This window comes from Equus asinus, chromosome 29 (genome assembly GCF_041296235.1).
Source record: "Equus asinus isolate D_3611 breed Donkey chromosome 29, EquAss-T2T_v2, whole genome shotgun sequence".
NCBI lineage: Eukaryota > Metazoa > Chordata > Mammalia > Perissodactyla > Equidae > Equus > Equus asinus.
Genome location: NC_091818.1, coordinates 9,202,271 through 9,346,449, shown reverse-complemented (window position 1 = coordinate 9,346,449; position 144,179 = coordinate 9,202,271).

Here is a 144,179-nt window from a genome sequence, read left to right as displayed (position 1 = left end):
AGCTGGGATCAGCACACTGACTTTTCATTGTAATAAAGTGATAGTTACTTTGTATGGCATACACTGAAATGTCAGAAAAGACTTATATGAGTGTATTTCTAAAGAGATACAAGCAAGCTGGTTTCACAATAGTGATCTTTCATTGAATTAATGTAATAGATATTCTGTCGCACATGTTGTGAAATTTTCAATAAATCTTACATGAAAATGTTACTATAAGTCTACCTGAAAGCTGAGTTAGGTACAATGTTTGTTCATTTTAAGAAAGTATAGCTGTTCTCTATGGCTCATACTGAAATGCTAGAAAAGACTTACATGAAGATGTTCCTTAAAAGCTACAAGGAAGTTGGTTTCACCACAGCATTCTTTCAATGAGTGAATGTTATAGATATTCCATCATGCCCGTAGTGAAATGTTTGATAGGACTTATTTGAAGATTCCCCTAAACAGCTGCAAGCAAGGTGTTTTCACCACAGTGTTCATTCAGAAAATGAATGTTATACGTATTCTGTCATGCCTCAAGAGAACTATTTGATGTCTTAGGTGAGAGTGTTCCTGAACAGCTACAAGCAAGCTTTTTCAACATAGTGTGGTTTCCTTGAATGAATGTTATGGATATCATGTTGCGGCTGTAGAGAAACGTTTGATAAGACATAAATGAAATGCTCATAAAGAGCCACTGGTTTCATCAGAACGTTCTTTCTGGATATGGAAGTGATAGCCATTCTGTAGGCATAATGAAGTGTTTGAAGAGCCTTATACGAAGACATTCCCAAGGCGCCAGAAGTAATCTGGCTTCACCACAGTGTTCTTTCAGTGAACGAGTGTTATAGCTAGTCTGTCATGCCTGTAGTGAAATGTTTAATAAGTCTTATATGAAGAGGTTTCAAACAGCCGCCAGCAAGCCGGGTTTAGCACAGTGTCCTTTAACTGTAAGTAAGTGAGAGCCCTTCTGTATGGCATATGCTTAAATGTTAGAGAGGTCTTATATGAAGATGTTCCTAAATAGAATCCAACAAGACGTGTTCAGGACAGAATAATTTCATCATAAGATAGTGACAGCCGTTTAGTATGGCATATACAGAAATGCTGAAAAGGACTTAAATGAAGATCTTCCTTAACAGTCAAACCAAGCCACTTTCACCATAGTGTTCTTTCATTGAATGGATGTAATAGATATTCTGTCATGCCTGTAGTTAAAAGTTCAATAGGTCTTACATAAAAATGCTCCTAATAATCTACCTGAAAGCTATTAAACACAACCTTCTTTCCTTGTAAGAAGGGTATGGCCATGCTGTATGCCATATACTGAAATGCTTGAAAAGCTTTATATGAAGATGTTCCTCAACAGTTACAAGAAAACTGCTTTCATCCCTGTGTTCATTCAATGAGTGAATGTTTAGAGATTCTGTCATTCCTGCAAAGGAATGTTTAATAAGTCTTACATGAAGATGTTTCTAAACAGCTACAAGGAAATTCTTTTAAATATAGTGTTATTACATTGAATAGACATTAAAGATATCCTGTCATGACTGTAGGCAAATGTCTGATAAGACTTGAGCAAAATATTAATAAACAATTACTTGCAAGCTGGGTTCATCACAGTATTCTTTTCTGGCTATGGAGATGATAGCCATTCTGTATGGCATAAAGTGATATGTTTGAAGAGCCTTTTATTTATATTCTTAAACAGCTAACAAGCAAGATGGTTTCTTCACAGTGTTCTTTCAGTGAATGAATGTTCTAGATATTGTCACATCTGTGGTGAAATATTTGATATATGATGTTCCTAAACAGCTACCCATAAACTGGATTCAGCATGTGTTCTTTCATTTTGTGAAAATGATAGTCGCTCTGTGTGGAATATACTTAAGTATTTGAAGTGTACTATGTGCAGATGTTCCTAAACAGTGAAAAGAAGATGGTTTTTGCATAATTTTCTTTCAGATAACAAATGTTATAGACATTGTCACATCTGTAGTCAAATGTTTGATATGATTTATGTGAAAATATCCCTAAACAGCTACCTGTTGGCTTGATTAAGCACAATGCTCTTTCATTGTAAGAAAGTGATAGCCGTTCCTTGTGGCATATACTGAAATGTTTGAAATGGCATATGTGAAGATGTTCCTTAAGAGCTACTTGCTAGGTGTTTTCCAGACAATGTTCTTTCAGTGAATGGATGTTATAGATAGTCTATCACACCCGTAGTGAAATGCTGGATAAGTTTTATGAAGATGTCCCTAAGTAGCTACAAGCAAAATGGTTTCACAGCAGTCTTCTTACAGACATTGAATGTTACAGATATTCTGTCATGCCTGTAGTGAAATGTTTGATAAGGCTTGCATGAACACTTACATGAAGATGTTTCTAAACAGCCACAAGCAGGCTTTTTCAACACAGTATTTCATTGAATGAATGTAATAATTATCACATTGTGGCTGCAGAGAAACGGTTGATAAGACACACACAAAATGTTCATAAATAGCATGTGCCAGCTGGTTGCATCGCAATGTTGTTTAATTTAATGGAAGTGATCATCATTCTGTATAGCATATGATGTGTTTGAATAGCCTTATATAAAGATATTCCTAAAAACTTATGAGCAATCTGGTTTCACCAGAGTGTGTTCCTCAGTGAAGGAATCTTACAGAGATTCTGTCAGAGCAGTAGTGACATGTTTGGTGTTTTGTATGAAGAAACCCTAAATGGCTTCCTGCAAGATGAGTTCAACACAGTGTTATTTCATTTTAAGAAAATGATAGTCATTCTGTTTGGCATAAACTGAAATATTAGAAAAGCCTTATATCAAGATGTTCCTAATTAGCTACCAGCAATCTGGCTTCACAATAGTGTTCTTTCACTGAATGGATGTAACAGATACTTTGTAGTGAAATGTATGATAAGTCTCTTATGAAAAGGTTCCTAAACAGCTGCCTGCAATCTGGCTTCAGCACGTTATGTCATTGTCTCAAAGTGATATTCATTCAGTATGTCTTATATGGAAATGCTTGAAATGGTGAACATGAAGAAGTTTCTAAATATATACAAGCAAGATTGTTTCTCCACAGTTTTCTTTCAGTGACTGAATGTTATGTATAGTCTGTCACGACTATTGTAAAATGTTTGATAAGTCTTATGTAAAAACGTTCCTAGATAGCTATCTGTGAGCTCTATTTAGCACAGTGTTCTTTCATTGTAGGAAAATGATACCCATTCATTATGGCATATACTGAAATGTGAGAAATGTCTCAAATACAAATGTTCCTAATAATAGCTTCAAGATGCTTTCACCACAGAGGTCTTTCAGTGAAACAATATTGCAGATATTCCGTGACACTTGTAGTGAAGTGTTAGTTAAAACTTACTTGCAAGCTGGATTCAGCACAGTGTTTCTTTCATTGTTGGAAACTCATATTGAATCAGAACAGCAAATATTGAAATGGTTATAATGACTAATACGAAGATGATCCTTAATGGCTGCAAGTAAGATGGTTTCACCACAGTTTTCTCTCAGTGAACAAATGCTATATATATTCTGTCCCACATGCAATGAAATGTTTGTTAAGTCTTATATGAACATGTTCCTAAACAGCTACCCGCAAACTGGGCTTAGAACAGCGTTCTCACATTGTTAGTAATTGATAGGTCATCTGTAGGGCATATGCTGAAATGTTTGAACTGTCTTATGTGAATATGCCCCTAAACAGCTGTAAGCACATTTGTTTCACCAGAGTTCCTTTAGTGTCTGAATCTTATGGATATTTTTCAAGTCTGTAGTGTAATTTTTTAAGTATTTTATGAAGTTCTTCCTAAACAGATACTAGGAAACAAGGGTTCAGCTCATCCTTCTTTCCTTGAGTGAATATTAAAATCATTCTGTCATGACCATAGCGCAATATTTGTTAAGACTTATAAAAAGATATTTCTAAAAGACAACTTTCCAGCTGGGTTCTTAACATCGTTCTTTCATTTTATGGAAGTGATAACCATTCTGGATGGAATACACTGAAATGTTTGAAAAGACTTGTATGAAGATACTCCTAAATAGCTACAAGCAATCTGGTTACACCACAGTGTTCTTTCATTTAATAAACTTTATATATATAGTCTCCTATAGCTGTAGTGAAATGTTTTATATCATATATGAAAATGTTCCTACAGCTACCTGCAAGCTGGGATCAGCACACTGACTTTTCATTGTAATAAAGTGATAGTTACTTTGTATGGCATACACTGAAATGTCAGAAAAGACTTATATGAGTGTATTTCTAAAGAGATACAAGCAAGCTGGTTTCACAATAGTGATCTTTCATTGAATTAATGTAATAGATATTCTGTCGCACATGTTGTGAAATTTTCAATAAATCTTACATGAAAATGTTACTATAAGTCTACCTGAAAGCTGAGTTAGGTACAATGTTTGTTCATTTTAAGAAAGTATAGCTGTTCTCTATGGCTCATACTGAAATGCTAGAAAAGACTTACATGAAGATGTTCCTTAAAAGCTACAAGGAAGTTGGTTTCACCACAGCATTCTTTCAATGAGTGAATGTTATAGATATTCCATCATGCCCGTAGTGAAATGTTTGATAGGACTTATTTGAAGATTCCCCTAAACAGCTGCAAGCAAGGTGTTTTCACCACAGTGTTCATTCAGAAAATGAATGTTATACGTATTCTGTCATGCCTCAAGAGAACTATTTGATGTCTTAGGTGAGAGTGTTCCTGAACAGCTACAAGCAAGCTTTTTCAACATAGTGTGGTTTCCTTGAATGAATGTTATGGATATCATGTTGCGGCTGTAGAGAAACGTTTGATAAGACATAAATGAAATGCTCATAAAGAGCCACTGGTTTCATCAGAACGTTCTTTCTGGATATGGAAGTGATAGCCATTCTGTAGGCATAATGAAGTGTTTGAAGAGCCTTATACGAAGACATTCCCAAGGCGCCAGAAGTAATCTGGCTTCACCACAGTGTTCTTTCAGTGAACGAGTGTTATAGCTAGTCTGTCATGCCTGTAGTGAAATGTTTAATAAGTCTTATATGAAGAGGTTTCAAACAGCCGCCAGCAAGCCGGGTTTAGCACAGTGTCCTTTAACTGTAAGTAAGTGAGAGCCCTTCTGTATGGCATATGCTTAAATGTTAGAGAGGTCTTATATGAAGATGTTCCTAAATAGAATCCAACAAGACGTGTTCAGGACAGAATAATTTCATCATAAGATAGTGACAGCCGTTTAGTATGGCATATACAGAAATGCTGAAAAGGACTTAAATGAAGATCTTCCTTAACAGTCAAACCAAGCCACTTTCACCATAGTGTTCTTTCATTGAATGGATGTAATAGATATTCTGTCATGCCTGTAGTTAAAAGTTCAATAGGTCTTACATAAAAATGCTCCTAATAATCTACCTGAAAGCTATTAAACACAACCTTCTTTCCTTGTAAGAAGGGTATGGCCATGCTGTATGCCATATACTGAAATGCTTGAAAAGCTTTATATGAAGATGTTCCTCAACAGTTACAAGAAAACTGCTTTCATCCCTGTGTTCATTCAATGAGTGAATGTTTAGAGATTCTGTCATTCCTGCAAAGGAATGTTTAATAAGTCTTACATGAAGATGTTTCTAAACAGCTACAAGGAAATTCTTTTAAATATAGTGTTATTACATTGAGTAGACATTAAAGATATCCTGTCATGACTGTAGGCAAATGTCTGATAAGACTTGAGCAAAATATTAATAAACAATTACTTGCAAGCTGGGTTCATCACAGTATTCTTTTCTGGCTATGGAGATGATAGCCATTCTGTATGGCATAAAGTGATATGTTTGAAGAGCCTTTTATTTATATTCTTAAACAGCTAACAAGCAAGATGGTTTCTTCACAGTGTTCTTTCAGTGAATGAATGTTCTAGATATTGTCACATCTGTGGTGAAATATTTGATATATGATGTTCCTAAACAGCTACCCATAAACTGGATTCAGCATGTGTTCTTTCATTTTGTGAAAATGATAGTCGCTCTGTGTGGAATATACTTAAGTATTTGAAGTGTACTATGTGCAGATGTTCCTAAACAGTGAAAAGAAGATGGTTTTTGCATAATTTTCTTTCAGATAACAAATGTTATAGACATTGTCACATCTGTAGTCAAATGTTTGATATGATTTATGTGAAAATATCCCTAAACAGCTACCTGTTGGCTTGATTAAGCACAATGCTCTTTCATTGTAAGAAAGTGATAGCCGTTCCTTGTGGCATATACTGAAATGTTTGAAATGGCATATGTGAAGATGTTCCTTAAGAGCTACTTGCTAGGTGTTTTCCAGACAATGTTCTTTCAGTGAATGGATGTTATAGATAGTCTATCACACCCGTAGTGAAATGCTGGATAAGTTTTATGAAGATGTCCCTAAGTAGCTACAAGCAAAATGGTTTCACAGCAGTCTTCTTACAGACATTGAATGTTACAGATATTCTGTCATGCCTGTAGTGAAATGTTTGATAAGGCTTGCATGAACACTTACATGAAGATGTTTCTAAACAGCCACAAGCAGGCTTTTTCAACACAGTATTTCATTGAATGAATGTAATAATTATCACATTGTGGCTGCAGAGAAACGGTTGATAAGACACACACAAAATGTTCATAAATAGCATGTGCCAGCTGGTTGCATCGCAATGTTGTTTAATTTAATGGAAGTGATCATCATTCTGTATAGCATATGATGTGTTTGAATAGCCTTATATAAAGATATTCCTAAAAACTTATGAGCAATCTGGTTTCACCAGAGTGTGTTCCTCAGTGAAGGAATCTTACAGAGATTCTGTCAGAGCAGTAGTGACATGTTTGGTGTTTTGTATGAAGAAACCCTAAATGGCTTCCTGCAAGATGAGTTCAACACAGTGTTATTTCATTTTAAGAAAATGATAGTCATTCTGTTTGGCATAAACTGAAATATTAGAAAAGCCTTATATCAAGATGTTCCTAATTAGCTACCAGCAATCTGGCTTCACAATAGTGTTCTTTCACTGAATGGATGTAACAGATACTTTGTAGTGAAATGTATGATAAGTCTCTTATGAAAAGGTTCCTAAACAGCTGCCTGCAATCTGGCTTCAGCACGTTATGTCATTGTCTCAAAGTGATATTCATTCAGTATGTCTTATATGGAAATGCTTGAAATGGTGAACATGAAGAAGTTTCTAAATATATACAAGCAAGATTGTTTCTCCACAGTTTTCTTTCAGTGACTGAATGTTATGTATAGTCTGTCACGACTATTGTAAAATGTTTGATAAGTCTTATGTAAAAACGTTCCTAGATAGCTATCTGTGAGCTCTATTTAGCACAGTGTTCTTTCATTGTAGGAAAATGATACCCATTCATTATGGCATATACTGAAATGTGAGAAATGTCTCAAATACAAATGTTCCTAATAATAGCTTCAAGATGCTTTCACCACAGAGGTCTTTCAGTGAAACAATATTGCAGATATTCCGTGACACTTGTAGTGAAGTGTTAGTTAAAACTTACTTGCAAGCTGGATTCAGCACAGTGTTTCTTTCATTGTTGGAAACTCATATTGAATCAGAACAGCAAATATTGAAATGGTTATAATGACTAATACGAAGATGATCCTTAATGGCTGCAAGTAAGATGGTTTCACCACAGTTTTCTCTCAGTGAACAAATGCTATATATATTCTGTCCCACATGCAATGAAATGTTTGTTAAGTCTTATATGAACATGTTCCTAAACAGCTACCCGCAAACTGGGCTTAGAACAGCGTTCTCACATTGTTAGTAATTGATAGGTCATCTGTAGGGCATATGCTGAAATGTTTGAACTGTCTTATGTGAATATGCCCCTAAACAGCTGTAAGCACATTTGTTTCACCAGAGTTCCTTTAGTGTCTGAATCTTATGGATATTTTTCAAGTCTGTAGTGTAATTTTTTAAGTATTTTATGAAGTTCTTCCTAAACAGATACTAGGAAACAAGGGTTCAGCTCATCCTTCTTTCCTTGAGTGAATATTAAAATCATTCTGTCATGACCATAGCGCAATATTTGTTAAGACTTATAAAAAGATATTTCTAAAAGACAACTTTCCAGCTGGGTTCTTAACATCGTTCTTTCATTTTATGGAAGTGATAACCATTCTGGATGGAATACACTGAAATGTTTGAAAAGACTTGTATGAAGATACTCCTAAATAGCTACAAGCAATCTGGTTACACCACAGTGTTCTTTCATTTAATAAACTTTATATATATAGTCTCCTATAGCTGTAGTGAAATGTTTTATATCATATATGAAAATGTTCCTACAGCTACCTGCAAGCTGGGATCAGCACACTGACTTTTCATTGTAATAAAGTGATAGTTACTTTGTATGGCATACACTGAAATGTCAGAAAAGACTTATATGAGTGTATTTCTAAAGAGATACAAGCAAGCTGGTTTCACAATAGTGATCTTTCATTGAATTAATGTAATAGATATTCTGTCGCACATGTTGTGAAATTTTCAATAAATCTTACATGAAAATGTTACTATAAGTCTACCTGAAAGCTGAGTTAGGTACAATGTTTGTTCATTTTAAGAAAGTATAGCTGTTCTCTATGGCTCATACTGAAATGCTAGAAAAGACTTACATGAAGATGTTCCTTAAAAGCTACAAGGAAGTTGGTTTCACCACAGCATTCTTTCAATGAGTGAATGTTATAGATATTCCATCATGCCCGTAGTGAAATGTTTGATAGGACTTATTTGAAGATTCCCCTAAACAGCTGCAAGCAAGGTGTTTTCACCACAGTGTTCATTCAGAAAATGAATGTTATACGTATTCTGTCATGCCTCAAGAGAACTATTTGATGTCTTAGGTGAGAGTGTTCCTGAACAGCTACAAGCAAGCTTTTTCAACATAGTGTGGTTTCCTTGAATGAATGTTATGGATATCATGTTGCGGCTGTAGAGAAACGTTTGATAAGACATAAATGAAATGCTCATAAAGAGCCACTGGTTTCATCAGAACGTTCTTTCTGGATATGGAAGTGATAGCCATTCTGTAGGCATAATGAAGTGTTTGAAGAGCCTTATACGAAGACATTCCCAAGGCGCCAGAAGTAATCTGGCTTCACCACAGTGTTCTTTCAGTGAACGAGTGTTATAGCTAGTCTGTCATGCCTGTAGTGAAATGTTTAATAAGTCTTATATGAAGAGGTTTCAAACAGCCGCCAGCAAGCCGGGTTTAGCACAGTGTCCTTTAACTGTAAGTAAGTGAGAGCCCTTCTGTATGGCATATGCTTAAATGTTAGAGAGGTCTTATATGAAGATGTTCCTAAATAGAATCCAACAAGACGTGTTCAGGACAGAATAATTTCATCATAAGATAGTGACAGCCGTTTAGTATGGCATATACAGAAATGCTGAAAAGGACTTAAATGAAGATCTTCCTTAACAGTCAAACCAAGCCACTTTCACCATAGTGTTCTTTCATTGAATGGATGTAATAGATATTCTGTCATGCCTGTAGTTAAATGTTCAATAGGTCTTACATAAAAATGCTCCTAATAATCTACCTGAAAGCTATTAAACACAACCTTCTTTCCTTGTAAGAAGGGTATGGCCATGCTGTATGCCATATACTGAAATGCTTGAAAAGCTTTATATGAAGATGTTCCTCAACAGTTACAAGAAAACTGCTTTCATCCCTGTGTTCATTCAATGAGTGAATGTTTAGAGATTCTGTCATTCCTGCAAAGGAATGTTTAATAAGTCTTACATGAAGATGTTTCTAAACAGCTACAAGGAAATTCTTTTAAATATAGTGTTATTACATTGAATAGACATTAAAGATATCCTGTCATGACTGTAGGCAAATGTCTGATAAGACTTGAGCAAAATATTAATAAACAATTACTTGCAAGCTGGGTTCATCACAGTATTCTTTTCTGGCTATGGAGATGATAGCCATTCTGTATGGCATAAAGTGATATGTTTGAAGAGCCTTTTATTTATATTCTTAAACAGCTAACAAGCAAGATGGTTTCTTCACAGTGTTCTTTCAGTGAATGAATGTTCTAGATATTGTCACATCTGTGGTGAAATATTTGATATATGATGTTCCTAAACAGCTACCCATAAACTGGATTCAGCATGTGTTCTTTCATTTTGTGAAAATGATAGTCGCTCTGTGTGGAATATACTTAAGTATTTGAAGTGTACTATGTGCAGATGTTCCTAAACAGTGAAAAGAAGATGGTTTTTGCATAATTTTCTTTCAGATAACAAATGTTATAGACATTGTCACATCTGTAGTCAAATGTTTGATATGATTTATGTGAAAATATCCCTAAACAGCTACCTGTTGGCTTGATTAAGCACAATGCGCTTTCATTGTAAGAAAGTGATAGCCGTTCCTTGTGGCATATACTGAAATGTTTGAAATGGCATATGTGAAGATGTTCCTTAAGAGCTACTTGCTAGGTGTTTTCCAGACAATGTTCTTTCAGTGAATGGATGTTATAGATAGTCTATCACACCCGTAGTGAAATGCTGGATAAGTTTTATGAAGATGTCCCTAAGTAGCTACAAGCAAAATGGTTTCACAGCAGTCTTCTTACAGACATTGAATGTTATAGATATTCTGTCATGCCTGTAGTGAAATGTTTGATAAGGCTTGCATGAACACTTACATGAAGATGTTTCTAAACAGCCACAAGCAGGCTTTTTCAACACAGTATTTCATTGAATGAATGTAATAATTATCACATTGTGGCTGCAGAGAAACGTTTGATAAGACACACACAAAATGTTCATAAATAGCATGTGCCAGCTGGTTGCATCGCAATGTTGTTTAATTTAATGGAAGTGATCATCATTCTGTATAGCATATGATGTGTTTGAATAGCCTTATATAAAGATATTCCTAAAAACTTATGAGCAATCTGGTTTCACCAGAGTGTGTTCCTCAGTGAAGGAATCTTACAGAGATTCTGTCAGAGCAGTAGTGACATGTTTGGTGTTTTGTATGAAGAAACCCTAAATGGCTTCCTGCAAGAACAGTTCACACAGTGTTATTTCATTTTAAGAAAATGATAGTCATTCTGTTTGGCATAAACTGAAATATTAGAAAAGCCTTATATCAAGATGTTCCTAATTAGCTACCAGCAATCTGGCTTCACAATAGTGTTCTTTCACTGAATGGATGTAATAGATACTTTGTAGTGAAATGTATGATAAGTCTCTTATGAAAAGGTTCCTAAACAGCTGCCTGCAATCTGGCTTCAGCACGTTATATCATTGTCTCAAAGTGATATTCATTCAGTATGTCTTATATGGAAATGCTTGAAATGGTGAACATGAAGAAGTTTCTAAATATATACAAGCAAGATTGTTTCTCCACAGTTTTCTTTCAGTGACTGAATGTTATGTATAGTCTGTCACGACTATTGTAAAATGTTTGATAAGTCTTATGTAAAAACGTTCCTAGATAGCTATCTGTGAGCTCTATTTAGCACAGTGTTCTTTCATTGTAGGAAAATGATACCCATTCATTATGGCATATACTGAAATGTGAGAAATGTCTCAAATACAAATGTTGCTAATAATAGCTTCAAGATGCTTTCACCACAGAGGTCTTTCAGTGAAACAATATTGCAGATATTCTGTGACACTTGTAGTGAAGTGTTAGTTAAAACTTACTTGCAAGCTGGATTCAGCACAGTGTTTCTTTCATTGTTGGAAACTCATATTCAATCAGAACAGCAAATATTGAAATGGTTATAATGACTAATACGAAGATGATCCTTAATGGCTGCAAGTAAGATGGTTTCACCACAGTTTTCTCTCAGTGAACAAATGCTATATATATTCTGTCCCACATGCAATGAAATGTTTGTTAAGTCTTATATGAACATGTTCCTAAACAGCTACCCGCAAACTGGGCTTAGAACAGTGTTCTCACATTGTTAGTAATTGATAGGTCATCTGTAGGGCATATGCTGAAATGTTTGAACTGTCTTATGTGAATATGCCCCTAAACAGCTGTAAGCACATTTGTTTCACCAGAGTTCCTTTAGTGTCTGAATCTTATGGATATTTTTCAAGTCTGTAGTGTAATTTTTTAAGTATTTTATGAAGTTCTTCCTAAACAGATACTAGGAAACAAGGGTTCAGCTCATCCTTCTTTCCTTGAGTGAATATTAAAATCATTCTGTCATGACCATAGCGCAATATTTGTTAAGACTTATAAAAAGATATTTCTAAAAGACAACTTTCCAGCTGGGTTCTTAACATCGTTCTTTCATTTTATGGAAGTGATAACCATTCTGGATGGAATACACTGAAATGTTTGAAAAGACTTGTATGAAGATACTCCTAAATAGCTACAAGCAATCTGGTTACACCACAGTGTTCTTTCATTTAATAAACTTTATATATATAGTCTCCTATAGCTGTAGTGAAATGTTTTATATCATATATGAAAATGTTCCTACAGCTACCTGCAAGCTGGGATCAGCACACTGACTTTTCATTGTAATAAAGTGATAGTTACTTTGTATGGCATACACTGAAATGTCAGAAAAGACTTATATGAGTGTATTTCTAAAGAGATACAAGCAAGCTGGTTTCACAATAGTGATCTTTCATTGAATTAATGTAATAGATATTCTGTCGCACATGTTGTGAAATTTTCAATAAATCTTACATGAAAATGTTACTATAAGTCTACCTGAAAGCTGAGTTAGGTACAATGTTTTTTCATTTTAAGAAAGTATAGCTGTTCTCTATGGCTCATACTGAAATGCTAGAAAAGACTTACATGAAGATGTTCCTTAAAAGCTACAAGGAAGTTGGTTTCACCACAGCATTCTTTCAATGAGTGAATGTTATAGATATTCCATCATGCCCGTAGTGAAATGTTTGATAGGACTTATTTGAAGATTCCCCTAAACAGCTGCAAGCAAGGTGTTTTCACCACAGTGTTCATTCAGAAAATGAATGTTATACGTATTCTGTCATGCCTCAAGAGAACTATTTGATGTCTTAGGTGAGAGTGTTCCTGAACAGCTACAAGCAAGCTTTTTCAACATAGTGTGGTTTCCTTGAATGAATGTTATGGATATCATGTTGCGGCTGTAGAGAAACGTTTGATAAGACATAAATGAAATGCTCATAAAGAGCCACTGGTTTCATCAGAACGTTCTTTCTGGATATGGAAGTGATAGCCATTCTGTAGGCATAATGAAGTGTTTGAAGAGCCTTATACGAAGACATTCCCAAGGCGCCAGAAGTAATCTGGCTTCACCACAGTGTTCTTTCAGTGAACGAGTGTTATAGCTAGTCTGTCATGCCTGTAGTGAAATGTTTAATAAGTCTTATATGAAGAGGTTTCAAACAGCCACCAGCAAGCCGGGTTTAGCACAGTGTCCTTTAACTGTAAGTAAGTGAGAGCCCTTCTGTATGGCATATGCTTAAATGTTAGAGAGGTCTTATATGAAGATGTTCCTAAATAGAATCCAACAAGACGTGTTCAGGACAGAATAATTTCATCATAAGATAGTGACAGCCGTTTAGTATGGCATATACAGAAATGCTGAAAAGGACTTAAATGAAGATCTTCCTTAACAGTCAAACCAAGCCACTTTCACCATAGTGTTCTTTCATTGAATGGATGTAATAGATATTCTGTCATGCCTGTAGTTAAAAGTTCAATAGGTCTTACATAAAAATGCTCCTAATAATCTACCTGAAAGCTATTAAACACAACCTTCTTTCCTTGTAAGAAGGGTATGGCCATGCTGTATGCCATATACTGAAATGCTTGAAAAGCTTTATATGAAGATGTTCCTCAACAGTTACAAGAAAACTGCTTTCATCCCTGTGTTCATTCAATGAGTGAATGTTTAGAGATTCTGTCATTCCTGCAAAGGAATGTTTAATAAGTCTTACATGAAGATGTTTCTAAACAGCTACAAGGAAATTCTTTTAAATATAGTGTTATTACATTGAATAGACATTAAAGATATCCTGTCATGACTGTAGGCAAATGTCTGATAAGACTTGAGCAAAATATTAATAAACAATTACTTGCAAGCTGGGTTCATCACAGTATTCTTTTCTGGCTATGGAGATGATAGCCATTCTGTATGGCATAAAGTGATATGTTTGAAGAGCCTTTTATTTATATTCTTAAACAGCTAACAAGCAAGATGGTTTCTTCACAGTGTTCTTTCAGTGAATGAATGTTCTAGATATTGTCACATCTGTGGTGAAATATTTGATATATGATGTTCCTAAACAGCTACCCATAAACTGGATTCAGCATGTGTTCTTTCATTTTGTGAAAATGATAGTCGCTCTGTGTGGAATATACTTAAGTATTTGAAGTGTACTATGTGCAGATGTTCCTAAACAGTGAAAAGAAGATGGTTTTTGCATAATTTTCTTTCAGATAACAAATGTTATAGACATTGTCACATCTGTAGTCAAATGTTTGATATGATTTATGTGAAAATATCCCTAAACAGCTACCTGTTGGCTTGATTAAGCACAATGCTCTTTCATTGTAAGAAAGTGATAGCCGTTCCTTGTGGCATATACTGAAATGTTTGAAATGGCATATGTGAAGATGTTCCTTAAGAGCTACTTGCTAGGTGTTTTCCAGACAATGTTCTTTCAGTGAATGGATGTTATAGATAGTCTATCACACCCGTAGTGAAATGCTGGATAAGTTTTATGAAGATGTCCCTAAGTAGCTACAAGCAAAATGGTTTCACAGCAGTCTTCTTACAGACATTGAATGTTACAGATATTCTGTCATGCCTGTAGTGAAATGTTTGATAAGGCTTGCATGAACACTTACATGAAGATGTTTCTAAACAGCCACAAGCAGGCTTTTTCAACACAGTATTTCATTGAATGAATGCAATAATTATCACATTGTGGCTGCAGAGAAACGGTTGATAAGACACACACAAAATGTTCATAAATAGCATGTGCCAGCTGGTTGCATCGCAATGTTGTTTAATTTAATGGAAGTGATCATCATTCTGTATAGCATATGATGTGTTTGAATAGCCTTATATAAAGATATTCCTAAAAACTTATGAGCAATCTGGTTTCACCAGAGTGTGTTCCTCAGTGAAGGAATCTTACAGAGATTCTGTCAGAGCAGTAGTGACATGTTTGGTGTTTTGTATGAAGAAACCCTAAATGGCTTCCTGCAAGATGAGTTCAACACAGTGTTATTTCATTTTAAGAAAATGATAGTCATTCTGTTTGGCATAAACTGAAATATTAGAAAAGCCTTATATCAAGATGTTCCTAATTAGCTACCAGCAATCTGGCTTCACAATAGTGTTCTTTCACTGAATGGATGTAATAGATACTTTGTAGTGAAATGTATGATAAGTCTCTTATGAAAAGGTTCCTAAACAGCTGCCTGCAATCTGGCTTCAGCACGTTATATCATTGTCTCAAAGTGATATTCATTCAGTATGTCTTATATGGAAATGCTTGAAATGGTGAACATGAAGAAGTTTCTAAATATATACAAGCAAGATTGTTTCTCCACAGTTTTCTTTCAGTGACTGAATGTTATGTATAGTCTGTCACGACTATTGTAAAATGTTTGATAAGTCTTATGTAAAAACGTTCCTAGATAGCTATCTGTGAGCTCTATTTAGCACAGTGTTCTTTCATTGTAGGAAAATGATACCCATTCATTATGGCATATACTGAAATGTGAGAAATGTCTCAAATACAAATGTTCCTAATAATAGCTTCAAGATGCTTTCACCACAGAGGTCTTTCAGTGAAACAATATTGCAGATATTCTGTGACACTTGTAGTGAAGTGTTAGTTAAAACTTACTTGCAAGCTGGATTCAGCACAGTGTTTCTTTCATTGTTGGAAACTCATATTCAATCAGAACAGCAAATATTGAAATGGTTATAATGACTAATACGAAGATGATCCTTAATGGCTGCAAGTAAGATGGTTTCACCACAGTTTTCTCTCAGTGAACAAATGCTATATATATTCTGTCCCACATGCAATGAAATGTTTGTTAAGTCTTATATGAACATGTTCCTAAACAGCTACCCGCAAACTGGGCTTAGAACAGTGTTCTCACATTGTTAGTAATTGATAGGTCATCTGTAGGGCATATGCTGAAATGTTTGAACTGTCTTATGTGAATATGCCCCTAAACAGCTGTAAGCACATTTGTTTCACCAGAGTTCCTTTAGTGTCTGAATCTTATGGATATTTTTCAAGTCTGTAGTGTAATTTTTTAAGTATTTTATGAAGTTCTTCCTAAACAGATACTAGGAAACAAGGGTTCAGCTCATCCTTCTTTCCTTGAGTGAATATTAAAATCATTCTGTCATGACCATAGCGCAATATTTGTTAAGACTTATAAAAAGATATTTCTAAAAGACAACTTTCCAGCTGGGTTCTTAACATCGTTCTTTCATTTTATGGAAGTGATAACCATTCTGGATGGAATACACTGAAATGTTTGAAAAGACTTGTATGAAGATACTCCTAAATAGCTACAAGCAATCTGGTTACACCACAGTGTTCTTTCATTTAATAAACTTTATATATAGTCTCCTATAGCTGTAGTGAAATGTTTTATATCATATATGAAAATGTTCCTACAGCTACCTGCAAGCTGGGATCAGCACACTGACTTTTCATTGTAATAAAGTGATAGTTACTTTGTATGGCATACACTGAAATGTCAGAAAAGACTTATATGAGTGTATTTCTAAAGAGATACAAGCAAGCTGGTTTCACAATAGTGATCTTTCATTGAATTAATGTAATAGATATTCTGTCGCACATGTTGTGAAATTTTCAATAAATCTTACATGAAAATGTTACTATAAGTCTACCTGAAAGCTGAGTTAGGTACAATGTTTTTTCATTTTAAGAAAGTATAGCTGTTCTCTATGGCTCATACTGAAATGCTAGAAAAGACTTACATGAAGATGTTCCTTAAAAGCTACAAGGAAGTTGGTTTCACCACAGCATTCTTTCAATGAGTGAATGTTATAGATATTCCATCATGCCCGTAGTGAAATGTTTGATAGGACTTATTTGAAGATTCCCCTAAACAGCTGCAAGCAAGGTGTTTTCACCACAGTGTTCATTCAGAAAATGAATGTTATACGTATTCTGTCATGCCTCAAGAGAACTATTTGATGTCTTAGGTGAGAGTGTTCCTGAACAGCTACAAGCAAGCTTTTTCAACATAGTGTGGTTTCCTTGAATGAATGTTATGGATATCATGTTGCGGCTGTAGAGAAACGTTTGATAAGACATAAATGAAATGCTCATAAAGAGCCACTGGTTTCATCAGAACGTTCTTTCTGGATATGGAAGTGATAGCCATTCTGTAGGCATAATGAAGTGTTTGAAGAGCCTTATACGAAGACATTCCCAAGGCGCCAGAAGTAATCTGGCTTCACCACAGTGTTCTTTCAGTGAACGAGTGTTATAGCTAGTCTGTCATGCCTGTAGTGAAATGTTTAATAAGTCTTATATGAAGAGGTTTCAAACAGCCGCCAGCAAGCCGGGTTTAGCACAGTGTCCTTTAACTGTAAGTAAGTGAGAGCCCTTCTGTATGGCATATGCTTAAATGTTAGAGAGGTCTTATATGAAGATGTTCCTAAATAGAATCCAACAAGACGTGTTCAGGACAGAATAATTTCATCATAAGATAGTGACAGCCGTTTAGTATGGCATATACAGAAATGCTGAAAAGGACTTAAATGAAGATCTTCCTTAACAGTCAAACCAAGCCACTTTCACCATAGTGTTCTTTCATTGAATGGATGTAATAGATATTCTGTCATGCCTGTAGTTAAAAGTTCAATAGGTCTTACATAAAAATGCTCCTAATAATCTACCTGAAAGCTATTAAACACAACCTTCTTTCCTTGTAAGAAGGGTATGGCCATGCTGTATGCCATATACTGAAATGCTTGAAAAGCTTTATATGAAGATGTTCCTCAACAGTTACAAGAAAACTGCTTTCATCCCTGTGTTCATTCAATGAGTGAATGTTTAGAGATTCTGTCATTCCTGCAAAGGAATGTTTAATAAGTCTTACATGAAGATGTTTCTAAACAGCTACAAGGAAATTCTTTTAAATATAGTGTTATTACATTGAATAGACATTAAAGATATCCTGTCATGACTGTAGGCAAATGTCTGATAAGACTTGAGCAAAATATTAATAAACAATTACTTGCAAGCTGGGTTCATCACAGTATTCTTTTCTGGCTATGGAGATGATAGCCATTCTGTATGGCATAAAGTGATATGTTTGAAGAGCCTTTTATTTATATTCTTAAACAGCTAACAAGCAAGATGGTTTCTTCACAGTGTTCTTTCAGTGAATGAATGTTCTAGATATTGTCACATCTGTGGTGAAATATTTGATATATGATGTTCCTAAACAGCTACCCATAAACTGGATTCAGCATGTGTTCTTTCATTTTGTGAAAATGATAGTCGCTCTGTGTGGAATATACTTAAGTATTTGAAGTGTACTATGTGCAGATGTTCCTAAACAGTGAAAAGAAGATGGTTTTTGCATAATTTTCTTTCAGATAACAAATGTTATAGACATTGTCACATCTGTAGTCAAATGTTTGATATGATTTATGTGAAAATATCCCTAAACAGCTACCTGTTGGCTTGATTAAGCACAATGCTCTTTCATTGTAAGAAAGTGATAGCCGTTCCTTGTGGCATATACTGAAATGTTTGAAATGGCATATGTGAAGATGTTCCTTAAGAGCTACTTGCTAGGTGTTTTCCAGACAATGTTCTTTCAGTGAATGGATGTTATAGATAGTCTATCACACCCGTAGTGAAATGCTGGATAAGTTTTATGAAGATGTCCCTAAGTAGCTACAAGCAAAATGGTTTCACAGCAGTCTTCTTACAGACATTGAATGTTACAGATATTCTGTCATGCCTGTAGTGAAATGTTTGATAAGGCTTGCATGAACACTTACATGAAGATGTTTCTAAACAGCCACAAGCAGGCTTTTTCAACACAGTATTTCATTGAATGAATGCAATAATTATCACATTGTGGCTGCAGAGAAACGGTTGATAAGACACACACAAAATGTTCATAAATAGCATGTGCCAGCTGGTTGCATCGCAATGTTGTTTAATTTAATGGAAGTGATCATCATTCTGTATAGCATATGATGTGTTTGAATAGCCTTATATAAAGATATTCCTAAAAACTTATGAGCAATCTGGTTTCACCAGAGTGTGTTCCTCAGTGAAGGAATCTTACAGAGATTCTGTCAGAGCAGTAGTGACATGTTTGGTGTTTTGTATGAAGAAACCCTAAATGGCTTCCTGCAAGATGAGTTCAACACAGTGTTATTTCATTTTAAGAAAATGATAGTCATTCTGTTTGGCATAAACTGAAATATTAGAAAAGCCTTATATCAAGATGTTCCTAATTAGCTACCAGCAATCTGGCTTCACAATAGTGTTCTTTCACTGAATGGATGTAATAGATACTTTGTAGTGAAATGTATGATAAGTCTCTTATGAAAAGGTTCCTAAACAGCTGCCTGCAATCTGGCTTCAGCACGTTATATCATTGTCTCAAAGTGATATTCATTCAGTATGTCTTATATGGAAATGCTTGAAATGGTGAACATGAAGAAGTTTCTAAATATATACAAGCAAGATTGTTTCTCCACAGTTTTCTTTCAGTGACTGAATGTTATGTATAGTCTGTCACGACTATTGTAAAATGTTTGATAAGTCTTATGTAAAAACGTTCCTAGATAGCTATCTGTGAGCTCTATTTAGCACAGTGTTCTTTCATTGTAGGAAAATGATACCCATTCATTATGGCATATACTGAAATGTGAGAAATGTCTCAAATACAAATGTTCCTAATAATAGCTTCAAGATGCTTTCACCACAGAGGTCTTTCAGTGAAACAATATTGCAGATATTCTGTGACACTTGTAGTGAAGTGTTAGTTAAAACTTACTTGCAAGCTGGATTCAGCACAGTGTTTCTTTCATTGTTGGAAACTCATATTCAATCAGAACAGCAAATATTGAAATGGTTATAATGACTAATACGAAGATGATCCTTAATGGCTGCAAGTAAGATGGTTTCACCACAGTTTTCTCTCAGTGAACAAATGCTATATATATTCTGTCCCACATGCAATGAAATGTTTGTTAAGTCTTATATGAACATGTTCCTAAACAGCTACCCGCAAACTGGGCTTAGAACAGTGTTCTCACATTGTTAGTAATTGATAGGTCATCTGTAGGGCATATGCTGAAATGTTTGAACTGTCTTATGTGAATATGCCCCTAAACAGCTGTAAGCACATTTGTTTCACCAGAGTTCCTTTAGTGTCTGAATCTTATGGATATTTTTCAAGTCTGTAGTGTAATTTTTTAAGTATTTTATGAAGTTCTTCCTAAACAGATACTAGGAAACAAGGGTTCAGCTCATCCTTCTTTCCTTGAGTGAATATTAAAATCATTCTGTCATGACCATAGCGCAATATTTGTTAAGACTTATAAAAAGATATTTCTAAAAGACAACTTTCCAGCTGGGTTCTTAACATCGTTCTTTCATTTTATGGAAGTGATAACCATTCTGGATGGAATACACTGAAATGTTTGAAAAGACTTGTATGAAGATACTCCTAAATAGCTACAAGCAATCTGGTTACACCACAGTGTTCTTTCATTTAATAAACTTTATATATAGTCTCCTATAGCTGTAGTGAAATGTTTTATATCATATATGAAAATGTTCCTACAGCTACCTGCAAGCTGGGATCAGCACACTGACTTTTCATTGTAATAAAGTGATAGTTACTTTGTATGGCATACACTGAAATGTCAGAAAAGACTTATATGAGTGTATTTCTAAAGAGATACAAGCAAGCTGGTTTCACAATAGTGATCTTTCATTGAATTAATGTAATAGATATTCTGTCGCACATGTTGTGAAATTTTCAATAAATCTTACATGAAAATGTTACTATAAGTCTACCTGAAAGCTGAGTTAGGTACAATGTTTTTTCATTTTAAGAAAGTATAGCTGTTCTCTATGGCTCATACTGAAATGCTAGAAAAGACTTACATGAAGATGTTCCTTAAAAGCTACAAGGAAGTTGGTTTCACCACAGCATTCTTTCAATGAGTGAATGTTATAGATATTCCATCATGCCCGTAGTGAAATGTTTGATAGGACTTATTTGAAGATTCCCCTAAACAGCTGCAAGCAAGGTGTTTTCACCACAGTGTTCATTCAGAAAATGAATGTTATACGTATTCTGTCATGCCTCAAGAGAACTATTTGATGTCTTAGGTGAGAGTGTTCCTGAACAGCTACAAGCAAGCTTTTTCAACATAGTGTGGTTTCCTTGAATGAATGTTATGGATATCATGTTGCGGCTGTAGAGAAACGTTTGATAAGACATAAATGAAATGCTCATAAAGAGCCACTGGTTTCATCAGAACGTTCTTTCTGGATATGGAAGTGATAGCCATTCTGTAGGCATAATGAAGTGTTTGAAGAGCCTTATACGAAGACATTCCCAAGGCGCCAGAAGTAATCTGGCTTCACCACAGTGTTCTTTCAGTGAACGAGTGTTATAGCTAGTCTGTCATGCCTGTAGTGAAATGTTTAATAAGTCTTATATGAAGAGGTTTCAAACAGCCGCCAGCAAGCCGGGTTTAGCACAGTGTCCTTTAACTGTAAGTAAGTGAGAGCCCTTCTGTATGGCATATGCTTAAATGTTAGAGAGGTCTTATATGAAGATGTTCCTAAATAGAATCCAACAAGACGTGTTCAGGACAGAATAATTTCATCATAAGATAGTGACAGCCGTTTAGTATGGCATATACAGAAATGCTGAAAAGGACTTAAATGAAGATCTTCCTTAACAGTCAAACCAAGCCACTTTCACCATAGTGTTCTTTCATTGAATGGATGTAATAGATATTCTGTCATGCCTGTAGTTAAAAGTTCAATAGGTCTTACATAAAAATGCTCCTAATAATCTACCTGAAAGCTATTAAACACAACCTTCTTTCCTTGTAAGAAGGGTATGGCCATGCTGTATGCCATATACTGAAATGCTTGAAAAGCTTTATATGAAGATGTTCCTCAACAGTTACAAGAAAACTGCTTTCATCCCTGTGTTCATTCAATGAGTGAATGTTTAGAGATTCTGTCATTCCTGCAAAGGAATGTTTAATAAGTCTTACATGAAGATGTTTCTAAACAGCTACAAGGAAATTCTTTTAAATATAGTGTTATTACATTGAATAGACATTAAAGATATCCTGTCATGACTGTAGGCAAATGTCTGATAAGACTTGAGCAAAATATTAATAAACAATTACTTGCAAGCTGGGTTCATCACAGTATTCTTTTCTGGCTATGGAGATGATAGCCATTCTGTATGGCATAAAGTGATATGTTTGAAGAGCCTTTTATTTATATTCTTAAACAGCTAACAAGCAAGATGGTTTCTTCACAGTGTTCTTTCAGTGAATGAATGTTCTAGATATTGTCACATCTGTGGTGAAATATTTGATATATGATGTTCCTAAACAGCTACCCATAAACTGGATTCAGCATGTGTTCTTTCATTTTGTGAAAATGATAGTCGCTCTGTGTGGAATATACTTAAGTATTTGAAGTGTACTATGTGCAGATGTTCCTAAACAGTGAAAAGAAGATGGTTTTTGCATAATTTTCTTTCAGATAACAAATGTTATAGACATTGTCACATCTGTAGTCAAATGTTTGATATGATTTATGTGAAAATATCCCTAAACAGCTACCTGTTGGCTTGATTAAGCACAATGCTCTTTCATTGTAAGAAAGTGATAGCCGTTCCTTGTGGCATATACTGAAATGTTTGAAATGGCATATGTGAAGATGTTCCTTAAGAGCTACTTGCTAGGTGTTTTCCAGACAATGTTCTTTCAGTGAATGGATGTTATAGATAGTCTATCACACCCGTAGTGAAATGCTGGATAAGTTTTATGAAGATGTCCCTAAGTAGCTACAAGCAAAATGGTTTCACAGCAGTCTTCTTACAGACATTGAATGTTACAGATATTCTGTCATGCCTGTAGTGAAATGTTTGATAAGGCTTGCATGAACACTTACATGAAGATGTTTCTAAACAGCCACAAGCAGGCTTTTTCAACACAGTATTTCATTGAATGAATGCAATAATTATCACATTGTGGCTGCAGAGAAACGGTTGATAAGACACACACAAAATGTTCATAAATAGCATGTGCCAGCTGGTTGCATCGCAATGTTGTTTAATTTAATGGAAGTGATCATCATTCTGTATAGCATATGATGTGTTTGAATAGCCTTATATAAAGATATTCCTAAAAACTTATGAGCAATCTGGTTTCACCAGAGTGTGTTCCTCAGTGAAGGAATCTTACAGAGATTCTGTCAGAGCAGTAGTGACATGTTTGGTGTTTTGTATGAAGAAACCCTAAATGGCTTCCTGCAAGATGAGTTCAACACAGTGTTATTTCATTTTAAGAAAATGATAGTCATTCTGTTTGGCATAAACTGAAATATTAGAAAAGCCTTATATCAAGATGTTCCTAATTAGCTACCAGCAATCTGGCTTCACAATAGTGTTCTTTCACTGAATGGATGTAATAGATACTTTGTAGTGAAATGTATGATAAGTCTCTTATGAAAAGGTTCCTAAACAGCTGCCTGCAATCTGGCTTCAGCACGTTATATCATTGTCTCAAAGTGATATTCATTCAGTATGTCTTATATGGAAATGCTTGAAATGGTGAACATGAAGAAGTTTCTAAATATATACAAGCAAGATTGTTTCTCCACAGTTTTCTTTCAGTGACTGAATGTTATGTATAGTCTGTCACGACTATTGTAAAATGTTTGATAAGTCTTATGTAAAAACGTTCCTAGATAGCTATCTGTGAGCTCTATTTAGCACAGTGTTCTTTCATTGTAGGAAAATGATACCCATTCATTATGGCATATACTGAAATGTGAGAAATGTCTCAAATACAAATGTTCCTAATAATAGCTTCAAGATGCTTTCACCACAGAGGTCTTTCAGTGAAACAATATTGCAGATATTCTGTGACACTTGTAGTGAAGTGTTAGTTAAAACTTACTTGCAAGCTGGATTCAGCACAGTGTTTCTTTCATTGTTGGAAACTCATATTCAATCAGAACAGCAAATATTGAAATGGTTATAATGACTAATACGAAGATGATCCTTAATGGCTGCAAGTAAGATGGTTTCACCACAGTTTTCTCTCAGTGAACAAATGCTATATATATTCTGTCCCACATGCAATGAAATGTTTGTTAAGTCTTATATGAACATGTTCCTAAACAGCTACCCGCAAACTGGGCTTAGAACAGTGTTCTCACATTGTTAGTAATTGATAGGTCATCTGTAGGGCATATGCTGAAATGTTTGAACTGTCTTATGTGAATATGCCCCTAAACAGCTGTAAGCACATTTGTTTCACCAGAGTTCCTTTAGTGTCTGAATCTTATGGATATTTTTCAAGTCTGTAGTGTAATTTTTTAAGTATTTTATGAAGTTCTTCCTAAACAGATACTAGGAAACAAGGGTTCAGCTCATCCTTCTTTCCTTGAGTGAATATTAAAATCATTCTGTCATGACCATAGCGCAATATTTGTTAAGACTTATAAAAAGATATTTCTAAAAGACAACTTTCCAGCTGGGTTCTTAACATCGTTCTTTCATTTTATGGAAGTGATAACCATTCTGGATGGAATACACTGAAATGTTTGAAAAGACTTGTATGAAGATACTCCTAAATAGCTACAAGCAATCTGGTTACACCACAGTGTTCTTTCATTTAATAAACTTTATATATATAGTCTCCTATAGCTGTAGTGAAATGTTTTATATCATATATGAAAATGTTCCTACAGCTACCTGCAAGCTGGGATCAGCACACTGACTTTTCATTGTAATAAAGTGATAGTTACTTTGTATGGCATACACTGAAATGTCAGAAAAGACTTATATGAGTGTATTTCTAAAGAGATACAAGCAAGCTGGTTTCACAATAGTGATCTTTCATTGAATTAATGTAATAGATATTCTGTCGCACATGTTGTGAAATTTTCAATAAATCTTACATGAAAATGTTACTATAAGTCTACCTGAAAGCTGAGTTAGGTACAATGTTTGTTCATTTTAAGAAAGTATAGCTGTTCTCTATGGCTCATACTGAAATGCTAGAAAAGACTTACATGAAGATGTTCCTTAAAAGCTACAAGGAAGTTGGTTTCACCACAGCATTCTTTCAATGAGTGAATGTTATAGATATTCCATCATGCCCGTAGTGAAATGTTTGATAGGACTTATTTGAAGATTCCCCTAAACAGCTGCAAGCAAGGTGTTTTCACCACAGTGTTCATTCAGAAAATGAATGTTATACGTATTCTGTCATGCCTCAAGAGAACTATTTGATGTCTTAGGTGAGAGTGTTCCTGAACAGCTACAAGCAAGCTTTTTCAACATAGTGTGGTTTCCTTGAATGAATGTTATGGATATCATGTTGCGGCTGTAGAGAAACGTTTGATAAGACATAAATGAAATGCTCATAAAGAGCCACTGGTTTCATCAGAACGTTCTTTCTGGATATGGAAGTGATAGCCATTCTGTAGGCATAATGAAGTGTTTGAAGAGCCTTATACGAAGACATTCCCAAGGCGCCAGAAGTAATCTGGCTTCACCACAGTGTTCTTTCAGTGAACGAGTGTTATAGCTAGTCTGTCATGCCTGTAGTGAAATGTTTAATAAGTCTTATATGAAGAGGTTTCAAACAGCCGCCAGCAAGCCGGGTTTAGCACAGTGTCCTTTAACTGTAAGTAAGTGAGAGCCCTTCTGTATGGCATATGCTTAAATGTTAGAGAGGTCTTATATGAAGATGTTCCTAAATAGAATCCAACAAGACGTGTTCAGGACAGAATAATTTCATCATAAGATAGTGACAGCCGTTTAGTATGGCATATACAGAAATGCTGAAAAGGACTTAAATGAAGATCTTCCTTAACAGTCAAACCAAGCCACTTTCACCATAGTGTTCTTTCATTGAATGGATGTAATAGATATTCTGTCATGCCTGTAGTTAAAAGTTCAATAGGTCTTACATAAAAATGCTCCTAATAATCTACCTGAAAGCTATTAAACACAACCTTCTTTCCTTGTAAGAAGGGTATGGCCATGCTGTATGCCATATACTGAAATGCTTGAAAAGCTTTATATGAAGATGTTCCTCAACAGTTACAAGAAAACTGCTTTCATCCCTGTGTTCATTCAATGAGTGAATGTTTAGAGATTCTGTCATTCCTGCAAAGGAATGTTTAATAAGTCTTACATGAAGATGTTTCTAAACAGCTACAAGGAAATTCTTTTAAATATAGTGTTATTACATTGAATAGACATTAAAGATATCCTGTCATGACTGTAGGCAAATGTCTGATAAGACTTGAGCAAAATATTAATAAACAATTACTTGCAAGCTGGGTTCATCACAGTATTCTTTTCTGGCTATGGAGATGATAGCCATTCTGTATGGCATAAAGTGATATGTTTGAAGAGCCTTTTATTTATATTCTTAAACAGCTAACAAGCAAGATGGTTTCTTCACAGTGTTCTTTCAGTGAATGAATGTTCTAGATATTGTCACATCTGTGGTGAAATATTTGATATATGATGTTCCTAAACAGCTACCCATAAACTGGATTCAGCATGTGTTCTTTCATTTTGTGAAAATGATAGTCGCTCTGTGTGGAATATACTTAAGTATTTGAAGTGTACTATGTGCAGATGTTCCTAAACAGTGAAAAGAAGATGGTTTTTGCATAATTTTCTTTCAGATAACAAATGTTATAGACATTGTCACATCTGTAGTCAAATGTTTGATATGATTTATGTGAAAATATCCCTAAACAGCTACCTGTTGGCTTGATTAAGCACAATGCTCTTTCATTGTAAGAAAGTGATAGCCGTTCCTTGTGGCATATACTGAAATGTTTGAAATGGCATATGTGAAGATGTTCCTTAAGAGCTACTTGCTAGGTGTTTTCCAGACAATGTTCTTTCAGTGAATGGATGTTATAGATAGTCTATCACACCCGTAGTGAAATGCTGGATAAGTTTTATGAAGATGTCCCTAAGTAGCTACAAGCAAAATGGTTTCACAGCAGTCTTCTTACAGACATTGAATGTTACAGATATTCTGTCATGCCTGTAGTGAAATGTTTGATAAGGCTTGCATGAACACTTACATGAAGATGTTTCTAAACAGCCACAAGCAGGCTTTTTCAACACAGTATTTCATTGAATGAATGCAATAATTATCACATTGTGGCTGCAGAGAAACGTTTGATAAGACACACACAAAATGTTCATAAATAGCATGTGCCAGCTGGTTGCATCGCAATGTTGTTTAATTTAATGGAAGTGATCATCATTCTGTATAGCATATGATGTGTTTGAATAGCCTTATATAAAGATATTCCTAAAAACTTATGAGCAATCTGGTTTCACCAGAGTGTGTTCCTCAGTGAAGGAATCTTACAGAGATTCTGTCAGAGCAGTAGTGACATGTTTGGTGTTTTGTATGAAGAAACCCTAAATGGCTTCCTGCAAGATGAGTTCAACACAGTGTTATTTCATTTTAAGAAAATGATAGTCATTCTGTTTGGCATAAACTGAAATATTAGAAAAGCCTTATATCAAGATGTTCCTAATTAGCTACCAGCAATCTGGCTTCACAATAGTGTTCTTTCACTGAATGGATGTAATAGATACTTTGTAGTGAAATGTATGATAAGTCTCTTATGAAAAGGTTCCTAAACAGCTGCCTGCAATCTGGCTTCAGCACGTTATATCATTGTCTCAAAGTGATATTCATTCAGTATGTCTTATATGGAAATGCTTGAAATGGTGAACATGAAGAAGTTTCTAAATATATACAAGCAAGATTGTTTCTCCACAGTTTTCTTTCAGTGACTGAATGTTATGTATAGTCTGTCACGACTATTGTAAAATGTTTGATAAGTCTTATGTAAAAACGTTCCTAGATAGCTATCTGTGAGCTCTATTTAGCACAGTGTTCTTTCATTGTAGGAAAATGATACCCATTCATTATGGCATATACTGAAATGTGAGAAATGTCTCAAATACAAATGTTCCTAATAATAGCTTCAAGATGCTTTCACCACAGAGGTCTTTCAGTGAAACAATATTGCAGATATTCTGTGACACTTGTAGTGAAGTGTTAGTTAAAACTTACTTGCAAGCTGGATTCAGCACAGTGTTTCTTTCATTGTTGGAAACTCATATTCAATCAGAACAGCAAATATTGAAATGGTTATAATGACTAATACGAAGATGATCCTTAATGGCTGCAAGTAAGATGGTTTCACCACAGTTTTCTCTCAGTGAACAAATGCTATATATATTCTGTCCCACATGCAATGAAATGTTTGTTAAGTCTTATATGAACATGTTCCTAAACAGCTACCCGCAAACTGGGCTTAGAACAGTGTTCTCACATTGTTAGTAATTGATAGGTCATCTGTAGGGCATATGCTGAAATGTTTGAACTGTCTTATGTGAATATGCCCCTAAACAGCTGTAAGCACATTTGTTTCACCAGAGTTCCTTTAGTGTCTGAATCTTATGGATATTTTTCAAGTCTGTAGTGTAATTTTTTAAGTATTTTATGAAGTTCTTCCTAAACAGATACTAGGAAACAAGGGTTCAGCTCATCCTTCTTTCCTTGAGTGAATATTAAAATCATTCTGTCATGACCATAGCGCAATATTTGTTAAGACTTATAAAAAGATATTTCTAAAAGACAACTTTCCAGCTGGGTTCTTAACATCGTTCTTTCATTTTATGGAAGTGATAACCATTCTGGATGGAATACACTGAAATGTTTGAAAAGACTTGTATGAAGATACTCCTAAATAGCTACAAGCAATCTGGTTACACCACAGTGTTCTTTCATTTAATAAACTTTATATATATAGTCTCCTATAGCTGTAGTGAAATGTTTTATATCATATATGAAAATGTTCCTACAGCTACCTGCAAGCTGGGATCAGCACACTGACTTTTCATTGTAATAAAGTGATAGTTACTTTGTATGGCATACACTGAAATGTCAGAAAAGACTTATATGAGTGTATTTCTAAAGAGATACAAGCAAGCTGGTTTCACAATAGTGATCTTTCATTGAATTAATGTAATAGATATTCTGTCGCACATGTTGTGAAATTTTCAATAAATCTTACATGAAAATGTTACTATAAGTCTACCTGAAAGCTGAGTTAGGTACAATGTTTGTTCATTTTAAGAAAGTATAGCTGTTCTCTATGGCTCATACTGAAATGCTAGAAAAGACTTACATGAAGATGTTCCTTAAAAGCTACAAGGAAGTTGGTTTCACCACAGCATTCTTTCAATGAGTGAATGTTATAGATATTCCATCATGCCCGTAGTGAAATGTTTGATAGGACTTATTTGAAGATTCCCATAAACAGCTGCAAGCAAGGTGTTTTCACCACAGTGTTCATTCAGAAAATGAATGTTATACGTATTCTGTCATGCCTCAAGAGAACTATTTGATGTCTTAGGTGAGAGTGTTCCTGAACAGCTACAAGCAAGCTTTTTCAACATAGTGTGGTTTCCTTGAATGAATGTTATGGATATCATGTTGCGGCTGTAGAGAAACGTTTGATAAGACATAAATGAAATGCTCATAAAGAGCCACTGGTTTCATCAGAACGTTCTTTCTGGATATGGAAGTGATAGCCATTCTGTAGGCATAATGAAGTGTTTGAAGAGCCTTATACGAAGACATTCCCAAGGCGCCAGAAGTAATCTGGCTTCACCACAGTGTTCTTTCAGTGAACGAGTGTTATAGCTAGTCTGTCATGCCTGTAGTGAAATGTTTAATAAGTCTTATATGAAGAGGTTTCAAACAGCCGCCAGCAAGCCGGGTTTAGCACAGTGTCCTTTAACTGTAAGTAAGTGAGAGCCATTCTGTATGGCATATGCTTAAATGTTAGAGAGGTCTTATATGAAGATGTTCCTAAATAGAATCCAACAAGACGTGTTCAGGACAGAATAATTTCATCATAAGATAGTGACAGCCGTTTAGTATGGCATATACAGAAATGCTGAAAAGGACTTAAATGAAGATCTTCCTTAACAGTCAAACCAAGCCACTTTCACCATAGTGTTCTTTCATTGAATGGATGTAATAGATATTCTGTCATGCCTGTAGTTAAATGTTCAATAGGTCTTACATAAAAATGCTCCTAATAATCTACCTGAAAGCTATTAAACACAACCTTCTTTCCTTGTAAGAAGGGTATGGCCATGCTGTATGCCATATACTGAAATGCTTGAAAAGCTTTATATGAAGATGTTCCTCAACAGTTACAAGAAAACTGCTTTCATCCCTGTGTTCATTCAATGAGTGAATGTTTAGAGATTCTGTCATTCCTGCAAAGGAATGTTTAATAAGTCTTACATGAAGATGTTTCTAAACAGCTACAAGGAAATTCTTTTAAATATAGTGTTATTACATTGAATAGACATTAAAGATATCCTGTCATGACTGTAGGCAAATGTCTGATAAGACTTGAGCAAAATATTAATAAACAATTACTTGCAAGCTGGGTTCATCACAGTATTCTTTTCTGGCTATGGAGATGATAGCCATTCTGTATGGCATAAAGTGATATGTTTGAAGAGCCTTTTATTTATATTCTTAAACAGCTAACAAGCAAGATGGTTTCTTCACAGTGTTCTTTCAGTGAATGAATGTTCTAGATATTGTCACATCTGTGGTGAAATATTTGATATATGATGTTCCTAAACAGCTACCCATAAACTGGATTCAGCATGTGTTCTTTCATTTTGTGAAAATGATAGTCGCTCTGTGTGGAATATACTTAAGTATTTGAAGTGTACTATGTGCAGATGTTCCTAAACAGTGAAAAGAAGATGGTTTTTGCATAATTTTCTTTCAGATAACAAATGTTATAGACATTGTCACATCTGTAGTCAAATGTTTGATATGATTTATGTGAAAATATCCCTAAACAGCTACCTGTTGGCTTGATTAAGCACAATGCGCTTTCATTGTAAGAAAGTGATAGCCGTTCCTTGTGGCATATACTGAAATGTTTGAAATGGCATATGTGAAGATGTTCCTTAAGAGCTACTTGCTAGGTGTTTTCCAGACAATGTTCTTTCAGTGAATGGATGTTATAGATAGTCTATCACACCCGTAGTGAAATGCTGGATAAGTTTTATGAAGATGTCCCTAAGTAGCTACAAGCAAAATGGTTTCACAGCAGTCTTCTTACAGACATTGAATGTTATAGATATTCTGTCATGCCTGTAGTGAAATGTTTGATAAGGCTTGCATGAACACTTACATGAAGATGTTTCTAAACAGCCACAAGCAAGCTTTTTCAACACAGTATTTCATTGAATGAATGCAATAATTATCACATTGTGGCTGCAGAGAAACGTTTGATAAGACACACACAAAATGTTCATAAATAGCATGTGCCAGCTGGTTGCATCACAATGTTGTTTAATTTAATGGAAGTGATAATCATTCTGTATAGCATATGATGTGTTTGAATAGCCTTATATAAAGATATTCCTAAAAACTTATGAGCAATCTGGTTTCACCAGAGTGTGTTCCTCAGTGAAGGAATCTTACAGAGATTCTGTCAGAGCAGTAGTGACATGTTTGGTGTTTTGTATGAAGAAACCCTAAATGGCTTCCTGCAAGATGAGTTCAACACAGTGTTATTTCATTTTAAGAAAATGATAGTCATTCTGTTTGGCATAAACTGAAATATTAGAAAAGCCTTATATCAAGATGTTCCTAATTAGCTACCAGCAATCTGGCTTCACAATAGTGTTCTTTCACTGAATGGATGTAACAGATACTTTGTAGTGAAATGTATGATAAGTCTCTTATGAAAAGGTTCCTAAACAGCTGCCTGCAATCTGGCTTCAGCACATTATGTCATTGTCTCAAAGTGATATTCATTCAGTATGTCTTATATGGAAATGCTTGAAATGGTGAACATGAAGAAGTTTCTAAATATATACAAGCAAGATTGTTTCTCCACAGTTTTCTTTCAGTGACTGAATGTTATGTATAGTCTGTCACGACTATTGTAAAATGTTTGATAAGTCTTATGTAAAAACGTTCCTAGATAGCTATCTGTGAGCTCTATTTAGCACAGTGTTCTTTCATTGTAGGAAAATGATACCCATTCATTATGGCATATACTGAAATGTGAGAAATGTCTCAAATACAAATGTTCCTAATAATAGCTTCAAGATGCTTTCACCACAGAGGTCTTTCAGTGAAACAATATTGCAGATATTCTGTGACACTTGTAGTGAAGTGTTAGTTAAAACTTACTTGCAAGCTGGATTCAGCACAGTGTTTCTTTCATTGTTGGAAACTCATATTGAATCAGAACAGCAAATATTGAAATGGTTATAATGACTAATACGAAGATGATCCTTAATGGCTGCAAGTAAGATGGTTTCACCACAGTTTTCTCTCAGTGAACAAATGCTATATATATTCTGTCCCACATGCAATGAAATGTTTGTTAAGTCTTATATGAACATGTTCCTAAACAGCTACCCGCAAACTGGGCTTAGAACAGTGTTCTCACATTGTTAGTAATTGATAGGTCATCTGTAGGGCATATGCTGAAATGTTTGAACTGTCTTATGTGAATATGCCCCTAAACAGCTGTAAGCACATTTGTTTCACCAGAGTTCCTTTAGTGTCTGAATCTTATGGATATTTTTCAAGTCTGTAGTGTAATTTTTTAAGTATTTTATGAAGTTCTTCCTAAACAGATACTAGGAAACAAGGGTTCAGCTCATCCTTCTTTCCTTGAGTGAATATTAAAATCATTCTGTCATGACCATAGCGCAATATTTGTTAAGACTTATAAAAAGATATTTCTAAAAGACAACTTTCCAGCTGGGTTCTTAACATCGTTCTTTCATTTTATGGAAGTGATAACCATTCTGGATGGAATACACTGAAATGTTTGAAAAGACTTGTATGAAGATACTCCTAAATAGCTACAAGCAATCTGGTTACACCACAGTGTTCTTTCATTTAATAAACTTTATATATAGTCTCCTATAGCTGTAGTGAAATGTTTTATATCATATATGAAAATGTTCCTACAGCTACCTGCAAGCTGGGATCAGCACACTGACTTTTCATTGTAATAAAGTGATAGTTACTTTGTATGGCATACACTGAAATGTCAGAAAAGACTTATATGAGTGTATTTCTAAAGAGATACAAGCAAGCTGGTTTCACAATAGTGATCTTTCATTGAATTAATGTAATAGATATTCTGTCGCACATGTTGTGAAATTTTCAATAAATCTTACATGAAAATGTTACTATAAGTCTACCTGAAAGCTGAGTTAAGTACAATGTTTTTTCATTTTAAGAAAGTATAGCTGTTCTCTATGGCTCATACTGAAATGCTAGAAAAGACTTACATGAAGATGTTCCTTAAAAGCTACAAGGAAGTTGGTTTCACCACAGCATTCTTTCAATGAGTGAATGTTATAGATATTCCATCATGCCCGTAGTGAAATGTTTGATAGGACTTATTTGAAGATTCCCCTAAACAGCTGCAAGCAAGGTGTTTTCACCACAGTGTTCATTCAGAAAATGAATGTTATACGTATTCTGTCATGCCTCAAGAGAACTATTTGATGTCTTAGGTGAGAGTGTTCCTGAACAGCTACAAGCAAGCTTTTTCAACATAGTGTGGTTTCCTTGAATGAATGTTATGGATATCATGTTGCGGCTGTAGAGAAACGTTTGATAAGACATAAATGAAATGCTCATAAAGAGCCACTGGTTTCATCAGAACGTTCTTTCTGGATATGGAAGTGATAGCCATTCTGTAGGCATAATGAAGTGTTTGAAGAGCCTTATACGAAGACATTCCCAAGGCGCCAGAAGTAATCTGGCTTCACCACAGTGTTCTTTCAGTGAACGAGTGTTATAGCTAGTCTGTCATGCCTGTAGTGAAATGTTTAATAAGTCTTATATGAAGAGGTTTCAAACAGCCGCCAGCAAGCCGGGTTTAGCACAGTGTCCTTTAACTGTAAGTAAGTGAGAGCCCTTCTGTATGGCATATGCTTAAATGTTAGAGAGGTCTTATATGAAGATGTTCCTAAATAGAATCCAACAAGACGTGTTCAGGACAGAATAATTTCATCATAAGATAGTGACAGCCGTTTAGTATGGCATATACAGAAATGCTGAAAAGGACTTAAATGAAGATCTTCCTTAACAGTCAAACCAAGCCACTTTCACCATAGTGTTCTTTCATTGAATGGATGTAATAGATATTCTGTCATGCCTGTAGTTAAAAGTTCAATAGGTCTTACATAAAAATGCTCCTAATAATCTACCTGAAAGCTATTAAACACAACCCTCTTTCCTTGTAAGAAGGGTATGGCCATGCTGTATGCCATATACTGAAATGCTTGAAAAGCTTTATATGAAGATGTTCCTCAACAGTTACAAGAAAACTGCTTTCATCCCTGTGTTCATTCAATGAGTGAATGTTTAGAGATTCTGTCATTCCTGCAAAGGAATGTTTAATAAGTCTTACATGAAGATGTTTCTAAACAGCTACAAGGAAATTCTTTTAAATATAGTGTTATTACATTGAATAGACATTAAAGATATCCTGTCATGACTGTAGGCAAATGTCTGATAAGACTTGAGCAAAATATTAATAAACAATTACTTGCAAGCTGGGTTCATCACAGTATTCTTTTCTGGCTATGGAGATGATAGCCATTCTGTATGGCATAAAGTGATATGTTTGAAGAGCCTTTTATTTATATTCTTAAACAGCTAACAAGCAAGATGGTTTCTTCACAGTGTTCTTTCAGTGAATGAATGTTCTAGATATTGTCACATCTGTGGTGAAATATTTGATATATGATGTTCCTAAACAGCTACCCATAAACTGGATTCAGCATGTGTTCTTTCATTTTGTGAAAATGATAGTCGCTCTGTGTGGAATATACTTAAGTATTTGAAGTGTACTATGTGCAGATGTTCCTAAACAGTGAAAAGAAGATGGTTTTTGCATAATTTTCTTTCAGATAACAAATGTTATAGACATTGTCACATCTGTAGTCAAATGTTTGATATGATTTATGTGAAAATATCCCTAAACAGCTACCTGTTGGCTTGATTAAGCACAATGCTCTTTCATTGTAAGAAAGTGATAGCCGTTCCTTGTGGCATATACTGAAATGTTTGAAATGGCATATGTGAAGATGTTCCTTAAGAGCTACTTGCTAGGTGTTTTCCAGACAATGTTCTTTCAGTGAATGGATGTTATAGATAGTCTATCACACCCGTAGTGAAATGCTGGATAAGTTTTATGAAGATGTCCCTAAGTAGCTACAAGCAAAATGGTTTCACAGCAGTCTTCTTACAGACATTGAATGTTACAGATATTCTGTCATGCCTGTAGTGAAATGTTTGATAAGGCTTGCATGAACACTTACATGAAGATGTTTCTAAACAGCCACAAGCAGGCTTTTTCAACACAGTATTTCATTGAATGATGCAATAATTATCACATTGTGGCTGCAGAGAAACGGTTGATAAGACACACACAAAATGTTCATAAATAGCATGTGCCAGCTGGTTGCATCGCAATGTTGTTTAATTTAATGGAAGTGATCATCATTCTGTATAGCATATGATGTGTTTGAATAGCCTTATATAAAGATATTCCTAAAAACTTATGAGCAATCTGGTTTCACCAGAGTGTGTTCCTCAGTGAAGGAATCTTACAGAGATTCTGTCAGAGCAGTAGTGACATGTTTGGTGTTTTGTATGAAGAAACCCTAAATGGCTTCCTGCAAGATGAGTTCAACACAGTGTTATTTCATTTTAAGAAAATGATAGTCATTCTGTTTGGCATAAACTGAAATATTAGAAAAGCCTTATATCAAGATGTTCCTAATTAGCTACCAGCAATCTGGCTTCACAATAGTGTTCTTTCACTGAATGGATGTAATAGATACTTTGTAGTGAAATGTATGATAAGTCTCTTATGAAAAGGTTCCTAAACAGCTGCCTGCAATCTGGCTTCAGCACGTTATATCATTGTCTCAAAGTGATATTCATTCAGTATGTCTTATATGGAAATGCTTGAAATGGTGAACATGAAGAAGTTTCTAAATATATACAAGCAAGATTGTTTCTCCACAGTTTTCTTTCAGTGACTGAATGTTATGTATAGTCTGTCACGACTATTGTAAAATGTTTGATAAGTCTTATGTAAAAACGTTCCTAGATAGCTATCTGTGAGCTCTATTTAGCACAGTGTTCTTTCATTGTAGGAAAATGATACCCATTCATTATGGCATATACTGAAATGTGAGAAATGTCTCAAATACAAATGTTCCTAATAATAGCTTCAAGATGCTTTCACCACAGAGGTCTTTCAGTGAAACAATATTGCAGATATTCTGTGACACTTGTAGTGAAGTGTTAGTTAAAACTTACTTGCAAGCTGGATTCAGCACAGTGTTTCTTTCATTGTTGGAAACTCATATTCAATCAGAACAGCAAATATTGAAATGGTTATAATGACTAATACGAAGATGATCCTTAATGGCTGCAAGTAAGATGGTTTCACCACAGTTTTCTCTCAGTGAACAAATGCTATATATATTCTGTCCCACATGCAATGAAATGTTTGTTAAGTCTTATATGAACATGTTCCTAAACAGCTACCCGCAAACTGGGCTTAGAACAGTGTTCTCACATTGTTAGTAATTGATAGGTCATCTGTAGGGCATATGCTGAAATGTTTGAACTGTCTTATGTGAATATGCCCCTAAACAGCTGTAAGCACATTTGTTTCACCAGAGTTCCTTTAGTGTCTGAATCTTATGGATATTTTTCAAGTCTGTAGTGTAATTTTTTAAGTATTTTATGAAGTTCTTCCTAAACAGATACTAGGAAACAAGGGTTCAGCTCATCCTTCTTTCCTTGAGTGAATATTAAAATCATTCTGTCATGACCATAGCGCAATATTTGTTAAGACTTATAAAAAGATATTTCTAAAAGACAACTTTCCAGCTGGGTTCTTAACATCGTTCTTTCATTTTATGGAAGTGATAACCATTCTGGATGGAATACACTGAAATGTTTGAAAAGACTTGTATGAAGATACTCCTAAATAGCTACAAGCAATCTGGTTACACCACAGTGTTCTTTCATTTAATAAACTTTATATATAGTCTCCTATAGCTGTAGTGAAATGTTTTATATCATATATGAAAAGGTTCCTACAGCTACCTGCAAGCTGGGATCAGCACACTGACTTTTCATTGTAATAAAGTGATAGTTACTTTGTATGGCATACACTGAAATGTCAGAAAAGACTTATATGAGTGTATTTCTAAAGAGATACAAGCAAGCTGGTTTCACAATAGTGATCTTTCATTGAATTAATGTAATAGATATTCTGTCGCACATGTTGTGAAATTTTCAATAAATCTTACATGAAAATGTTACTATAAGTCTACCTGAAAGCTGAGTTAGGTACAATGTTTTTTCATTTTAAGAAAGTATAGCTGTTCTCTATGGCTCATACTGAAATGCTAGAAAAGACTTACATGAAGATGTTCCTTAAAAGCTACAAGGAAGTTGGTTTCACCACAGCATTCTTTCAATGAGTGAATGTTATAGATATTCCATCATGCCCGTAGTGAAATGTTTGATAGGACTTATTTGAAGATTCCCCTAAACAGCTGCAAGCAAGGTGTTTTCACCACAGTGTTCATTCAGAAAATGAATGTTATACGTATTCTGTCATGCCTCAAGAGAACTATTTGATGTCTTAGGTGAGAGTGTTCCTGAACAGCTACAAGCAAGCTTTTTCAACATAGTGTGGTTTCCTTGAATGAATGTTATGGATATCATGTTGCGGCTGTAGAGAAACGTTTGATAAGACATAAATGAAATGCTCATAAAGAGCCACTGGTTTCATCAGAACGTTCTTTCTGGATATGGAAGTGATAGCCATTCTGTAGGCATAATGAAGTGTTTGAAGAGCCTTATACGAAGACATTCCCAAGGCGCCAGAAGTAATCTGGCTTCACCACAGTGTTCTTTCAGTGAACGAGTGTTATAGCTAGTCTGTCATGCCTGTAGTGAAATGTTTAATAAGTCTTATATGAAGAGGTTTCAAACAGCCGCCAGCAAGCCGGGTTTAGCACAGTGTCCTTTAACTGTAAGTAAGTGAGAGCCCTTCTGTATGGCATATGCTTAAATGTTAGAGAGGTCTTATATGAAGATGTTCCTAAATAGAATCCAACAAGACGTGTTCAGGACAGAATAATTTCATCATAAGATAGTGACAGCCGTTTAGTATGGCATATACAGAAATGCTGAAAAGGACTTAAATGAAGATCTTCCTTAACAGTCAAACCAAGCCACTTTCACCATAGTGTTCTTTCATTGAATGGATGTAATAGATATTCTGTCATGCCTGTAGTTAAAAGTTCAATAGGTCTTACATAAAAATGCTCCTAATAATCTACCTGAAAGCTATTAAACACAACCTTCTTTCCTTGTAAGAAGGGTATGGCCATGCTGTATGCCATATACTGAAATGCTTGAAAAGCTTTATATGAAGATGTTCCTCAACAGTTACAAGAAAACTGCTTTCATCCCTGTGTTCATTCAATGAGTGAATGTTTAGAGATTCTGTCATTCCTGCAAAGGAATGTTTAATAAGTCTTACATGAAGATGTTTCTAAACAGCTACAAGGAAATTCTTTTAAATATAGTGTTATTACATTGAATAGACATTAAAGATATCCTGTCATGACTGTAGGCAAATGTCTGATAAGACTTGAGCAAAATATTAATAAACAATTACTTGCAAGCTGGGTTCATCACAGTATTCTTTTCTGGCTATGGAGATGATAGCCATTCTGTATGGCATAAAGTGATATGTTTGAAGAGCCTTTTATTTATATTCTTAAACAGCTAACAAGCAAGATGGTTTCTTCACAGTGTTCTTTCAGTGAATGAATGTTCTAGATATTGTCACATCTGTGGTGAAATATTTGATATATGATGTTCCTAAACAGCTACCCATAAACTGGATTCAGCATGTGTTCTTTCATTTTGTGAAAATGATAGTCGCTCTGTGTGGAATATACTTAAGTATTTGAAGTGTACTATGTGCAGATGTTCCTAAACAGTGAAAAGAAGATGGTTTTTGCATAATTTTCTTTCAGATAACAAATGTTATAGACATTGTCACATCTGTAGTCAAATGTTTGATATGATTTATGTGAAAATATCCCTAAACAGCTACCTGTTGGCTTGATTAAGCACAATGCTCTTTCATTGTAAGAAAGTGATAGCCGTTCCTTGTGGCATATACTGAAATGTTTGAAATGGCATATGTGAAGATGTTCCTTAAGAGCTACTTGCTAGGTGTTTTCCAGACAATGTTCTTTCAGTGAATGGATGTTATAGATAGTCTATCACACCCGTAGTGAAATGCTGGATAAGTTTTATGAAGATGTCCCTAAGTAGCTACAAGCAAAATGGTTTCACAACAGTGTTCTTACAGACATTGAATGTTACAGATATTCTGTCATGCCTGTAGGGAAATGTTTGATAAGGCTTGCATGAACACTTACATGAAGATGTTTCTAAACAGCCACAAGCAGGCTTTTTCAACACAGTATTTCATTGAATGAATGCAATAATTATCACATTGTGGCTGCAGAGAAACGTTTGATAAGACACACACAAAATGTTCATAAATAGCATGTGCCAGCTGGTTGCATCGCAATGTTGTTTAATTTAATGGAAGTGATCATCATTCTGTATAGCATATGATGTGTTTGAATAGCCTTATATAAAGATATTCCTAAAAACTTATGAGCAATCTGGTTTCACCAGAGTGTGTTCCTCAGTGAAGGAATCTTACAGAGATTCTGTCAGAGCAGTAGTGACATGTTTGGTGTTTTGTATGAAGAAACCCTAAATGGCTTCCTGCAAGATGAGTTCAACACAGTGTTATTTCATTTTAAGAAAATGATAGTCATTCTGTTTGGCATAAACTGAAATATTAGAAAAGCCTTATATCAAGATGTTCCTAATTAGCTACCAGCAATCTGGCTTCACAATAGTGTTCTTTCACTGAATGGATGTAACAGATACTTTGTAGTGAAATGTATGATAAGTCTCTTATGAAAAGGTTCCTAAACAGCTGCCTGCAATCTGGCTTCAGCACGTTATATCATTGTCTCAAAGTGATATTCATTCAGTATGTCTTATATGGAAATGCTTGAAATGGTGAACATGAAGAAGTTTCTAAATATATACAAGCAAGATTGTTTCTCCACAGTTTTCTTTCAGTGACTGAATGTTATGTATAGTCTGTCACGACTATTGTAAAATGTTTGATAAGTCTTATGTAAAAACGTTCCTAGATAGCTATCTGTGAGCTCTATTTAGCACAGTGTTCTTTCATTGTAGGAAAATGATACCCATTCATTATGGCATATACTGAAATGTGAGAAATGTCTTAAATACAAATGTTCCTAATAATAGCTTCAAGATGCTTTCACCACAGAGGTCTTTCAGTGAAACAATATTGCAGATATTCTGTGACACTTGTAGTGAAGTGTTAGTTAAAACTTACTTGCAAGCTGGATTCAGCACAGTGTTTCTTTCATTGTTGGAAACTCATATTGAATCAGAACAGCAAATATTGAAATGGTTATAATGACTAATACGAAGATGATCCTTAATGGCTGCAAGTAAGATGGTTTCACCACAGTTTTCTCTCAGTGAACAAATGCTATATATATTCTGTCCCACATGCAATGAAATGTTTGTTAAGTCTTATATGAACATGTTCCTAAACAGCTACCCGCAAACTGGGCTTAGAACAGTGTTCTCACATTGTTAGTAATTGATAGGTCATCTGTAGGGCATATGCTGAAATGTTTGAACTGTCTTATGTGAATATGCCCCTAAACAGCTGTAAGCACATTTGTTTCACCAGAGTTCCTTTAGTGTCTGAATCTTATGGATATTTTTCAAGTCTGTAGTGTAATTTTTTAAGTATTTTATGAAGTTCTTCCTAAACAGATACTAGGAAACAAGGGTTCAGCTCATCCTTCTTTCCTTGAGTGAATATTAAAATCATTCTGTCATGACCATAGCGCAATATTTGTTAAGACTTATAAAAAGATATTTCTAAAAGACAACTTTCCAGCTGGGTTCTTAACATCGTTCTTTCATTTTATGGAAGTGATAACCATTCTGGATGGAATACACTGAAATGTTTGAAAAGACTTGTATGAAGATACTCCTAAATAGCTACAAGCAATCTGGTTACACCACAGTGTTCTTTCATTTAATAAACTTTATATATATAGTCTCCTATAGCTGTAGTGAAATGTTTTATATCATATATGAAAAGGTTCCTACAGCTACCTGCAAGCTGGGATCAGCACACTGACTTTTCATTGTAATAAAGTGATAGTTACTTTGTATGGCATACACTGAAATGTCAGAAAAGACTTATATGAGTGTATTTCTAAAGAGATACAAGCAAGCTGGTTTCACAATAGTGATCTTTCATTGAATTAATGTAATAGATATTCTGTCGCACATGTTGTGAAATTTTCAATAAATCTTACATGAAAATGTTACTATAAGTCTACCTGAAAGCTGAGTTAGGTACAATGTTTGTTCATTTTAAGAAAGTATAGCTGTTCTCTATGGCTCATACTGAAATGCTAGAAAAGACTTACATGAAGATGTTCCTTAAAAGCTACAAGGAAGTTGGTTTCACCACAGCATTCTTTCAATGAGTGAATGTTATAGATATTCCATCATGCCCGTAGTGAAATGTTTGATAGGACTTATTTGAAGATTCCCCTAAACAGCTGCAAGCAAGGTGTTTTCACCACAGTGTTCATTCAGAAAATGAATGTTATACGTATTCTGTCATGCCTCAAGAGAACTATTTGATGTCTTAGGTGAGAGTGTTCCTGAACAGCTACAAGCAAGCTTTTTCAACATAGTGTGGTTTCCTTGAATGAATGTTATGGATATCATGTTGCGGCTGTAGAGAAACGTTTGATAAGACATAAATGAAATGCTCATAAAGAGCCACTGGTTTCATCAGAACGTTCTTTCTGGATATGGAAGTGATAGCCATTCTGTAGGCATAATGAAGTGTTTGAAGAGCCTTATACGAAGACATTCCCAAGGCGCCAGAAGTAATCTGGCTTCACCACAGTGTTCTTTCAGTGAACGAGTGTTATAGCTAGTCTGTCATGCCTGTAGTGAAATGTTTAATAAGTCTTATATGAAGAGGTTTCAAACAGCCGCCAGCAAGCCGGGTTTAGCACAGTGTCCTTTAACTGTAAGTAAGTGAGAGCCCTTCTGTATGGCATATGCTTAAATGTTAGAGAGGTCTTATATGAAGATGTTCCTAAATAGAATCCAACAAGACGTGTTCAGGACAGAATAATTTCATCATAAGATAGTGACAGCCGTTTAGTATGGCATATACAGAAATGCTGAAAAGGACTTAAATGAAGATCTTCCTTAACAGTCAAACCAAGCCACTTTCACCATAGTGTTCTTTCATTGAATGGATGTAATAGATATTCTGTCATGCCTGTAGTTAAATGTTCAATAGGTCTTACATAAAAATGCTCCTAATAATCTACCTGAAAGCTATTAAACACAACCTTCTTTCCTTGTAAGAAGGGTATGGCCATGCTGTATGCCATATACTGAAATGCTTGAAAAGCTTTATATGAAGATGTTCCTCAACAGTTACAAGAAAACTGCTTTCATCCCTGTGTTCATTCAATGAGTGAATGTTTAGAGATTCTGTCATTCCTGCAAAGGAATGTTTAATAAGTCTTACATGAAGATGTTTCTAAACAGCTACAAGGAAATTCTTTTAAATACAGTGTTATTACATTGAATAGACATTAAAGATATCCTGTCATGACTGTAGGCAAATGTCTGATAAGACTTGAGCAAAATATTAATAAACAATTACTTGCAAGCTGGGTTCATCACAGTATTCTTTTCTGGCTATGGAGATGATAGCCATTCTGTATGGCATAAAGTGATATGTTTGAAGAGCCTTTTATTTATATTCTTAAACAGCTAACAAGCAAGATGGTTTCTTCACAGTGTTCTTTCAGTGAATGAATGTTCTAGATATTGTCACATCTGTGGTGAAATATTTGATATATGATGTTCCTAAACAGCTACCCATAAACTGGATTCAGCATGTGTTCTTTCATTTTGTGAAAATGATAGTCGCTCTGTGTGGAATATACTTAAGTATTTGAAGTGTACTATGTGCAGATGTTCCTAAACAGTGAAAAGAAGATGGTTTTTGCATAATTTTCTTTCAGATAACAAATGTTATAGACATTGTCACATCTGTAGTCAAATGTTTGATATGATTTATGTGAAAATATCCCTAAACAGCTACCTGTTGGCTTGATTAAGCACAATGCTCTTTCATTGTAAGAAAGTGATAGCCGTTCCTTGTGGCATATACTGAAATGTTTGAAATGGCATATGTGAAGATGTTCCTTAAGAGCTACTTGCTAGGTGTTTTCCAGACAATGTTCTTTCAGTGAATGGATGTTATAGATAGTCTATCACACCCGTAGTGAAATGCTGGATAAGTTTTATGAAGATGTCCCTAAGTAGCTACAAGCAAAATGGTTTCACAACAGTGTTCTTACAGACATTGAATGTTATAGATATTCTGTCATGCCTGTAGTGAAATGTTTGATAAGGCTTGCATGAACACTTACATGAAGATGTTTCTAAACAGCCACAAGCAGGCTTTTTCAACACAGTATTTCATTGAATGAATGCAATAATTATCACATTGTGGCTGCAGAGAAACGTTTGATAAGACACACACAAAATGTTCATAAATAGCATGTGCCAGCTGGTTGCATCGCAATGTTGTTTAATTTAATGGAAGTGATCATCATTCTGTATAGCATATGATGTGTTTGAATAGCCTTATATAAAGATATTCCTAAAAACTTATGAGCAATCTGGTTTCACCAGAGTGTGTTCCTCAGTGAAGGAATCTTACAGAGATTCTGTCAGAGCAGTAGTGACATGTTTGGTGTTTTGTATGAAGAAACCCTAAATGGCTTCCTGCAAGATGAGTTCAACACAGTGTTATTTCATTTTAAGAAAATGATAGTCATTCTGTTTGGCATAAACTGAAATATTAGAAAAGCCTTATATCAAGATGTTCCTAATTAGCTACCAGCAATCTGGCTTCACAATAGTGTTCTTTCACTGAATGGATGTAATAGATACTTTGTAGTGAAATGTATGATAAGTCTCTTATGAAAAGGTTCCTAAACAGCTGCCTGCAATCTGGCTTCAGCACGTTATATCATTGTCTCAAAGTGATATTCATTCAGTATGTCTTATATGGAAATGCTTGAAATGGTGAACATGAAGAAGTTTCTAAATATATACAAGCAAGATTGTTTCTCCACAGTTTTCTTTCAGTGACTGAATGTTATGTATATTCTGTCACGACTATTGTAAAATGTTTGATAAGTCTTATGTAAAAACGTTCCTAGATAGCTATCTGTGAGCTCTATTTAGCACAGTGTTCTTTCATTGTAGGAAAATGATACCCATTCATTATGGCATATACTGAAATGTGAGAAATGTCTTAAATACAAATGTTCCTAATAATAGCTTCAAGATGCTTTCACCACAGAGGTCTTTCAGTGAAACAATATTGCAGATATTCTGTGACACTTGTAGTGAAGTGTTAGTTAAAACTTACTTGCAAGCTGGATTCAGCACAGTGTTTCTTTCATTGTTGGAAACTCATATTCAATCAGAACAGCAAATATTGAAATGGTTATAATGACTAATACGAAGATGATCCTTAATGGCTGCAAGTAAGATGGTTTCACCACAGTTTTCTCTCAGTGAACAAATGCTATATATATTCTGTCCCACATGCAATGAAATGTTTGTTAAGTCTTATATGAACATGTTCCTAAACAGCTACCCGCAAACTGGGCTTAGAACAGTGTTCTCACATTGTTAGTAATTGATAGGTCATCTGTAGGGCATATGCTGAAATGTTTGAACTGTCTTATGTGAATATGCCCCTAAACAGCTGTAAGCACATTTGTTTCACCAGAGTTCCTTTAGTGTCTGAATCTTATGGATATTTTTCAAGTCTGTAGTGTAATTTTTTAAGTATTTTATGAAGTTCTTCCTAAACAGATACTAGGAAACAAGGGTTCAGCTCATCCTTCTTTCCTTGAGTGAATATTAAAATCATTCTGTCATGACCATAGCGCAATATTTGTTAAGACTTATAAAAAGATATTTCTAAAAGACAACTTTCCAGCTGGGTTCTTAACATCGTTCTTTCATTTTATGGAAGTGATAACCATTCTGGATGGAATACACTGAAATGTTTGAAAAGACTTGTATGAAGATACTCCTAAATAGCTACAAGCAATCTGGTTACACCACAGTGTTCTTTCATTTAATAAACTTTATATATAGTCTCCTATAGCTGTAGTGAAATGTTTTATATCATATATGAAAAGGTTCCTACAGCTACCTGCAAGCTGGGATCAGCACACTGACTTTTCATTGTAATAAAGTGATAGTTACTTTGTATGGCATACACTGAAATGTCAGAAAAGACTTATATGAGTGTATTTCTAAAGAGATACAAGCAAGCTGGTTTCACAATAGTGATCTTTCATTGAATTAATGTAATAGATATTCTGTCGCACATGTTGTGAAATTTTCAATAAATCTTACATGAAAATGTTACTATAAGTCTACCTGAAAGCTGAGTTAGGTACAATGTTTGTTCATTTTAAGAAAGTATAGCTGTTCTCTATGGCTCATACTGAAATGCTAGAAAAGACTTACATGAAGATGTTCCTTAAAAGCTACAAGGAAGTTGGTTTCACCACAGCATTCTTTCAATGAGTGAATGTTATAGATATTCCATCATGCCCGTAGTGAAATGTTTGATAGGACTTATTTGAAGATTCCCCTAAACAGCTGCAAGCAAGGTGTTTTCACCACAGTGTTCATTCAGAAAATGAATGTTATACGTATTCTGTCATGCCTCAAGAGAACTATTTGATGTCTTAGGTGAGAGTGTTCCTGAACAGCTACAAGCAAGCTTTTTCAACATAGTGTGGTTTCCTTGAATGAATGTTATGGATATCATGTTGCGGCTGTAGAGAAACGTTTGATAAGACATAAATGAAATGCTCATAAAGAGCCACTGGTTTCATCAGAACGTTCTTTCTGGATATGGAAGTGATAGCCATTCTGTAGGCATAATGAAGTGTTTGAAGAGCCTTATACGAAGACATTCCCAAGGCGCCAGAAGTAATCTGGCTTCACCACAGTGTTCTTTCAGTGAACGAGTGTTATAGCTAGTCTGTCATGCCTGTAGTGAAATGTTTAATAAGTCTTATATGAAGAGGTTTCAAACAGCCGCCAGCAAGCCGGGTTTAGCACAGTGTCCTTTAACTGTAAGTAAGTGAGAGCCCTTCTGTATGGCATATGCTTAAATGTTAGAGAGGTCTTATATGAAGATGTTCCTAAATAGAATCCAACAAGACGTGTTCAGGACAGAATAATTTCATCATAAGATAGTGACAGCCGTTTAGTATGGCATATACAGAAATGCTGAAAAGGACTTAAATGAAGATCTTCCTTAACAGTCAAACCAAGCCACTTTCACCATAGTGTTCTTTCATTGAATGGATGTAATAGATATTCTGTCATGCCTGTAGTTAAATGTTCAATAGGTCTTACATAAAAATGCTCCTAATAATCTACCTGAAAGCTATTAAACACAACCTTCTTTCCTTGTAAGAAGGGTATGGCCATGCTGTATGCCATATACTGAAATGCTTGAAAAGCTTTATATGAAGATGTTCCTCAACAGTTACAAGAAAACTGCTTTCATCCCTGTGTTCATTCAATGAGTGAATGTTTAGAGATTCTGTCATTCCTGCAAAGGAATGTTTAATAAGTCTTACATGAAGATGTTTCTAAACAGCTACAAGGAAATTCTTTTAAATACAGTGTTATTACATTGAATAGACATTAAAGATATCCTGTCATGACTGTAGGCAAATGTCTGATAAGACTTGAGCAAAATATTAATAAACAATTACTTGCAAGCTGGGTTCATCACAGTATTCTTTTCTGGCTATGGAGATGATAGCCATTCTGTATGGCATAAAGTGATATGTTTGAAGAGCCTTTTATTTATATTCTTAAACAGCTAACAAGCAAGATGGTTTCTTCACAGTGTTCTTTCAGTGAATGAATGTTCTAGATATTGTCACATCTGTGGTGAAATATTTGATATATGATGTTCCTAAACAGCTACCCATAAACTGGATTCAGCATGTGTTCTTTCATTTTGTGAAAATGATAGTCGCTCTGTGTGGAATATACTTAAGTATTTGAAGTGTACTATGTGCAGATGTTCCTAAACAGTGAAAAGAAGATGGTTTTTGCATAATTTTCTTTCAGATAACAAATGTTATAGACATTGTCACATCTGTAGTCAAATGTTTGATATGATTTATGTGAAAATATCCCTAAACAGCTACCTGTTGGCTTGATTAAGCACAATGCTCTTTCATTGTAAGAAAGTGATAGCCGTTCCTTGTGGCATATACTGAAATGTTTGAAATGGCATATGTGAAGATGTTCCTTAAGAGCTACTTGCTAGGTGTTTTCCAGACAATGTTCTTTCAGTGAATGGATGTTATAGATAGTCTATCACACCCGTAGTGAAATGCTGGATAAGTTTTATGAAGATGTCCCTAAGTAGCTACAAGCAAAATGGTTTCACAACAGTGTTCTTACAGACATTGAATGTTATAGATATTCTGTCATGCCTGTAGTGAAATGTTTGATAAGGCTTGCATGAACACTTACATGAAGATGTTTCTAAACAGCCACAAGCAGGCTTTTTCAACACAGTATTTCATTGAATGAATGCAATAATTATCACATTGTGGCTGCAGAGAAACGTTTGATAAGACACACACAAAATGTTCATAAATAGCATGTGCCAGCTGGTTGCATCGCAATGTTGTTTAATTTAATGGAAGTGATCATCATTCTGTATAGCATATGATGTGTTTGAATAGCCTTATATAAAGATATTCCTAAAAACTTATGAGCAATCTGGTTTCACCAGAGTGTGTTCCTCAGTGAAGGAATCTTACAGAGATTCTGTCAGAGCAGTAGTGACATGTTTGGTGTTTTGTATGAAGAAACCCTAAATGGCTTCCTGCAAGATGAGTTCAACACAGTGTTATTTCATTTTAAGAAAATGATAGTCATTCTGTTTGGCATAAACTGAAATATTAGAAAAGCCTTATATCAAGATGTTCCTAATTAGCTACCAGCAATCTGGCTTCACAATAGTGTTCTTTCACTGAATGGATGTAATAGATACTTTGTAGTGAAATGTATGATAAGTCTCTTATGAAAAGGTTCCTAAACAGCTGCCTGCAATCTGGCTTCAGCACGTTATATCATTGTCTCAAAGTGATATTCATTCAGTATGTCTTATATGGAAATGCTTGAAATGGTGAACATGAAGAAGTTTCTAAATATATACAAGCAAGATTGTTTCTCCACAGTTTTCTTTCAGTGACTGAATGTTATGTATATTCTGTCACGACTATTGTAAAATGTTTGATAAGTCTTATGTAAAAACGTTCCCAGATAGCTATCTGTGAGCTCTATTTAGCACAGTGTTCTTTCATTGTAGGAAAATGATACCCATTCATTATGGCATATACTGAAATGTGAGAAATGTCTTAAATACAAATGTTCCTAATAATAGCTTCAAGATGCTTTCACCACAGAGGTCTTTCAGTGAAACAATATTGCAGATATTCTGTGACACTTGTAGTGAAGTGTTAGTTAAAACTTACTTGCAAGCTGGATTCAGCACAGTGTTTCTTTCATTGTTGGAAACTCATATTCAATCAGAACAGCAAATATTGAAATGGTTATAATGACTAATACGAAGATGATCCTTAATGGCTGCAAGTAAGATGGTTTCACCACAGTTTTCTCTCAGTGAACAAATGCTATATATATTCTGTCCCACATGCAATGAAATGTTTGTTAAGTCTTATATGAACATGTTCCTAAACAGCTACCCGCAAACTGGGCTTAGAACAGTGTTCTCACATTGTTAGTAATTGATAGGTCATCTGTAGGGCATATGCTGAAATGTTTGAACTGTCTTATGTGAATATGCCCCTAAACAGCTGTAAGCACATTTGTTTCACCAGAGTTCCTTTAGTGTCTGAATCTTATGGATATTTTTCAAGTCTGTAGTGTAATTTTTTAAGTATTTTATGAAGTTCTTCCTAAACAGATACTAGGAAACAAGGGTTCAGCTCATCCTTCTTTCCTTGAGTGAATATTAAAATCATTCTGTCATGACCATAGCGCAATATTTGTTAAGACTTATAAAAAGATATTTCTAAAAGACAACTTTCCAGCTGGGTTCTTAACATCGTTCTTTCATTTTATGGAAGTGATAACCATTCTGGATGGAATACACTGAAATGTTTGAAAAGACTTGTATGAAGATACTCCTAAATAGCTACAAGCAATCTGGTTACACCACAGTGTTCTTTCATTTAATAAACTTTATATATATAGTCTCCTATAGCTGTAGTGAAATGTTTTATATCATATATGAAAAGGTTCCTACAGCTACCTGCAAGCTGGGATCAGCACACTGACTTTTCATTGTAATAAAGTGATAGTTACTTTGTATGGCATACACTGAAATGTCAGAAAAGACTTATATGAGTGTATTTCTAAAGAGATACAAGCAAGCTGGTTTCACAATAGTGATCTTTCATTGAATTAATGTAATAGATATTCTGTCGCACATGTTGTGAAATTTTCAATAAATCTTACATGAAAATGTTACTATAAGTCTACCTGAAAGCTGAGTTAGGTACAATGTTTGTTCATTTTAAGAAAGTATAGCTGTTCTCTATGGCTCATACTGAAATGCTAGAAAAGACTTACATGAAGATGTTCCTTAAAAGCTACAAGGAAGTTGGTTTCACCACAGCATTCTTTCAATGAGTGAATGTTATAGATATTCCATCATGCCCGTAGTGAAATGTTTGATAGGACTTATTTGAAGATTCCCCTAAACAGCTGCAAGCAAGGTGTTTTCACCACAGTGTTCATTCAGAAAATGAATGTTATACGTATTCTGTCATGCCTCAAGAGAACTATTTGATGTCTTAGGTGAGAGTGTTCCTGAGCAGCTACAAGCAAGCTTTTTCAACATAGTGTGGTTTCCTTGAATGAATGTTATGGATATCATGTTGCGGCTGTAGAGAAACGTTTGATAAGACATAAATGAAATGCTCATAAAGAGCCACTGGTTTCATCAGAACGTTCTTTCTGGATATGGAAGTGATAGCCATTCTGTAGGCATAATGAAGTGTTTGAAGAGCCTTATACGAAGACATTCCCAAGGCGCCAGAAGTAATCTGGCTTCACCACAGTGTTCTTTCAGTGAACGAGTGTTATAGCTAGTCTGTCATGCCTGTAGTGAAATGTTTAATAAGTCTTATATGAAGAGGTTTCAAACAGCCGCCAGCAAGCCGGGTTTAGCACAGTGTCCTTTAACTGTAAGTAAGTGAGAGCCCTTCTGTATGGCATATGCTTAAATGTTAGAGAGGTCTTATATGAAGATGTTCCTAAATAGAATCCAACAAGACGTGTTCAGGACAGAATAATTTCATCATAAGATAGTGACAGCCGTTTAGTATGGCATATACAGAAATGCTGAAAAGGACTTAAATGAAGATCTTCCTTAACAGTCAAACCAAGCCACTTTCACCATAGTGTTCTTTCATTGAATGGATGTAATAGATATTCTGTCATGCCTGTAGTTAAATGTTCAATAGGTCTTACATAAAAATGCTCCTAATAATCTACCTGAAAGCTATTAAACACAACCTTCTTTCCTTGTAAGAAGGGTATGGCCATGCTGTATGCCATATACTGAAATGCTTGAAAAGCTTTATATGAAGATGTTCCTCAACAGTTACAAGAAAACTGCTTTCATCCCTGTGTTCATTCAATGAGTGAATGTTTAGAGATTCTGTCATTCCTGCAAAGGAATGTTTAATAAGTCTTACATGAAGATGTTTCTAAACAGCTACAAGGAAATTCTTTTAAATACAGTGTTATTACATTGAATAGACATTAAAGATATCCTGTCATGACTGTAGGCAAATGTCTGATAAGACTTGAGCAAAATATTAATAAACAATTACTTGCAAGCTGGGTTCATCACAGTATTCTTTTCTGGCTATGGAGATGATAGCCATTCTGTATGGCATAAAGTGATATGTTTGAAGAGCCTTTTATTTATATTCTTAAACAGCTAACAAGCAAGATGGTTTCTTCACAGTGTTCTTTCAGTGAATGAATGTTCTAGATATTGTCACATCTGTGGTGAAATATTTGATATATGATGTTCCTAAACAGCTACCCATAAACTGGATTCAGCATGTGTTCTTTCATTTTGTGAAAATGATAGTCGCTCTGTGTGGAATATACTTAAGTATTTGAAGTGTACTATGTGCAGATGTTCCTAAACAGTGAAAAGAAGATGGTTTTTGCATAATTTTCTTTCAGATAACAAATGTTATAGACATTGTCACATCTGTAGTCAAATGTTTGATATGATTTATGTGAAAATATCCCTAAACAGCTACCTGTTGGCTTGATTAAGCACAATGCTCTTTCATTGTAAGAAAGTGATAGCCGTTCCTTGTGGCATATACTGAAATGTTTGAAATGGCATATGTGAAGATGTTCCTTAAGAGCTACTTGCTAGGTGTTTTCCAGACAATGTTCTTTCAGTGAATGGATGTTATAGATAGTCTATCACACCCGTAGTGAAATGCTGGATAAGTTTTATGAAGATGTCCCTAAGTAGCTACAAGCAAAATGGTTTCACAACAGTGTTCTTACAGACATTGAATGTTATAGATATTCTGTCATGCCTGTAGTGAAATGTTTGATAAGGCTTGCATGAACACTTACATGAAGATGTTTCTAAACAGCCACAAGCAGGCTTTTTCAACACAGTATTTCATTGAATGAATGCAATAATTATCACATTGTGGCTGCAGAGAAACGTTTGATAAGACACACACAAAATGTTCATAAATAGCATGTGCCAGCTGGTTGCATCGCAATGTTGTTTAATTTAATGGAAGTGATCATCATTCTGTATAGCATATGATGTGTTTGAATAGCCTTATATAAAGATATTCCTAAAAACTTATGAGCAATCTGGTTTCACCAGAGTGTGTTCCTCAGTGAAGGAATCTTACAGAGATTCTGTCAGAGCAGTAGTGACATGTTTGGTGTTTTGTATGAAGAAACCCTAAATGGCTTCCTGCAAGATGAGTTCAACACAGTGTTATTTCATTTTAAGAAAATGATAGTCATTCTGTTTGGCATAAACTGAAATATTAGAAAAGCCTTATATCAAGATGTTCCTAATTAGCTACCAGCAATCTGGCTTCACAATAGTGTTCTTTCACTGAATGGATGTAATAGATACTTTGTAGTGAAATGTATGATAAGTCTCTTATGAAAAGGTTCCTAAACAGCTGCCTGCAATCTGGCTTCAGCACGTTATATCATTGTCTCAAAGTGATATTCATTCAGTATGTCTTATATGGAAATGCTTGAAATGGTGAACATGAAGAAGTTTCTAAATATATACAAGCAAGATTGTTTCTCCACAGTTTTCTTTCAGTGACTGAATGTTATGTATATTCTGTCACGACTATTGTAAAATGTTTGATAAGTCTTATGTAAAAACGTTCCCAGATAGCTATCTGTGAGCTCTATTTAGCACAGTGTTCTTTCATTGTAGGAAAATGATACCCATTCATTATGGCATATACTGAAATGTGAGAAATGTCTTAAATACAAATGTTCCTAATAATAGCTTCAAGATGCTTTCACCACAGAGGTCTTTCAGTGAAACAATATTGCAGATATTCTGTGACACTTGTAGTGAAGTGTTAGTTAAAACTTACTTGCAAGCTGGATTCAGCACAGTGTTTCTTTCATTGTTGGAAACTCATATTCAATCAGAACAGCAAATATTGAAATGGTTATAATGACTAATACGAAGATGATCCTTAATGGCTGCAAGTAAGATGGTTTCACCACAGTTTTCTCTCAGTGAACAAATGCTATATATATTCTGTCCCACATGCAATGAAATGTTTGTTAAGTCTTATATGAACATGTTCCTAAACAGCTACCCGCAAACTGGGCTTAGAACAGTGTTCTCACATTGTTAGTAATTGATAGGTCATCTGTAGGGCATATGCTGAAATGTTTGAACTGTCTTATGTGAATATGCCCCTAAACAGCTGTAAGCACATTTGTTTCACCAGAGTTCCTTTAGTGTCTGAATCTTATGGATATTTTTCAAGTCTGTAGTGTAATTTTTTAAGTATTTTATGAAGTTCTTCCTAAACAGATACTAGGAAACAAGGGTTCAGCTCATCCTTCTTTCCTTGAGTGAATATTAAAATCATTCTGTCATGACCATAGCGCAATATTTGTTAAGACTTATAAAAAGATATTTCTAAAAGACAACTTTCCAGCTGGGTTCTTAACATCGTTCTTTCATTTTATGGAAGTGATAACCATTCTGGATGGAATACACTGAAATGTTTGAAAAGACTTGTATGAAGATACTCCTAAATAGCTACAAGCAATCTGGTTACACCACAGTGTTCTTTCATTTAATAAACTTTATATATATAGTCTCCTATAGCTGTAGTGAAATGTTTTATATCATATATGAAAATGTTCCTACAGCTACCTGCAAGCTGGGATCAGCACACTGACTTTTCATTGTAATAAAGTGATAGTTACTTTGTATGGCATACACTGAAATTTCAGAAAAGACTTATATGAGTGTATTTCTAAAGAGATACAAGCAAGCTGGTTTCACAATAGTGATCTTTCATTGAATTAATGTAATAGATATTCTGTCGCACATGTTGTGAAATTTTCAATAAATCTTACATGAAAATGTTACTATAAGTCTACCTGAAAGCTGAGTTAGGTACAATGTTTGTTCATTTTAAGAAAGTATAGCTGTTCTCTATGGCTCATACTGAAATGCTAGAAAAGACTTACATGAAGATGTTCCTTAAAAGCTACAAGGAAGTTGGTTTCACCACAGCATTCTTTCAATGAGTGAATGTTATAGATATTCCATCATGCCCGTAGTGAAATGTTTGATAGGACTTATTTGAAGATTCCCCTAAACAGCTGCAAGCAAGGTGTTTTCACCACAGTGTTCATTCAGAAAATGAATGTTATACGTATTCTGTCATGCCTCAAGAGAACTATTTGATGTCTTAGGTGAGAGTGTTCCTGAGCAGCTACAAGCAAGCTTTTTCAACATAGTGTGGTTTCCTTGAATGAATGTTATGGATATCATGTTGCGGCTGTAGAGAAACGTTTGATAAGACATAAATGAAATGCTCATAAAGAGCCACTGGTTTCATCAGAACGTTCTTTCTGGATATGGAAGTGATAGCCATTCTGTAGGCATAATGAAGTGTTTGAAGAGCCTTATACGAAGACATTCCCAAGGCGCCAGAAGTAATCTGGCTTCACCACAGTGTTCTTTCAGTGAACGAGTGTTATAGCTAGTCTGTCATGCCTGTAGTGAAATGTTTAATAAGTCTTATATGAAGAGGTTTCAAACAGCCGCCAGCAAGCCGGGTTTAGCACAGTGTCCTTTAACTGTAAGTAAGTGAGAGCCCTTCTGTATGGCATATGCTTAAATGTTAGAGAGGTCTTATATGAAGATGTTCCTAAATAGAATCCAACAAGACGTGTTCAGGACAGAATAATTTCATCATAAGATAGTGACAGCCGTTTAGTATGGCATATACAGAAATGCTGAAAAGGACTTAAATGAAGATCTTCCTTAACAGTCAAACCAAGCCACTTTCACCATAGTGTTCTTTCATTGAATGGATGTAATAGATATTCTGTCATGCCTGTAGTTAAATGTTCAATAGGTCTTACATAAAAATGCTCCTAATAATCTACCTGAAAGCTATTAAACACAACCTTCTTTCCTTGTAAGAAGGGTATGGCCATGCTGTATGCCATATACTGAAATGCTTGAAAAGCTTTATATGAAGATGTTCCTCAACAGTTACAAGAAAACTGCTTTCATCCCTGTGTTCATTCAATGAGTGAATGTTTAGAGATTCTGTCATTCCTGCAAAGGAATGTTTAATAAGTCTTACATGAAGATGTTTCTAAACAGCTACAAGGAAATTCTTTTAAATACAGTGTTATTACATTGAATAGACATTAAAGATATCCTGTCATGACTGTAGGCAAATGTCTGATAAGACTTGAGCAAAATATTAATAAACAATTACTTGCAAGCTGGGTTCATCACAGTATTCTTTTCTGGCTATGGAGATGATAGCCATTCTGTATGGCATAAAGTGATATGTTTGAAGAGCCTTTTATTTATATTCTTAAACAGCTAACAAGCAAGATGGTTTCTTCACAGTGTTCTTTCAGTGAATGAATGTTCTAGATATTGTCACATCTGTGGTGAAATATTTGATATATGATGTTCCTAAACAGCTACCCATAAACTGGATTCAGCATGTGTTCTTTCATTTTGTGAAAATGATAGTCGCTCTGTGTGGAATATACTTAAGTATTTGAAGTGTACTATGTGCAGATGTTCCTAAACAGTGAAAAGAAGATGGTTTTTGCATAATTTTCTTTCAGATAACAAATGTTATAGACATTGTCACATCTGTAGTCAAATGTTTGATATGATTTATGTGAAAATATCCCTAAACAGCTACCTGTTGGCTTGATTAAGCACGATGCTCTTTCATTGTAAGAAAGTGATAGCCGTTCCTTGTGGCATATACTGAAATGTTTGAAATGGCATATGTGAAGATGTTCCTTAAGAGCTACTTGCTAGGTGTTTTCCAGACAATGTTCTTTCAGTGAATGGATGTTATAGATAGTCTATCACACCCGTAGTGAAATGCTGGATAAGTTTTATGAAGATGTCCCTAAGTAGCTACAAGCAAAATGGTTTCACAACAGTGTTCTTACAGACATTGAATGTTATAGATATTCTGTCATGCCTGTAGTGAAATGTTTGATAAGGCTTGCATGAACACTTACATGAAGATGTTTCTAAACAGCCACAAGCAGGCTTTTTCAACACAGTATTTCATTGAATGAATGCAATAATTATCACATTGTGGCTGCAGAGAAACGTTTGATAAGACACACACAAAATGTTCATAAATAGCATGTGCCAGCTGGTTGCATCGCAATGTTGTTTAATTTAATGGAAGTGATCATCATTCTGTATAGCATATGATGTGTTTGAATAGCCTTATATAAAGATATTCCTAAAAACTTATGAGCAATCTGGTTTCACCAGAGTGTGTTCCTCAGTGAAGGAATCTTACAGAGATTCTGTCAGAGCAGTAGTGACATGTTTGGTGTTTTGTATGAAGAAACCCTAAATGGCTTCCTGCAAGATGAGTTCAACACAGTGTTATTTCATTTTAAGAAAATGATAGTCATTCTGTTTGGCATAAACTGAAATATTAGAAAAGCCTTATATCAAGATGTTCCTAATTAGCTACCAGCAATCTGGCTTCACAATAGTGTTCTTTCACTGAATGGATGTAATAGATACTTTGTAGTGAAATGTATGATAAGTCTCTTATGAAAAGGTTCCTAAACAGCTGCCTGCAATCTGGCTTCAGCACGTTATATCATTGTCTCAAAGTGATATTCATTCAGTATGTCTTATATGGAAATGCTTGAAATGGTGAACATGAAGAAGTTTCTAAATATATACAAGCAAGATTGTTTCTCCACAGTTTTCTTTCAGTGACTGAATGTTATGTATATTCTGTCACGACTATTGTAAAATGTTTGATAAGTCTTATGTAAAAACGTTCCTAGATAGCTATCTGTGAGCTCTATTTAGCACAGTGTTCTTTCATTGTAGGAAAATGATACCCATTCATTATGGCATATACTGAAATGTGAGAAATGTCTTAAATACAAATGTTCCTAATAATAGCTTCAAGATGCTTTCACCACAGAGGTCTTTCAGTGAAACAATATTGCAGATATTCTGTGACACTTGTAGTGAAGTGTTAGTTAAAACTTACTTGCAAGCTGGATTCAGCACAGTGTTTCTTTCATTGTTGGAAACTCATATTCAATCAGAACAGCAAATATTGAAATGGTTATAATGACTAATACGAAGATGATCCTTAATGGCTGCAAGTAAGATGGTTTCACCACAGTTTTCTCTCAGTGAACAAATGCTATATATATTCTGTCCCACATGCAATGAAATGTTTGTTAAGTCTTATATGAACATGTTCCTAAACAGCTACCCGCAAACTGGGCTTAGAACAGTGTTCTCACATTGTTAGTAATTGATAGGTCATCTGTAGGGCATATGCTGAAATGTTTGAACTGTCTTATGTGAATATGCCCCTAAACAGCTGTAAGCACATTTGTTTCACCAGAGTTCCTTTAGTGTCTGAATCTTATGGATATTTTTCAAGTCTGTAGTGTAATTTTTTAAGTATTTTATGAAGTTCTTCCTAAACAGATACTAGGAAACAAGGGTTCAGCTCATCCTTCTTTCCTTGAGTGAATATTAAAATCATTCTGTCATGACCATAGCGCAATATTTGTTAAGACTTATAAAAAGATATTTCTAAAAGACAACTTTCCAGCTGGGTTCTTAACATCGTTCTTTCATTTTATGGAAGTGATAACCATTCTGGATGGAATACACTGAAATGTTTGAAAAGACTTGTATGAAGATACTCCTAAATAGCTACAAGCAATCTGGTTACACCACAGTGTTCTTTCATTTAATAAACTTTATATATATAGTCTCCTATAGCTGTAGTGAAATGTTTTATATCATATATGAAAATGTTCCTACAGCTACCTGCAAGCTGGGATCAGCACACTGACTTTTCATTGTAATAAAGTGATAGTTACTTTGTATGGCATACACTGAAATGTCAGAAAAGACTTATATGAGTGTATTTCTAAAGAGATACAAGCAAGCTGGTTTCACAATAGTGATCTTTCATTGAATTAATGTAATAGATATTCTGTCGCACATGTTGTGAAATTTTCAATAAATCTTACATGAAAATGTTACTATAAGTCTACCTGAAAGCTGAGTTAGGTACAATGTTTGTTCATTTTAAGAAAGTATAGCTGTTCTCTATGGCTCATACTGAAATGCTAGAAAAGACTTACATGAAGATGTTCCTTAAAAGCTACAAGGAAGTTGGTTTCACCACAGCATTCTTTCAATGAGTGAATGTTATAGATATTCCATCATGCCCGTAGTGAAATGTTTGATAGGACTTATTTGAAGATTCCCCTAAACAGCTGCAAGCAAGGTGTTTTCACCACAGTGTTCATTCAGAAAATGAATGTTATACGTATTCTGTCATGCCTCAAGAGAACTATTTGATGTCTTAGGTGAGAGTGTTCCTGAACAGCTACAAGCAAGCTTTTTCAACATAGTGTGGTTTCCTTGAATGAATGTTATGGATATCATGTTGCGGCTGTAGAGAAACGTTTGATAAGACATAAATGAAATGCTCATAAAGAGCCACTGGTTTCATCAGAACGTTCTTTCTGGATATGGAAGTGATAGCCATTCTGTAGGCATAATGAAGTGTTTGAAGAGCCTTATACGAAGACATTCCCAAGGCGCCAGAAGTAATCTGGCTTCACCACAGTGTTCTTTCAGTGAACGAGTGTTATAGCTAGTCTGTCATGCCTGTAGTGAAATGTTTAATAAGTCTTATATGAAGAGGTTTCAAACAGCCGCCAGCAAGCCGGGTTTAGCACAGTGTCCTTTAACTGTAAGTAAGTGAGAGCCCTTCTGTATGGCATATGCTTAAATGTTAGAGAGGTCTTATATGAAGATGTTCCTAAATAGAATCCAACAAGACGTGTTCAGGACAGAATAATTTCATCATAAGATAGTGACAGCCGTTTAGTATGGCATATACAGAAATGCTGAAAAGGACTTAAATGAAGATCTTCCTTAACAGTCAAACCAAGCCACTTTCACCATAGTGTTCTTTCATTGAATGGATGTAATAGATATTCTGTCATGCCTGTAGTTAAATGTTCAATAGGTCTTACATAAAAATGCTCCTAATAATCTACCTGAAAGCTATTAAACACAACCTTCTTTCCTTGTAAGAAGGGTATGGCCATGCTGTATGCCATATACTGAAATGCTTGAAAAGCTTTATATGAAGATGTTCCTCAACAGTTACAAGAAAACTGCTTTCATCCCTGTGTTCATTCAATGAGTGAATGTTTAGAGATTCTGTCATTCCTGCAAAGGAATGTTTAATAAGTCTTACATGAAGATGTTTCTAAACAGCTACAAGGAAATTCTTTTAAATACAGTGTTATTACATTGAATAGACATTAAAGATATCCTGTCATGACTGTAGGCAAATGTCTGATAAGACTTGAGCAAAATATTAATAAACAATTACTTGCAAGCTGGGTTCATCACAGTATTCTTTTCTGGCTATGGAGATGATAGCCATTCTGTATGGCATAAAGTGATATGTTTGAAGAGCCTTTTATTTATATTCTTAAACAGCTAACAAGCAAGATGGTTTCTTCACAGTGTTCTTTCAGTGAATGAATGTTCTAGATATTGTCACATCTGTGGTGAAATATTTGATATATGATGTTCCTAAACAGCTACCCATAAACTGGATTCAGCATGTGTTCTTTCATTTTGTGAAAATGATAGTCGCTCTGTGTGGAATATACTTAAGTATTTGAAGTGTACTATGTGCAGATGTTCCTAAACAGTGAAAAGAAGATGGTTTTTGCATAATTTTCTTTCAGATAACAAATGTTATAGACATTGTCACATCTGTAGTCAAATGTTTGATATGATTTATGTGAAAATATCCCTAAACAGCTACCTGTTGGCTTGATTAAGCACAATGCTCTTTCATTGTAAGAAAGTGATAGCCGTTCCTTGTGGCATATACTGAAATGTTTGAAATGGCATATGTGAAGATGTTCCTTAAGAGCTACTTGCTAGGTGTTTTCCAGACAATGTTCTTTCAGTGAATGGATGTTATAGATAGTCTATCACACCCGTAGTGAAATGCTGGATAAGTTTTATGAAGATGTCCCTAAGTAGCTACAAGCAAAATGGTTTCACAACAGTGTTCTTACAGACATTGAATGTTATAGATATTCTGTCATGCCTGTAGTGAAATGTTTGATAAGGCTTGCATGAACACTTACATGAAGATGTTTCTAAACAGCCACAAGCAGGCTTTTTCAACACAGTATTTCATTGAATGAATGCAATAATTATCACATTGTGGCTGCAGAGAAACGTTTGATAAGACACACACAAAATGTTCATAAATAGCATGTGCCAGCTGGTTGCATCGCAATGTTGTTTAATTTAATGGAAGTGATCATCATTCTGTATAGCATATGATGTGTTTGAATAGCCTTATATAAAGATATTCCTAAAAACTTATGAGCAATCTGGTTTCACCAGAGTGTGTTCCTCAGTGAAGGAATCTTACAGAGATTCTGTCAGAGCAGTAGTGACATGTTTGGTGTTTTGTATGAAGAAACCCTAAATGGCTTCCTGCAAGATGAGTTCAACACAGTGTTATTTCATTTTAAGAAAATGATAGTCATTCTGTTTGGCATAAACTGAAATATTAGAAAAGCCTTATATCAAGATGTTCCTAATTAGCTACCAGCAATCTGGCTTCACAATAGTGTTCTTTCACTGAATGGATGTAATAGATACTTTGTAGTGAAATGTATGATAAGTCTCTTATGAAAAGGTTCCTAAACAGCTGCCTGCAATCTGGCTTCAGCACGTTATATCATTGTCTCAAAGTGATATTCATTCAGTATGTCTTATATGGAAATGCTTGAAATGGTGAACATGAAGAAGTTTCTAAATATATACAAGCAAGATTGTTTCTCCACAGTTTTCTTTCAGTGACTGAATGTTATGTATATTCTGTCACGACTATTGTAAAATGTTTGATAAGTCTTATGTAAAAACGTTCCTAGATAGCTATCTGTGAGCTCTATTTAGCACAGTGTTCTTTCATTGTAGGAAAATGATACCCATTCATTATGGCATATACTGAAATGTGAGAAATGTCTTAAATACAAATGTTCCTAATAATAGCTTCAAGATGCTTTCACCACAGAGGTCTTTCAGTGAAACAATATTGCAGATATTCTGTGACACTTGTAGTGAAGTGTTAGTTAAAACTTACTTGCAAGCTGGATTCAGCACAGTGTTTCTTTCATTGTTGGAAACTCATATTCAATCAGAACAGCAAATATTGAAATGGTTATAATGACTAATACGAAGATGATCCTTAATGGCTGCAAGTAAGATGGTTTCACCACAGTTTTCTCTCAGTGAACAAATGCTATATATATTCTGTCCCACATGCAATGAAATGTTTGTTAAGTCTTATATGAACATGTTCCTAAACAGCTACCCGCAAACTGGGCTTAGAACAGTGTTCTCACATTGTTAGTAATTGATAGGTCATCTGTAGGGCATATGCTGAAATGTTTGAACTGTCTTATGTGAATATGCCCCTAAACAGCTGTAAGCACATTTGTTTCACCAGAGTTCCTTTAGTGTCTGAATCTTATGGATATTTTTCAAGTCTGTAGTGTAATTTTTTAAGTATTTTATGAAGTTCTTCCTAAACAGATACTAGGAAACAAGGGTTCAGCTCATCCTTCTTTCCTTGAGTGAATATTAAAATCATTCTGTCATGACCATAGCGCAATATTTGTTAAGACTTATAAAAAGATATTTCTAAAAGACAACTTTCCAGCTGGGTTCTTAACATCGTTCTTTCATTTTATGGAAGTGATAACCATTCTGGATGGAATACACTGAAATGTTTGAAAAGACTTGTATGAAGATACTCCTAAATAGCTACAAGCAATCTGGTTACACCACAGTGTTCTTTCATTTAATAAACTTTATATATATAGTCTCCTATAGCTGTAGTGAAATGTTTTATATCATATATGAAAAGGTTCCTACAGCTACCTGCAAGCTGGGATCAGCACACTGACTTTTCATTGTAATAAAGTGATAGTTACTTTGTATGGCATACACTGAAATGTCAGAAAAGACTTATATGAGTGTATTTCTAAAGAGATACAAGCAAGCTGGTTTCACAATAGTGATCTTTCATTGAATTAATGTAATAGATATTCTGTCGCACATGTTGTGAAATTTTCAATAAATCTTACATGAAAATGTTACTATAAGTCTACCTGAAAGCTGAGTTAGGTACAATGTTTGTTCATTTTAAGAAAGTATAGCTGTTCTCTATGGCTCATACTGAAATGCTAGAAAAGACTTACATGAAGATGTTCCTTAAAAGCTACAAGGAAGTTGGTTTCACCACAGCATTCTTTCAATGAGTGAATGTTATAGATATTCCATCATGCCCGTAGTGAAATGTTTGATAGGACTTATTTGAAGATTCCCCTAAACAGCTGCAAGCAAGGTGTTTTCACCACAGTGTTCATTCAGAAAATGAATGTTATACGTATTCTGTCATGCCTCAAGAGAACTATTTGATGTCTTAGGTGAGAGTGTTCCTGAACAGCTACAAGCAAGCTTTTTCAACATAGTGTGGTTTCCTTGAATGAATGTTATGGATATCATGTTGCGGCTGTAGAGAAACGTTTGATAAGACATAAATGAAATGCTCATAAAGAGCCACTGGTTTCATCAGAACGTTCTTTCTGGATATGGAAGTGATAGCCATTCTGTAGGCATAATGAAGTGTTTGAAGAGCCTTATACGAAGACATTCCCAAGGCGCCAGAAGTAATCTGGCTTCACCACAGTGTTCTTTCAGTGAACGAGTGTTATAGCTAGTCTGTCATGCCTGTAGTGAAATGTTTAATAAGTCTTATATGAAGAGGTTTCAAACAGCCGCCAGCAAGCCGGGTTTAGCACAGTGTCCTTTAACTGTAAGTAAGTGAGAGCCATTCTGTATGGCATATGCTTAAATGTTAGAGAGGTCTTATATGAAGATGTTCCTAAATAGAATCCAACAAGACGTGTTCAGGACAGAATAATTTCATCATAAGATAGTGACAGCCGTTTAGTATGGCATATACAGAAATGCTGAAAAGGACTTAAATGAAGATCTTCCTTAACAGTCAAACCAAGCCACTTTCACCATAGTGTTCTTTCATTGAATGGATGTAATAGATATTCTGTCATGCCTGTAGTTAAATGTTCAATAGGTCTTACATAAAAATGCTCCTAATAATCTACCTGAAAGCTATTAAACACAACCTTCTTTCCTTGTAAGAAGGGTATGGCCATGCTGTATGCCATATACTGAAATGCTTGAAAAGCTTTATATGAAGATGTTCCTCAACAGTTACAAGAAAACTGCTTTCATCCCTGTGTTCATTCAATGAGTGAATGTTTAGAGATTCTGTCATTCCTGCAAAGGAATGTTTAATAAGTCTTACATGAAGATGTTTCTAAACAGCTACAAGGAAATTCTTTTAAATACAGTGTTATTACATTGAATAGACATTAAAGATATCCTGTCATGACTGTAGGCAAATGTCTGATAAGACTTGAGCAAAATATTAATAAACAATTACTTGCAAGCTGGGTTCATCACAGTATTCTTTTCTGGCTATGGAGATGATAGCCATTCTGTATGGCATAAAGTGATATGTTTGAAGAGCCTTTTATTTATATTCTTAAACAGCTAACAAGCAAGATGGTTTCTTCACAGTGTTCTTTCAGTGAATGAATGTTCTAGATATTGTCACATCTGTGGTGAAATATTTGATATATGATGTTCCTAAACAGCTACCCATAAACTGGATTCAGCATGTGTTCTTTCATTTTGTGAAAATGATAGTCGCTCTGTGTGGAATATACTTAAGTATTTGAAGTGTACTATGTGCAGATGTTCCTAAACAGTGAAAAGAAGATGGTTTTTGCATAATTTTCTTTCAGATAACAAATGTTATAGACATTGTCACATCTGTAGTCAAATGTTTGATATGATTTATGTGAAAATATCCCTAAACAGCTACCTGTTGGCTTGATTAAGCACAATGCGCTTTCATTGTAAGAAAGTGATAGCCGTTCCTTGTGGCATATACTGAAATGTTTGAAATGGCATATGTGAAGATGTTCCTTAAGAGCTACTTGCTAGGTGTTTTCCAGACAATGTTCTTTCAGTGAATGGATGTTATAGATAGTCTATCACACCCGTAGTGAAATGCTGGATAAGTTTTATGAAGATGTCCCTAAGTAGCTACAAGCAAAATGGTTTCACAGCAGTCTTCTTACAGACATTGAATGTTATAGATATTCTGTCATGCCTGTAGTGAAATGTTTGATAAGGCTTGCATGAACACTTACATGAAGATGTTTCTAAACAGCCACAAGCAGGCTTTTTCAACACAGTATTTCATTGAATGAATGCAATAATTATCACATTGTGGCTGCAGAGAAACGTTTGATAAGACACACACAAAATGTTCATAAATAGCATGTGCCAGCTGGTTGCATCGCAATGTTGTTTAATTTAATGGAAGTGATCATCATTCTGTATAGCATATGATGTGTTTGAATAGCCTTATATAAAGATATTCCTAAAAACTTATGAGCAATCTGGTTTCACCAGAGTGTGTTCCTCAGTGAAGGAATCTTACAGAGATTCTGTCAGAGCAGTAGTGACATGTTTGGTGTTTTGTATGAAGAAACCCTAAATGGCTTCCTGCAAGATGAGTTCAACACAGTGTTATTTCATTTTAAGAAAATGATAGTCATTCTGTTTGGCATAAACTGAAATATTAGAAAAGCCTTATATCAAGATGTTCCTAATTAGCTACCAGCAATCTGGCTTCACAATAGTGTTCTTTCACTGAATGGATGTAACAGATACTTTGTAGTGAAATGTATGATAAGTCTCTTATGAAAAGGTTCCTAAACAGCTGCCTGCAATCTGGCTTCAGCACGTTATATCATTGTCTCAAAGTGATATTCATTCAGTATGTCTTATATGGAAATGCTTGAAATGGTGAACATGAAGAAGTTTCTAAATATATACAAGCAAGATTGTTTCTCCACAGTTTTCTTTCAGTGACTGAATGTTATGTATAGTCTGTCACGACTATTGTAAAATGTTTGATAAGTCTTATGTAAAAACGTTCCTAGATAGCTATCTGTGAGCTCTATTTAGCACAGTGTTCTTTCATTGTAGGAAAATGATACCCATTCATTATGGCATATACTGAAATGTGAGAAATGTCTCAAATACAAATGTTGCTAATAATAGCTTCAAGATGCTTTCACCACAGAGGTCTTTCAGTGAAACAATATTGCAGATATTCTGTGACACTTGTAGTGAAGTGTTAGTTAAAACTTACTTGCAAGCTGGATTCAGCACAGTGTTTCTTTCATTGTTGGAAACTCATATTCAATCAGAACAGCAAATATTGAAATGGTTATAATGACTAATACGAAGATGATCCTTAATGGCTGCAAGTAAGATGGTTTCACCACAGTTTTCTCTCAGTGAACAAATGCTATATATATTCTGTCCCACATGCAATGAAATGTTTGTTAAGTCTTATATGAACATGTTCCTAAACAGCTACCCGCAAACTGGGCTTAGAACAGTGTTCTCACATTGTTAGTAATTGATAGGTCATCTGTAGGGCATATGCTGAAATGTTTGAACTGTCTTATGTGAATATGCCCCTAAACAGCTGTAAGCACATTTGTTTCACCAGAGTTCCTTTAGTGTCTGAATCTTATGGATATTTTTCAAGTCTGTAGTGTAATTTTTTAAGTATTTTATGAAGTTCTTCCTAAACAGATACTAGGAAACAAGGGTTCAGCTCATCCTTCTTTCCTTGAGTGAATATTAAAATCATTCTGTCATGACCATAGCGCAATATTTGTTAAGACTTATAAAAAGATATTTCTAAAAGACAACTTTCCAGCTGGGTTCTTAACATCGTTCTTTCATTTTATGGAAGTGATAACCATTCTGGATGGAATACACTGAAATGTTTGAAAAGACTTGTATGAAGATACTCCTAAATAGCTACAAGCAATCTGGTTACACCACAGTGTTCTTTCATTTCATAAACTTTATATATATAGTCTCCTATAGCTGTAGTGAAATGTTTTATATCATATATGAAAAGGTTCCTACAGCTACCTGCAAGCTGGGATCAGCACACTGACTTTTCATTGTAATAAAGTGATAGTTACTTTGTATGGCATACACTGAAATGTCAGAAAAGACTTATATGAGTGTATTTCTAAAGAGATACAAGCAAGCTGGTTTCACAATAGTGATCTTTCATTGAATTAATGTAATAGATATTCTGTCGCACATGTTGTGAAATTTTCAATAAATCTTACATGAAAATGTTACTATAAGTCTACCTGAAAGCTGAGTTAGGTACAATGTTTGTTCATTTTAAGAAAGTATAGCTGTTCTCTATGGCTCATACTGAAATGCTAGAAAAGACTTACATGAAGATGTTCCTTAAAAGCTACAAGGAAGTTGGTTTCACCACAGCATTCTTTCAATGAGTGAATGTTATAGATATTCCATCATGCCCGTAGTGAAATGTTTGATAGGACTTATTTGAAGATTCCCCTAAACAGCTGCAAGCAAGGTGTTTTCACCACAGTGTTCATTCAGAAAATGAATGTTATACGTATTCTGTCATGCCTCAAGAGAACTATTTGATGTCTTAGGTGAGAGTGTTCCTGAGCAGCTACAAGCAAGCTTTTTCAACATAGTGTGGTTTCCTTGAATGAATGTTATGGATATCATGTTGCGGCTGTAGAGAAACGTTTGATAAGACATAAATGAAATGCTCATAAAGAGCCACTGGTTTCATCAGAACGTTCTTTCTGGATATGGAAGTGATAGCCATTCTGTAGGCATAATGAAGTGTTTGAAGAGCCTTATACGAAGACATTCCCAAGGCGCCAGAAGTAATCTGGCTTCACCACAGTGTTCTTTCAGTGAACGAGTGTTATAGCTAGTCTGTCATGCCTGTAGTGAAATGTTTAATAAGTCTTATATGAAGAGGTTTCAAACAGCCGCCAGCAAGCCGGGTTTAGCACAGTGTCCTTTAACTGTAAGTAAGTGAGAGCCATTCTGTATGGCATATGCTTAAATGTTAGAGAGGTCTTATATGAAGATGTTCCTAAATAGAATCCAACAAGACGTGTTCAGGACAGAATAATTTCATCATAAGATAGTGACAGCCGTTTAGTATGGCATATACAGAAATGCTGAAAAGGACTTAAATGAAGATCTTCCTTAACAGTCAAACCAAGCCACTTTCACCATAGTGTTCTTTCATTGAATGGATGTAATAGATATTCTGTCATGCCTGTAGTTAAATGTTCAATAGGTCTTACATAAAAATGCTCCTAATAATCTACCTGAAAGCTATTAAACACAACCTTCTTTCCTTGTAAGAAGGGTATGGCCATGCTGTATGCCATATACTGAAATGCTTGAAAAGCTTTATATGAAGATGTTCCTCAACAGTTACAAGAAAACTGCTTTCATCCCTGTGTTCATTCAATGAGTGAATGTTTAGAGATTCTGTCATTCCTGCAAAGGAATGTTTAATAAGTCTTACATGAAGATGTTTCTAAACAGCTACAAGGAAATTCTTTTAAATACAGTGTTATTACATTGAATAGACATTAAAGATATCCTGTCATGACTGTAGGCAAATGTCTGATAAGACTTGAGCAAAATATTAATAAACAATTACTTGCAAGCTGGGTTCATCACAGTATTCTTTTCTGGCTATGGAGATGATAGCCATTCTGTATGGCATAAAGTGATATGTTTGAAGAGCCTTTTATTTATATTCTTAAACAGCTAACAAGCAAGATGGTTTCTTCACAGTGTTCTTTCAGTGAATGAATGTTCTAGATATTGTCACATCTGTGGTGAAATATTTGATATATGATGTTCCTAAACAGCTACCCATAAACTGGATTCAGCATGTGTTCTTTCATTTTGTGAAAATGATAGTCGCTCTGTGTGGAATATACTTAAGTATTTGAAGTGTACTATGTGCAGATGTTCCTAAACAGTGAAAAGAAGATGGTTTTTGCATAATTTTCTTTCAGATAACAAATGTTATAGACATTGTCACATCTGTAGTCAAATGTTTGATATGATTTATGTGAAAATATCCCTAAACAGCTACCTGTTGGCTTGATTAAGCACAATGCGCTTTCATTGTAAGAAAGTGATAGCCGTTCCTTGTGGCATATACTGAAATGTTTGAAATGGCATATGTGAAGATGTTCCTTAAGAGCTACTTGCTAGGTGTTTTCCAGACAATGTTCTTTCAGTGAATGGATGTTATAGATAGTCTATCACACCCGTAGTGAAATGCTGGATAAGTTTTATGAAGATGTCCCTAAGTAGCTACAAGCAAAATGGTTTCACAGCAGTCTTCTTACAGACATTGAATGTTATAGATATTCTGTCATGCCTGTAGTGAAATGTTTGATAAGGCTTGCATGAACACTTACATGAAGATGTTTCTAAACAGCCACAAGCAGGCTTTTTCAACACAGTATTTCATTGAATGAATGCAATAATTATCACATTGTGGCTGCAGAGAAACGTTTGATAAGACACACACAAAATGTTCATAAATAGCATGTGCCAGCTGGTTGCATCGCAATGTTGTTTAATTTAATGGAAGTGATCATCATTCTGTATAGCATATGATGTGTTTGAATAGCCTTATATAAAGATATTCCTAAAAACTTATGAGCAATCTGGTTTCACCAGAGTGTGTTCCTCAGTGAAGGAATCTTACAGAGATTCTGTCAGAGCAGTAGTGACATGTTTGGTGTTTTGTATGAAGAAACCCTAAATGGCTTCCTGCAAGATGAGTTCAACACAGTGTTATTTCATTTTAAGAAAATGATAGTCATTCTGTTTGGCATAAACTGAAATATTAGAAAAGCCTTATATCAAGATGTTCCTAATTAGCTACCAGCAATCTGGCTTCACAATAGTGTTCTTTCACTGAATGGATGTAACAGATACTTTGTAGTGAAATGTATGATAAGTCTCTTATGAAAAGGTTCCTAAACAGCTGCCTGCAATCTGGCTTCAGCACGTTATATCATTGTCTCAAAGTGATATTCATTCAGTATGTCTTATATGGAAATGCTTGAAATGGTGAACATGAAGAAGTTTCTAAATATATACAAGCAAGATTGTTTCTCCACAGTTTTCTTTCAGTGACTGAATGTTATGTATAGTCTGTCACGACTATTGTAAAATGTTTGATAAGTCTTATGTAAAAACGTTCCTAGATAGCTATCTGTGAGCTCTATTTAGCACAGTGTTCTTTCATTGTAGGAAAATGATACCCATTCATTATGGCATATACTGAAATGTGAGAAATGTCTCAAATACAAATGTTGCTAATAATAGCTTCAAGATGCTTTCACCACAGAGGTCTTTCAGTGAAACAATATTGCAGATATTCTGTGACACTTGTAGTGAAGTGTTAGTTAAAACTTACTTGCAAGCTGGATTCAGCACAGTGTTTCTTTCATTGTTGGAAACTCATATTCAATCAGAACAGCAAATATTGAAATGGTTATAATGACTAATACGAAGATGATCCTTAATGGCTGCAAGTAAGATGGTTTCACCACAGTTTTCTCTCAGTGAACAAATGCTATATATATTCTGTCCCACATGCAATGAAATGTTTGTTAAGTCTTATATGAACATGTTCCTAAACAGCTACCCGCAAACTGGGCTTAGAACAGTGTTCTCACATTGTTAGTAATTGATAGGTCATCTGTAGGGCATATGCTGAAATGTTTGAACTGTCTTATGTGAATATGCCCCTAAACAGCTGTAAGCACATTTGTTTCACCAGAGTTCCTTTAGTGTCTGAATCTTATGGATATTTTTCAAGTCTGTAGTGTAATTTTTTAAGTATTTTATGAAGTTCTTCCTAAACAGATACTAGGAAACAAGGGTTCAGCTCATCCTTCTTTCCTTGAGTGAATATTAAAATCATTCTGTCATGACCATAGCGCAATATTTGTTAAGACTTATAAAAAGATATTTCTAAAAGACAACTTTCCAGCTGGGTTCTTAACATCGTTCTTTCATTTTATGGAAGTGATAACCATTCTGGATGGAATACACTGAAATGTTTGAAAAGACTTGTATGAAGATACTCCTAAATAGCTACAAGCAATCTGGTTACACCACAGTGTTCTTTCATTTAATAAACTTTATATATATAGTCTCCTATAGCTGTAGTGAAATGTTTTATATCATATATGAAAAGGTTCCTACAGCTACCTGCAAGCTGGGATCAGCACACTGACTTTTCATTGTAATAAAGTGATAGTTACTTTGTATGGCATACACTGAAATGTCAGAAAAGACTTATATGAGTGTATTTCTAAAGAGATACAAGCAAGCTGGTTTCACAATAGTGATCTTTCATTGAATTAATGTAATAGATATTCTGTCGCACATGTTGTGAAATTTTCAATAAATCTTACATGAAAATGTTACTATAAGTCTACCTGAAAGCTGAGTTAGGTACAATGTTTGTTCATTTTAAGAAAGTATAGCTGTTCTCTATGGCTCATACTGAAATGCTAGAAAAGACTTACATGAAGATGTTCCTTAAAAGCTACAAGGAAGTTGGTTTCACCACAGCATTCTTTCAATGAGTGAATGTTATAGATATTCCATCATGCCCGTAGTGAAATGTTTGATAGGACTTATTTGAAGATTCCCCTAAACAGCTGCAAGCAAGGTGTTTTCACCACAGTGTTCATTCAGAAAATGAATGTTATACGTATTCTGTCATGCCTCAAGAGAACTATTTGATGTCTTAGGTGAGAGTGTTCCTGAACAGCTACAAGCAAGCTTTTTCAACATAGTGTGGTTTCCTTGAATGAATGTTATGGATATCATGTTGCGGCTGTAGAGAAACGTTTGATAAGACATAAATGAAATGCTCATAAAGAGCCACTGGTTTCATCAGAACGTTCTTTCTGGATATGGAAGTGATAGCCATTCTGTAGGCATAATGAAGTGTTTGAAGAGCCTTATACGAAGACATTCCCAAGGCGCCAGAAGTAATCTGGCTTCACCACAGTGTTCTTTCAGTGAACGAGTGTTATAGCTAGTCTGTCATGCCTGTAGTGAAATGTTTAATAAGTCTTATATGAAGAGGTTTCAAACAGCCGCCAGCAAGCCGGGTTTAGCACAGTGTCCTTTAACTGTAAGTAAGTGAGAGCCATTCTGTATGGCATATGCTTAAATGTTAGAGAGGTCTTATATGAAGATGTTCCTAAATAGAATCCAACAAGACGTGTTCAGGACAGAATAATTTCATCATAAGATAGTGACAGCCGTTTAGTATGGCATATACAGAAATGCTGAAAAGGACTTAAATGAAGATCTTCCTTAACAGTCAAACCAAGCCACTTTCACCATAGTGTTCTTTCATTGAATGGATGTAATAGATATTCTGTCATGCCTGTAGTTAAATGTTCAATAGGTCTTACATAAAAATGCTCCTAATAATCTACCTGAAAGCTATTAAACACAACCTTCTTTCCTTGTAAGAAGGGTATGGCCATGCTGTATGCCATATACTGAAATGCTTGAAAAGCTTTATATGAAGATGTTCCTCAACAGTTACAAGAAAACTGCTTTCATCCCTGTGTTCATTCAATGAGTGAATGTTTAGAGATTCTGTCATTCCTGCAAAGGAATGTTTAATAAGTCTTACATGAAGATGTTTCTAAACAGCTACAAGGAAATTCTTTTAAATACAGTGTTATTACATTGAATAGACATTAAAGATATCCTGTCATGACTGTAGGCAAATGTCTGATAAGACTTGAGCAAAATATTAATAAACAATTACTTGCAAGCTGGGTTCATCACAGTATTCTTTTCTGGCTATGGAGATGATAGCCATTCTGTATGGCATAAAGTGATATGTTTGAAGAGCCTTTTATTTATATTCTTAAACAGCTAACAAGCAAGATGGTTTCTTCACAGTGTTCTTTCAGTGAATGAATGTTCTAGATATTGTCACATCTGTGGTGAAATATTTGATATATGATGTTCCTAAACAGCTACCCATAAACTGGATTCAGCATGTGTTCTTTCATTTTGTGAAAATGATAGTCGCTCTGTGTGGAATATACTTAAGTATTTGAAGTGTACTATGTGCAGATGTTCCTAAACAGTGAAAAGAAGATGGTTTTTGCATAATTTTCTTTCAGATAACAAATGTTATAGACATTGTCACATCTGTAGTCAAATGTTTGATATGATTTATGTGAAAATATCCCTAAACAGCTACCTGTTGGCTTGATTAAGCACAATGCGCTTTCATTGTAAGAAAGTGATAGCCGTTCCTTGTGGCATATACTGAAATGTTTGAAATGGCATATGTGAAGATGTTCCTTAAGAGCTACTTGCTAGGTGTTTTCCAGACAATGTTCTTTCAGTGAATGGATGTTATAGATAGTCTATCACACCCGTAGTGAAATGCTGGATAAGTTTTATGAAGATGTCCCTAAGTAGCTACAAGCAAAATGGTTTCACAGCAGTCTTCTTACAGACATTGAATGTTATAGATATTCTGTCATGCCTGTAGTGAAATGTTTGATAAGGCTTGCATGAACACTTACATGAAGATGTTTCTAAACAGCCACAAGCAGGCTTTTTCAACACAGTATTTCATTGAATGAATGCAATAATTATCACATTGTGGCTGCAGAGAAACGTTTGATAAGACACACACAAAATGTTCATAAATAGCATGTGCCAGCTGGTTGCATCGCAATGTTGTTTAATTTAATGGAAGTGATCATCATTCTGTATAGCATATGATGTGTTTGAATAGCCTTATATAAAGATATTCCTAAAAACTTATGAGCAATCTGGTTTCACCAGAGTGTGTTCCTCAGTGAAGGAATCTTACAGAGATTCTGTCAGAGCAGTAGTGACATGTTTGGTGTTTTGTATGAAGAAACCCTAAATGGCTTCCTGCAAGATGAGTTCAACACAGTGTTATTTCATTTTAAGAAAATGATAGTCATTCTGTTTGGCATAAACTGAAATATTAGAAAAGCCTTATATCAAGATGTTCCTAATTAGCTACCAGCAATCTGGCTTCACAATAGTGTTCTTTCACTGAATGGATGTAACAGATACTTTGTAGTGAAATGTATGATAAGTCTCTTATGAAAAGGTTCCTAAACAGCTGCCTGCAATCTGGCTTCAGCACGTTATATCATTGTCTCAAAGTGATATTCATTCAGTATGTCTTATATGGAAATGCTTGAAATGGTGAACATGAAGAAGTTTCTAAATATATACAAGCAAGATTGTTTCTCCACAGTTTTCTTTCAGTGACTGAATGTTATGTATAGTCTGTCACGACTATTGTAAAATGTTTGATAAGTCTTATGTAAAAACGTTCCTAGATAGCTATCTGTGAGCTCTATTTAGCACAGTGTTCTTTCATTGTAGGAAAATGATACCCATTCATTATGGCATATACTGAAATGTGAGAAATGTCTCAAATACAAATGTTCCTAATAATAGCTTCAAGATGCTTTCACCACAGAGGTCTTTCAGTGAAACAATATTGCAGATATTCTGTGACACTTGTAGTGAAGTGTTAGTTAAAACTTACTTGCAAGCTGGATTCAGCACAGTGTTTCTTTCATTGTTGGAAACTCATATTCAATCAGAACAGCAAATATTGAAATGGTTATAATGACTAATACGAAGATGATCCTTAATGGCTGCAAGTAAGATGGTTTCACCACAGTTTTCTCTCAGTGAACAAATGCTATATATATTCTGTCCCACATGCAATGAAATGTTTGTTAAGTCTTATATGAACATGTTCCTAAACAGCTACCCGCAAACTGGGCTTAGAACAGTGTTCTCACATTGTTAGTAATTGATAGGTCATCTGTAGGGCATATGCTGAAATGTTTGAACTGTCTTATGTGAATATGCCCCTAAACAGCTGTAAGCACATTTGTTTCACCAGAGTTCCTTTAGTGTCTGAATCTTATGGATATTTTTCAAGTCTGTAGTGTAATTTTTTAAGTATTTTATGAAGTTCTTCCTAAACAGATACTAGGAAACAAGGGTTCAGCTCATCCTTCTTTCCTTGAGTGAATATTAAAATCATTCTGTCATGACCATAGCGCAATATTTGTTAAGACTTATAAAAAGATATTTCTAAAAGACAACTTTCCAGCTGGGTTCTTAACATCGTTCTTTCATTTTATGGAAGTGATAACCATTCTGGATGGAATACACTGAAATGTTTGAAAAGACTTGTATGAAGATACTCCTAAATAGCTACAAGCAATCTGGTTACACCACAGTGTTCTTTCATTTAATAAACTTTATATATATAGTCTCCTATAGCTGTAGTGAAATGTTTTATATCATATATGAAAAGGTTCCTACAGCTACCTGCAAGCTGGGATCAGCACACTGACTTTTCATTGTAATAAAGTGATAGTTACTTTGTATGGCATACACTGAAATGTCAGAAAAGACTTATATGAGTGTATTTCTAAAGAGATACAAGCAAGCTGGTTTCACAATAGTGATCTTTCATTGAATTAATGTAATAGATATTCTGTCGCACATGTTGTGAAATTTTCAATAAATCTTACATGAAAATGTTACTATAAGTCTACCTGAAAGCTGAGTTAGGTACAATGTTTGTTCATTTTAAGAAAGTATAGCTGTTCTCTATGGCTCATACTGAAATGCTAGAAAAGACTTACATGAAGATGTTCCTTAAAAGCTACAAGGAAGTTGGTTTCACCACAGCATTCTTTCAATGAGTGAATGTTATAGATATTCCATCATGCCCGTAGTGAAATGTTTGATAGGACTTATTTGAAGATTCCCCTAAACAGCTGCAAGCAAGGTGTTTTCACCACAGTGTTCATTCAGAAAATGAATGTTATACGTATTCTGTCATGCCTCAAGAGAACTATTTGATGTCTTAGGTGAGAGTGTTCCTGAACAGCTACAAGCAAGCTTTTTCAACATAGTGTGGTTTCCTTGAATGAATGTTATGGATATCATGTTGCGGCTGTAGAGAAACGTTTGATAAGACATAAATGAAATGCTCATAAAGAGCCACTGGTTTCATCAGAACGTTCTTTCTGGATATGGAAGTGATAGCCATTCTGTAGGCATAATGAAGTGTTTGAAGAGCCTTATACGAAGACATTCCCAAGGCGCCAGAAGTAATCTGGCTTCACCACAGTGTTCTTTCAGTGAACGAGTGTTATAGCTAGTCTGTCATGCCTGTAGTGAAATGTTTAATAAGTCTTATATGAAGAGGTTTCAAACAGCCGCCAGCAAGCCGGGTTTAGCACAGTGTCCTTTAACTGTAAGTAAGTGAGAGCCATTCTGTATGGCATATGCTTAAATGTTAGAGAGGTCTTATATGAAGATGTTCCTAAATAGAATCCAACAAGACGTGTTCAGGACAGAATAATTTCATCATAAGATAGTGACAGCCGTTTAGTATGGCATATACAGAAATGCTGAAAAGGACTTAAATGAAGATCTTCCTTAACAGTCAAACCAAGCCACTTTCACCATAGTGTTCTTTCATTGAATGGATGTAATAGATATTCTGTCATGCCTGTAGTTAAATGTTCAATAGGTCTTACATAAAAATGCTCCTAATAATCTACCTGAAAGCTATTAAACACAACCTTCTTTCCTTGTAAGAAGGGTATGGCCATGCTGTATGCCATATACTGAAATGCTTGAAAAGCTTTATATGAAGATGTTCCTCAACAGTTACAAGAAAACTGCTTTCATCCCTGTGTTCATTCAATGAGTGAATGTTTAGAGATTCTGTCATTCCTGCAAAGGAATGTTTAATAAGTCTTACATGAAGATGTTTCTAAACAGCTACAAGGAAATTCTTTTAAATATAGTGTTATTACATTGAATAGACATTAAAGATATCCTGTCATGACTGTAGGCAAATGTCTGATAAGACTTGAGCAAAATATTAATAAACAATTACTTGCAAGCTGGGTTCATCACAGTATTCTTTTCTGGCTATGGAGATGATAGCCATTCTGTATGGCATAAAGTGATATGTTTGAAGAGCCTTTTATTTATATTCTTAAACAGCTAACAAGCAAGATGGTTTCTTCACAGTGTTCTTTCAGTGAATGAATGTTCTAGATATTGTCACATCTGTGGTGAAATATTTGATATATGATGTTCCTAAACAGCTACCCATAAACTGGATTCAGCATGTGTTCTTTCATTTTGTGAAAATGATAGTCGCTCTGTGTGGAATATACTTAAGTATTTGAAGTGTACTATGTGCAGATGTTCCTAAACAGTGAAAAGAAGATGGTTTTTGCATAATTTTCTTTCAGATAACAAATGTTATAGACATTGTCACATCTGTAGTCAAATGTTTGATATGATTTATGTGAAAATATCCCTAAACAGCTACCTGTTGGCTTGATTAAGCACAATGCGCTTTCATTGTAAGAAAGTGATAGCCGTTCCTTGTGGCATATACTGAAATGTTTGAAATGGCATATGTGAAGATGTTCCTTAAGAGCTACTTGCTAGGTGTTTTCCAGACAATGTTCTTTCAGTGAATGGATGTTATAGATAGTCTATCACACCCGTAGTGAAATGCTGGATAAGTTTTATGAAGATGTCCCTAAGTAGCTACAAGCAAAATGGTTTCACAGCAGTCTTCTTACAGACATTGAATGTTATAGATATTCTGTCATGCCTGTAGTGAAATGTTTGATAAGGCTTGCATGAACACTTACATGAAGATGTTTCTAAACAGCCACAAGCAGGCTTTTTCAACACAGTATTTCATTGAATGAATGCAATAATTATCACATTGTGGCTGCAGAGAAACGTTTGATAAGACACACACAAAATGTTCATAAATAGCATGTGCCAGCTGGTTGCATCGCAATGTTGTTTAATTTAATGGAAGTGATCATCATTCTGTATAGCATATGATGTGTTTGAATAGCCTTATATAAAGATATTCCTAAAAACTTATGAGCAATCTGGTTTCACCAGAGTGTGTTCCTCAGTGAAGGAATCTTACAGAGATTCTGTCAGAGCAGTAGTGACATGTTTGGTGTTTTGTATGAAGAAACCCTAAATGGCTTCCTGCAAGATGAGTTCAACACAGTGTTATTTCATTTTAAGAAAATGATAGTCATTCTGTTTGGCATAAACTGAAATATTAGAAAAGCCTTATATCAAGATGTTCCTAATTAGCTACCAGCAATCTGGCTTCACAATAGTGTTCTTTCACTGAATGGATGTAACAGATACTTTGTAGTGAAATGTATGATAAGTCTCTTATGAAAAGGTTCCTAAACAGCTGCCTGCAATCTGGCTTCAGCACGTTATATCATTGTCTCAAAGTGATATTCATTCAGTATGTCTTATATGGAAATGCTTGAAATGGTGAACATGAAGAAGTTTCTAAATATATACAAGCAAGATTGTTTCTCCACAGTTTTCTTTCAGTGACTGAATGTTATGTATAGTCTGTCACGACTATTGTAAAATGTTTGATAAGTCTTATGTAAAAACGTTCCTAGATAGCTATCTGTGAGCTCTATTTAGCACAGTGTTCTTTCATTGTAGGAAAATGATACCCATTCATTATGGCATATACTGAAATGTGAGAAATGTCTCAAATACAAATGTTGCTAATAATAGCTTCAAGATGCTTTCACCACAGAGGTCTTTCAGTGAAACAATATTGCAGATATTCTGTGACACTTGTAGTGAAGTGTTAGTTAAAACTTACTTGCAAGCTGGATTCAGCACAGTGTTTCTTTCATTGTTGGAAACTCATATTCAATCAGAACAGCAAATATTGAAATGGTTATAATGACTAATACGAAGATGATCCTTAATGGCTGCAAGTAAGATGGTTTCACCACAGTTTTCTCTCAGTGAACAAATGCTATATATATTCTGTCCCACATGCAATGAAATGTTTGTTAAGTCTTATATGAACATGTTCCTAAACAGCTACCCGCAAACTGGGCTTAGAACAGTGTTCTCACATTGTTAGTAATTGATAGGTCATCTGTAGGGCATATGCTGAAATGTTTGAACTGTCTTATGTGAATATGCCCCTAAACAGCTGTAAGCACATTTGTTTCACCAGAGTTCCTTTAGTGTCTGAATCTTATGGATATTTTTCAAGTCTGTAGTGTAATTTTTTAAGTATTTTATGAAGTTCTTCCTAAACAGATACTAGGAAACAAGGGTTCAGCTCATCCTTCTTTCCTTGAGTGAATATTAAAATCATTCTGTCATGACCATAGCGCAATATTTGTTAAGACTTATAAAAAGATATTTCTAAAAGACAACTTTCCAGCTGGGTTCTTAACATCGTTCTTTCATTTTATGGAAGTGATAACCATTCTGGATGGAATACACTGAAATGTTTGAAAAGACTTGTATGAAGATACTCCTAAATAGCTACAAGCAATCTGGTTACACCACAGTGTTCTTTCATTTAATAAACTTTATATATATAGTCTCCTATAGCTGTAGTGAAATGTTTTATATCATATATGAAAAGGTTCCTACAGCTACCTGCAAGCTGGGATCAGCACACTGACTTTTCATTGTAATAAAGTGATAGTTACTTTGTATGGCATACACTGAAATGTCAGAAAAGACTTATATGAGTGTATTTCTAAAGAGATACAAGCAAGCTGGTTTCACAATAGTGATCTTTCATTGAATTAATGTAATAGATATTCTGTCGCACATGTTGTGAAATTTTCAATAAATCTTACATGAAAATGTTACTATAAGTCTACCTGAAAGCTGAGTTAGGTACAATGTTTGTTCATTTTAAGAAAGTATAGCTGTTCTCTATGGCTCATACTGAAATGCTAGAAAAGACTTACATGAAGATGTTCCTTAAAAGCTACAAGGAAGTTGGTTTCACCACAGCATTCTTTCAATGAGTGAATGTTATAGATATTCCATCATGCCCGTAGTGAAATGTTTGATAGGACTTATTTGAAGATTCCCCTAAACAGCTGCAAGCAAGGTGTTTTCACCACAGTGTTCATTCAGAAAATGAATGTTATACGTATTCTGTCATGCCTCAAGAGAACTATTTGATGTCTTAGGTGAGAGTGTTCCTGAACAGCTACAAGCAAGCTTTTTCAACATAGTGTGGTTTCCTTGAATGAATGTTATGGATATCATGTTGCGGCTGTAGAGAAACGTTTGATAAGACATAAATGAAATGCTCATAAAGAGCCACTGGTTTCATCAGAACGTTCTTTCTGGATATGGAAGTGATAGCCATTCTGTAGGCATAATGAAGTGTTTGAAGAGCCTTATACGAAGACATTCCCAAGGCGCCAGAAGTAATCTGGCTTCACCACAGTGTTCTTTCAGTGAACGAGTGTTATAGCTAGTCTGTCATGCCTGTAGTGAAATGTTTAATAAGTCTTATATGAAGAGGTTTCAAACAGCCGCCAGCAAGCCGGGTTTAGCACAGTGTCCTTTAACTGTAAGTAAGTGAGAGCCCTTCTGTATGGCATATGCTTAAATGTTAGAGAGGTCTTATATGAAGATGTTCCTAAATAGAATCCAACAAGACGTGTTCAGGACAGAATAATTTCATCATAAGATAGTGACAGCCGTTTAGTATGGCATATACAGAAATGCTGAAAAGGACTTAAATGAAGATCTTCCTTAACAGTCAAACCAAGCCACTTTCACCATAGTGTTCTTTCATTGAATGGATGTAATAGATATTCTGCCATGCCTGTAGTTAAATGTTCAATAGGTCTTACATAAAAATGCTCCTAATAATCTACCTGAAAGCTATTAAACACAACCTTCTTTCCTTGTAAGAAGGGTATGGCCATGCTGTATGCCATATACTGAAATGCTTGAAAAGCTTTATATGAAGATGTTCCTCAACAGTTACAAGAAAACTGCTTTCATCCCTGTGTTCATTCAATGAGTGAATGTTTAGAGATTCTGTCATTCCTGCAAAGGAATGTTTAATAAGTCTTACATGAAGATGTTTCTAAACAGCTACAAGGAAATTCTTTTAAATATAGTGTTATTACATTGAATAGACATTAAAGATATCCTGTCATGACTGTAGGCAAATGTCTGATAAGACTTGAGCAAAATATTAATAAACAATTACTTGCAAGCTGGGTTCATCACAGTATTCTTTTCTGGCTATGGAGATGATAGCCATTCTGTATGGCATAAAGTGATATGTTTGAAGAGCCTTTTATTTATATTCTTAAACAGCTAACAAGCAAGATGGTTTCTTCACAGTGTTCTTTCAGTGAATGAATGTTCTAGATATTGTCACATCTGTGGTGAAATATTTGATATATGATGTTCCTAAACAGCTACCCATAAACTGGATTCAGCATGTGTTCTTTCATTTTGTGAAAATGATAGTCGCTCTGTGTGGAATATACTTAAGTATTTGAAGTGTACTATGTGCAGATGTTCCTAAACAGTGAAAAGAAGATGGTTTTTGCATAATTTTCTTTCAGATAACAAATGTTATAGACATTGTCACATCTGTAGTCAAATGTTTGATATGATTTATGTGAAAATATCCCTAAACAGCTACCTGTTGGCTTGATTAAGCACAATGCGCTTTCATTGTAAGAAAGTGATAGCCGTTCCTTGTGGCATATACTGAAATGTTTGAAATGGCATATGTGAAGATGTTCCTTAAGAGCTACTTGCTAGGTGTTTTCCAGACAATGTTCTTTCAGTGAATGGATGTTATAGATAGTCTATCACACCCGTAGTGAAATGCTGGATAAGTTTTATGAAGATGTCCCTAAGTAGCTACAAGCAAAATGGTTTCACAGCAGTCTTCTTACAGACATTGAATGTTATAGATATTCTGTCATGCCTGTAGTGAAATGTTTGATAAGGCTTGCATGAACACTTACATGAAGATGTTTCTAAACAGCCACAAGCAGGCTTTTTCAACACAGTATTTCATTGAATGAATGCAATAATTATCACATTGTGGCTGCAGAGAAACGTTTGATAAGACACACACAAAATGTTCATAAATAGCATGTGCCAGCTGGTTGCATCGCAATGTTGTTTAATTTAATGGAAGTGATCATCATTCTGTATAGCATATGATGTGTTTGAATAGCCTTATATAAAGATATTCCTAAAAACTTATGAGCAATCTGGTTTCACCAGAGTGTGTTCCTCAGTGAAGGAATCTTACAGAGATTCTGTCAGAGCAGTAGTGACATGTTTGGTGTTTTGTATGAAGAAACCCTAAATGGCTTCCTGCAAGATGAGTTCAACACAGTGTTATTTCATTTTAAGAAAATGATAGTCATTCTGTTTGGCATAAACTGAAATATTAGAAAAGCCTTATATCAAGATGTTCCTAATTAGCTACCAGCAATCTGGCTTCACAATAGTGTTCTTTCACTGAATGGATGTAACAGATACTTTGTAGTGAAATGTATGATAAGTCTCTTATGAAAAGGTTCCTAAACAGCTGCCTGCAATCTGGCTTCAGCACGTTATATCATTGTCTCAAAGTGATATTCATTCAGTATGTCTTATATGGAAATGCTTGAAATGGTGAACATGAAGAAGTTTCTAAATATATACAAGCAAGATTGTTTCTCCACAGTTTTCTTTCAGTGACTGAATGTTATGTATAGTCTGTCACGACTATTGTAAAATGTTTGATAAGTCTTATGTAAAAACGTTCCTAGATAGCTATCTGTGAGCTCTATTTAGCACAGTGTTCTTTCATTGTAGGAAAATGATACCCATTCATTATGGCATATACTGAAATGTGAGAAATGTCTCAAATACAAATGTTGCTAATAATAGCTTCAAGATGCTTTCACCACAGAGGTCTTTCAGTGAAACAATATTGCAGATATTCTGTGACACTTGTAGTGAAGTGTTAGTTAAAACTTACTTGCAAGCTGGATTCAGCACAGTGTTTCTTTCATTGTTGGAAACTCATATTCAATCAGAACAGCAAATATTGAAATGGTTATAATGACTAATACGAAGATGATCCTTAATGGCTGCAAGTAAGATGGTTTCACCACAGTTTTCTCTCAGTGAACAAATGCTATATATATTCTGTCCCACATGCAATGAAATGTTTGTTAAGTCTTATATGAACATGTTCCTAAACAGCTACCCGCAAACTGGGCTTAGAACAGTGTTCTCACATTGTTAGTAATTGATAGGTCATCTGTAGGGCATATGCTGAAATGTTTGAACTGTCTTATGTGAATATGCCCCTAAACAGCTGTAAGCACATTTGTTTCACCAGAGTTCCTTTAGTGTCTGAATCTTATGGATATTTTTCAAGTCTGTAGTGTAATTTTTTAAGTATTTTATGAAGTTCTTCCTAAACAGATACTAGGAAACAAGGGTTCAGCTCATCCTTCTTTCCTTGAGTGAATATTAAAATCATTCTGTCATGACCATAGCGCAATATTTGTTAAGACTTATAAAAAGATATTTCTAAAAGACAACTTTCCAGCTGGGTTCTTAACATCGTTCTTTCATTTTATGGAAGTGATAACCATTCTGGATGGAATACACTGAAATGTTTGAAAAGACTTGTATGAAGATACTCCTAAATAGCTACAAGCAATCTGGTTACACCACAGTGTTCTTTCATTTAATAAACTTTATATATATAGTCTCCTATAGCTGTAGTGAAATGTTTTATATCATATATGAAAAGGTTCCTACAGCTACCTGCAAGCTGGGATCAGCACACTGACTTTTCATTGTAATAAAGTGATAGTTACTTTGTATGGCATACACTGAAATGTCAGAAAAGACTTATATGAGTGTATTTCTAAAGAGATACAAGCAAGCTGGTTTCACAATAGTGATCTTTCATTGAATTAATGTAATAGATATTCTGTCGCACATGTTGTGAAATTTTCAATAAATCTTACATGAAAATGTTACTATAAGTCTACCTGAAAGCTGAGTTAGGTACAATGTTTGTTCATTTTAAGAAAGTATAGCTGTTCTCTATGGCTCATACTGAAATGCTAGAAAAGACTTACATGAAGATGTTCCTTAAAAGCTACAAGGAAGTTGGTTTCACCACAGCATTCTTTCAATGAGTGAATGTTATAGATATTCCATCATGCCCGTAGTGAAATGTTTGATAGGACTTATTTGAAGATTCCCCTAAACAGCTGCAAGCAAGGTGTTTTCACCACAGTGTTCATTCAGAAAATGAATGTTATACGTATTCTGTCATGCCTCAAGAGAACTATTTGATGTCTTAGGTGAGAGTGTTCCTGAACAGCTACAAGCAAGCTTTTTCAACATAGTGTGGTTTCCTTGAATGAATGTTATGGATATCATGTTGCGGCTGTAGAGAAACGTTTGATAAGACATAAATGAAATGCTCATAAAGAGCCACTGGTTTCATCAGAACGTTCTTTCTGGATATGGAAGTGATAGCCATTCTGTAGGCATAATGAAGTGTTTGAAGAGCCTTATACGAAGACATTCCCAAGGCGCCAGAAGTAATCTGGCTTCACCACAGTGTTCTTTCAGTGAACGAGTGTTATAGCTAGTCTGTCATGCCTGTAGTGAAATGTTTAATAAGTCTTATATGAAGAGGTTTCAAACAGCCGCCAGCAAGCCGGGTTTAGCACAGTGTCCTTTAACTGTAAGTAAGTGAGAGCCCTTCTGTATGGCATATGCTTAAATGTTAGAGAGGTCTTATATGAAGATGTTCCTAAATAGAATCCAACAAGACGTGTTCAGGACAGAATAATTTCATCATAAGATAGTGACAGCCGTTTAGTATGGCATATACAGAAATGCTGAAAAGGACTTAAATGAAGATCTTCCTTAACAGTCAAACCAAGCCACTTTCACCATAGTGTTCTTTCATTGAATGGATGTAATAGATATTCTGTCATGCCTGTAGTTAAAAGTTCAATAGGTCTTACATAAAAATGCTCCTAATAATCTACCTGAAAGCTATTAAACACAACCTTCTTTCCTTGTAAGAAGGGTATGGCCATGCTGTATGCCATATACTGAAATGCTTGAAAAGCTTTATATGAAGATGTTCCTCAACAGTTACAAGAAAACTGCTTTCATCCCTGTGTTCATTCAATGAGTGAATGTTTAGAGATTCTGTCATTCCTGCAAAGGAATGTTTAATAAGTCTTACATGAAGATGTTTCTAAACAGCTACAAGGAAATTCTTTTAAATATAGTGTTATTACATTGAATAGACATTAAAGATATCCTGTCATGACTGTAGGCAAATGTCTGATAAGACTTGAGCAAAATATTAATAAACAATTACTTGCAAGCTGGGTTCATCACAGTATTCTTTTCTGGCTATGGAGATGATAGCCATTCTGTATGGCATAAAGTGATATGTTTGAAGAGCCTTTTATTTATATTCTTAAACAGCTAACAAGCAAGATGGTTTCTTCACAGTGTTCTTTCAGTGAATGAATGTTCTAGATATTGTCACATCTGTGGTGAAATATTTGATATATGATGTTCCTAAACAGCTACCCATAAACTGGATTCAGCATGTGTTCTTTCATTTTGTGAAAATGATAGTCGCTCTGTGTGGAATATACTTAAGTATTTGAAGTGTACTATGTGCAGATGTTCCTAAACAGTGAAAAGAAGATGGTTTTTGCATAATTTTCTTTCAGATAACAAATGTTATAGACATTGTCACATCTGTAGTCAAATGTTTGATATGATTTATGTGAAAATATCCCTAAACAGCTACCTGTTGGCTTGATTAAGCACAATGCTCTTTCATTGTAAGAAAGTGATAGCCGTTCCTTGTGGCATATACTGAAATGTTTGAAATGGCATATGTGAAGATGTTCCTTAAGAGCTACTTGCTAGGTGTTTTCCAGACAATGTTCTTTCAGTGAATGGATGTTATAGATAGTCTATCACACCCGTAGTGAAATGCTGGATAAGTTTTATGAAGATGTCCCTAAGTAGCTACAAGCAAAATGGTTTCACAGCAGTCTTCTTACAGACATTGAATGTTACAGATATTCTGTCATGCCTGTAGTGAAATGTTTGATAAGGCTTGCATGAACACTTACATGAAGATGTTTCTAAACAGCCACAAGCAGGCTTTTTCAACACAGTATTTCATTGAATGAATGCAATAATTATCACATTGTGGCTGCAGAGAAACGTTTGATAAGACACACACAAAATGTTCATAAATAGCATGTGCCAGCTGGTTGCATCGCAATGTTGTTTAATTTAATGGAAGTGATCATCATTCTGTATAGCATATGATGTGTTTGAATAGCCTTATATAAAGATATTCCTAAAAACTTATGAGCAATCTGGTTTCACCAGAGTGTGTTCCTCAGTGAAGGAATCTTACAGAGATTCTGTCAGAGCAGTAGTGACATGTTTGGTGTTTTGTATGAAGAAACCCTAAATGGCTTCCTGCAAGATGAGTTCAACACAGTGTTATTTCATTTTAAGAAAATGATAGTCATTCTGTTTGGCATAAACTGAAATATTAGAAAAGCCTTATATCAAGATGTTCCTAATTAGCTACCAGCAATCTGGCTTCACAATAGTGTTCTTTCACTGAATGGATGTAACAGATACTTTGTAGTGAAATGTATGATAAGTCTCTTATGAAAAGGTTCCTAAACAGCTGCCTGCAATCTGGCTTCAGCACGTTATATCATTGTCTCAAAGTGATATTCATTCAGTATGTCTTATATGGAAATGCTTGAAATGGTGAACATGAAGAAGTTTCTAAATATATACAAGCAAGATTGTTTCTCCACAGTTTTCTTTCAGTGACTGAATGTTATGTATAGTCTGTCACGACTATTGTAAAATGTTTGATAAGTCTTATGTAAAAACGTTCCTAGATAGCTATCTGTGAGCTCTATTTAGCACAGTGTTCTTTCATTGTAGGAAAATGATACCCATTCATTATGGCATATACTGAAATGTGAGAAATGTCTCAAATACAAATGTTGCTAATAATAGCTTCAAGATGCTTTCACCACAGAGGTCTTTCAGTGAAACAATATTGCAGATATTCTGTGACACTTGTAGTGAAGTGTTAGTTAAAACTTACTTGCAAGCTGGATTCAGCACAGTGTTTCTTTCATTGTTGGAAACTCATATTGAATCAGAACAGCAAATATTGAAATGGTTATAATGACTAATACGAAGATGATCCTTAATGGCTGCAAGTAAGATGGTTTCACCACAGTTTTCTCTCAGTGAACAAATGCTATATATATTCTGTCCCACATGCAATGAAATGTTTGTTAAGTCTTATATGAACATGTTCCTAAACAGCTACCCGCAAACTGGGCTTAGAACAGTGTTCTCACATTGTTAGTAATTGATAGGTCATCTGTAGGGCATATGCTGAAATGTTTGAACTGTCTTATGTGAATATGCCCCTAAACAGCTGTAAGCACATTTGTTTCACCAGAGTTCCTTTAGTGTCTGAATCTTATGGATATTTTTCAAGTCTGTAGTGTAATTTTTTAAGTATTTTATGAAGTTCTTCCTAAACAGATACTAGGAAACAAGGGTTCAGCTCATCCTTCTTTCCTTGAGTGAATATTAAAATCATTCTGTCATGACCATAGCGCAATATTTGTTAAGACTTATAAAAAGATATTTCTAAAAGACAACTTTCCAGCTGGGTTCTTAACATCGTTCTTTCATTTTATGGAAGTGATAACCATTCTGGATGGAATACACTGAAATGTTTGAAAAGACTTGTATGAAGATACTCCTAAATAGCTACAAGCAATCTGGTTACACCACAGTGTTCTTTCATTTAATAAACTTTATATATATAGTCTCCTATAGCTGTAGTGAAATGTTTTATATCATATATGAAAAGGTTCCTACAGCTACCTGCAAGCTGGGATCAGCACACTGACTTTTCATTGTAATAAAGTGATAGTTACTTTGTATGGCATACACTGAAATGTCAGAAAAGACTTATATGAGTGTATTTCTAAAGAGATACAAGCAAGCTGGTTTCACAATAGTGATCTTTCATTGAATTAATGTAATAGATATTCTGTCGCACATGTTGTGAAATTTTCAATAAATCTTACATGAAAATGTTACTATAAGTCTACCTGAAAGCTGAGTTAGGTACAATGTTTGTTCATTTTAAGAAAGTATAGCTGTTCTCTATGGCTCATACTGAAATGCTAGAAAAGACTTACATGAAGATGTTCCTTAAAAGCTACAAGGAAGTTGGTTTCACCACAGCATTCTTTCAATGAGTGAATGTTATAGATATTCCATCATGCCCGTAGTGAAATGTTTGATAGGACTTATTTGAAGATTCCCCTAAACAGCTGCAAGCAAGGTGTTTTCACCACAGTGTTCATTCAGAAAATGAATGTTATACGTATTCTGTCATGCCTCAAGAGAACTATTTGATGTCTTAGGTGAGAGTGTTCCTGAACAGCTACAAGCAAGCTTTTTCAACATAGTGTGGTTTCCTTGAATGAATGTTATGGATATCATGTTGCGGCTGTAGAGAAACGTTTGATAAGACATAAATGAAATGCTCATAAAGAGCCACTGGTTTCATCAGAACGTTCTTTCTGGATATGGAAGTGATAGCCATTCTGTAGGCATAATGAAGTGTTTGAAGAGCCTTATACGAAGACATTCCCAAGGCGCCAGAAGTAATCTGGCTTCACCACAGTGTTCTTTCAGTGAACGAGTGTTATAGCTAGTCTGTCATGCCTGTAGTGAAATGTTTAATAAGTCTTATATGAAGAGGTTTCAAACAGCCGCCAGCAAGCCGGGTTTAGCACAGTGTCCTTTAACTGTAAGTAAGTGAGAGCCCTTCTGTATGGCATATGCTTAAATGTTAGAGAGGTCTTATATGAAGATGTTCCTAAATAGAATCCAACAAGACGTGTTCAGGACAGAATAATTTCATCATAAGATAGTGACAGCCGTTTAGTATGGCATATACAGAAATGCTGAAAAGGACTTAAATGAAGATCTTCCTTAACAGTCAAACCAAGCCACTTTCACCATAGTGTTCTTTCATTGAATGGATGTAATAGATATTCTGTCATGCCTGTAGTTAAATGTTCAATAGGTCTTACATAAAAATGCTCCTAATAATCTACCTGAAAGCTATTAAACACAACCTTCTTTCCTTGTAAGAAGGGTATGGCCATGCTGTATGCCATATACTGAAATGCTTGAAAAGCTTTATATGAAGATGTTCCTCAACAGTTACAAGAAAACTGCTTTCATCCCTGTGTTCATTCAATGAGTGAATGTTTAGAGATTCTGTCATTCCTGCAAAGGAATGTTTAATAAGTCTTACATGAAGATGTTTCTAAACAGCTACAAGGAAATTCTTTTAAATATAGTGTTATTACATTGAATAGACATTAAAGATATCCTGTCATGACTGTAGGCAAATGTCTGATAAGACTTGAGCAAAATATTAATAAACAATTACTTGCAAGCTGGGTTCATCACAGTATTCTTTTCTGGCTATGGAGATGATAGCCATTCTGTATGGCATAAAGTGATATGTTTGAAGAGCCTTTTATTTATATTCTTAAACAGCTAACAAGCAAGATGGTTTCTTCACAGTGTTCTTTCAGTGAATGAATGTTCTAGATATTGTCACATCTGTGGTGAAATATTTGATATATGATGTTCCTAAACAGCTACCCATAAACTGGATTCAGCATGTGTTCTTTCATTTTGTGAAAATGATAGTCGCTCTGTGTGGAATATACTTAAGTATTTGAAGTGTACTATGTGCAGATGTTCCTAAACAGTGAAAAGAAGATGGTTTTTGCATAATTTTCTTTCAGATAACAAATGTTATAGACATTGTCACATCTGTAGTCAAATGTTTGATATGATTTATGTGAAAATATCCCTAAACAGCTACCTGTTGGCTTGATTAAGCACAATGCGCTTTCATTGTAAGAAAGTGATAGCCGTTCCTTGTGGCATATACTGAAATGTTTGAAATGGCATATGTGAAGATGTTCCTTAAGAGCTACTTGCTAGGTGTTTTCCAGACAATGTTCTTTCAGTGAATGGATGTTATAGATAGTCTATCACACCCGTAGTGAAATGCTGGATAAGTTTTATGAAGATGTCCCTAAGTAGCTACAAGCAAAATGGTTTCACAGCAGTCTTCTTACAGACATTGAATGTTATAGATATTCTGTCATGCCTGTAGTGAAATGTTTGATAAGGCTTGCATGAACACTTACATGAAGATGTTTCTAAACAGCCACAAGCAGGCTTTTTCAACACAGTATTTCATTGAATGAATGCAATAATTATCACATTGTGGCTGCAGAGAAACGTTTGATAAGACACACACAAAATGTTCATAAATAGCATGTGCCAGCTGGTTGCATCGCAATGTTGTTTAATTTAATGGAAGTGATCATCATTCTGTATAGCATATGATGTGTTTGAATAGCCTTATATAAAGATATTCCTAAAAACTTATGAGCAATCTGGTTTCACCAGAGTGTGTTCCTCAGTGAAGGAATCTTACAGAGATTCTGTCAGAGCAGTAGTGACATGTTTGGTGTTTTGTATGAAGAAACCCTAAATGGCTTCCTGCAAGATGAGTTCAACACAGTGTTATTTCATTTTAAGAAAATGATAGTCATTCTGTTTGGCATAAACTGAAATATTAGAAAAGCCTTATATCAAGATGTTCCTAATTAGCTACCAGCAATCTGGCTTCACAATAGTGTTCTTTCACTGAATGGATGTAACAGATACTTTGTAGTGAAATGTATGATAAGTCTCTTATGAAAAGGTTCCTAAACAGCTGCCTGCAATCTGGCTTCAGCACGTTATATCATTGTCTCAAAGTGATATTCATTCAGTATGTCTTATATGGAAATGCTTGAAATGGTGAACATGAAGAAGTTTCTAAATATATACAAGCAAGATTGTTTCTCCACAGTTTTCTTTCAGTGACTGAATGTTATGTATAGTCTGTCACGACTATTGTAAAATGTTTGATAAGTCTTATGTAAAAACGTTCCTAGATAGCTATCTGTGAGCTCTATTTAGCACAGTGTTCTTTCATTGTAGGAAAATGATACCCATTCATTATGGCATATACTGAAATGTGAGAAATGTCTCAAATACAAATGTTGCTAATAATAGCTTCAAGATGCTTTCACCACAGAGGTCTTTCAGTGAAACAATATTGCAGATATTCTGTGACACTTGTAGTGAAGTGTTAGTTAAAACTTACTTGCAAGCTGGATTCAGCACAGTGTTTCTTTCATTGTTGGAAACTCATATTCAATCAGAACAGCAAATATTGAAATGGTTATAATGACTAATACGAAGATGATCCTTAATGGCTGCAAGTAAGATGGTTTCACCACAGTTTTCTCTCAGTGAACAAATGCTATATATATTCTGTCCCACATGCAATGAAATGTTTGTTAAGTCTTATATGAACATGTTCCTAAACAGCTACCCGCAAACTGGGCTTAGAACAGTGTTCTCACATTGTTAGTAATTGATAGGTCATCTGTAGGGCATATGCTGAAATGTTTGAACTGTCTTATGTGAATATGCCCCTAAACAGCTGTAAGCACATTTGTTTCACCAGAGTTCCTTTAGTGTCTGAATCTTATGGATATTTTTCAAGTCTGTAGTGTAATTTTTTAAGTATTTTATGAAGTTCTTCCTAAACAGATACTAGGAAACAAGGGTTCAGCTCATCCTTCTTTCCTTGAGTGAATATTAAAATCATTCTGTCATGACCATAGCGCAATATTTGTTAAGACTTATAAAAAGATATTTCTAAAAGACAACTTTCCAGCTGGGTTCTTAACATCGTTCTTTCATTTTATGGAAGTGATAACCATTCTGGATGGAATACACTGAAATGTTTGAAAAGACTTGTATGAAGATACTCCTAAATAGCTACAAGCAATCTGGTTACACCACAGTGTTCTTTCATTTAATAAACTTTATATATATAGTCTCCTATAGCTGTAGTGAAATGTTTTATATCATATATGAAAAGGTTCCTACAGCTACCTGCAAGCTGGGATCAGCACACTGACTTTTCATTGTAATAAAGTGATAGTTACTTTGTATGGCATACACTGAAATGTCAGAAAAGACTTATATGAGTGTATTTCTAAAGAGATACAAGCAAGCTGGTTTCACAATAGTGATCTTTCATTGAATTAATGTAATAGATATTCTGTCGCACATGTTGTGAAATTTTCAATAAATCTTACATGAAAATGTTACTATAAGTCTACCTGAAAGCTGAGTTAGGTACAATGTTTGTTCATTTTAAGAAAGTATAGCTGTTCTCTATGGCTCATACTGAAATGCTAGAAAAGACTTACATGAAGATGTTCCTTAAAAGCTACAAGGAAGTTGGTTTCACCACAGCATTCTTTCAATGAGTGAATGTTATAGATATTCCATCATGCCCGTAGTGAAATGTTTGATAGGACTTATTTGAAGATTCCCCTAAACAGCTGCAAGCAAGGTGTTTTCACCACAGTGTTCATTCAGAAAATGAATGTTATACGTATTCTGTCATGCCTCAAGAGAACTATTTGATGTCTTAGGTGAGAGTGTTCCTGAACAGCTACAAGCAAGCTTTTTCAACATAGTGTGGTTTCCTTGAATGAATGTTATGGATATCATGTTGCGGCTGTAGAGAAACGTTTGATAAGACATAAATGAAATGCTCATAAAGAGCCACTGGTTTCATCAGAACGTTCTTTCTGGATATGGAAGTGATAGCCATTCTGTAGGCATAATGAAGTGTTTGAAGAGCCTTATACGAAGACATTCCCAAGGCGCCAGAAGTAATCTGGCTTCACCACAGTGTTCTTTCAGTGAACGAGTGTTATAGCTAGTCTGTCATGCCTGTAGTGAAATGTTTAATAAGTCTTATATGAAGAGGTTTCAAACAGCCGCCAGCAAGCCGGGTTTAGCACAGTGTCCTTTAACTGTAAGTAAGTGAGAGCCCTTCTGTATGGCATATGCTTAAATGTTAGAGAGGTCTTATATGAAGATGTTCCTAAATAGAATCCAACAAGACGTGTTCAGGACAGAATAATTTCATCATAAGATAGTGACAGCCGTTTAGTATGGCATATACAGAAATGCTGAAAAGGACTTAAATGAAGATCTTCCTTAACAGTCAAACCAAGCCACTTTCACCATAGTGTTCTTTCATTGAATGGATGTAATAGATATTCTGTCATGCCTGTAGTTAAATGTTCAATAGGTCTTACATAAAAATGCTCCTAATAATCTACCTGAAAGCTATTAAACACAACCTTCTTTCCTTGTAAGAAGGGTATGGCCATGCTGTATGCCATATACTGAAATGCTTGAAAAGCTTTATATGAAGATGTTCCTCAACAGTTACAAGAAAACTGCTTTCATCCCTGTGTTCATTCAATGAGTGAATGTTTAGAGATTCTGTCATTCCTGCAAAGGAATGTTTAATAAGTCTTACATGAAGATGTTTCTAAACAGCTACAAGGAAATTCTTTTAAATATAGTGTTATTACATTGAATAGACATTAAAGATATCCTGTCATGACTGTAGGCAAATGTCTGATAAGACTTGAGCAAAATATTAATAAACAATTACTTGCAAGCTGGGTTCATCACAGTATTCTTTTCTGGCTATGGAGATGATAGCCATTCTGTATGGCATAAAGTGATATGTTTGAAGAGCCTTTTATTTATATTCTTAAACAGCTAACAAGCAAGATGGTTTCTTCACAGTGTTCTTTCAGTGAATGAATGTTCTAGATATTGTCACATCTGTGGTGAAATATTTGATATATGATGTTCCTAAACAGCTACCCATAAACTGGATTCAGCATGTGTTCTTTCATTTTGTGAAAATGATAGTCGCTCTGTGTGGAATATACTTAAGTATTTGAAGTGTACTATGTGCAGATGTTCCTAAACAGTGAAAAGAAGATGGTTTTTGCATAATTTTCTTTCAGATAACAAATGTTATAGACATTGTCACATCTGTAGTCAAATGTTTGATATGATTTATGTGAAAATATCCCTAAACAGCTACCTGTTGGCTTGATTAAGCACAATGCGCTTTCATTGTAAGAAAGTGATAGCCGTTCCTTGTGGCATATACTGAAATGTTTGAAATGGCATATGTGAAGATGTTCCTTAAGAGCTACTTGCTAGGTGTTTTCCAGACAATGTTCTTTCAGTGAATGGATGTTATAGATAGTCTATCACACCCGTAGTGAAATGCTGGATAAGTTTTATGAAGATGTCCCTAAGTAGCTACAAGCAAAATGGTTTCACAGCAGTCTTCTTACAGACATTGAATGTTATAGATATTCTGTCATGCCTGTAGTGAAATGTTTGATAAGGCTTGCATGAACACTTACATGAAGATGTTTCTAAACAGCCACAAGCAGGCTTTTTCAACACAGTATTTCATTGAATGAATGCAATAATTATCACATTGTGGCTGCAGAGAAACGTTTGATAAGACACACACAAAATGTTCATAAATAGCATGTGCCAGCTGGTTGCATCGCAATGTTGTTTAATTTAATGGAAGTGATCATCATTCTGTATAGCATATGATGTGTTTGAATAGCCTTATATAAAGATATTCCTAAAAACTTATGAGCAATCTGGTTTCACCAGAGTGTGTTCCTCAGTGAAGGAATCTTACAGAGATTCTGTCAGAGCAGTAGTGACATGTTTGGTGTTTTGTATGAAGAAACCCTAAATGGCTTCCTGCAAGATGAGTTCAACACAGTGTTATTTCATTTTAAGAAAATGATAGTCATTCTGTTTGGCATAAACTGAAATATTAGAAAAGCCTTATATCAAGATGTTCCTAATTAGCTACCAGCAATCTGGCTTCACAATAGTGTTCTTTCACTGAATGGATGTAACAGATACTTTGTAGTGAAATGTATGATAAGTCTCTTATGAAAAGGTTCCTAAACAGCTGCCTGCAATCTGGCTTCAGCACGTTATATCATTGTCTCAAAGTGATATTCATTCAGTATGTCTTATATGGAAATGCTTGAAATGGTGAACATGAAGAAGTTTCTAAATATATACAAGCAAGATTGTTTCTCCACAGTTTTCTTTCAGTGACTGAATGTTATGTATAGTCTGTCACGACTATTGTAAAATGTTTGATAAGTCTTATGTAAAAACGTTCCTAGATAGCTATCTGTGAGCTCTATTTAGCACAGTGTTCTTTCATTGTAGGAAAATGATACCCATTCATTATGGCATATACTGAAATGTGAGAAATGTCTCAAATACAAATGTTGCTAATAATAGCTTCAAGATGCTTTCACCACAGAGGTCTTTCAGTGAAACAATATTGCAGATATTCTGTGACACTTGTAGTGAAGTGTTAGTTAAAACTTACTTGCAAGCTGGATTCAGCACAGTGTTTCTTTCATTGTTGGAAACTCATATTCAATCAGAACAGCAAATATTGAAATGGTTATAATGACTAATACGAAGATGATCCTTAATGGCTGCAAGTAAGATGGTTTCACCACAGTTTTCTCTCAGTGAACAAATGCTATATATATTCTGTCCCACATGCAATGAAATGTTTGTTAAGTCTTATATGAACATGTTCCTAAACAGCTACCCGCAAACTGGGCTTAGAACAGTGTTCTCACATTGTTAGTAATTGATAGGTCATCTGTAGGGCATATGCTGAAATGTTTGAACTGTCTTATGTGAATATGCCCCTAAACAGCTGTAAGCACATTTGTTTCACCAGAGTTCCTTTAGTGTCTGAATCTTATGGATATTTTTCAAGTCTGTAGTGTAATTTTTTAAGTATTTTATGAAGTTCTTCCTAAACAGATACTAGGAAACAAGGGTTCAGCTCATCCTTCTTTCCTTGAGTGAATATTAAAATCATTCTGTCATGACCATAGCGCAATATTTGTTAAGACTTATAAAAAGATATTTCTAAAAGACAACTTTCCAGCTGGGTTCTTAACATCGTTCTTTCATTTTATGGAAGTGATAACCATTCTGGATGGAATACACTGAAATGTTTGAAAAGACTTGTATGAAGATACTCCTAAATAGCTACAAGCAATCTGGTTACACCACAGTGTTCTTTCATTTAATAAACTTTATATATATAGTCTCCTATAGCTGTAGTGAAATGTTTTATATCATATATGAAAAGGTTCCTACAGCTACCTGCAAGCTGGGATCAGCACACTGACTTTTCATTGTAATAAAGTGATAGTTACTTTGTATGGCATACACTGAAATGTCAGAAAAGACTTATATGAGTGTATTTCTAAAGAGATACAAGCAAGCTGGTTTCACAATAGTGATCTTTCATTGAATTAATGTAATAGATATTCTGTCGCACATGTTGTGAAATTTTCAATAAATCTTACATGAAAATGTTACTATAAGTCTACCTGAAAGCTGAGTTAGGTACAATGTTTGTTCATTTTAAGAAAGTATAGCTGTTCTCTATGGCTCATACTGAAATGCTAGAAAAGACTTACATGAAGATGTTCCTTAAAAGCTACAAGGAAGTTGGTTTCACCACAGCATTCTTTCAATGAGTGAATGTTATAGATATTCCATCATGCCCGTAGTGAAATGTTTGATAGGACTTATTTGAAGATTCCCCTAAACAGCTGCAAGCAAGGTGTTTTCACCACAGTGTTCATTCAGAAAATGAATGTTATACGTATTCTGTCATGCCTCAAGAGAACTATTTGATGTCTTAGGTGAGAGTGTTCCTGAACAGCTACAAGCAAGCTTTTTCAACATAGTGTGGTTTCCTTGAATGAATGTTATGGATATCATGTTGCGGCTGTAGAGAAACGTTTGATAAGACATAAATGAAATGCTCATAAAGAGCCACTGGTTTCATCAGAACGTTCTTTCTGGATATGGAAGTGATAGCCATTCTGTAGGCATAATGAAGTGTTTGAAGAGCCTTATACGAAGACATTCCCAAGGCGCCAGAAGTAATCTGGCTTCACCACAGTGTTCTTTCAGTGAACGAGTGTTATAGCTAGTCTGTCATGCCTGTAGTGAAATGTTTAATAAGTCTTATATGAAGAGGTTTCAAACAGCCGCCAGCAAGCCGGGTTTAGCACAGTGTCCTTTAACTGTAAGTAAGTGAGAGCCCTTCTGTATGGCATATGCTTAAATGTTAGAGAGGTCTTATATGAAGATGTTCCTAAATAGAATCCAACAAGACGTGTTCAGGACAGAATAATTTCATCATAAGATAGTGACAGCCGTTTAGTATGGCATATACAGAAATGCTGAAAAGGACTTAAATGAAGATCTTCCTTAACAGTCAAACCAAGCCACTTTCACCATAGTGTTCTTTCATTGAATGGATGTAATAGATATTCTGTCATGCCTGTAGTTAAATGTTCAATAGGTCTTACATAAAAATGCTCCTAATAATCTACCTGAAAGCTATTAAACACAACCTTCTTTCCTTGTAAGAAGGGTATGGCCATGCTGTATGCCATATACTGAAATGCTTGAAAAGCTTTATATGAAGATGTTCCTCAACAGTTACAAGAAAACTGCTTTCATCCCTGTGTTCATTCAATGAGTGAATGTTTAGAGATTCTGTCATTCCTGCAAAGGAATGTTTAATAAGTCTTACATGAAGATGTTTCTAAACAGCTACAAGGAAATTCTTTTAAATATAGTGTTATTACATTGAATAGACATTAAAGATATCCTGTCATGACTGTAGGCAAATGTCTGATAAGACTTGAGCAAAATATTAATAAACAATTACTTGCAAGCTGGGTTCATCACAGTATTCTTTTCTGGCTATGGAGATGATAGCCATTCTGTATGGCATAAAGTGATATGTTTGAAGAGCCTTTTATTTATATTCTTAAACAGCTAACAAGCAAGATGGTTTCTTCACAGTGTTCTTTCAGTGAATGAATGTTCTAGATATTGTCACATCTGTGGTGAAATATTTGATATATGATGTTCCTAAACAGCTACCCATAAACTGGATTCAGCATGTGTTCTTTCATTTTGTGAAAATGATAGTCGCTCTGTGTGGAATATACTTAAGTATTTGAAGTGTACTATGTGCAGATGTTCCTAAACAGTGAAAAGAAGATGGTTTTTGCATAATTTTCTTTCAGATAACAAATGTTATAGACATTGTCACATCTGTAGTCAAATGTTTGATATGATTTATGTGAAAATATCCCTAAACAGCTACCTGTTGGCTTGATTAAGCACAATGCGCTTTCATTGTAAGAAAGTGATAGCCGTTCCTTGTGGCATATACTGAAATGTTTGAAATGGCATATGTGAAGATGTTCCTTAAGAGCTACTTGCTAGGTGTTTTCCAGACAATGTTCTTTCAGTGAATGGATGTTATAGATAGTCTATCACACCCGTAGTGAAATGCTGGATAAGTTTTATGAAGATGTCCCTAAGTAGCTACAAGCAAAATGGTTTCACAGCAGTCTTCTTACAGACATTGAATGTTATAGATATTCTGTCATGCCTGTAGTGAAATGTTTGATAAGGCTTGCATGAACACTTACATGAAGATGTTTCTAAACAGCCACAAGCAGGCTTTTTCAACACAGTATTTCATTGAATGAATGCAATAATTATCACATTGTGGCTGCAGAGAAACGTTTGATAAGACACACACAAAATGTTCATAAATAGCATGTGCCAGCTGGTTGCATCGCAATGTTGTTTAATTTAATGGAAGTGATCATCATTCTGTATAGCATATGATGTGTTTGAATAGCCTTATATAAAGATATTCCTAAAAACTTATGAGCAATCTGGTTTCACCAGAGTGTGTTCCTCAGTGAAGGAATCTTACAGAGATTCTGTCAGAGCAGTAGTGACATGTTTGGTGTTTTGTATGAAGAAACCCTAAATGGCTTCCTGCAAGATGAGTTCAACACAGTGTTATTTCATTTTAAGAAAATGATAGTCATTCTGTTTGGCATAAACTGAAATATTAGAAAAGCCTTATATCAAGATGTTCCTAATTAGCTACCAGCAATCTGGCTTCACAATAGTGTTCTTTCACTGAATGGATGTAACAGATACTTTGTAGTGAAATGTATGATAAGTCTCTTATGAAAAGGTTCCTAAACAGCTGCCTGCAATCTGGCTTCAGCACGTTATATCATTGTCTCAAAGTGATATTCATTCAGTATGTCTTATATGGAAATGCTTGAAATGGTGAACATGAAGAAGTTTCTAAATATATACAAGCAAGATTGTTTCTCCACAGTTTTCTTTCAGTGACTGAATGTTATGTATAGTCTGTCACGACTATTGTAAAATGTTTGATAAGTCTTATGTAAAAACGTTCCTAGATAGCTATCTGTGAGCTCTATTTAGCACAGTGTTCTTTCATTGTAGGAAAATGATACCCATTCATTATGGCATATACTGAAATGTGAGAAATGTCTTAAATACAAATGTTCCTAATAATAGCTTCAAGATGCTTTCACCACAGAGGTCTTTCAGTGAAACAATATTGCAGATATTCTGTGACACTTGTAGTGAAGTGTTAGTTAAAACTTACTTGCAAGCTGGATTCAGCACAGTGTTTCTTTCATTGTTGGAAACTCATATTGAATCAGAACAGCAAATATTGAAATGGTTATAATGACTAATACGAAGATGATCCTTAATGGCTGCAAGTAAGATGGTTTCACCACAGTTTTCTCTCAGTGAACAAATGCTATATATATTCTGTCCCACATGCAATGAAATGTTTGTTAAGTCTTATATGAACATGTTCCTAAACAGCTACCCGCAAACTGGGCTTAGAACAGTGTTCTCACATTGTTAGTAATTGATAGGTCATCTGTAGGGCATATGCTGAAATGTTTGAACTGTCTTATGTGAATATGCCCCTAAACAGCTGTAAGCACATTTGTTTCACCAGAGTTCCTTTAGTGTCTGAATCTTATGGATATTTTTCAAGTCTGTAGTGTAATTTTTTAAGTATTTTATGAAGTTCTTCCTAAACAGATACTAGGAAACAAGGGTTCAGCTCATCCTTCTTTCCTTGAGTGAATATTAAAATCATTCTGTCATGACCATAGCGCAATATTTGTTAAGACTTATAAAAAGATATTTCTAAAAGACAACTTTCCAGCTGGGTTCTTAACATCGTTCTTTCATTTTATGGAAGTGATAACCATTCTGGATGGAATACACTGAAATGTTTGAAAAGACTTGTATGAAGATACTCCTAAATAGCTACAAGCAATCTGGTTACACCACAGTGTTCTTTCATTTAATAAACTTTATATATATAGTCTCCTATAGCTGTAGTGAAATGTTTTATATCATATATGAAAAGGTTCCTACAGCTACCTGCAAGCTGGGATCAGCACACTGACTTTTCATTGTAATAAAGTGATAGTTACTTTGTATGGCATACACTGAAATGTCAGAAAAGACTTATATGAGTGTATTTCTAAAGAGATACAAGCAAGCTGGTTTCACAATAGTGATCTTTCATTGAATTAATGTAATAGATATTCTGTCGCACATGTTGTGAAATTTTCAATAAATCTTACATGAAAATGTTACTATAAGTCTACCTGAAAGCTGAGTTAGGTACAATGTTTGTTCATTTTAAGAAAGTATAGCTGTTCTCTATGGCTCATACTGAAATGCTAGAAAAGACTTACATGAAGATGTTCCTTAAAAGCTACAAGGAAGTTGGTTTCACCACAGCATTCTTTCAATGAGTGAATGTTATAGATATTCCATCATGCCCGTAGTGAAATGTTTGATAGGACTTATTTGAAGATTCCCCTAAACAGCTGCAAGCAAGGTGTTTTCACCACAGTGTTCATTCAGAAAATGAATGTTATACGTATTCTGTCATGCCTCAAGAGAACTATTTGATGTCTTAGGTGAGAGTGTTCCTGAACAGCTACAAGCAAGCTTTTTCAACATAGTGTGGTTTCCTTGAATGAATGTTATGGATATCATGTTGCGGCTGTAGAGAAACGTTTGATAAGACATAAATGAAATGCTCATAAAGAGCCACTGGTTTCATCAGAACGTTCTTTCTGGATATGGAAGTGATAGCCATTCTGTAGGCATAATGAAGTGTTTGAAGAGCCTTATACGAAGACATTCCCAAGGCGCCAGAAGTAATCTGGCTTCACCACAGTGTTCTTTCAGTGAACGAGTGTTATAGCTAGTCTGTCATGCCTGTAGTGAAATGTTTAATAAGTCTTATATGAAGAGGTTTCAAACAGCCGCCAGCAAGCCGGGTTTAGCACAGTGTCCTTTAACTGTAAGTAAGTGAGAGCCATTCTGTATGGCATATGCTTAAATGTTAGAGAGGTCTTATATGAAGATGTTCCTAAATAGAATCCAACAAGACGTGTTCAGGACAGAATAATTTCATCATAAGATAGTGACAGCCGTTTAGTATGGCATATACAGAAATGCTGAAAAGGACTTAAATGAAGATCTTCCTTAACAGTCAAACCAAGCCACTTTCACCATAGTGTTCTTTCATTGAATGGATGTAATAGATATTCTGTCATGCCTGTAGTTAAATGTTCAATAGGTCTTACATAAAAATGCTCCTAATAATCTACCTGAAAGCTATTAAACACAACCTTCTTTCCTTGTAAGAAGGGTATGGCCATGCTGTATGCCATATACTGAAATGCTTGAAAAGCTTTATATGAAGATGTTCCTCAACAGTTACAAGAAAACTGCTTTCATCCCTGTGTTCATTCAATGAGTGAATGTTTAGAGATTCTGTCATTCCTGCAAAGGAATGTTTAATAAGTCTTACATGAAGATGTTTCTAAACAGCTACAAGGAAATTCTTTTAAATATAGTGTTATTACATTGAATAGACATTAAAGATATCCTGTCATGACTGTAGGCAAATGTCTGATAAGACTTGAGCAAAATATTAATAAACAATTACTTGCAAGCTGGGTTCATCACAGTATTCTTTTCTGGCTATGGAGATGATAGCCATTCTGTATGGCATAAAGTGATATGTTTGAAGAGCCTTTTATTTATATTCTTAAACAGCTAACAAGCAAGATGGTTTCTTCACAGTGTTCTTTCAGTGAATGAATGTTCTAGATATTGTCACATCTGTGGTGACATATTTGATATATGATGTTCCTAAACAGCTACCCATAAACTGGATTCAGCATGTGTTCTTTCATTTTGTGAAAATGATAGTCGCTCTGTGTGGAATATACTTAAATATTTGAAGTGTACTATGTGCAGATGTTCCTAAACAGTGAAAAGAAGATGGTTTTTGCATAATTTTCTTTCAGATAACAAATGTTATAGACATTGTCACATCTGTAGTCAAATGTTTGATATGATTTATGTGAAAATATCCCTAAACAGCTACCTGTTGGCTTGATTAAGCACAATGCGCTTTCATTGTAAGAAAGTGATAGCCGTTCCTTGTGGCATATACTGAAATGTTTGAAATGGCATATGTGAAGATGTTCCTTAAGAGCTACTTGCTAGGTGTTTTCCAGACAATGTTCTTTCAGTGAATGGATGTTATAGATAGTCTATCACACCCGTAGTGAAATGCTGGATAAGTTTTATGAAGATGTCCCTAAGTAGCTACAAGCAAAATGGTTTCACAGCAGTCTTCTTACAGACATTGAATGTTATAGATATTCTGTCATGCCTGTAGTGAAATGTTTGATAAGGCTTGCATGAACACTTACATGAAGATGTTTCTAAACAGCCACAAGCAGGCTTTTTCAACACAGTATTTCATTGAATGAATGCAATAATTATCACATTGTGGCTGCAGAGAAACGTTTGATAAGACACACACAAAATGTTCATAAATAGCATGTGCCAGCTGGTTGCATCGCAATGTTGTTTAATTTAATGGAAGTGATCATCATTCTGTATAGCATATGATGTGTTTGAATAGCCTTATATAAAGATATTCCTAAAAACTTATGAGCAATCTGGTTTCACCAGAGTGTGTTCCTCAGTGAAGGAATCTTACAGAGATTCTGTCAGAGCAGTAGTGACATGTTTGGTGTTTTGTATGAAGAAACCCTAAATGGCTTCCTGCAAGATGAGTTCAACACAGTGTTATTTCATTTTAAGAAAATGATAGTCATTCTGTTTGGCATAAACTGAAATATTAGAAAAGCCTTATATCAAGATGTTCCTAATTAGCTACCAGCAATCTGGCTTCACAATAGTGTTCTTTCACTGAATGGATGTAACAGATACTTTGTAGTGAAATGTATGATAAGTCTCTTATGAAAAGGTTCCTAAACAGCTGCCTGCAATCTGGCTTCAGCACGTTATATCATTGTCTCAAAGTGATATTCATTCAGTATGTCTTATATGGAAATGCTTGAAATGGTGAACATGAAGAAGTTTCTAAATATATACAAGCAAGATTGTTTCTCCACAGTTTTCTTTCAGTGACTGAATGTTATGTATAGTCTGTCACGACTATTGTAAAATGTTTGATAAGTCTTATGTAAAAACGTTCCTAGATAGCTATCTGTGAGCTCTATTTAGCACAGTGTTCTTTCATTGTAGGAAAATGATACCCATTCATTATGGCATATACTGAAATGTGAGAAATGTCTTAAATACAAATGTTCCTAATAATAGCTTCAAGATGCTTTCACCACAGAGGTCTTTCAGTGAAACAATATTGCAGATATTCTGTGACACTTGTAGTGAAGTGTTAGTTAAAACTTACTTGCAAGCTGGATTCAGCACAGTGTTTCTTTCATTGTTGGAAACTCATATTCAATCAGAACAGCAAATATTGAAATGGTTATAATGACTAATACGAAGATGATCCTTAATGGCTGCAAGTAAGATGGTTTCACCACAGTTTTCTCTCAGTGAACAAATGCTATATATATTCTGTCCCACATGCAATGAAATGTTTGTTAAGTCTTATATGAACATGTTCCTAAACAGCTACCCGCAAACTGGGCTTAGAACAGTGTTCTCACATTGTTAGTAATTGATAGGTCATCTGTAGGGCATATGCTGAAATGTTTGAACTGTCTTATGTGAATATGCCCCTAAACAGCTGTAAGCACATTTGTTTCACCAGAGTTCCTTTAGTGTCTGAATCTTATGGATATTTTTCAAGTCTGTAGTGTAATTTTTTAAGTATTTTATGAAGTTCTTCCTAAACAGATACTAGGAAACAAGGGTTCAGCTCATCCTTCTTTCCTTGAGTGAATATTAAAATCATTCTGTCATGACCATAGCGCAATATTTGTTAAGACTTATAAAAAGATATTTCTAAAAGACAACTTTCCAGCTGGGTTCTTAACATCGTTCTTTCATTTTATGGAAGTGATAACCATTCTGGATGGAATACACTGAAATGTTTGAAAAGACTTGTATGAAGATACTCCTAAATAGCTACAAGCAATCTGGTTACACCACAGTGTTCTTTCATTTCATAAACTTTATATATATAGTCTCCTATAGCTGTAGTGAAATGTTTTATATCATATATGAAAAGGTTCCTACAGCTACCTGCAAGCTGGGATCAGCACACTGACTTTTCATTGTAATAAAGTGATAGTTACTTTGTATGGCATACACTGAAATGTCAGAAAAGACTTATATGAGTGTATTTCTAAAGAGATACAAGCAAGCTGGTTTCACAATAGTGATCTTTCATTGAATTAATGTAATAGATATTCTGTCGCACATGTTGTGAAATTTTCAATAAATCTTACATGAAAATGTTACTATAAGTCTACCTGAAAGCTGAGTTAAGTACAATGTTTTTTCATTTTAAGAAAGTATAGCTGTTCTCTATGGCTCATACTGAAATGCTAGAAAAGACTTACATGAAGATGTTCCTTAAAAGCTACAAGGAAGTTGGTTTCACCACAGCATTCTTTCAATGAGTGAATGTTATAGATATTCCATCATGCCCGTAGTGAAATGTTTGATAGGACTTATTTGAAGATTCCCCTAAACAGCTGCAAGCAAGGTGTTTTCACCACAGTGTTCATTCAGAAAATGAATGTTATACGTATTCTGTCATGCCTCAAGAGAACTATTTGATGTCTTAGGTGAGAGTGTTCCTGAACAGCTACAAGCAAGCTTTTTCAACATAGTGTGGTTTCCTTGAATGAATGTTATGGATATCATGTTGCGGCTGTAGAGAAACGTTTGATAAGACATAAATGAAATGCTCATAAAGAGCCACTGGTTTCATCAGAACGTTCTTTCTGGATATGGAAGTGATAGCCATTCTGTAGGCATAATGAAGTGTTTGAAGAGCCTTATACGAAGACATTCCCAAGGCGCCAGAAGTAATCTGGCTTCACCACAGTGTTCTTTCAGTGAACGAGTGTTATAGCTAGTCTGTCATGCCTGTAGTGAAATGTTTAATAAGTCTTATATGAAGAGGTTTCAAACAGCCGCCAGCAAGCCGGGTTTAGCACAGTGTCCTTTAACTGTAAGTAAGTGAGAGCCATTCTGTATGGCATATGCTTAAATGTTAGAGAGGTCTTATATGAAGATGTTCCTAAATAGAATCCAACAAGACGTGTTCAGGACAGAATAATTTCATCATAAGATAGTGACAGCCGTTTAGTATGGCATATACAGAAATGCTGAAAAGGACTTAAATGAAGATCTTCCTTAACAGTCAAACCAAGCCACTTTCACCATAGTGTTCTTTCATTGAATGGATGTAATAGATATTCTGTCATGCCTGTAGTTAAATGTTCAATAGGTCTTACATAAAAATGCTCCTAATAATCTACCTGAAAGCTATTAAACACAACCTTCTTTCCTTGTAAGAAGGGTATGGCCATGCTGTATGCCATATACTGAAATGCTTGAAAAGCTTTATATGAAGATGTTCCTCAACAGTTACAAGAAAACTGCTTTCATCCCTGTGTTCATTCAATGAGTGAATGTTTAGAGATTCTGTCATTCCTGCAAAGGAATGTTTAATAAGTCTTACATGAAGATGTTTCTAAACAGCTACAAGGAAATTCTTTTAAATATAGTGTTATTACATTGAATAGACATTAAAGATATCCTGTCATGACTGTAGGCAAATGTCTGATAAGACTTGAGCAAAATATTAATAAACAATTACTTGCAAGCTGGGTTCATCACAGTATTCTTTTCTGGCTATGGAGATGATAGCCATTCTGTATGGCATAAAGTGATATGTTTGAAGAGCCTTTTATTTATATTCTTAAACAGCTAACAAGCAAGATGGTTTCTTCACAGTGTTCTTTCAGTGAATGAATGTTCTAGATATTGTCACATCTGTGGTGAAATATTTGATATATGATGTTCCTAAACAGCTACCCATAAACTGGATTCAGCATGTGTTCTTTCATTTTGTGAAAATGATAGTCGCTCTGTGTGGAATATACTTAAGTATTTGAAGTGTACTATGTGCAGATGTTCCTAAACAGTGAAAAGAAGATGGTTTTTGCATAATTTTCTTTCAGATAACAAATGTTATAGACATTGTCACATCTGTAGTCAAATGTTTGATATGATTTATGTGAAAATATCCCTAAACAGCTACCTGTTGGCTTGATTAAGCACAATGCGCTTTCATTGTAAGAAAGTGATAGCCGTTCCTTGTGGCATATACTGAAATGTTTGAAATGGCATATGTGAAGATGTTCCTTAAGAGCTACTTGCTAGGTGTTTTCCAGACAATGTTCTTTCAGTGAATGGATGTTATAGATAGTCTATCACACCCGTAGTGAAATGCTGGATAAGTTTTATGAAGATGTCCCTAAGTAGCTACAAGCAAAATGGTTTCACAGCAGTCTTCTTACAGACATTGAATGTTATAGATATTCTGTCATGCCTGTAGTGAAATGTTTGATAAGGCTTGCATGAACACTTACATGAAGATGTTTCTAAACAGCCACAAGCAGGCTTTTTCAACACAGTATTTCATTGAATGAATGCAATAATTATCACATTGTGGCTGCAGAGAAACGTTTGATAAGACACACACAAAATGTTCATAAATAGCATGTGCCAGCTGGTTGCATCGCAATGTTGTTTAATTTAATGGAAGTGATCATCATTCTGTATAGCATATGATGTGTTTGAATAGCCTTATATAAAGATATTCCTAAAAACTTATGAGCAATCTGGTTTCACCAGAGTGTGTTCCTCAGTGAAGGAATCTTACAGAGATTCTGTCAGAGCAGTAGTGACATGTTTGGTGTTTTGTATGAAGAAACCTTAAATGGCTTCCTGCAAGATGAGTTCAACACAGTGTTATTTCATTTTAAGAAAATGATAGTCATTCTGTTTGGCATAAACTGAAATATTAGAAAAGCCTTATATCAAGATGTTCCTAATTAGCTACCAGCAATCTGGCTTCACAATAGTGTTCTTTCACTGAATGGATGTAACAGATACTTTGTAGTGAAATGTATGATAAGTCTCTTATGAAAAGGTTCCTAAACAGCTGCCTGCAATCTGGCTTCAGCACGTTATATCATTGTCTCAAAGTGATATTCATTCAGTATGTCTTATATGGAAATGCTTGAAATGGTGAACATGAAGAAGTTTCTAAATATATACAAGCAAGATTGTTTCTCCACAGTTTTCTTTCAGTGACTGAATGTTATGTATAGTCTGTCACGACTATTGTAAAATGTTTGATAAGTCTTATGTAAAAACGTTCCTAGATAGCTATCTGTGAGCTCTATTTAGCACAGTGTTCTTTCATTGTAGGAAAATGATACCCATTCATTATGGCATATACTGAAATGTGAGAAATGTCTTAAATACAAATGTTCCTAATAATAGCTTCAAGATGCTTTCACCACAGAGGTCTTTCAGTGAAACAATATTGCAGATATTCTGTGACACTTGTAGTGAAGTGTTAGTTAAAACTTACTTGCAAGCTGGATTCAGCACAGTGTTTCTTTCATTGTTGGAAACTCATATTCAATCAGAACAGCAAATATTGAAATGGTTATAATGACTAATACGAAGATGATCCTTAATGGCTGCAAGTAAGATGGTTTCACCACAGTTTTCTCTCAGTGAACAAATGCTATATATATTCTGTCCCACATGCAATGAAATGTTTGTTAAGTCTTATATGAACATGTTCCTAAACAGCTACCCGCAAACTGGGCTTAGAACAGTGTTCTCACATTGTTAGTAATTGATAGGTCATCTGTAGGGCATATGCTGAAATGTTTGAACTGTCTTATGTGAATATGCCCCTAAACAGCTGTAAGCACATTTGTTTCACCAGAGTTCCTTTAGTGTCTGAATCTTATGGATATTTTTCAAGTCTGTAGTGTAATTTTTTAAGTATTTTATGAAGTTCTTCCTAAACAGATACTAGGAAACAAGGGTTCAGCTCATCCTTCTTTCCTTGAGTGAATATTAAAATCATTCTGTCATGACCATAGCGCAATATTTGTTAAGACTTATAAAAAGATATTTCTAAAAGACAACTTTCCAGCTGGGTTCTTAACATCGTTCTTTCATTTTATGGAAGTGATAACCATTCTGGATGGAATACACTGAAATGTTTGAAAAGACTTGTATGAAGATACTCCTAAATAGCTACAAGCAATCTGGTTACACCACAGTGTTCTTTCATTTAATAAACTTTATATATATAGTCTCCTATAGCTGTAGTGAAATGTTTTATATCATATATGAAAAGGTTCCTACAGCTACCTGCAAGCTGGGATCAGCACACTGACTTTTCATTGTAATAAAGTGATAGTTACTTTGTATGGCATACACTGAAATGTCAGAAAAGACTTATATGAGTGTATTTCTAAAGAGATACAAGCAAGCTGGTTTCACAATAGTGATCTTTCATTGAATTAATGTAATAGATATTCTGTCGCACATGTTGTGAAATTTTCAATAAATCTTACATGAAAATGTTACTATAAGTCTACCTGAAAGCTGAGTTAGGTACAATGTTTGTTCATTTTAAGAAAGTATAGCTGTTCTCTATGGCTCATACTGAAATGCTAGAAAAGACTTACATGAAGATGTTCCTTAAAAGCTACAAGGAAGTTGGTTTCACCACAGCATTCTTTCAATGAGTGAATGTTATAGATATTCCATCATGCCCGTAGTGAAATGTTTGATAGGACTTATTTGAAGATTCCCCTAAACAGCTGCAAGCAAGGTGTTTTCACCACAGTGTTCATTCAGAAAATGAATGTTATACGTATTCTGTCATGCCTCAAGAGAACTATTTGATGTCTTAGGTGAGAGTGTTCCTGAACAGCTACAAGCAAGCTTTTTCAACATAGTGTGGTTTCCTTGAATGAATGTTATGGATATCATGTTGCGGCTGTAGAGAAACGTTTGATAAGACATAAATGAAATGCTCATAAAGAGCCACTGGTTTCATCAGAACGTTCTTTCTGGATATGGAAGTGATAGCCATTCTGTAGGCATAATGAAGTGTTTGAAGAGCCTTATACGAAGACATTCCCAAGGCGCCAGAAGTAATCTGGCTTCACCACAGTGTTCTTTCAGTGAACGAGTGTTATAGCTAGTCTGTCATGCCTGTAGTGAAATGTTTAATAAGTCTTATATGAAGAGGTTTCAAACAGCCGCCAGCAAGCCGGGTTTAGCACAGTGTCCTTTAACTGTAAGTAAGTGAGAGCCATTCTGTATGGCATATGCTTAAATGTTAGAGAGGTCTTATATGAAGATGTTCCTAAATAGAATCCAACAAGACGTGTTCAGGACAGAATAATTTCATCATAAGATAGTGACAGCCGTTTAGTATGGCATATACAGAAATGCTGAAAAGGACTTAAATGAAGATCTTCCTTAACAGTCAAACCAAGCCACTTTCACCATAGTGTTCTTTCATTGAATGGATGTAATAGATATTCTGTCATGCCTGTAGTTAAATGTTCAATAGGTCTTACATAAAAATGCTCCTAATAATCTACCTGAAAGCTATTAAACACAACCTTCTTTCCTTGTAAGAAGGGTATGGCCATGCTGTATGCCATATACTGAAATGCTTGAAAAGCTTTATATGAAGATGTTCCTCAACAGTTACAAGAAAACTGCTTTCATCCCTGTGTTCATTCAATGAGTGAATGTTTAGAGATTCTGTCATTCCTGCAAAGGAATGTTTAATAAGTCTTACATGAAGATGTTTCTAAACAGCTACAAGGAAATTCTTTTAAATATAGTGTTATTACATTGAATAGACATTAAAGATATCCTGTCATGACTGTAGGCAAATGTCTGATAAGACTTGAGCAAAATATTAATAAACAATTACTTGCAAGCTGGGTTCATCACAGTATTCTTTTCTGGCTATGGAGATGATAGCCATTCTGTATGGCATAAAGTGATATGTTTGAAGAGCCTTTTATTTATATTCTTAAACAGCTAACAAGCAAGATGGTTTCTTCACAGTGTTCTTTCAGTGAATGAATGTTCTAGATATTGTCACATCTGTGGTGAAATATTTGATATATGATGTTCCTAAACAGCTACCCATAAACTGGATTCAGCATGTGTTCTTTCATTTTGTGAAAATGATAGTCGCTCTGTGTGGAATATACTTAAGTATTTGAAGTGTACTATGTGCAGATGTTCCTAAACAGTGAAAAGAAGATGGTTTTTGCATAATTTTCTTTCAGATAACAAATGTTATAGACATTGTCACATCTGTAGTCAAATGTTTGATATGATTTATGTGAAAATATCCCTAAACAGCTACCTGTTGGCTTGATTAAGCACAATGCGCTTTCATTGTAAGAAAGTGATAGCCGTTCCTTGTGGCATATACTGAAATGTTTGAAATGGCATATGTGAAGATGTTCCTTAAGAGCTACTTGCTAGGTGTTTTCCAGACAATGTTCTTTCAGTGAATGGATGTTATAGATAGTCTATCACACCCGTAGTGAAATGCTGGATAAGTTTTATGAAGATGTCCCTAAGTAGCTACAAGCAAAATGGTTTCACAGCAGTCTTCTTACAGACATTGAATGTTATAGATATTCTGTCATGCCTGTAGTGAAATGTTTGATAAGGCTTGCATGAACACTTACATGAAGATGTTTCTAAACAGCCACAAGCAGGCTTTTTCAACACAGTATTTCATTGAATGAATGCAATAATTATCACATTGTGGCTGCAGAGAAACGTTTGATAAGACACACACAAAATGTTCATAAATAGCATGTGCCAGCTGGTTGCATCGCAATGTTGTTTAATTTAATGGAAGTGATCATCATTCTGTATAGCATATGATGTGTTTGAATAGCCTTATATAAAGATATTCCTAAAAACTTATGAGCAATCTGGTTTCACCAGAGTGTGTTCCTCAGTGAAGGAATCTTACAGAGATTCTGTCAGAGCAGTAGTGACATGTTTGGTGTTTTGTATGAAGAAACCCTAAATGGCTTCCTGCAAGATGAGTTCAACACAGTGTTATTTCATTTTAAGAAAATGATAGTCATTCTGTTTGGCATAAACTGAAATATTAGAAAAGCCTTATATCAAGATGTTCCTAATTAGCTACCAGCAATCTGGCTTCACAATAGTGTTCTTTCACTGAATGGATGTAACAGATACTTTGTAGTGAAATGTATGATAAGTCTCTTATGAAAAGGTTCCTAAACAGCTGCCTGCAATCTGGCTTCAGCACGTTATATCATTGTCTCAAAGTGATATTCATTCAGTATGTCTTATATGGAAATGCTTGAAATGGTGAACATGAAGAAGTTTCTAAATATATACAAGCAAGATTGTTTCTCCACAGTTTTCTTTCAGTGACTGAATGTTATGTATAGTCTGTCACGACTATTGTAAAATGTTTGATAAGTCTTATGTAAAAACGTTCCTAGATAGCTATCTGTGAGCTCTATTTAGCACAGTGTTCTTTCATTGTAGGAAAATGATACCCATTCATTATGGCATATACTGAAATGTGAGAAATGTCTTAAATACAAATGTTCCTAATAATAGCTTCAAGATGCTTTCACCACAGAGGTCTTTCAGTGAAACAATATTGCAGATATTCTGTGACACTTGTAGTGAAGTGTTAGTTAAAACTTACTTGCAAGCTGGATTCAGCACAGTGTTTCTTTCATTGTTGGAAACTCATATTCAATCAGAACAGCAAATATTGAAATGGTTATAATGACTAATACGAAGATGATCCTTAATGGCTGCAAGTAAGATGGTTTCACCACAGTTTTCTCTCAGTGAACAAATGCTATATATATTCTGTCCCACATGCAATGAAATGTTTGTTAAGTCTTATATGAACATGTTCCTAAACAGCTACCCGCAAACTGGGCTTAGAACAGTGTTCTCACATTGTTAGTAATTGATAGGTCATCTGTAGGGCATATGCTGAAATGTTTGAACTGTCTTATGTGAATATGCCCCTAAACAGCTGTAAGCACATTTGTTTCACCAGAGTTCCTTTAGTGTCTGAATCTTATGGATATTTTTCAAGTCTGTAGTGTAATTTTTTAAGTATTTTATGAAGTTCTTCCTAAACAGATACTAGGAAACAAGGGTTCAGCTCATCCTTCTTTCCTTGAGTGAATATTAAAATCATTCTGTCATGACCATAGCGCAATATTTGTTAAGACTTATAAAAAGATATTTCTAAAAGACAACTTTCCAGCTGGGTTCTTAACATCGTTCTTTCATTTTATGGAAGTGATAACCATTCTGGATGGAATACACTGAAATGTTTGAAAAGACTTGTATGAAGATACTCCTAAATAGCTACAAGCAATCTGGTTACACCACAGTGTTCTTTCATTTAATAAACTTTATATATATAGTCTCCTATAGCTGTAGTGAAATGTTTTATATCATATATGAAAAGGTTCCTACAGCTACCTGCAAGCTGGGATCAGCACACTGACTTTTCATTGTAATAAAGTGATAGTTACTTTGTATGGCATACACTGAAATGTCAGAAAAGACTTATATGAGTGTATTTCTAAAGAGATACAAGCAAGCTGGTTTCACAATAGTGATCTTTCATTGAATTAATGTAATAGATATTCTGTCGCACATGTTGTGAAATTTTCAATAAATCTTACATGAAAATGTTACTATAAGTCTACCTGAAAGCTGAGTTAGGTACAATGTTTTTTCATTTTAAGAAAGTATAGCTGTTCTCTATGGCTCATACTGAAATGCTAGAAAAGACTTACATGAAGATGTTCCTTAAAAGCTACAAGGAAGTTGGTTTCACCACAGCATTCTTTCAATGAGTGAATGTTATAGATATTCCATCATGCCCGTAGTGAAATGTTTGATAGGACTTATTTGAAGATTCCCCTAAACAGCTGCAAGCAAGGTGTTTTCACCACAGTGTTCATTCAGAAAATGAATGTTATACGTATTCTGTCATGCCTCAAGAGAACTATTTGATGTCTTAGGTGAGAGTGTTCCTGAACAGCTACAAGCAAGCTTTTTCAACATAGTGTGGTTTCCTTGAATGAATGTTATGGATATCATGTTGCGGCTGTAGAGAAACGTTTGATAAGACATAAATGAAATGCTCATAAAGAGCCACTGGTTTCATCAGAACGTTCTTTCTGGATATGGAAGTGATAGCCATTCTGTAGGCATAATGAAGTGTTTGAAGAGCCTTATACGAAGACATTCCCAAGGCGCCAGAAGTAATCTGGCTTCACCACAGTGTTCTTTCAGTGAACGAGTGTTATAGCTAGTCTGTCATGCCTGTAGTGAAATGTTTAATAAGTCTTATATGAAGAGGTTTCAAACAGCCGCCAGCAAGCCGGGTTTAGCACAGTGTCCTTTAACTGTAAGTAAGTGAGAGCCATTCTGTATGGCATATGCTTAAATGTTAGAGAGGTCTTATATGAAGATGTTCCTAAATAGAATCCAACAAGACGTGTTCAGGACAGAATAATTTCATCATAAGATAGTGACAGCCGTTTAGTATGGCATATACAGAAATGCTGAAAAGGACTTAAATGAAGATCTTCCTTAACAGTCAAACCAAGCCACTTTCACCATAGTGTTCTTTCATTGAATGGATGTAATAGATATTCTGTCATGCCTGTAGTTAAATGTTCAATAGGTCTTACATAAAAATGCTCCTAATAATCTACCTGAAAGCTATTAAACACAACCTTCTTTCCTTGTAAGAAGGGTATGGCCATGCTGTATGCCATATACTGAAATGCTTGAAAAGCTTTATATGAAGATGTTCCTCAACAGTTACAAGAAAACTGCTTTCATCCCTGTGTTCATTCAATGAGTGAATGTTTAGAGATTCTGTCATTCCTGCAAAGGAATGTTTAATAAGTCTTACATGAAGATGTTTCTAAACAGCTACAAGGAAATTCTTTTAAATACAGTGTTATTACATTGAATAGACATTAAAGATATCCTGTCATGACTGTAGGCAAATGTCTGATAAGACTTGAGCAAAATATTAATAAACAATTACTTGCAAGCTGGGTTCATCACAGTATTCTTTTCTGGCTATGGAGATGATAGCCATTCTGTATGGCATAAAGTGATATGTTTGAAGAGCCTTTTATTTATATTCTTAAACAGCTAACAAGCAAGATGGTTTCTTCACAGTGTTCTTTCAGTGAATGAATGTTCTAGATATTGTCACATCTGTGGTGAAATATTTGATATATGATGTTCCTAAACAGCTACCCATAAACTGGATTCAGCATGTGTTCTTTCATTTTGTGAAAATGATAGTCGCTCTGTGTGGAATATACTTAAGTATTTGAAGTGTACTATGTGCAGATGTTCCTAAACAGTGAAAAGAAGATGGTTTTTGCATAATTTTCTTTCAGATAACAAATGTTATAGACATTGTCACATCTGTAGTCAAATGTTTGATATGATTTATGTGAAAATATCCCTAAACAGCTACCTGTTGGCTTGATTAAGCACAATGCGCTTTCATTGTAAGAAAGTGATAGCCGTTCCTTGTGGCATATACTGAAATGTTTGAAATGGCATATGTGAAGATGTTCCTTAAGAGCTACTTGCTAGGTGTTTTCCAGACAATGTTCTTTCAGTGAATGGATGTTATAGATAGTCTATCACACCCGTAGTGAAATGCTGGATAAGTTTTATGAAGATGTCCCTAAGTAGCTACAAGCAAAATGGTTTCACAACAGTGTTCTTACAGACATTGAATGTTATAGATATTCTGTCATGCCTGTAGTGAAATGTTTGATAAGGCTTGCATGAACACTTACATGAAGATGTTTCTAAACAGCCACAAGCAGGCTTTTTCAACACAGTATTTCATTGAATGAATGCAATAATTATCACATTGTGGCTGCAGAGAAACGTTTGATAAGACACACACAAAATGTTCATAAATAGCATGTGCCAGCTGGTTGCATCGCAATGTTGTTTAATTTAATGGAAGTGATCATCATTCTGTATAGCATATGATGTGTTTGAATAGCCTTATATAAAGATATTCCTAAAAACTTATGAGCAATCTGGTTTCACCAGAGTGTGTTCCTCAGTGAAGGAATCTTACAGAGATTCTGTCAGAGCAGTAGTGACATGTTTGGTGTTTTGTATGAAGAAACCCTAAATGGCTTCCTGCAAGATGAGTTCAACACAGTGTTATTTCATTTTAAGAAAATGATAGTCATTCTGTTTGGCATAAACTGAAATATTAGAAAAGCCTTATATCAAGATGTTCCTAATTAGCTACCAGCAATCTGGCTTCACAATAGTGTTCTTTCACTGAATGGATGTAACAGATACTTTGTAGTGAAATGTATGATAAGTCTCTTATGAAAAGGTTCCTAAACAGCTGCCTGCAATCTGGCTTCAGCACATTATATCATTGTCTCAAAGTGATATTCATTCAGTATGTCTTATATGGAAATGCTTGAAATGGTGAACATGAAGAAGTTTCTAAATATATACAAGCAAGATTGTTTCTCCACAGTTTTCTTTCAGTGACTGAATGTTATGTATAGTCTGTCACGACTATTGTAAAATGTTTGATAAGTCTTATGTAAAAACGTTCCTAGATAGCTATCTGTGAGCTCTATTTAGCACAGTGTTCTTTCATTGTAGGAAAATGATACCCATTCATTATGGCATATACTGAAATGTGAGAAATGTCTTAAATACAAATGTTCCTAATAATAGCTTCAAGATGCTTTCACCACAGAGGTCTTTCAGTGAAACAATATTGCAGATATTCTGTGACACTTGTAGTGAAGTGTTAGTTAAAACTTACTTGCAAGCTGGATTCAGCACAGTGTTTCTTTCATTGTTGGAAACTCATATTCAATCAGAACAGCAAATATTGAAATGGTTATAATGACTAATACGAAGATGATCCTTAATGGCTGCAAGTAAGATGGTTTCACCACAGTTTTCTCTCAGTGAACAAATGCTATATATATTCTGTCCCACATGCAATGAAATGTTTGTTAAGTCTTATATGAACATGTTCCTAAACAGCTACCCGCAAACTGGGCTTAGAACAGTGTTCTCACATTGTTAGTAATTGATAGGTCATCTGTAGGGCATATGCTGAAATGTTTGAACTGTCTTATGTGAATATGCCCCTAAACAGCTGTAAGCACATTTGTTTCACCAGAGTTCCTTTAGTGTCTGAATCTTATGGATATTTTTCAAGTCTGTAGTGTAATTTTTTAAGTATTTTATGAAGTTCTTCCTAAACAGATACTAGGAAACAAGGGTTCAGCTCATCCTTCTTTCCTTGAGTGAATATTAAAATCATTCTGTCATGACCATAGCGCAATATTTGTTAAGACTTATAAAAAGATATTTCTAAAAGACAACTTTCCAGCTGGGTTCTTAACATCGTTCTTTCATTTTATGGAAGTGATAACCATTCTGGATGGAATACACTGAAATGTTTGAAAAGACTTGTATGAAGATACTCCTAAATAGCTACAAGCAATCTGGTTACACCACAGTGTTCTTTCATTTCATAAACTTTATATATATAGTCTCCTATAGCTGTAGTGAAATGTTTTATATCATATATGAAAAGGTTCCTACAGCTACCTGCAAGCTGGGATCAGCACACTGACTTTTCATTGTAATAAAGTGATAGTTACTTTGTATGGCATACACTGAAATGTCAGAAAAGACTTATATGAGTGTATTTCTAAAGAGATACAAGCAAGCTGGTTTCACAATAGTGATCTTTCATTGAATTAATGTAATAGATATTCTGTCGCACATGTTGTGAAATTTTCAATAAATCTTACATGAAAATGTTACTATAAGTCTACCTGAAAGCTGAGTTAAGTACAATGTTTTTTCATTTTAAGAAAGTATAGCTGTTCTCTATGGCTCATACTGAAATGCTAGAAAAGACTTACATGAAGATGTTCCTTAAAAGCTACAAGGAAGTTGGTTTCACCACAGCATTCTTTCAATGAGTGAATGTTATAGATATTCCATCATGCCCGTAGTGAAATGTTTGATAGGACTTATTTGAAGATTCCCCTAAACAGCTGCAAGCAAGGTGTTTTCACCACAGTGTTCATTCAGAAAATGAATGTTATACGTATTCTGTCATGCCTCAAGAGAACTATTTGATGTCTTAGGTGAGAGTGTTCCTGAACAGCTACAAGCAAGCTTTTTCAACATAGTGTGGTTTCCTTGAATGAATGTTATGGATATCATGTTGCGGCTGTAGAGAAACGTTTGATAAGACATAAATGAAATGCTCATAAAGAGCCACTGGTTTCATCAGAACGTTCTTTCTGGATATGGAAGTGATAGCCATTCTGTAGGCATAATGAAGTGTTTGAAGAGCCTTATACGAAGACATTCCCAAGGCGCCAGAAGTAATCTGGCTTCACCACAGTGTTCTTTCAGTGAACGAGTGTTATAGCTAGTCTGTCATGCCTGTAGTGAAATGTTTAATAAGTCTTATATGAAGAGGTTTCAAACAGCCGCCAGCAAGCCGGGTTTAGCACAGTGTCCTTTAACTGTAAGTAAGTGAGAGCCATTCTGTATGGCATATGCTTAAATGTTAGAGAGGTCTTATATGAAGATGTTCCTAAATAGAATCCAACAAGACGTGTTCAGGACAGAATAATTTCATCATAAGATAGTGACAGCCGTTTAGTATGGCATATACAGAAATGCTGAAAAGGACTTAAATGAAGATCTTCCTTAACAGTCAAACCAAGCCACTTTCACCATAGTGTTCTTTCATTGAATGGATGTAATAGATATTCTGTCATGCCTGTAGTTAAATGTTCAATAGGTCTTACATAAAAATGCTCCTAATAATCTACCTGAAAGCTATTAAACACAACCTTCTTTCCTTGTAAGAAGGGTATGGCCATGCTGTATGCCATATACTGAAATGCTTGAAAAGCTTTATATGAAGATGTTCCTCAACAGTTACAAGAAAACTGCTTTCATCCCTGTGTTCATTCAATGAGTGAATGTTTAGAGATTCTGTCATTCCTGCAAAGGAATGTTTAATAAGTCTTACATGAAGATGTTTCTAAACAGCTACAAGGAAATTCTTTTAAATATAGTGTTATTACATTGAATAGACATTAAAGATATCCTGTCATGACTGTAGGCAAATGTCTGATAAGACTTGAGCAAAATATTAATAAACAATTACTTGCAAGCTGGGTTCATCACAGTATTCTTTTCTGGCTATGGAGATGATAGCCATTCTGTATGGCATAAAGTGATATGTTTGAAGAGCCTTTTATTTATATTCTTAAACAGCTAACAAGCAAGATGGTTTCTTCACAGTGTTCTTTCAGTGAATGAATGTTCTAGATATTGTCACATCTGTGGTGAAATATTTGATATATGATGTTCCTAAACAGCTACCCATAAACTGGATTCAGCATGTGTTCTTTCATTTTGTGAAAATGATAGTCGCTCTGTGTGGAATATACTTAAGTATTTGAAGTGTACTATGTGCAGATGTTCCTAAACAGTGAAAAGAAGATGGTTTTTGCATAATTTTCTTTCAGATAACAAATGTTATAGACATTGTCACATCTGTAGTCAAATGTTTGATATGATTTATGTGAAAATATCCCTAAACAGCTACCTGTTGGCTTGATTAAGCACAATGCGCTTTCATTGTAAGAAAGTGATAGCCGTTCCTTGTGGCATATACTGAAATGTTTGAAATGGCATATGTGAAGATGTTCCTTAAGAGCTACTTGCTAGGTGTTTTCCAGACAATGTTCTTTCAGTGAACGGATGTTATAGATAGTCTATCACACCCGTAGTGAAATGCTGGATAAGTTTTATGAAGATGTCCCTAAGTAGCTACAAGCAAAATGGTTTCACAGCAGTCTTCTTACAGACATTGAATGTTATAGATATTCTGTCATGCCTGTAGTGAAATGTTTGATAAGGCTTGCATGAACACTTACATGAAGATGTTTCTAAACAGCCACAAGCAGGCTTTTTCAACACAGTATTTCATTGAATGAATGCAATAATTATCACATTGTGGCTGCAGAGAAACGTTTGATAAGACACACACAAAATGTTCATAAATAGCATGTGCCAGCTGGTTGCATCGCAATGTTGTTTAATTTAATGGAAGTGATCATCATTCTGTATAGCATATGATGTGTTTGAATAGCCTTATATAAAGATATTCCTAAAAACTTATGAGCAATCTGGTTTCACCAGAGTGTGTTCCTCAGTGAAGGAATCTTACAGAGATTCTGTCAGAGCAGTAGTGACATGTTTGGTGTTTTGTATGAAGAAACCCTAAATGGCTTCCTGCAAGATGAGTTCAACACAGTGTTATTTCATTTTAAGAAAATGATAGTCATTCTGTTTGGCATAAACTGAAATATTAGAAAAGCCTTATATCAAGATGTTCCTAATTAGCTACCAGCAATCTGGCTTCACAATAGTGTTCTTTCACTGAATGGATGTAACAGATACTTTGTAGTGAAATGTATGATAAGTCTCTTATGAAAAGGTTCCTAAACAGCTGCCTGCAATCTGGCTTCAGCACATTATATCATTGTCTCAAAGTGATATTCATTCAGTATGTCTTATATGGAAATGCTTGAAATGGTGAACATGAAGAAGTTTCTAAATATATACAAGCAAGATTGTTTCTCCACAGTTTTCTTTCAGTGACTGAATGTTATGTATAGTCTGTCACGACTATTGTAAAATGTTTGATAAGTCTTATGTAAAAACGTTCCTAGATAGCTATCTGTGAGCTCTATTTAGCACAGTGTTCTTTCATTGTAGGAAAATGATACCCATTCATTATGGCATATACTGAAATGTGAGAAATGTCTTAAATACAAATGTTCCTAATAATAGCTTCAAGATGCTTTCACCACAGAGGTCTTTCAGTGAAACAATATTGCAGATATTCTGTGACACTTGTAGTGAAGTGTTAGTTAAAACTTACTTGCAAGCTGGATTCAGCACAGTGTTTCTTTCATTGTTGGAAACTCATATTCAATCAGAACAGCAAATATTGAAATGGTTATAATGACTAATACGAAGATGATCCTTAATGGCTGCAAGTAAGATGGTTTCACCACAGTTTTCTCTCAGTGAACAAATGCTATATATATTCTGTCCCACATGCAATGAAATGTTTGTTAAGTCTTATATGAACATGTTCCTAAACAGCTACCCGCAAACTGGGCTTAGAACAGTGTTCTCACATTGTTAGTAATTGATAGGTCATCTGTAGGGCATATGCTGAAATGTTTGAACTGTCTTATGTGAATATGCCCCTAAACAGCTGTAAGCACATTTGTTTCACCAGAGTTCCTTTAGTGTCTGAATCTTATGGATATTTTTCAAGTCTGTAGTGTAATTTTTTAAGTATTTTATGAAGTTCTTCCTAAACAGATACTAGGAAACAAGGGTTCAGCTCATCCTTCTTTCCTTGAGTGAATATTAAAATCATTCTGTCATGACCATAGCGCAATATTTGTTAAGACTTATAAAAAGATATTTCTAAAAGACAACTTTCCAGCTGGGTTCTTAACATCGTTCTTTCATTTTATGGAAGTGATAACCATTCTGGATGGAATACACTGAAATGTTTGAAAAGACTTGTATGAAGATACTCCTAAATAGCTACAAGCAATCTGGTTACACCACAGTGTTCTTTCATTTAATAAACTTTATATATATAGTCTCCTATAGCTGTAGTGAAATGTTTTATATCATATATGAAAATGTTCCTACAGCTACCTGCAAGCTGGGATCAGCACACTGACTTTTCATTGTAATAAAGTGATAGTTACTTTGTATGGCATACACTGAAATGTCAGAAAAGACTTATATGAGTGTATTTCTAAAGAGATACAAGCAAGCTGGTTTCACAATAGTGATCTTTCATTGAATTAATGTAATAGATATTCTGTCGCACATGTTGTGAAATTTTCAATAAATCTTACATGAAAATGTTACTATAAGTCTACCTGAAAGCTGAGTTAGGTACAATGTTTGTTCATTTTAAGAAAGTATAGCTGTTCTCTATGGCTCATACTGAAATGCTAGAAAAGACTTACATGAAGATGTTCCTTAAAAGCTACAAGGAAGTTGGTTTCACCACAGCATTCTTTCAATGAGTGAATGTTATAGATATTCCATCATGCCCGTAGTGAAATGTTTGATAGGACTTATTTGAAGATTCCCCTAAACAGCTGCAAGCAAGGTGTTTTCACCACAGTGTTCATTCAGAAAATGAATGTTATACGTATTCTGTCATGCCTCAAGAGAACTATTTGATGTCTTAGGTGAGAGTGTTCCTGAACAGCTACAAGCAAGCTTTTTCAACATAGTGTGGTTTCCTTGAATGAATGTTATGGATATCATGTTGCGGCTGTAGAGAAACGTTTGATAAGACATAAATGAAATGCTCATAAAGAGCCACTGGTTTCATCAGAACGTTCTTTCTGGATATGGAAGTGATAGCCATTCTGTAGGCATAATGAAGTGTTTGAAGAGCCTTATACGAAGACATTCCCAAGGCGCCAGAAGTAATCTGGCTTCACCACAGTGTTCTTTCAGTGAACGAGTGTTATAGCTAGTCTGTCATGCCTGTAGTGAAATGTTTAATAAGTCTTATATGAAGAGGTTTCAAACAGCCGCCAGCAAGCCGGGTTTAGCACAGTGTCCTTTAACTGTAAGTAAGTGAGAGCCATTCTGTATGGCATATGCTTAAATGTTAGAGAGGTCTTATATGAAGATGTTCCTAAATAGAATCCAACAAGACGTGTTCAGGACAGAATAATTTCATCATAAGATAGTGACAGCCGTTTAGTATGGCATATACAGAAATGCTGAAAAGGACTTAAATGAAGATCTTCCTTAACAGTCAAACCAAGCCACTTTCACCATAGTGTTCTTTCATTGAATGGATGTAATAGATATTCTGTCATGCCTGTAGTTAAATGTTCAATAGGTCTTACATAAAAATGCTCCTAATAATCTACCTGAAAGCTATTAAACACAACCTTCTTTCCTTGTAAGAAGGGTATGGCCATGCTGTATGCCATATACTGAAATGCTTGAAAAGCTTTATATGAAGATGTTCCTCAACAGTTACAAGAAAACTGCTTTCATCCCTGTGTTCATTCAATGAGTGAATGTTTAGAGATTCTGTCATTCCTGCAAAGGAATGTTTAATAAGTCTTACATGAAGATGTTTCTAAACAGCTACAAGGAAATTCTTTTAAATATAGTGTTATTACATTGAATAGACATTAAAGATATCCTGTCATGACTGTAGGCAAATGTCTGATAAGACTTGAGCAAAATATTAATAAACAATTACTTGCAAGCTGGGTTCATCACAGTATTCTTTTCTGGCTATGGAGATGATAGCCATTCTGTATGGCATAAAGTGATATGTTTGAAGAGCCTTTTATTTATATTCTTAAACAGCTAACAAGCAAGATGGTTTCTTCACAGTGTTCTTTCAGTGAATGAATGTTCTAGATATTGTCACATCTGTGGTGAAATATTTGATATATGATGTTCCTAAACAGCTACCCATAAACTGGATTCAGCATGTGTTCTTTCATTTTGTGAAAATGATAGTCGCTCTGTGTGGAATATACTTAAGTATTTGAAGTGTACTATGTGCAGATGTTCCTAAACAGTGAAAAGAAGATGGTTTTTGCATAATTTTCTTTCAGATAACAAATGTTATAGACATTGTCACATCTGTAGTCAAATGTTTGATATGATTTATGTGAAAATATCCCTAAACAGCTACCTGTTGGCTTGATTAAGCACAATGCGCTTTCATTGTAAGAAAGTGATAGCCGTTCCTTGTGGCATATACTGAAATGTTTGAAATGGCATATGTGAAGATGTTCCTTAAGAGCTACTTGCTAGGTGTTTTCCAGACAATGTTCTTTCAGTGAACGGATGTTATAGATAGTCTATCACACCCGTAGTGAAATGCTGGATAAGTTTTATGAAGATGTCCCTAAGTAGCTACAAGCAAAATGGTTTCACAGCAGTCTTCTTACAGACATTGAATGTTATAGATATTCTGTCATGCCTGTAGTGAAATGTTTGATAAGGCTTGCATGAACACTTACATGAAGATGTTTCTAAACAGCCACAAGCAGGCTTTTTCAACACAGTATTTCATTGAATGAATGCAATAATTATCACATTGTGGCTGCAGAGAAACGTTTGATAAGACACACACAAAATGTTCATAAATAGCATGTGCCAGCTGGTTGCATCGCAATGTTGTTTAATTTAATGGAAGTGATCATCATTCTGTATAGCATATGATGTGTTTGAATAGCCTTATATAAAGATATTCCTAAAAACTTATGAGCAATCTGGTTTCACCAGAGTGTGTTCCTCAGTGAAGGAATCTTACAGAGATTCTGTCAGAGCAGTAGTGACATGTTTGGTGTTTTGTATGAAGAAACCCTAAATGGCTTCCTGCAAGATGAGTTCAACACAGTGTTATTTCATTTTAAGAAAATGATAGTCATTCTGTTTGGCATAAACTGAAATATTAGAAAAGCCTTATATCAAGATGTTCCTAATTAGCTACCAGCAATCTGGCTTCACAATAGTGTTCTTTCACTGAATGGATGTAACAGATACTTTGTAGTGAAATGTATGATAAGTCTCTTATGAAAAGGTTCCTAAACAGCTGCCTGCAATCTGGCTTCAGCACATTATATCATTGTCTCAAAGTGATATTCATTCAGTATGTCTTATATGGAAATGCTTGAAATGGTGAACATGAAGAAGTTTCTAAATATATACAAGCAAGATTGTTTCTCCACAGTTTTCTTTCAGTGACTGAATGTTATGTATAGTCTGTCACGACTATTGTAAAATGTTTGATAAGTCTTATGTAAAAACGTTCCTAGATAGCTATCTGTGAGCTCTATTTAGCACAGTGTTCTTTCATTGTAGGAAAATGATACCCATTCATTATGGCATATACTGAAATGTGAGAAATGTCTTAAATACAAATGTTCCTAATAATAGCTTCAAGATGCTTTCACCACAGAGGTCTTTCAGTGAAACAATATTGCAGATATTCTGTGACACTTGTAGTGAAGTGTTAGTTAAAACTTACTTGCAAGCTGGATTCAGCACAGTGTTTCTTTCATTGTTGGAAACTCATATTCAATCAGAACAGCAAATATTGAAATGGTTATAATGACTAATACGAAGATGATCCTTAATGGCTGCAAGTAAGATGGTTTCACCACAGTTTTCTCTCAGTGAACAAATGCTATATATATTCTGTCCCACATGCAATGAAATGTTTGTTAAGTCTTATATGAACATGTTCCTAAACAGCTACCCGCAAACTGGGCTTAGAACAGTGTTCTCACATTGTTAGTAATTGATAGGTCATCTGTAGGGCATATGCTGAAATGTTTGAACTGTCTTATGTGAATATGCCCCTAAACAGCTGTAAGCACATTTGTTTCACCAGAGTTCCTTTAGTGTCTGAATCTTATGGATATTTTTCAAGTCTGTAGTGTAATTTTTTAAGTATTTTATGAAGTTCTTCCTAAACAGATACTAGGAAACAAGGGTTCAGCTCATCCTTCTTTCCTTGAGTGAATATTAAAATCATTCTGTCATGACCATAGCGCAATATTTGTTAAGACTTATAAAAAGATATTTCTAAAAGACAACTTTCCAGCTGGGTTCTTAACATCGTTCTTTCATTTTATGGAAGTGATAACCATTCTGGATGGAATACACTGAAATGTTTGAAAAGACTTGTATGAAGATACTCCTAAATAGCTACAAGCAATCTGGTTACACCACAGTGTTCTTTCATTTAATAAACTTTATATATATAGTCTCCTATAGCTGTAGTGAAATGTTTTATATCATATATGAAAAGGTTCCTACAGCTACCTGCAAGCTGGGATCAGCACACTGACTTTTCATTGTAATAAAGTGATAGTTACTTTGTATGGCATACACTGAAATGTCAGAAAAGACTTATATGAGTGTATTTCTAAAGAGATACAAGCAAGCTGGTTTCACAATAGTGATCTTTCATTGAATTAATGTAATAGATATTCTGTCGCACATGTTGTGAAATTTTCAATAAATCTTACATGAAAATGTTACTATAAGTCTACCTGAAAGCTGAGTTAAGTACAATGTTTTTTCATTTTAAGAAAGTATAGCTGTTCTCTATGGCTCATACTGAAATGCTAGAAAAGACTTACATGAAGATGTTCCTTAAAAGCTACAAGGAAGTTGGTTTCACCACAGCATTCTTTCAATGAGTGAATGTTATAGATATTCCATCATGCCCGTAGTGAAATGTTTGATAGGACTTATTTGAAGATTCCCCTAAACAGCTGCAAGCAAGGTGTTTTCACCACAGTGTTCATTCAGAAAATGAATGTTATACGTATTCTGTCATGCCTCAAGAGAACTATTTGATGTCTTAGGTGAGAGTGTTCCTGAACAGCTACAAGCAAGCTTTTTCAACATAGTGTGGTTTCCTTGAATGAATGTTATGGATATCATGTTGCGGCTGTAGAGAAACGTTTGATAAGACATAAATGAAATGCTCATAAAGAGCCACTGGTTTCATCAGAACGTTCTTTCTGGATATGGAAGTGATAGCCATTCTGTAGGCATAATGAAGTGTTTGAAGAGCCTTATACGAAGACATTCCCAAGGCGCCAGAAGTAATCTGGCTTCACCACAGTGTTCTTTCAGTGAACGAGTGTTATAGCTAGTCTGTCATGCCTGTAGTGAAATGTTTAATAAGTCTTATATGAAGAGGTTTCAAACAGCCGCCAGCAAGCCGGGTTTAGCACAGTGTCCTTTAACTGTAAGTAAGTGAGAGCCATTCTGTATGGCATATGCTTAAATGTTAGAGAGGTCTTATATGAAGATGTTCCTAAATAGAATCCAACAAGACGTGTTCAGGACAGAATAATTTCATCATAAGATAGTGACAGCCGTTTAGTATGGCATATACAGAAATGCTGAAAAGGACTTAAATGAAGATCTTCCTTAACAGTCAAACCAAGCCACTTTCACCATAGTGTTCTTTCATTGAATGGATGTAATAGATATTCTGTCATGCCTGTAGTTAAATGTTCAATAGGTCTTACATAAAAATGCTCCTAATAATCTACCTGAAAGCTATTAAACACAACCTTCTTTCCTTGTAAGAAGGGTATGGCCATGCTGTATGCCATATACTGAAATGCTTGAAAAGCTTTATATGAAGATGTTCCTCAACAGTTACAAGAAAACTGCTTTCATCCCTGTGTTCATTCAATGAGTGAATGTTTAGAGATTCTGTCATTCCTGCAAAGGAATGTTTAATAAGTCTTACATGAAGATGTTTCTAAACAGCTACAAGGAAATTCTTTTAAATATAGTGTTATTACATTGAATAGACATTAAAGATATCCTGTCATGACTGTAGGCAAATGTCTGATAAGACTTGAGCAAAATATTAATAAACAATTACTTGCAAGCTGGGTTCATCACAGTATTCTTTTCTGGCTATGGAGATGATAGCCATTCTGTATGGCATAAAGTGATATGTTTGAAGAGCCTTTTATTTATATTCTTAAACAGCTAACAAGCAAGATGGTTTCTTCACAGTGTTCTTTCAGTGAATGAATGTTCTAGATATTGTCACATCTGTGGTGAAATATTTGATATATGATGTTCCTAAACAGCTACCCATAAACTGGATTCAGCATGTGTTCTTTCATTTTGTGAAAATGATAGTCGCTCTGTGTGGAATATACTTAAGTATTTGAAGTGTACTATGTGCAGATGTTCCTAAACAGTGAAAAGAAGATGGTTTTTGCATAATTTTCTTTCAGATAACAAATGTTATAGACATTGTCACATCTGTAGTCAAATGTTTGATATGATTTATGTGAAAATATCCCTAAACAGCTACCTGTTGGCTTGATTAAGCACAATGCGCTTTCATTGTAAGAAAGTGATAGCCGTTCCTTGTGGCATATACTGAAATGTTTGAAATGGCATATGTGAAGATGTTCCTTAAGAGCTACTTGCTAGGTGTTTTCCAGACAATGTTCTTTCAGTGAATGGATGTTATAGATAGTCTATCACACCCGTAGTGAAATGCTGGATAAGTTTTATGAAGATGTCCCTAAGTAGCTACAAGCAAAATGGTTTCACAGCAGTCTTCTTACAGACATTGAATGTTATAGATATTCTGTCATGCCTGTAGTGAAATGTTTGATAAGGCTTGCATGAACACTTACATGAAGATGTTTCTAAACAGCCACAAGCAGCCTTTTTCAACACAGTATTTCATTGAATGAATGCAATAATTATCACATTGTGGCTGCAGAGAAACGTTTGATAAGACACACACAAAATGTTCATAAATAGCATGTGCCAGCTGGTTGCATCACAATGTTGTTTAATTTAATGGAAGTGATCATCATTCTGTATAGCATATGATGTGTTTGAATAGCCTTATATAAAGATATTCCTAAAAACTTATGAGCAATCTGGTTTCACCAGAGTGTGTTCCTCAGTGAAGGAATCTTACAGAGATTCTGTCAGAGCAGTAGTGACATGTTTGGTGTTTTGTATGAAGAAACCCTAAATGGCTTCCTGCAAGATGAGTTCAACACAGTGTTATTTCATTTTAAGAAAATGATAGTCATTCTGTTTGGCATAAACTGAAATATTAGAAAAGCCTTATATCAAGATGTTCCTAATTAGCTACCAGCAATCTGGCTTCACAATAGTGTTCTTTCACTGAATGGATGTAACAGATACTTTGTAGTGAAATGTATGATAAGTCTCTTATGAAAAGGTTCCTAAACAGCTGCCTGCAATCTGGCTTCAGCACGTTATATCATTGTCTCAAAGTGATATTCATTCAGTATGTCTTATATGGAAATGCTTGAAATGGTGAACATGAAGAAGTTTCTAAATATATACAAGCAAGATTGTTTCTCCACAGTTTTCTTTCAGTGACTGAATGTTATGTATAGTCTGTCACGACTATTGTAAAATGTTTGATAAGTCTTATGTAAAAACGTTCCTAGATAGCTATCTGTGAGCTCTATTTAGCACAGTGTTCTTTCATTGTAGGAAAATGATACCCATTCATTATGGCATATACTGAAATGTGAGAAATGTCTTAAATACAAATGTTCCTAATAATAGCTTCAAGATGCTTTCACCACAGAGGTCTTTCAGTGAAACAATATTGCAGATATTCTGTGACACTTGTAGTGAAGTGTTAGTTAAAACTTACTTGCAAGCTGGATTCAGCACAGTGTTTCTTTCATTGTTGGAAACTCATATTCAATCAGAACAGCAAATATTGAAATGGTTATAATGACTAATACGAAGATGATCCTTAATGGCTGCAAGTAAGATGGTTTCACCACAGTTTTCTCTCAGTGAACAAATGCTATATATATTCTGTCCCACATGCAATGAAATGTTTGTTAAGTCTTATATGAACATGTTCCTAAACAGCTACCCGCAAACTGGGCTTAGAACAGTGTTCTCACATTGTTAGTAATTGATAGGTCATCTGTAGGGCATATGCTGAAATGTTTGAACTGTCTTATGTGAATATGCCCCTAAACAGCTGTAAGCACATTTGTTTCACCAGAGTTCCTTTAGTGTCTGAATCTTATGGATATTTTTCAAGTCTGTAGTGTAATTTTTTAAGTATTTTATGAAGTTCTTCCTAAACAGATACTAGGAAACAAGGGTTCAGCTCATCCTTCTTTCCTTGAGTGAATATTAAAATCATTCTGTCATGACCATAGCGCAATATTTGTTAAGACTTATAAAAAGATATTTCTAAAAGACAACTTTCCAGCTGGGTTCTTAACATCGTTCTTTCATTTTATGGAAGTGATAACCATTCTGGATGGAATACACTGAAATGTTTGAAAAGACTTGTATGAAGATACTCCTAAATAGCTACAAGCAATCTGGTTACACCACAGTGTTCTTTCATTTAATAAACTTTATATATATAGTCTCCTATAGCTGTAGTGAAATGTTTTATATCATATATGAAAAGGTTCCTACAGCTACCTGCAAGCTGGGATCAGCACACTGACTTTTCATTGTAATAAAGTGATAGTTACTTTGTATGGCATACACTGAAATGTCAGAAAAGACTTATATGAGTGTATTTCTAAAGAGATACAAGCAAGCTGGTTTCACAATAGTGATCTTTCATTGAATTAATGTAATAGATATTCTGTCGCACATGTTGTGAAATTTTCAATAAATCTTACATGAAAATGTTACTATAAGTCTACCTGAAAGCTGAGTTAAGTACAATGTTTTTTCATTTTAAGAAAGTATAGCTGTTCTCTATGGCTCATACTGAAATGCTAGAAAAGACTTACATGAAGATGTTCCTTAAAAGCTACAAGGAAGTTGGTTTCACCACAGCATTCTTTCAATGAGTGAATGTTATAGATATTCCATCATGCCCGTAGTGAAATGTTTGATAGGACTTATTTGAAGATTCCCCTAAACAGCTGCAAGCAAGGTGTTTTCACCACAGTGTTCATTCAGAAAATGAATGTTATACGTATTCTGTCATGCCTCAAGAGAACTATTTGATGTCTTAGGTGAGAGTGTTCCTGAACAGCTACAAGCAAGCTTTTTCAACATAGTGTGGTTTCCTTGAATGAATGTTATGGATATCATGTTGCGGCTGTAGAGAAACGTTTGATAAGACATAAATGAAATGCTCATAAAGAGCCACTGGTTTCATCAGAACGTTCTTTCTGGATATGGAAGTGATAGCCATTCTGTAGGCATAATGAAGTGTTTGAAGAGCCTTATACGAAGACATTCCCAAGGCGCCAGAAGTAATCTGGCTTCACCACAGTGTTCTTTCAGTGAACGAGTGTTATAGCTAGTCTGTCATGCCTGTAGTGAAATGTTTAATAAGTCTTATATGAAGAGGTTTCAAACAGCCGCCAGCAAGCCGGGTTTAGCACAGTGTCCTTTAACTGTAAGTAAGTGAGAGCCATTCTGTATGGCATATGCTTAAATGTTAGAGAGGTCTTATATGAAGATGTTCCTAAATAGAATCCAACAAGACGTGTTCAGGACAGAATAATTTCATCATAAGATAGTGACAGCCGTTTAGTATGGCATATACAGAAATGCTGAAAAGGACTTAAATGAAGATCTTCCTTAACAGTCAAACCAAGCCACTTTCACCATAGTGTTCTTTCATTGAATGGATGTAATAGATATTCTGTCATGCCTGTAGTTAAATGTTCAATAGGTCTTACATAAAAATGCTCCTAATAATCTACCTGAAAGCTATTAAACACAACCTTCTTTCCTTGTAAGAAGGGTATGGCCATGCTGTATGCCATATACTGAAATGCTTGAAAAGCTTTATATGAAGATGTTCCTCAACAGTTACAAGAAAACTGCTTTCATCCCTGTGTTCATTCAATGAGTGAATGTTTAGAGATTCTGTCATTCCTGCAAAGGAATGCTTAATAAGTCTTACATGAAGATGTTTCTAAACAGCTACAAGGAAATTCTTTTAAATACAGTGTTATTACATTGAATAGACATTAAAGATATCCTGTCATGACTGTAGGCAAATGTCTGATAAGACTTGAGCAAAATATTAATAAACAATTACTTGCAAGCTGGGTTCATCACAGTATTCTTTTCTGGCTATGGAGATGATAGCCATTCTGTATGGCATAAAGTGATATGTTTGAAGAGCCTTTTATTTATATTCTTAAACAGCTAACAAGCAAGATGGTTTCTTCACAGTGTTCTTTCAGTGAATGAATGTTCTAGATATTGTCACATCTGTGGTGAAATATTTGATATATGATGTTCCTAAACAGCTACCCATAAACTGGATTCAGCATGTGTTCTTTCATTTTGTGAAAATGATAGTCGCTCTGTGTGGAATATACTTAAGTATTTGAAGTGTACTATGTGCAGATGTTCCTAAACAGTGAAAAGAAGATGGTTTTTGCATAATTTTCTTTCAGATAACAAATGTTATAGACATTGTCACATCTGTAGTCAAATGTTTGATATGATTTATGTGAAAATATCCCTAAACAGCTACCTGTTGGCTTGATTAAGCACAATGCGCTTTCATTGTAAGAAAGTGATAGCCGTTCCTTGTGGCATATACTGAAATGTTTGAAATGGCATATGTGAAGATGTTCCTTAAGAGCTACTTGCTAGGTGTTTTCCAGACAATGTTCTTTCAGTGAATGGATGTTATAGATAGTCTATCACACCCGTAGTGAAATGCTGGATAAGTTTTATGAAGATGTCCCTAAGTAGCTACAAGCAAAATGGTTTCACAGCAGTCTTCTTACAGACATTGAATGTTATAGATATTCTGTCATGCCTGTAGTGAAATGTTTGATAAGGCTTGCATGAACACTTACATGAAGATGTTTCTAAACAGCCACAAGCAGGCTTTTTCAACACAGTATTTCATTGAATGAATGCAATAATTATCACATTGTGGCTGCAGAGAAACGTTTGATAAGACACACACAAAATGTTCATAAATAGCATGTGCCAGCTGGTTGCATCGCAATGTTGTTTAATTTAATGGAAGTGATCATCATTCTGTATAGCATATGATGTGTTTGAATAGCCTTATATAAAGATATTCCTAAAAACTTATGAGCAATCTGGTTTCACCAGAGTGTGTTCCTCAGTGAAGGAATCTTACAGAGATTCTGTCAGAGCAGTAGTGACATGTTTGGTGTTTTGTATGAAGAAACCCTAAATGGCTTCCTGCAAGATGAGTTCAACACAGTGTTATTTCATTTTAAGAAAATGATAGTCATTCTGTTTGGCATAAACTGAAATATTAGAAAAGCCTTATATCAAGATGTTCCTAATTAGCTACCAGCAATCTGGCTTCACAATAGTGTTCTTTCACTGAATGGATGTAACAGATACTTTGTAGTGAAATGTATGATAAGTCTCTTATGAAAAGGTTCCTAAACAGCTGCCTGCAATCTGGCTTCAGCACGTTATATCATTGTCTCAAAGTGATATTCATTCAGTATGTCTTATATGGAAATGCTTGAAATGGTGAACATGAAGAAGTTTCTAAATATATACAAGCAAGATTGTTTCTCCACAGTTTTCTTTCAGTGACTGAATGCTATGTATAGTCTGTCACGACTATTGTAAAATGTTTGATAAGTCTTATGTAAAAACGTTCCTAGATAGCTATCTGTGAGCTCTATTTAGCACAGTGTTCTTTCATTGTAGGAAAATGATACCCATTCATTATGGCATATACTGAAATGTGAGAAATGTCTTAAATACAAATGTTCCTAATAATAGCTTCAAGATGCTTTCACCACAGAGGTCTTTCAGTGAAACAATATTGCAGATATTCTGTGACACTTGTAGTGAAGTGTTAGTTAAAACTTACTTGCAAGCTGGATTCAGCACAGTGTTTCTTTCATTGTTGGAAACTCATATTCAATCAGAACAGCAAATATTGAAATGGTTATAATGACTAATACGAAGATGATCCTTAATGGCTGCAAGTAAGATGGTTTCACCACAGTTTTCTCTCAGTGAACAAATGCTATATATATTCTGTCCCACATGCAATGAAATGTTTGTTAAGTCTTATATGAACATGTTCCTAAACAGCTACCCGCAAACTGGGCTTAGAACAGTGTTCTCACATTGTTAGTAATTGATAGGTCATCTGTAGGGCATATGCTGAAATGTTTGAACTGTCTTATGTGAATATGCCCCTAAACAGCTGTAAGCACATTTGTTTCACCAGAGTTCCTTTAGTGTCTGAATCTTATGGATATTTTTCAAGTCTGTAGTGTAATTTTTTAAGTATTTTATGAAGTTCTTCCTAAACAGATACTAGGAAACAAGGGTTCAGCTCATCCTTCTTTCCTTGAGTGAATATTAAAATCATTCTGTCATGACCATAGCGCAATATTTGTTAAGACTTATAAAAAGATATTTCTAAAAGACAACTTTCCAGCTGGGTTCTTAACATCGTTCTTTCATTTTATGGAAGTGATAACCATTCTGGATGGAATACACTGAAATGTTTGAAAAGACTTGTATGAAGATACTCCTAAATAGCTACAAGCAATCTGGTTACACCACAGTGTTCTTTCATTTAATAAACTTTATATATATAGTCTCCTATAGCTGTAGTGAAATGTTTTATATCATATATGAAAAGGTTCCTACAGCTACCTGCAAGCTGGGATCAGCACACTGACTTTTCATTGTAATAAAGTGATAGTTACTTTGTATGGCATACACTGAAATGTCAGAAAAGACTTATATGAGTGTATTTCTAAAGAGATACAAGCAAGCTGGTTTCACAATAGTGATCTTTCATTGAATTAATGTAATAGATATTCTGTCGCACATGTTGTGAAATTTTCAATAAATCTTACATGAAAATGTTACTATAAGTCTACCTGAAAGCTGAGTTAGGTACAATGTTTGTTCATTTTAAGAAAGTATAGCTGTTCTCTATGGCTCATACTGAAATGCTAGAAAAGACTTACATGAAGATGTTCCTTAAAAGCTACAAGGAAGTTGGTTTCACCACAGCATTCTTTCAATGAGTGAATGTTATAGATATTCCATCATGCCCGTAGTGAAATGTTTGATAGGACTTATTTGAAGATTCCCCTAAACAGCTGCAAGCAAGGTGTTTTCACCACAGTGTTCATTCAGAAAATGAATGTTATACGTATTCTGTCATGCCTCAAGAGAACTATTTGATGTCTTAGGTGAGAGTGTTCCTGAACAGCTACAAGCAAGCTTTTTCAACATAGTGTGGTTTCCTTGAATGAATGTTATGGATATCATGTTGCGGCTGTAGAGAAACGTTTGATAAGACATAAATGAAATGCTCATAAAGAGCCACTGGTTTCATCAGAACGTTCTTTCTGGATATGGAAGTGATAGCCATTCTGTAGGCATAATGAAGTGTTTGAAGAGCCTTATACGAAGACATTCCCAAGGCGCCAGAAGTAATCTGGCTTCACCACAGTGTTCTTTCAGTGAACGAGTGTTATAGCTAGTCTGTCATGCCTGTAGTGAAATGTTTAATAAGTCTTATATGAAGAGGTTTCAAACAGCCGCCAGCAAGCCGGGTTTAGCACAGTGTCCTTTAACTGTAAGTAAGTGAGAGCCATTCTGTATGGCATATGCTTAAATGTTAGAGAGGTCTTATATGAAGATGTTCCTAAATAGAATCCAACAAGACGTGTTCAGGACAGAATAATTTCATCATAAGATAGTGACAGCCGTTTAGTATGGCATATACAGAAATGCTGAAAAGGACTTAAATGAAGATCTTCCTTAACAGTCAAACCAAGCCACTTTCACCATAGTGTTCTTTCATTGAATGGATGTAATAGATATTCTGTCATGCCTGTAGTTAAATGTTCAATAGGTCTTACATAAAAATGCTCCTAATAATCTACCTGAAAGCTATTAAACACAACCTTCTTTCCTTGTAAGAAGGGTATGGCCATGCTGTATGCCATATACTGAAATGCTTGAAAAGCTTTATATGAAGATGTTCCTCAACAGTTACAAGAAAACTGCTTTCATCCCTGTGTTCATTCAATGAGTGAATGTTTAGAGATTCTGTCATTCCTGCAAAGGAATGCTTAATAAGTCTTACATGAAGATGTTTCTAAACAGCTACAAGGAAATTCTTTTAAATACAGTGTTATTACATTGAATAGACATTAAAGATATCCTGTCATGACTGTAGGCAAATGTCTGATAAGACTTGAGCAAAATATTAATAAACAATTACTTGCAAGCTGGGTTCATCACAGTATTCTTTTCTGGCTATGGAGATGATAGCCATTCTGTATGGCATAAAGTGATATGTTTGAAGAGCCTTTTATTTATATTCTTAAACAGCTAACAAGCAAGATGGTTTCTTCACAGTGTTCTTTCAGTGAATGAATGTTCTAGATATTGTCACATCTGTGGTGAAATATTTGATATATGATGTTCCTAAACAGCTACCCATAAACTGGATTCAGCATGTGTTCTTTCATTTTGTGAAAATGATAGTCGCTCTGTGTGGAATATACTTAAGTATTTGAAGTGTACTATGTGCAGATGTTCCTAAACAGTGAAAAGAAGATGGTTTTTGCATAATTTTCTTTCAGATAACAAATGTTATAGACATTGTCACATCTGTAGTCAAATGTTTGATATGATTTATGTGAAAATATCCCTAAACAGCTACCTGTTGGCTTGATTAAGCACAATGCGCTTTCATTGTAAGAAAGTGATAGCCGTTCCTTGTGGCATATACTGAAATGTTTGAAATGGCATATGTGAAGATGTTCCTTAAGAGCTACTTGCTAGGTGTTTTCCAGACAATGTTCTTTCAGTGAATGGATGTTATAGATAGTCTATCACACCCGTAGTGAAATGCTGGATAAGTTTTATGAAGATGTCCCTAAGTAGCTACAAGCAAAATGGTTTCACAGCAGTCTTCTTACAGACATTGAATGTTATAGATATTCTGTCATGCCTGTAGTGAAATGTTTGATAAGGCTTGCATGAACACTTACATGAAGATGTTTCTAAACAGCCACAAGCAGGCTTTTTCAACACAGTATTTCATTGAATGAATGCAATAATTATCACATTGTGGCTGCAGAGAAACGTTTGATAAGACACACACAAAATGTTCATAAATAGCATGTGCCAGCTGGTTGCATCGCAATGTTGTTTAATTTAATGGAAGTGATCATCATTCTGTATAGCATATGATGTGTTTGAATAGCCTTATATAAAGATATTCCTAAAAACTTATGAGCAATCTGGTTTCACCAGAGTGTGTTCCTCAGTGAAGGAATCTTACAGAGATTCTGTCAGAGCAGTAGTGACATGTTTGGTGTTTTGTATGAAGAAACCCTAAATGGCTTCCTGCAAGATGAGTTCAACACAGTGTTATTTCATTTTAAGAAAATGATAGTCATTCTGTTTGGCATAAACTGAAATATTAGAAAAGCCTTATATCAAGATGTTCCTAATTAGCTACCAGCAATCTGGCTTCACAATAGTGTTCTTTCACTGAATGGAGGTAACAGATACTTTGTAGTGAAATGTATGATAAGTCTCTTATGAAAAGGTTCCTAAACAGCTGCCTGCAATCTGGCTTCAGCACGTTATATCATTGTCTCAAAGTGATATTCATTCAGTATGTCTTATATGGAAATGCTTGAAATGGTGAACATGAAGAAGTTTCTAAATATATACAAGCAAGATTGTTTCTCCACAGTTTTCTTTCAGTGACTGAATGCTATGTATAGTCTGTCACGACTATTGTAAAATGTTTGATAAGTCTTATGTAAAAACGTTCCTAGATAGCTATCTGTGAGCTCTATTTAGCACAGTGTTCTTTCATTGTAGGAAAATGATACCCATTCATTATGGCATATACTGAAATGTGAGAAATGTCTTAAATACAAATGTTCCTAATAATAGCTTCAAGATGCTTTCACCACAGAGGTCTTTCAGTGAAACAATATTGCAGATATTCTGTGACACTTGTAGTGAAGTGTTAGTTAAAACTTACTTGCAAGCTGGATTCAGCACAGTGTTTCTTTCATTGTTGGAAACTCATATTCAATCAGAACAGCAAATATTGAAATGGTTATAATGACTAATACGAAGATGATCCTTAATGGCTGCAAGTAAGATGGTTTCACCACAGTTTTCTCTCAGTGAACAAATGCTATATATATTCTGTCCCACATGCAATGAAATGTTTGTTAAGTCTTATATGAACATGTTCCTAAACAGCTACCCGCAAACTGGGCTTAGAACAGTGTTCTCACATTGTTAGTAATTGATAGGTCATCTGTAGGGCATATGCTGAAATGTTTGAACTGTCTTATGTGAATATGCCCCTAAACAGCTGTAAGCACATTTGTTTCACCAGAGTTCCTTTAGTGTCTGAATCTTATGGATATTTTTCAAGTCTGTAGTGTAATTTTTTAAGTATTTTATGAAGTTCTTCCTAAACAGATACTAGGAAACAAGGGTTCAGCTCATCCTTCTTTCCTTGAGTGAATATTAAAATCATTCTGTCATGACCATAGCGCAATATTTGTTAAGACTTATAAAAAGATATTTCTAAAAGACAACTTTCCAGCTGGGTTCTTAACATCGTTCTTTCATTTTATGGAAGTGATAACCATTCTGGATGGAATACACTGAAATGTTTGAAAAGACTTGTATGAAGATACTCCTAAATAGCTACAAGCAATCTGGTTACACCACAGTGTTCTTTCATTTCATAAACTTTATATATATAGTCTCCTATAGCTGTAGTGAAATGTTTTATATCATATATGAAAAGGTTCCTACAGCTACCTGCAAGCTGGGATCAGCACACTGACTTTTCATTGTAATAAAGTGATAGTTACTTTGTATGGCATACACTGAAATGTCAGAAAAGACTTATATGAGTGTATTTCTAAAGAGATACAAGCAAGCTGGTTTCACAATAGTGATCTTTCATTGAATTAATGTAATAGATATTCTGTCGCACATGTTGTGAAATTTTCAATAAATCTTACATGAAAATGTTACTATAAGTCTACCTGAAAGCTGAGTTAGGTACAATGTTTGTTCATTTTAAGAAAGTATAGCTGTTCTCTATGGCTCATACTGAAATGCTAGAAAAGACTTACATGAAGATGTTCCTTAAAAGCTACAAGGAAGTTGGTTTCACCACAGCATTCTTTCAATGAGTGAATGTTATAGATATTCCATCATGCCCGTAGTGAAATGTTTGATAGGACTTATTTGAAGATTCCCCTAAACAGCTGCAAGCAAGGTGTTTTCACCACAGTGTTCATTCAGAAAATGAATGTTATACGTATTCTGTCATGCCTCAAGAGAACTATTTGATGTCTTAGGTGAGAGTGTTCCTGAACAGCTACAAGCAAGCTTTTTCAACATAGTGTGGTTTCCTTGAATGAATGTTATGGATATCATGTTGCGGCTGTAGAGAAACGTTTGATAAGACATAAATGAAATGCTCATAAAGAGCCACTGGTTTCATCAGAACGTTCTTTCTGGATATGGAAGTGATAGCCATTCTGTAGGCATAATGAAGTGTTTGAAGAGCCTTATACGAAGACATTCCCAAGGCGCCAGAAGTAATCTGGCTTCACCACAGTGTTCTTTCAGTGAACGAGTGTTATAGCTAGTCTGTCATGCCTGTAGTGAAATGTTTAATAAGTCTTATATGAAGAGGTTTCAAACAGCCGCCAGCAAGCCGGGTTTAGCACAGTGTCCTTTAACTGTAAGTAAGTGAGAGCCATTCTGTATGGCATATGCTTAAATGTTAGAGAGGTCTTATATGAAGATGTTCCTAAATAGAATCCAACAAGACGTGTTCAGGACAGAATAATTTCATCATAAGATAGTGACAGCCGTTTAGTATGGCATATACAGAAATGCTGAAAAGGACTTAAATGAAGATCTTCCTTAACAGTCAAACCAAGCCACTTTCACCATAGTGTTCTTTCATTGAATGGATGTAATAGATATTCTGTCATGCCTGTAGTTAAATGTTCAATAGGTCTTACATAAAAATGCTCCTAATAATCTACCTGAAAGCTATTAAACACAACCTTCTTTCCTTGTAAGAAGGGTATGGCCATGCTGTATGCCATATACTGAAATGCTTGAAAAGCTTTATATGAAGATGTTCCTCAACAGTTACAAGAAAACTGCTTTCATCCCTGTGTTCATTCAATGAGTGAATGTTTAGAGATTCTGTCATTCCTGCAAAGGAATGCTTAATAAGTCTTACATGAAGATGTTTCTAAACAGCTACAAGGAAATTCTTTTAAATACAGTGTTATTACATTGAATAGACATTAAAGATATCCTGTCATGACTGTAGGCAAATGTCTGATAAGACTTGAGCAAAATATTAATAAACAATTACTTGCAAGCTGGGTTCATCACAGTATTCTTTTCTGGCTATGGAGATGATAGCCATTCTGTATGGCATAAAGTGATATGTTTGAAGAGCCTTTTATTTATATTCTTAAACAGCTAACAAGCAAGATGGTTTCTTCACAGTGTTCTTTCAGTGAATGAATGTTCTAGATATTGTCACATCTGTGGTGAAATATTTGATATATGATGTTCCTAAACAGCTACCCATAAACTGGATTCAGCATGTGTTCTTTCATTTTGTGAAAATGATAGTCGCTCTGTGTGGAATATACTTAAGTATTTGAAGTGTACTATGTGCAGATGTTCCTAAACAGTGAAAAGAAGATGGTTTTTGCATAATTTTCTTTCAGATAACAAATGTTATAGACATTGTCACATCTGTAGTCAAATGTTTGATATGATTTATGTGAAAATATCCCTAAACAGCTACCTGTTGGCTTGATTAAGCACAATGCGCTTTCATTGTAAGAAAGTGATAGCCGTTCCTTGTGGCATATACTGAAATGTTTGAAATGGCATATGTGAAGATGTTCCTTAAGAGCTACTTGCTAGGTGTTTTCCAGACAATGTTCTTTCAGTGAATGGATGTTATAGATAGTCTATCACACCCGTAGTGAAATGCTGGATAAGTTTTATGAAGATGTCCCTAAGTAGCTACAAGCAAAATGGTTTCACAGCAGTCTTCTTACAGACATTGAATGTTATAGATATTCTGTCATGCCTGTAGTGAAATGTTTGATAAGGCTTGCATGAACACTTACATGAAGATGTTTCTAAACAGCCACAAGCAGGCTTTTTCAACACAGTATTTCATTGAATGAATGCAATAATTATCACATTGTGGCTGCAGAGAAACGTTTGATAAGACACACACAAAATGTTCATAAATAGCATGTGCCAGCTGGTTGCATCGCAATGTTGTTTAATTTAATGGAAGTGATCATCATTCTGTATAGCATATGATGTGTTTGAATAGCCTTATATAAAGATATTCCTAAAAACTTATGAGCAATCTGGTTTCACCAGAGTGTGTTCCTCAGTGAAGGAATCTTACAGAGATTCTGTCAGAGCAGTAGTGACATGTTTGGTGTTTTGTATGAAGAAACCCTAAATGGCTTCCTGCAAGATGAGTTCAACACAGTGTTATTTCATTTTAAGAAAATGATAGTCATTCTGTTTGGCATAAACTGAAATATTAGAAAAGCCTTATATCAAGATGTTCCTAATTAGCTACCAGCAATCTGGCTTCACAATAGTGTTCTTTCACTGAATGGAGGTAACAGATACTTTGTAGTGAAATGTATGATAAGTCTCTTATGAAAAGGTTCCTAAACAGCTGCCTGCAATCTGGCTTCAGCACGTTATATCATTGTCTCAAAGTGATATTCATTCAGTATGTCTTATATGGAAATGCTTGAAATGGTGAACATGAAGAAGTTTCTAAATATATACAAGCAAGATTGTTTCTCCACAGTTTTCTTTCAGTGACTGAATGCTATGTATAGTCTGTCACGACTATTGTAAAATGTTTGATAAGTCTTATGTAAAAACGTTCCTAGATAGCTATCTGTGAGCTCTATTTAGCACAGTGTTCTTTCATTGTAGGAAAATGATACCCATTCATTATGGCATATACTGAAATGTGAGAAATGTCTTAAATACAAATGTTCCTAATAATAGCTTCAAGATGCTTTCACCACAGAGGTCTTTCAGTGAAACAATATTGCAGATATTCTGTGACACTTGTAGTGAAGTGTTAGTTAAAACTTACTTGCAAGCTGGATTCAGCACAGTGTTTCTTTCATTGTTGGAAACTCATATTCAATCAGAACAGCAAATATTGAAATGGTTATAATGACTAATACGAAGATGATCCTTAATGGCTGCAAGTAAGATGGTTTCACCACAGTTTTCTCTCAGTGAACAAATGCTATATATATTCTGTCCCACATGCAATGAAATGTTTGTTAAGTCTTATATGAACATGTTCCTAAACAGCTACCCGCAAACTGGGCTTAGAACAGTGTTCTCACATTGTTAGTAATTGATAGGTCATCTGTAGGGCATATGCTGAAATGTTTGAACTGTCTTATGTGAATATGCCCCTAAACAGCTGTAAGCACATTTGTTTCACCAGAGTTCCTTTAGTGTCTGAATCTTATGGATATTTTTCAAGTCTGTAGTGTAATTTTTTAAGTATTTTATGAAGTTCTTCCTAAACAGATACTAGGAAACAAGGGTTCAGCTCATCCTTCTTTCCTTGAGTGAATATTAAAATCATTCTGTCATGACCATAGCGCAATATTTGTTAAGACTTATAAAAAGATATTTCTAAAAGACAACTTTCCAGCTGGGTTCTTAACATCGTTCTTTCATTTTATGGAAGTGATAACCATTCTGGATGGAATACACTGAAATGTTTGAAAAGACTTGTATGAAGATACTCCTAAATAGCTACAAGCAATCTGGTTACACCACAGTGTTCTTTCATTTCATAAACTTTATATATATAGTCTCCTATAGCTGTAGTGAAATGTTTTATATCATATATGAAAAGGTTCCTACAGCTACCTGCAAGCTGGGATCAGCACACTGACTTTTCATTGTAATAAAGTGATAGTTACTTTGTATGGCATACACTGAAATGTCAGAAAAGACTTATATGAGTGTATTTCTAAAGAGATACAAGCAAGCTGGTTTCACAATAGTGATCTTTCATTGAATTAATGTAATAGATATTCTGTCGCACATGTTGTGAAATTTTCAATAAATCTTACATGAAAATGTTACTATAAGTCTACCTGAAAGCTGAGTTAGGTACAATGTTTGTTCATTTTAAGAAAGTATAGCTGTTCTCTATGGCTCATACTGAAATGCTAGAAAAGACTTACATGAAGATGTTCCTTAAAAGCTACAAGGAAGTTGGTTTCACCACAGCATTCTTTCAATGAGTGAATGTTATAGATATTCCATCATGCCCGTAGTGAAATGTTTGATAGGACTTATTTGAAGATTCCCCTAAACAGCTGCAAGCAAGGTGTTTTCACCACAGTGTTCATTCAGAAAATGAATGTTATACGTATTCTGTCATGCCTCAAGAGAACTATTTGATGTCTTAGGTGAGAGTGTTCCTGAACAGCTACAAGCAAGCTTTTTCAACATAGTGTGGTTTCCTTGAATGAATGTTATGGATATCATGTTGCGGCTGTAGAGAAACGTTTGATAAGACATAAATGAAATGCTCATAAAGAGCCACTGGTTTCATCAGAACGTTCTTTCTGGATATGGAAGTGATAGCCATTCTGTAGGCATAATGAAGTGTTTGAAGAGCCTTATACGAAGACATTCCCAAGGCGCCAGAAGTAATCTGGCTTCACCACAGTGTTCTTTCAGTGAACGAGTGTTATAGCTAGTCTGTCATGCCTGTAGTGAAATGTTTAATAAGTCTTATATGAAGAGGTTTCAAACAGCCGCCAGCAAGCCGGGTTTAGCACAGTGTCCTTTAACTGTAAGTAAGTGAGAGCCATTCTGTATGGCATATGCTTAAATGTTAGAGAGGTCTTATATGAAGATGTTCCTAAATAGAATCCAACAAGACGTGTTCAGGACAGAATAATTTCATCATAAGATAGTGACAGCCGTTTAGTATGGCATATACAGAAATGCTGAAAAGGACTTAAATGAAGATCTTCCTTAACAGTCAAACCAAGCCACTTTCACCATAGTGTTCTTTCATTGAATGGATGTAATAGATATTCTGTCATGCCTGTAGTTAAATGTTCAATAGGTCTTACATAAAAATGCTCCTAATAATCTACCTGAAAGCTATTAAACACAACCTTCTTTCCTTGTAAGAAGGGTATGGCCATGCTGTATGCCATATACTGAAATGCTTGAAAAGCTTTATATGAAGATGTTCCTCAACAGTTACAAGAAAACTGCTTTCATCCCTGTGTTCATTCAATGAGTGAATGTTTAGAGATTCTGTCATTCCTGCAAAGGAATGCTTAATAAGTCTTACATGAAGATGTTTCTAAACAGCTACAAGGAAATTCTTTTAAATACAGTGTTATTACATTGAATAGACATTAAAGATATCCTGTCATGACTGTAGGCAAATGTCTGATAAGACTTGAGCAAAATATTAATAAACAATTACTTGCAAGCTGGGTTCATCACAGTATTCTTTTCTGGCTATGGAGATGATAGCCATTCTGTATGGCATAAAGTGATATGTTTGAAGAGCCTTTTATTTATATTCTTAAACAGCTAACAAGCAAGATGGTTTCTTCACAGTGTTCTTTCAGTGAATGAATGTTCTAGATATTGTCACATCTGTGGTGAAATATTTGATATATGATGTTCCTAAACAGCTACCCATAAACTGGATTCAGCATGTGTTCTTTCATTTTGTGAAAATGATAGTCGCTCTGTGTGGAATATACTTAAGTATTTGAAGTGTACTATGTGCAGATGTTCCTAAACAGTGAAAAGAAGATGGTTTTTGCATAATTTTCTTTCAGATAACAAATGTTATAGACATTGTCACATCTGTAGTCAAATGTTTGATATGATTTATGTGAAAATATCCCTAAACAGCTACCTGTTGGCTTGATTAAGCACAATGCGCTTTCATTGTAAGAAAGTGATAGCCGTTCCTTGTGGCATATACTGAAATGTTTGAAATGGCATATGTGAAGATGTTCCTTAAGAGCTACTTGCTAGGTGTTTTCCAGACAATGTTCTTTCAGTGAATGGATGTTATAGATAGTCTATCACACCCGTAGTGAAATGCTGGATAAGTTTTATGAAGATGTCCCTAAGTAGCTACAAGCAAAATGGTTTCACAGCAGTCTTCTTACAGACATTGAATGTTATAGATATT